Source organism: Molossus molossus, unplaced genomic scaffold, assembly GCF_014108415.1.
Source record: "Molossus molossus isolate mMolMol1 unplaced genomic scaffold, mMolMol1.p scaffold_m16_p_17, whole genome shotgun sequence".
In the NCBI taxonomy this organism is placed as follows: Eukaryota; Metazoa; Chordata; class Mammalia; order Chiroptera; family Molossidae; genus Molossus; species Molossus molossus.
Window position 1 is genome coordinate 15,962,519 of NW_023425352.1, and position 121,896 is coordinate 16,084,414.

The 121,896-nt window shown below is 40.1% G+C and overlaps 2 protein-coding genes, 1 long non-coding RNA gene and 1 pseudogene across 6 annotated transcripts; 2 read left to right on the forward strand and 2 right to left on the reverse strand.

Annotated features, from left to right (window-relative positions):
- Positions 1-11,665: 11,665 nt before the first annotated feature.
- Positions 11,666-27,831, reverse strand: LOC118632468. Its single transcript, XR_004960034.1, has 3 exons — positions 27,732-27,831; positions 21,781-21,893; positions 11,666-11,774 (listed from the first exon to the last, which is right to left on the reverse strand). It is a non-coding gene; the product is annotated as an uncharacterized LOC118632468 (long non-coding RNA).
- On the forward strand, positions 20,495-32,145 carry SMNDC1 (survival motor neuron domain containing 1). 3 transcript variants are annotated; one of them, XM_036265602.1, is made up of 7 exons: positions 20,544-20,670; positions 21,798-21,917; positions 24,732-24,921; positions 27,007-27,145; positions 27,759-27,920; positions 29,780-29,933; positions 30,408-32,145. In XM_036265602.1, exons 2-7 carry the CDS (start codon positions 21,798-21,800, stop codon positions 30,543-30,545), a joined length of 903 nt encoding a protein of 300 aa, XP_036121495.1. In that variant the 5' UTR covers positions 20,544-20,670; the 3' UTR covers positions 30,546-32,145. The 3 variants fall into 3 exon arrangements, with proteins under 3 accessions (XP_036121496.1, XP_036121495.1, XP_036121497.1); XM_036265603.1 differs by lacking the exon at positions 24,732-24,921 and having other exon boundaries at positions 20,495-20,670; positions 27,003-27,145; positions 30,408-31,646; XM_036265604.1 differs by lacking the exons at positions 20,544-20,670; positions 21,798-21,917 and having other exon boundaries at positions 24,632-24,921; positions 27,003-27,145.
- A 6,264-nt stretch (positions 32,146-38,409) lies between these two features.
- Positions 38,410-121,110, reverse strand: MXI1 (MAX interactor 1, dimerization protein). 2 transcript variants are annotated; one of them, XM_036265605.1, is made up of 6 exons: positions 120,631-121,110; positions 100,427-100,559; positions 84,797-84,826; positions 45,393-45,507; positions 44,615-44,786; positions 38,410-40,208 (listed from the first exon to the last, which is right to left on the reverse strand). In XM_036265605.1, exons 1-6 carry the CDS (start codon positions 120,890-120,892, stop codon positions 40,045-40,047), a joined length of 876 nt encoding a protein of 291 aa, XP_036121498.1. In that variant the 5' UTR covers positions 120,893-121,110; the 3' UTR covers positions 38,410-40,044. The 2 variants fall into 2 exon arrangements, with proteins under 2 accessions (XP_036121498.1, XP_036121499.1); XM_036265606.1 differs by lacking the exon at positions 120,631-121,110 and adding an exon at positions 103,798-104,093 and having other exon boundaries at positions 39,475-40,208.
- LOC118632625 lies at positions 63,047-73,993 on the forward strand (annotated as a pseudogene).
- Positions 121,111-121,896: the final 786 nt, after the last annotated feature.

Here is a 121,896-nt window from a genome sequence, read left to right on the forward strand (position 1 = left end):
TCTCTTCTCTACCTGGGTGGCCTTATCCAGTCCATCCATGTGTCTATGACTTGCAAATAAGTATCTCCAGCCTCAACATCTGCCCTGAACTCCAAGTGTGGCTGTCTGCCCACTTGAGATCTCACCTTGGATATCTCACACAGATGAGATAGAAATATAAATTCTTTTCTACCCATGTTTGCTCCCTAACTCGGCTCTTGTTTTTGTAAATGGCACCATCATCCATCTAGCCATTCAAGCTAAAACTTAATCACTGCCTGAACCATCTCTTTTGCTCACACCTCATTTCTAACCTATCAGTGCATTCTATGGGCTCTGACTCCAAAATGTATCCTAAATCCAACCACCTTCCTCCATTTCTATCTCTGCTGCTTCAATCATGGTCCAGAGCCCCTCCATCATCTCTCGTCCAGACTATTTAATGATCTCCTAATAGGTCTTTCTTATTTCCTTCTAGTCTTCCTTTAGTCCAGTCTTCACCCAACAATGGGAATGCTGTTTTTGAAAGGTAAGTCAGGACCCACTAACACTCCAGGTCAAGGGTCTGCCCTAGCTTACCTGTCTGGTCTCATTTCTCTCTACTGTCCCCTAACCCAGCACATTTCAGCCATGCTAACCTTATTTCTGTCTCCTGAACAGGCCAGTCTTACTCCTGGCTCAGGGCCTTTACATTTGCTCTTCTTTTTGCTGAGAGCATTCTTCTCCAATATTTGAACAGCTGCCCCTTCTTACCATTATGTCCTCAACTCACATATCACCTTCTCCTCTGAGAATCCATTCCCTGGCTACCCTCACTAAAAACAGCCTCTCCTGCTCATGATCCCATTTAATCTTCTTGATATCTCTTATCTACAGCTAAACTTATGTTTGGTTGACTTGCTGAATGTCTGTCTCATCCTTCTAGAATGTAAATTCTTTGAGAGCAAGGACTCTGTTTTATCCATGGCTGTATCCCCAGTGCTTAGAATTGTAGTTGGCAATAGATAACACTACATGAATATAAGTTGACTGGCTGCACCTCATCAACTCATCTGAGAAGATGGGAAAACAAAATTATTTATCATAATATGGTCTCCTTTATTTATCATTTCAGGACTCCAAGTGGCAAGTAACAGAAACCCAATTCATGTTGTGTTAAGCACTGGTAACAGAAGACCAGGAATAGGCCTGTCTTTAGGCACAGCTGGCATGAGAGCGTTAAATTATATCACCAGAATTATTGTCTTTCGATTTCTCCTTTTTGCTTTTCTTAGATCTGCTTTCCTCTGGATTGGTCGCACTTGCTGGCAAGCCCTTTCCATGCAGTGGCTCCTGCCAGCTCTGTACTCACATTCTACCTTGTGCAGTTCAGCAATCCCAGCAGGAAGAGAGCTGCCTCTTCCTCGTAGTTCCAGGAAAAATCTCAGAACTGGCTTTCATTGGACCAACCTGGATCACATGTCCATCCCTGAACCAACCACTGCGTCTAGAGGGATGGAATATGCTAAATAGTCAAGCCAAGTCACCCATTCCTAGATGGGAGAGTGTGATTGGGAGTTGGAAGAACCTGAGTCACATGGTTTGGGAGCAGAGGAAGAGTGGTCTTCCAAAGAAAATTGCAATTGTATCATCAGGGAAAGAGATAAAAGTGGTGGGGGGGCAAGAAAAGATGTCTACTATGCTTGTCTTTTTGTTTCAGGGAACTGAAGTTTTTGCCAGTTCCAGAAGAACCTGTAACTTTAGAGCTTAAGAATGAAGAACTACCTGATTGCTGCCACATTACAGGGCAACCTGATGAGCTCATTCACTCACTAAACATTGACACAGTACTGGTCATGTACTTTATCTCACAGGGCCTATGCGAAAACTCCTACTCTAGAAGGGCTCATGCTTTGTCAGTCTCCTGTCTCTCAGCTGGTGCTGAGTTTTATTACTAAGGCCTGACCTCAGGGCTTTACAGACAATGTCCTTGACTTGTTTCTCTGGTGTCAGGCTTCCCAGTTCTGGAGCCCTGCTCAATGAAGCCTCATCTCTCTGGGTCTAGAGGGTTTAACTTGGTTATGCATCATAGTTAATCTCCCTGATTTTGCCCCTTACTTCATTTTGCTAGTCTGCTCCTTCCTACCTCATCTGCTGAATTTGCTTCCTGACCACCCAGGCTGAATGCAAGGCCTATTACTACTCCAAATCTGTCTTCACTGCAGTCATTTCTCACCAGGTGATTCCTTCCTTACTCTTCAGTGATGGATCCATTCACTCTCACTAGTGTTCACTTCCCCAGAAAAGTAATGAAACCATCCTATCATGTGCACAAAGAAGACACATAAGGCAGTCTTACATGAGAGTCTATCCTATACTAAGATATCTCTAAGGAAGGCCATTTTCCAGGTTAAGATGGCACTGGGCAATCTTTAAGGGAATGCTTTCATGCAGAGGGGAGACTTGGAGATGAGCTGATCACTACCTTGTGATTACCTTTCGCATAGTCACAGACTGACACTCAGTATGTCATCCGATTTTACTTCTCCAAATTCCATTCACTTATGAAAATCAAGTTTTCCTAATCCTTTCAGACTGTTACTCCACATTTGGTCCTACGCAATTACTTCTTAGGCTCTGGGGCTGAAATATGGTAATAACAGCACTGTAGTTTTCCCTTTGAGTCATAAACTTGGAGACAAAGTATTCTTCATGACCTTGTCATTTCCTTTTCCTTTAACTGCAGAAGGTCAGGTGAATTCCTAAGCAGTGCTGTTCTGTCACAGGTGCTCCCATTCTAACTACTTAAGTTGGTTGAACCCATCCCCTATCTGCACAAGGAGAAGCAGAAAGCTTATTTCTCTAGAGAAGCTGCTAACCTGACCCACAAGTGCAGGGAATCACTGTTATTCCCACCAGAATATAAAATCAAGATGACAGGGACTTTGTTTAGTTACTACTTTATCTCCAAAACTCAGTATATATAGGCCCTCAATGACTACAAATTCATTCATTCATTCATTCGTTCGTTCATTCATTCAACAAATGCTTATAGAACATTTATTAAACGGGGCATTTTGTCAGGTGATACTTGGGATTAAAGAAATAAAAACAAGTGCATCTGGGAGGATATTTCAGCCACAAGCAATAGAACTAGCTTAAACAATTAGGCATTTATTAGTACACATAAGTGGAAGTCCACATTTAGATCAACTTAGGTTTGCTTGATCCACCAGTAAGGATCCAGATTTTTTTTTCACAGCTTCTTCTTAAGATTTGCTCCCTCTGGGGAAGGGAGAGAGGGGAGGAGAAAAACCATAGGTGGCTGCCAGTGACAACTAGGGTAAGCAAGAGAAAGACTAAACCTTCCTACAAGAGGAAGACCCTTTCCAGAAGTCTCCCGCGCTCCCCTTGCTTCTCAAAGGCCAGAATTGGGTCACACACCCATTCCTGAATCATGGATTTAACCTCAGACCACTCAGTCCCTCACCTCACCTGGGGGTGGGTAAACTTCCCCTGAAGCAAAAGGACTGTGTTGAATAAGGGCGGCCCTCTGAACACATGGAGGCTCTGTTAGAAAGAAAGGGAGTAGGAGCTAGGGGGATAGGAGTGGAGTTAGGGGACTGCATTAGCATTCATTACAAGCCACAATTAGCACTTATAATTAAAGTCTATAGTTTTAAAAAGTGCCTGTCTATATATTAGTTCATGCAATCCTTATAATAACTGCAACGTGGTAGTTCTCATCCAAGGAGTGGTTCTGATTTGGGTCTGTTGTGGGGCCTGATGCCAGCCTTCACAGCTAAGTACCACCACCCCGTAGGTGTGTCAATGAGATTTCAGCTTGGTCCCAGCCCTGGAAAGCCTACCCTGAATGTCAGTTAAGAGATTTAATAGGTGTGGCAGAGGAGTTCAGGAGAGGAGAAGCTCTCTCTGAGCCAGTGAGTTGGGGAAGGCTACTGGATGGGACCTCCAAAGAAAGACAAATATGACTTGAATAGAGAACCCGGGGGAGCAATGTAGCCAGAAGGGCCCAGCATGAGCCTGGTGGAATGAGATGGAACTCTTGTCAAATTCATGTGTCACGTTTGTCAGAGGACAAACTGGTCTCTGGTTTGTTGCCGCATTAGTACGTGAGAGAGGGAAATTTTCTCCTCTTCAGCGTTTTCTCATCTTGAACCACTGATTGGAGAAACTGAGGTTTGTTTCTGAGACTGGGGAATCAGTACTATCTGATATTCCTGATGTATATTTGCTGGAACTATTTACTAGGCTTCCTCTTTGAGCACAAAGGGGATTTTAAGAGACAATAATTGGGGCTTTCACATATTTATGTTTTAAAAATTAGAATCCTTGGGTGGAAAAACCCTATGAGGTCACCTCTTTGCTATATCCAACCTGTGTGGGGGATACACAATAATCTTAGAGAAGGAGGTATTTCATTCCTCCTCAAAGCAAACTAAGATATACCTGATCAGATCTAGCCAATCTGCAAAGTGATTAGGAGGAAGGTTAGGAACAGCCAGGAGAATATGGAGGAAGTTCGTAAATTGGCTGGCAGTTGGATTGCATTTAAAGATTCAATTAGTGATAGATTCAGAATAGAGTTTCCTTTAGTGAGTGTATTAACTCCCAGGCCAGAGGCTGGCGTTTCGCTGATAGCACAGAAAGTGAGTCATGCAGCACTGGCTCAGCCAGGCTGGGACAAATGTCACCCACTCACTTTAATGGAGGCACCGTGTGCATAGAAATATGTGGACGGATATTGATTTTTTAAAAACTCTACCATTACTCATTGTTCTTGACAACTTATTTTCCTTCTTTGGTATACCTGCATTGTTACTACTGCTCCATCTAAATTGTGAACTCTTATGCTAAAGGAGTGTCTCAGAGGTACCAAGAGAACTGGCAACAGACTTACCATGTGTGGTCTCGGCTGGACACTATGGTGGAATATTGCCTCTCCCAGGTTTTAAGAGCCTTACCTATGTTATGCATTAAGTGGGTTCAGGGTGAGAACTCTGGGAGGGTCAAGAGGTAGCTACAGAAAGTACAAATGTGGTAATTAGATCCAGCAATAAAAAAAAAAGTGCATACTTTTAAAGTAGAGGGGTCTACTATAAACTTTATAAGAGACTGGTTATTGTCTGGGAGCTCCTAGAGAAAACACACCAGGCCACAGGAAGAGGGCGGGAGTTAGCCAGTGAGAACAGATGTAAGGCCTGGCTGGTTCCTAACCCTGTCACCAACCAGCTCTGGAAGACGGAAGATGGAGCAGAAGCAAGAGCAGGCACGTGCAGAGGGCAGCTGATGTGGGGGTGATGCCCTGGCAGAGGCCTCCCCACAAACTTAAAGATGATTCCACCTGTTCAGCTAGGAGAGACAACCCTTTCTGTGGTTCCATCTTTCCGGGTCTGAGCTGGTCTCCAATTCAGAATCATTTCCCTATTGTCAACTCTGTAGTCTTCTCTTCATGGTGGAGCTGACAAACTGACAATGATAAAAACAAAAGATAGTATTTTGAAAAAATTGGGGACTTGTTTTGGCAAGTGAGTTGCTTAAACCCATTCTAGACAGACTCACAAGGGGGCCTACTAAATACAGGTTAGAAGCAAAGACCCCAGGAATATGAATGATGGGCATGAGAACTATTCCATAAAAAGTGGCATAAAAAGCAAATAAAGGAAGTCTATCATCTAGCTGGGAGGAATATAAAAAAGTTTCACTGAAAAAGATGGCTCTTCCAGTTTAAGCCAGCTGGTCTACCCATGTGCTAATGATCACAGCAGGTGACCAGTTAAGGGGGTGAATCATTTAGCTCTCTTGGTGGGAAAGTAAGCCTAGTATGCAACACTACCCTCAGATCTTCTTGCCTAAGTATGTGTACAAAATTCCTCTCCTTGGGCCTTTGCCCCAGGTTCTTTTCTGCTTTTCTTGCCTGGATATTTTTATCTTGGGAAATTTTATCAAGATCTTAGTGACTACGAATTGGATAAGATCCACATAGATAATCAATCCAAACTCTAATTCATTCCAGCATTCACTCATTCAACAAAGATCGAGCCCCTACTATATGCTGTATTCCGGAGACCTGCAGATAAGTAAGACCTGACCCTAAAGGAAACTCAATGATGAGAGGACAGTGGAACACTAGATATAACAGAGGTGAGTGAGCACAGGATGCCATGACATCAAAAGGAGGAGCATGGGGACATCTAATTCCACCTGGAGAAAGAGGTCAGGAAACTTTTCCAAGAAAAGGTGATTCTAGAGCTGAGCATTAAAGGATGAGTACAGATTAGTCAGGGAAATGAAAGAAGAACCTTCCACAAAAAAGGATCAAGATTGGCAAAGCCTACATCAAACTAAAAAAGTTTTGCACAGCAAAAGAAACCATCAACAAAATGAAAAGACAACCCACTGAATGGGAGAACACATCCACCAATGATACATCTGATATGGGGTTAATATTCAAAATTTATAAAAAACTCAAACAACTCAGCACCAAAAAACAAACAAAATAGTCCAATTAAAAAAACAGACAAAGGGCCTGAGTAGACACTTCTCCATCGAGGATATACAGATGGTCAATAGACATAAGAAAAGATGCTCAATGTCACTAATCATCAGTGAAATGCAAATTAAAACCATCTCACACCTGTCAGAATGGCTGTCATCAGTAAATCAGCAAACACATGTTGGAGAAAATGTGCAGAAAAGGGAACCCTAGTACACTGTTGGTGGGGATGCAGACTGGTGCAGCCACCGCGGAAAGCAGGGGACTTACCTCAAACAATTACAAATGGAACTGCCTTATGACCCAGCCATTCCACTTCTGGGAATATATACAAAGAAAGCTAAAACATTAATTTGAAAGACTATATACACTCCTGTGTTCACTGCAGCCTTATTTACAATAGCCAAGATTTGGAAGCAGGCCAAGTGTCCATCAGTAGATGAGTGGATAAAAAAGCTGTGGTACATTTACACAATGGACTACTACTCACTGTAAAAAAGTAGGAAATCTTACCCTTTGCAACAGTATGGATGGACCTGGAGAGTATTATGTTAAGTGAAATAAGCCAATCAGAGAAAGACAAGTACCATATGTAGAATCTAATGAACAAAATAAACAAACAAAACAGAAACTCACAGAGAGAAAACGGACAACAGACTGACAGCTGTCAGAAGGGAGGGGGGTTGTGGGGCTAGGTGAAAAAGGTGAAGTGATTACACAAAAAGAAAACCACCAAAAAACAACAACTTGCGGACACAGACAACAGTCTGGTAATTACCAGAGGGAAAGAGGAGTGGGGGGAGGTAGAAGAGAGTATGGGGGTATAAATGGTAATGGAAGCAGACTTGACTTGGGGTAGTGAACACACAGTACAATATACAGATGATGTAATATAGAACTGCACACTTGAAATTTATATAATTTTATTAATCAATGTCACCCCAATAAATGTAATAAAAATTATTTTTAAAAAGGAGCCCGCAGGAGATTTGGTGGTATGATTTTCAGCTTTCACCTTCTAGTGTAGGATTCAATTTTCTTTGATCTAATAAATTATTTATTGCTTTAAAAAAAATGATTGGCAAAGCCACAGAGATGTGATGCCATTGGCTCATTCGGAAACCTGCAAGTGACTTGGTATGACTAAGGCTGGAGACTTCAGCAGGACCCAGATTTTGAAGGACCATCTAGGTCATGCTAAGCTACAGAAACTACTTCTAAAAGGATGGAAAACCACTGGAAGATGAAAAACTGGAAAGTGACATGATAAAATAATGATTCTGGCAGCTGAGAGAGCAGGATGACAATTTAGGAGGCTTTCAGGCTATAAATGACAAAAGACTGGACTGAGACAGCAGCTGTGAGGGGGGACAGGGTCTGAGCTATGTAGTGGCATAACAGATGAAGTTGGTGACCCACTGAGGTCGAGAAGAAAGGAAAGGATGAGTCCAGAGTGACTCTAGGTTTCCCTCATGTAGAATGTGGCAGGTGGCATCATTTCTTGAAAATGAAAATATAAGAAGAGGAGCAACTTTGGAGAAAAGAAGATAAATTCCATTTTAGACATGTGTATGATAAGTAGCTCATCCATGTAATGGTCAGTTGGTTATTTAAAATGTTATTTAAAAATACAGGATTTAAAATGCATTGGCTGTGAGTAGAGGCACTATAACTATCTTGTGTAGTTTAGTTTCAGTGCCCAAAACTCTGCCTTGTACATAGCAGGTGCTCCCTAAATATTTTTAAGAATCTTTTGCTCTTAGCAGTTTGGGTATGATATGTTTAGGTTTAGTTTGTTTTATTTGATTTATTTATCCTGCTTGGTGTTTACTAAGCTTCTTGAATCTGTAATTATAAGTCTTTCACAAAATTTGGAAAAATTTTAGCTACTATTTTCTAACCACTTTTTCTGAATTATTTTCTCTCTCATCTTCTTTGGGGATTACAATTATACCTCTATTATAATTTTTGATATTGACCCAGAGGTTAAGTATAGCTTCAACATTCACTTAACAGATATTTATTGAACAGCTATCCCATGCCAGTGCTAGGGACACAGCAATGAAAAGAACTTGTCCTCATGGAGCTCAGAGTCTAGTGATAGGAAACAGACAGAGACAGAGATAAATAGATATAGATATACAGAGATATTCAACTGCCTTGTTGGCATTTCCATTTGAATGTATAACAGGCCGTGCAAACTCAACATGTCCCAAACTGTCCCAGACTCCTACCTCAGTCTTTCCCCTTGCTGGTCCCACTGCATGGAATGATCTCCTACTAGACAGCCACATGGGTCACAGGTCTTACTCTCTTCAGGTCTCAGTCCGAGTCAATTATTCAACGAGACTTTCTGACCATTTGCTATAAAGTGAATACGGCCCAGCCCCTCCTTTTGCACTACCTCTTCCCTTACTCTCCTTTATTTTTCTCCATAGAACTTACCACCATGTAAACAATTACAGATCTGCTTCTGAAACTGTTGCTGTCAGTCTCCCCTAACTAGAATGTAAGCTCATGAGGGCAAGGCCTGTCCATGCTGCATTCCTGGGACTGAGAAAATAGCCTGGCATGGGGTAGATGTTCAACCAATATTTGTTAAGTAACTGTTGCAGCTACTTGCATTGAAGAGAGTAAAGAGAAAACATGAATGAGGAAGAAATACCAGCACTCATAGGTTGGGTGGTAGAACAAGAGCCTATAAAAGAGACCAAGGTCCCGGCAGCCAAGGGGAGGAAACTCAAGAGAGAAAAATGTGACAGAATCTGTAAGAGGAGTTTTTATAAGGACAGTGTCCAATGGTGCACAGATCAAGTAAGGTGCGCATGGCAGAGTGGCTCCCTGCCTTTGAGCCACTGAGAGGCCACTGAAAGGGCCTTGGCAGCTTTGTGGATGACAGTCATTTCAGTGAGGTGGTGGAAGAGAAAAGCAGCCCACAGTGGGATGGAGTGGCCGGCAAGCAGATCCATAGAGTCGGAGGCTGCGAGGAAAAGCAGAAACTGTAGGAATGATGGGACCATGATAGAAGAGAGGGGGAGAGATGGGCTCAGCTTGGCTGGAGGGGTTTGCCTTGGGCTGGAAGACGGAGATCTCACTCTTTGAGACTCTGAGATGCGAGGAAGGAGAGAAGAAGAGTTTGTTTGATGTTTGGAGTCAAGGCTGTTATGTCCCATAGGAGGGACTGCTGACTGAGGGCCATTCTGCTGTCCAAGTCACAGCCTTGACGTAGGGTTGTGTTGGTACCTTTTACTAATGTAGTATCTAAGCCACGCTTTTGCGGTATTGGGTACCTTTTCCTAAGATTTAAAAGAGGCCATGTATAGAAATTACATATTTAAAAATAAATATAGATATTAAATATTATATATTAAAGAAAATATTATAGATGTAGTGGAAAGCCTACTACATACTAATTTCTGATCCCAATACCTCTCTTTTTCCTCCAAAGACAACCACCATCCTGAGTTTGAAACTTTCCTTTTTTTTCTTTTGAAATATATTTGTACTGATTTTTTAGGGAGAGACAGAAACATCGATCGGCTGCTTCCTGCATGCCCCTACTGGGGATTGAGCCTGAAACCCAGGTATGTGCCCTGACCAGGAATCGATCCAGGACCTCTTAGTCCATGGGAAGATGCTCAATCCACTGAGCCACACCAGCCAAGGATGAGATCGGACTTTATGTTTCATGCATGGTCTTACACCTTTACTATACACGTGTTCCCCAAAATAATATATTTTTGCATGACTTAAACATTTGTATAAGTGGTCTCCTACTATACATATTACCCTGCAATTTGCTTTTCTGGGCTGAAGATTGTTTTTGAGATTTGTCCATGTTGATACATGTACCTCAAATTCATCCATTTTTATTAATTTCATGAATATTAATCTGTGAACTTAAATACACCACATTTTTTTCTCCATTTCTGTTTTAAGTTTTTTGTTTTTAAAATCAAAGCTGTAATAAATTTAATGTCTCCTTGTTAACATGCAAGAGCTTCCCTCAGAGTGGAACTGCTGGTTTACGAGGGGTGCCCACCTTCAACTTACTAGAGAATGCCAACTTGCCCTCCACCGTGGGTTTAACAGTATGTGCTCCCATCAGTAGTGCATGAATGTTACCATTTTCTGTTTTTTACCCCCAGACTTTTGCATTTTATTTCATTTGATGGGTTACAGTTTATTGAAATTTCCCTGATTATAACTTTGAGTATATTTAATATGTTTTTTGGCTATTTGGGGGTTCTTTCTTTCGCAAATTGTTCATATCTCCTCCTCTGACTCCTCCTCATTCTTTTTTTACTTTTCCATTGGGTTATTTATCTGTTTTCTTAATGATATATAGGATTTAAAAATTTTTGGTTTCTAATTCTTTTTTTATTTATTTTTTCTTTATTGATTTTAGAGAGAGAGGAAGGGAGAGGAAGAGAAACATTGATGAGAGAGAACATTGATTGGCCATCTTCTGCATGCCACCCACTGGGGATTTGGCCCACAACCTGGGCATGTGTCCTGACCAGGAATCGAACCAGCAACCTCTTCATGCATGGGTCGATGCTCAACCACTGAGCCACACCGGTTGGGCTGGTTACTAATTCTTTATTGCAAATATCTTCTCATGGTCTGTGGCTTGTCTTTAATGTTTAAATGATACTTTGGTTGCATGATTTAAATTTAATATAATCATTTTTAAAATCTTTTCAAGGATGAATCAACAAATAATTTTTAGGTGCGTGTACGGGAGGGGGGAATTATCAGAGGAAGTTGTTGTCAAATGACCTTTCTTTACTATGTAAAGTAAAAGAAAAAGTGAATTCTTAAGAGATAGCTTCCTCCTTTAGCCAACATGATCTGAGTCTACAACAAATGCCTAGATCTGAGATTTGGCTGGGGTGGGGTGGGGAGAGAAGAGATGAGATGGGATTTCATACATGGAAATCCATTATTAGAGCTTACCATCAGAGAACCAGTATGGGTTAGACTATGTAGCCCTGATATACCTCAGAAGAAATTCAGAGCAAGGAGAGATGAGGGTAGGGTCAAGTAATTATCTATGGACTGGGTTAATTAGAGAAGAGCGTAGTCAGCTTTCTTGACTTCTTATAAATTGAAGAATCACAGAGTCTCAGGGCTGCAAGGAAACATAATTAGGAAATGTGGGCCCACCGAAGTTAAGATCTTCCTCCTGCAGGTCTCACAGCTAGAGAGGCAGAACTACAGGTCCCAGGTCCTGTGTGCTGTTTCATGGGCAAGCATGTTGACACGCCTCCTCTCCCTTTGATCATAAGACAGAGATCTGAGAATAGTGCAAAAGAAAACAGTAAGATGAAATACAATATCAATTACAATAAAAAAACCCCATGACCATTTAATCTAGGCTCACAAACTGTTAGAAGCAGCTATTATATTCACATTGTTTGTCTTATGATGATAAAGGGGAATATCCTTTTTTTTTTCCAGATGGGAAAGAAAAAAGTAACATGACTTTACCCTAGGTTCTTTACAAGTCACAGGAAAAGAGTAAATGAACATGGGCTCTGTGTTGAATACTTTTCATAACCACAAGACAAATGGCTATATAGATCTATAAAGTGTAGACACTTTCGCCCTGGCTGGTTTGGCTCAGCAGTTAGAGCATCGGCCTGCGGTCCAGAGAGACCCAGGTTTGGTTCCTGCTTAAGGGTGCATATCTCGGTTGCAGTTTGTCCCCAGCCCTGGTTGGTTGTGCGGGTGTCAGCCACTCGATGTGTCCCTTTCATGTCGATGTTTCTCTCTCTCTCCCTCCCTCCCACTCTATCTGAACAAAAAAATGGAAAAATGTCCTCAGGTGAGGATAATAAAAATAAAATAAAATAAAATAAAGTGTAGACACTTTCTTATCTCAGTTGCATAAATTTTGTTCTTCCATTGACTGTTGGGTTAACTGGTTCTACTTCACTCTGCCTGTGGAGAAAGCATCAAATTAGGTGGCTAATCAGTAACACTAAAAAAAGTAAACCAGAGATACACTGATTAAATTGCTTATAATCAAGCTATTACAATCCTGTTTTTCCTATATATATCCTTACCAGCAAAAACAAATGTCAACTGCCTGGGAAGAGACACACCATTAATTAGGATCAATTAAAAGTTCTCTTCACCAAGAAAATGCTTCAAAACATTAACTCCTTGTATCTTACTATAGTAATAACCTATGAAGAAACTGATAGCATGTGCCCATGTGTTAGAGAAATATAACACCAATTACAAGAAATCTTTAGAATATTCTCCAAAGTAAAATATAATGTTCACTGCTATCAAAAGTTTGCTTCTTCCATGTTTTCAATTCTACCAGTGCCAGGCACACCTTGCCAAGTGTTCAAGATGCAAAGGACAAGATGTCACCACTGCCCTTTGGGGGCCTAGAGGAACTCTGCCTAGAGGAACTTTGTTCTAAACCCCAACAGTCCAGGGTGCTCTTACTAGATGTAAAAATACTAATAGAGAAGAGACAAGCAAGGAGCTCTGCCTGTGGAAGCTGGTGAGCAGTCATCAACGCTCCATCGGAACTAGGTCTTTAATAATACTCTTCCAGGCAGGAAGTAGGGAAGAGCATGAGAGGCCAACCAGTAAGGCAAGAAAGAGCAGAGCAGCCCTGGCCGGTTTGGCTCAGCGGTTAGAGCATCAGCCTGTGGTCCCGAGAGACCCGGGTTTGGTTCCCGCTGAGGGCATGTACCTTGGTTGCAGTTTGTCCCTGGCCCTGGTTGGCCGTGCGGGTGGCAGCCACTCGATGTGTCCCTTTCACGTCGATGTTTCTCTCTCTCTCTCTCTCTCCTACTCTATCTGAACAAAAAATGTCCTCGGGTGAGGATAAAAAAAAAAAAAGAGTAGGGCAGGTTTGTACATGGAGAATGTATGTGGTCAGTGCTCAGGCAGAGAAGCAGACTGTGGCCATATCATCAGTGGCCTTATATGGTGGGCTAACAAGTTAAGATTGTAACAGGTAAGTGTAGGCATGTTTAGTGTTTCCAGAAGATCAATCTGGCAGCCACGTGTGGAAGATGCATCTCAGGGAAGAAATCCCATTCTTAGTCTACTGCATCAAGCTAGGTGAGAAATGACGACGGCCTGTCTGCAGCATGGAGAAGAGGGAATACAAACATCTGGAAGACTCTGAGACAGTAGAGTTACTCAGATGACTACTGTATATGGGGGAAAAGTGATTCCTTTAGCTGAAACTGGCAAAAAGTTAGGAAGAGCCTCAGTGTCACAGAATACAAAAGGCAACAAAGTCAGGCAAAAATATAAATTTATAAACTTCTTTATAAATAGTCGATTATGCATTTTCTTTCTGCAAAGAGGCTATTTTCAGTAAATATTATTTATTCCTTTAAAAAAAATAATAAAATTCACCCTAATGGCTTTTGGTGTGCTGGAATAAATAATCACCAATTGTGCCAACAATTTTTGGAGCATTCTTCAACAGAGGAAATGCTTAGTCTTTGTACCTGAGATGCTCATGCCTCAGCAAGCTATACTACAGCATAAAATATACATATCAGAAATCAATTTGAAACAAACATGATATCATCTGCAGAAAGTGCCGCAGCATTTTTCCATTAGCTTTTAATGCGAGGAAAACAGAACTGAGAAGGTGACATTGTTTCACGGTTTCTAATATGGGTAGCTTCTGGGAGAGAAGCAGCATCAGAGATGCCAAAAATAGGGGATGCTGTGTTGCGTTGCCCAGATTCCCCCTTGAGGACTGAGGTTCTCATTCTCCTAGACCTAGGGAGTGTTGCTGGCTGACAGTTTTCAGCTGGATTACTCTTAGCCCTTTCACAAGGGCAGCCTGCATCTATTGGTTGATCGTTTGGGGCTGGGTATAAAGTCCTGGCTCCCTTAACTTAAGGTGTGTGTGGGTGGAGCGGGCATCTCTGAAGGGCCATCCCAACTCTAAAGCTCCCAGAAGATTGGCTGAGGCCCCTGCTGCAACTTCATCACAGCAGCTTCTCCCTCTGCCCAGTGCTGTTTTGTTACCTCTCACAGGTGATGTTCCCAAGAGCATTCATTCCCCAACAAACCTCTTGCACAAAAATCTCAGAGTACTTTTCCCTGGAACCCCAAACTGTGACACCTACCAGGTCCATAAACAGCTTTTCTTGAGCACCAATTACAGAGAATGAGGATGTCACTATAAAAAAAACTGTTATCAAAGGTAGTGGGTCTTGAACACAATGAGCCACACTTCACACAAATGATCTAAAGGACGTTGGATATAGTTATTTCATTAAAAGAATCATAGCACAAGGACAAATGAAAACGTGTATATTAAAACTAAGGACAGGAATTGAGTACAAGTATCTATCAGTCCTACATTACTTGGACACCATAAACCATCGTTTTTGGCTGTTTGTTTCTCTTCCTGTCTACTGCCCCGCAAAGCTGCTTTCACTAAGGTTTCATCACTGGGCGGGGGGTGGGTCGTGAGACCTCAAAAGATGCCTGTGTCCTCACTGCCACCTAATGGGTTCTTTGAGCATTAAGGCCTCCATTTTGTAATTTTTTTTTTAACTGCTGACACTGTATCAATAAAATGGCTATATGTGACAACGTTAAAGTATGGGCCAATAGTCTTTTTTTTTTATCCTCACCCGAGGACATTTTTCCATTCTTTGTTCAGATAGAGTGGGAGAGAGGGAGAGGAAGAGAGAGAGAGAAACATCGACGTGAAAGGACTCATCGAGTGGCTGCCACCTGCACGACCAACCAGGGCCGGGTACAAAGTGCAACCGAGGTACCACGTGCCCTTAGTGGAAACCGAACCCGGGTCTCTCTGGACTGCAGGCTGACGCTCTAACCGCTAGCCAAACTGGCCAGGGCTGGGCCAATAGTCTTAATGGGGTAAAACTTTGGGTCTCATTTTGGCTTCTGGAAAGTCATGTTAATTGTCTCCTTTTTCCTCTTTACATTTGGGAACGTGTATCCCATACTACCTGCAGGTTGATATACGTACCCTTAAGAAAAGATTGTTCTATTATTCACTGTGCAATAAAAGTGGTGTGTTATGTTCCAGGCTTTATCTGTGATAAATAAACTTTTTTTTTTAGCATAAATACATAAACTGGTGACATGAATGTGTGGGTGGGAAACATCCAGATAAAGAAGGTACTTTTAGGGGCTGTAATGCAGATGAATCCAATTAACACCGGGTTTAAAAGACCATTTTAAGGCTACTGCTAGAGGATATTATATGAGAAAGCCAAACAGGGCCAAAAAATGAAAAAAGCTCTGGTCACCACATCAGAGGGCAAGGCCCACTGGAGTCTCTCCTGTATGTGGGGAAGTCAAAGTAATTATTTCTCATGCTTTCCTTCCTGGCCTTCAAAGAGATCCTGTGACTGTTTCTGCCTCCACTGCCCACATCTTCCTGCTAAGCCTTGACCAATCTGGCTTTTTACAGCCTTTTGTTTCTGACAACCATATAGGCCTTTGTACTTTTCCATATTTCTTCTGAATTGTTCAGCTACTGCTGGCTCTTAAGTTGTCCCTCGACTATTTGCTGCTTTCCCTCACCATTCTCCAAACACATAACACCCCTCACAACTATTCTAGTCTATGAACACTTTTCTCCATCTTTTTATTTTGAAAATGTTTTAAACATACAGAAAAAGACTAGTACAATGAACACATATATCCTTCCATAATAACTGTTAACATTTTGCCATTTTAATTGTCTCTCTCCATATATACATATATATGATTTATACATATGAATATATATATTCATACACACACAAATTTTGTACAACTTTATATAATTTTTGGCTGAATCATTTGAAGGTATGTTATAGGTATTATGCCCCTTCATCCCTGAATAGGATATTCTCATAAGTAATCTACATAAATTTCACACCTAATAAAATTAACAATTCAGTATCATCTAATATCCAGTCCATATTCAAATTTCCCAAAGTGTCCTTAAAATTTCTTTTATAGCTTTGTTTCTCAAAATCAACACTCAATCAAGATCTACCCATTACATTTCATTGATATGTCTTTTGTCCCAATCTCAAGCAGTCTTCCACTATTTCTAATGACAGTAACTTTTGAAGAATTTAGGTCAGTTTTCTTAAAGAATGTTCCACATTCTGGAACTGTTTGGAGTTTTCCCCTAGTCAGTTTACTTGATCCTCTATTCCCGTATTTCCTGTAAACTGTAATGTGGGTCAAAAGGCTTGACTGTATTGAGGTTAAGTATTTTTGGCACAATTCCTTCAAAGGTGATGCTGTTACATAACAATGCATCAAATCAAGAGGCCTACAAAGTCTGGTTGTTCCAACATTAGTGGTGGTAAATGTGATCATTAGGTTAAGCTGGTGACTGTTGAATTTCTTCATTATAAGGTATATCTTCCTATTTGTAATTATTAAGTAATCTGTGGAGTGATACTCTGACATTGTGCAAATATCCTTCTTTTCCCTACCTCCTTTTACAAGATGGGTTTTAGCTTCTGTGGATGATGACCTGTGCCTAAATCATTGGGGAATGCACATGGTGATTTCTCCAATTCTCTCATTCCACCTACTTTTATTGGCTGGCATTATTCTATAAAGAATCCCTTCCCCCACCTTTGATTTTGATGATCACTGGATTTATAGACTAAAAAAAAAAATATCCAATGCTTTTATAATATATAGTCATTATTCTTTTTACTCTCATTGACTCACATCTGGCTAGGAGAGCCCTTCAAGCCGGTCTATGAACTTTTGACTTGGTCCTATTAGTTTTGGGGCACTTCTTTGCTTTCTGGCAAGATGTTCCAGGCTCACAATTGTACTTTCTGGGCCTGAGACCTGAAATCAAACATTTCTCGGAGAAATGCTGTTTCTTTTGTGGGGAATGGTATCTAGATATCAAGATATGGGCACTCTCCTATATCTGGGGTAACATTACATCTAGGAAATATATAAACAAGTCATCAGAGGGCTTCTCCCACGCCCCCCCAAAAACGCTTTATTTTCTATTTTTCTTCCCTCTTAAGTTTTAACTAACATAAATATATTATTTACTTTATCTATAGTAGGCATGAAAGTTTCAAAATTACATTATCAATAGTACTGTTAGCAATACATCTGTGACTGAGTTTTCGTTCTTTTTGCCCTCAGAATATATCCCACAAAGAATGTAAGAGTACTATTAAACACCACTTTCAAATAGGTCTATAGAACTTTGAATGACTTTGCCACTTCTGATCCTTGTAAAGCCTCAGACCATCTTTTCCAAACTGAATGAATTCTTGCTTTCTGTTTTCTGTTCTTTAGTGTTACACATAAAACAGAATAGCTGGAGATGCACATCCTGAGACTAGCAACGCAATGCAGACTCCCATGAACAAATCAGGAATGCTATGACTGATGGACACCTGCACTAGTCAGAGTCCATTTACAGTTGTTTTTCCATCAACCTTAAATGAATGATGCCATGTAAGTCATCCAGGCTATGTTTTCAATGCACTGTACCCCAAAATACCCAATAAATACAAAAAGGCAGTAGCATGCCCTGAAGCAAATCTCCATCTAAACAGTCAAAATACCTATTATGACTAAAGAGGACAAAGAGCATAAGCAATTATTATGACTATGTACACATCTCTAATCCACCCCTTCAGGCATTTGTCAAGAGCAAAAAGAAAAAAAAAAAAGTAGGCAAATCTGGGGCTACTCTTAGTCAGGAAGGAATACAATAAAAGATAATTAAATAATGCAATCTCCTTATTTAACCAACACGCACTGTATTAGTTTATTGGGCCCTGCAGTGGACTGGCACATTTCCAAAGGTAGCTGCTATACCTTAATTTTCTTTAGCAGTTTAAAATTTTTCTTTGAAAGAAATATAAGTAAAAGTGAAATAGCTGTGTATTTTGATGACAACTTGGAGCCTTTAAATTTTACTTACTACCAGTTTTCAATAAAATAAATACCAGATTTAAAGAACTAGTGACTTTAGATGACTCTTTTTGAAGAATAAATACGATTACATTTGAATGAGAATGTTTTAAAAACCAGACACTATAAGTAGATGTTGACACTTCAAAGGAGGTGGGAAGTCAGAACACCTATTTGATGTATCACTCTTAAATCAAAGTTTATATTTGCTCCAGTTTTGTCTTTAGTAGCACATAAAATCATTGTGAAAATTAAATAAACACATGTAAAAACTGCCTGTTATACAGATGTTACCATCTCTTTGCGAGGAACTACAATTCAATGTAGCTTCTTTCCAAATATAATCTACATTGCACAGAGGGAGAGAATAAAATCAATCCTGAAAGCAAAAACTATCAAGAGGATAAAGAAATCTATACTGGAGTTTATAAGAAATATTTTCCTAAATGTTTTTTTTTGGGGGGGGGGGAGGTTTACACAACTATAAAGTTTATTTTATATTCAAGGAAAATCCTTCTGGCAGTTTTAATACACAATTCGAATAAGAGCAGTTGTCAAAAACTACATTATATTTTAAACAAATTTCTACTACATATTAAGGAAAAATTCCTTTCTGGTTTGTCTTCCCCCTTAATGCTATAGCTACACACTGCTGCCCTCTGCCGCATTTTCGATTCTTGCAAATTGCCACTCCAGTCATCACAAACCTGGTTTCCATCTCTGCAGATTACCTGACTCAATGTGAGGAATATGTGTGGGTAAGTAGGGAAGAAAAGGGAAGGCCCCTTAAAAACATACAAACAAACAAGAAGGCACAAAGGCAAGATGTCATATCCAAAAGAGTTATTCCATCTGAGAAGAGGACCTTCTTAAGGTTCTAGCAACAGACCCCAATCTCCTGGAGAAGATTCTTTCTTTCCTGGCATTCATATAGCAGCTTCTTTGTGTCCCAAGTCTTTATGTTTTATAACTAGTTTAACTGGGGGAAAAATCATATACGTATGAAAAAAAAGGGTTTTTAGTAAAAAGGGTAATCAGTGAAAACATTTGACTTCCACTCCAGATCTCTGAGTAGGTTCGTGTACCCGTTCAGAAGTAATATAATATATATTAGAAACATGCACCCTTACTGCACATTTCTTTTAAAATATAAACGGAAGTAACCACACCACTGTTTATCACTTAAGACTATATCTTGAGGAACGTTCCCTATCAAGCAAGATTAACCTATATAATTAACTTAAATCACGTGGGTTCTAACAAGATAGGCTTTAAATAAATCAATCTCCACTAGGTTCTGCCACAATTTATTTAGTTTTTTTGTTGCTGCTACTAAGGTTATTATTATTATAAAAATCAATGGTTCTAAAACTTGACAGGACTTTGGTTTCACCTGGAGGGCTTGTTTAAACAGGTTGCTACCCCCCCCACCCCCGGCTGGTTTGGCTCAGTCGTTGGAGCAGCGGCCCAGGGACCCAAGGGTGGCCCACAGATCCAAGGGTCGCGGAAGGTGGCTGCAATAAATCCCGCCCCAGCCGGGTCATTTGGGAGGCAGCCAATCAGTCACATCGATGTTTCTCTCTCTCCCTAATATCCTCGGGTGAGGATTAACAAAACAACAAACAGGTTGCTAAACTCAATCCCAGCGTTTCTGATACCTATATGGGGTGTGTACTGAAACTCTGCAGTTGTAATATATTACCAGGCCATGCTGACGCTACCGGTAAGGGGACCACACTTTGAGAGCTACTAGTACGAATGCTGCATTAAACCCGTTACCGCCATCTCCCAGCACTGCTCGCCTAAGGCGGTCCACGCGATTAACTCCCTAGTGAACCTCAAGAAGGGACCGCCAACACCCAGTCCCACAGGAACCGCACGACTTCCCCTCTCCCAGCCGGAACTGGTAAGACAAAACTGCCCCTGCCGGGCGCAGGCCAGCTACGCCACTTCCTTCCTACTAAACCCCGCCCCACTCTGCGTCTCTAACGCCGCCCAGTGGGCGCTAAGAGTCACGTGACACGGGCGGCCTCTCGCGAGGGTTTTTAACTTCTCGCGAGATTTCGCCCGCCTCTGTCTTTTCCTCCTCCCAGTGCCCGGCTTTCCTCCCCTCCCCCTCATCGCCGACCGAGTTCTTTTCAGACGAGTCGCCTTGTTGTCGCCTCGGAAATTTTCCTAGCTGCTGCTGCTGCTACCGCCGCTGCCACCCCTGGGCTCATTTGCCCCGACCCCTTCCCGCCGCCCCGCCCCCAACCCCACACAAGGTAACAAACCCCGCGAGGGAGAGAGGAAGGCCTCGCCGGCCCCGGCCTCTCCCAAGTCGAAGGAGGCCCGAGGCCGGCAGCCGACCGCGCTGGAGAGGCCTGGCGCCGGCAACAGTGTTAGGAGCCCGGGCCTCCTCTGCCACCCGGAGTTGAGCCCTGAGCGGCCCCGGCCGGACTTGGGGCTTCCGGGCCGTGGCGGCGAACCTGGCTAACCCGGGGAACCCGTCGAGGGGGCTTGGGGCGCGGGAGGCCTCTGAAGGACAACCTCGGCCGTTTTGGGTGGAGCCTGTTTGGGGGTGTGGGGTCCCGGCACCGTGGGCATCCGCCCGGTTCTGCGTTCGGTTTCCTTGGAAGCTGATGTTTGGGTTTCGAGGTCTGAAATCATCGGCCAAGTTGTGGCGGGCTTAGAGGCGGGGGTACAGGGGTGCGGAGCGGAGCAGCCCGGCTTGTTGTCGCCTCCCTGGAGCCCTTCCAGATTCCAGGCTGTCGTTGGACGCGCACTGTAAGGCCGGGGCGTCCTCTAAAGCCCCGAGTGTTTGCTGTTAGTCCAGAAAGGCCTCTCTCGTGGCCTTTCAGGAGCAGGAGGATTTGGTGAAAGGCACGGTCCTTGGACTGCCGAATAGGGAGAGTATCTGCTGGGTCTTTCACCCAAGGAAATCCGCCGGCGCTGTTCAAGGGGCTGCGTGAAAGACTTCTGCTTAATGAAATTTAAACACACTCATTCATAGAATAATTTATCTACAGAGAGTTATTTGTGTAGTTAATCCAAACGCCATTTATGTTTGGTGTTGGAAGTGTTTTTCAGTGCTTCTAAATATTTTTTTTTAGAAGTGTTCACTCTTCCAACAGATTGTTTTGGGGGAGAGGAGCAGGTGAAGATATAACAACTCTTTTAAATGAACGCAACACAGTGCCTTATTACTGAAGTTTAAAGAAAATTAGAAATTCTTTTTCCTCTCATCAGCTTTTCTCTGAACTAAGAGTAGAGGTGATGGTGATAAACCAAGCTGCAATGAATTATATATAATGACTGGGAGCAAAATTGGTAAGGTTAATTCAGGCAGACTGGGAATTATTTATTTTTGTGTTTGTTTGTTTTCATGGCCTTACCCTTTTTTCCCCTCCAGATGTCAGAGGATCTAGCAAAACAGCTGGCAAGCTACAAAGCTCAACTCCAGCAAGTCGAAGCTGCACTGTCTGGAAATGGAGAAAATGAAGATTTGCTAAAATTAAAGAAAGATTTACAAGTAAGTATGAGGGGACACTTATAGTTAAATTATTCAAAAAGAATAGTTCTATGGTTTTCAAATGATTTATTGCTTAGAATCTATAGGTTTCCAAAGCTCCCCATGGAGGTGGTGTTTATCCCCTTTCTTTGTGTATATTCGCATAGGTATACATGGCTTGTAGAAGTTGTTTCCTCAGTATGCATACATCAACATGTGTGAAGCATTGCCCTTTGTTATGCAAATCTTGTGTGCTCAAATAATAAATTGACTTTAGAAGTCTGTCAAACTTACTAAAGAAGAGATACGTATAACTTTACAATGGCAAGTGCGTTTACATTTCAAGACCTGGCAAAGGAAATTTAGTTAAAAAAATAACTAAATTTAGTTAAAAAATAACTGAAATTAAAGGAGAAAAATAAAACTTGATTAAGCTTCTTTTTAATGCCACATGATTCTTTGAAAATGTGAGTGTGTGTTTGTGTGTATCAAAGCTAGCAGGTAACACCTTGTATTGAAAACACATAAAAATATGTAGAAGATACTTGTTTTCTGCATAAGTGTTACATAATGTTTGAACTTAAGGGTAGTTGTTGACACTTGTTGAAGTTAAATTGAATCTATGTGAAAGGAATCTTGTTTGTCATGGAGAGATCAAGATCAGTAGATAATGACACCTGCTTTTATGAGCGGGAGCAGGGGGATTTCAAGACAAAGTCATAACAGTAAATATCTGTTTCTCAGAATACTAGGTCGATTAATAAAAACTTCACATATAAGATTTGTAAATATATATGACTTTTCATCTTAACAGTATTGAGAACTTAAAATTTTGAACCTGCTTTGTATAGTTTTAAAAGGTGTTTTGATTAGATGGCTTTCTGTACTGATTCAGTACAAAACTTGAATCATCTTTGTCTTATCTAAGTAATCCTTTACCTCTCTAGCATCTTTTGCCCATTAAAATGATTAACAATTTGCCCTGGCCGGTTTGGCTCAGCGGTTAGAGCATCAGCCTGCGGACCAGAGAGTCCCGGGTTCGGTTCCCGCTAAGGGCATGTACCTCGGTTGCAGTTTGTCCCCGGCCCTGTGTGGGTGGCAACCACTGGATGTGTCTCTCTCACATCGATGTTTCTCTCTCTCGTCCTCCCTCTCCCTCCCATTCCATCTGAAGATAAATGCCAAAAAATTAAAATGATTAACAATTTAGGGATATTAGAACTGCAAACAAATGAAAATTATTTGACATGGAGTCCAGATTCAGGATTCTGAAAGAGCTTATCTTGGCATAAGTAAGATGTTGAACATTTTCAGGTTCAAATTCTAGATTTAGGCTAAAATTTCATGACGTTGCAATGGTAAGTTATTTTTGAAAACAGGATCCTTTTTCAATATGTAGAAGTCAGACCAGTAGATATCAGGGTGCTAGTCAATAAAAAACGTTTGTGGAGCAATTTTTCCCACTCTCAGGCCAACTTCTTGCCTCAAAGAGAGATCCTGGCATGCCCCTTTCATCTTTTACCATTTTAAAAGCAGTCCTCTTTTTCTTTCAGGAAGATGAACCATTGAGTACAATGTGCCTACATTGCCTCTTGGGCAGTGAGAGAAAGAGTGTATGTGGATCTGGTCAAGGGGAAGTTGGGAGTGAAGGTTGAAACAGCATGATTATGATTTTTTATATTTCTAGAATGAATTGTCAGACCCTGGGTAGACTAACTTGTCTTATAGTGAAATGATCTGTGGAAGTACCATAGGGAGAGAGACCATTGTGGTAGACCTTGTAAGTATGAAAATGGTTTACTTAGGATTCAGTTAATAATGCCCTGGGGGGGCTCATTTAACTATAAAATAATCATTTTTCTGTAACTGTTTAGAACACCACTGTACAATAGAACTTTCTGTATTGATGGAAATATTCTATATCTGCTCTATGGTATTGTAGCCACTAAGCACATATGGCTATTGAATATTTGAAATATGGCTAGGGTGGCTAATAATACGAAATTTTGATTTTATTTAATTAAGTAGCCCCATATGACTACCTTATTGTATGGCACAGATTTAGAAGCTTAACTTCTAACACTTAAGGTAGTAATAATACCGAATGTTTTTTCCTGGCCAAACTTGATTGGTTTCTTTTCCTCTTAATTTATAATGAAAAATTTATCATTTTGGTTACTAGATTTAGGTCTCTTTTGAATTAAAAACTATTGAAAGATGGAAGGCATCATTTAAGATTAGATAAATTCTGAAAAGTGTTTAGATCTCTGCTTTTATCTAGTTATTATTGTCTTCATTGACTACAGTCACAGCTTTTATTTAGCATGGGTTTAATTTTTTTTTTTTTTTTTTTCCTTCTCTGCTGTCTGGGATGTTCTTCTGGTCATTGATATTTAATTCTGCCTTTTATGTTTGCTGAGAAGTCTGTTCAGACTGATAGTTTGTGGCCTCCTTTGTTTTCTTGTGTCCCTCTTATGGAATGTCCTTATTCTGGTTATGAATTTGTTTGCCCTTTCATTTATGACAAATACTCTTTCTGCGTATTTTCAATGACTTCCATTTTGCCAGTAAGGCTTCCATTTTTATCTCTTTATATACTGTCTTTTCTCTAGAATAAAGTTACTCAGCAGGCAGCAAATTGATCTACTGAAGTTCTAATTGCCTTTCTTTTTTCACTTAAAAAAGTGGGTATAGTAAAATCCAGGCTAGCTAGCTGACTAGCTCCCCAAGCAGTCTATGATAATCACAGAAATAGTCAATTTATTAAGCTGTTTTGCTGAATAAAACTGGTTCTAAAGGAGGCAGGGGTCAAGTCACTTGTCTCATATATTACAGTGGCTCTCTGCATCCCCGAAACGCCTTCCTTCAGTAAGCAGAGTGCTTGAGTGCATCCCCTTTGACCTGCTGATATGTAGATCACAACATCTGATGCTTCCTGGAATTGCCGATTACTGTAACTGCTGCCCATCTGTCAATGAAGGAGCAGTTTCAGAACTCAGACTTGGGGGAGGAAAAGTAATTAATGGTATGTACCTTTAAGAACCCCCTCATACATAAAATAGTTTCTCTAATACTTTGGTCCATATGCACATGTGAAGGACAAAATTCAGAAGGGTCTTCATAGTTTGTTGGGCGGGGCATGTAAAATATGGCAAAGTAAAAGGACAATTAGGGATAAATGCTGTGGAATTTTTAAAAAGTTCAGAGCTCTGAAAATTCTTTATAATATGTATAGCTTTTCAGGACCCTTTTTACCTTTGGTAAAAATGTATTTCCGTGTGAGAATATAGTAGGAAGGTATTCTATCCTAAGAGCAATAGAGTTCCAAATCTGCCACCTACAAATGCAGAATTCATGTTTGTGCTTTAGTAGGTAAATGATCACTAATTAGATGGAATTATTTAATGATAGAGGTTGTATGGACTCTTGAGTCAGGCTTATATTAGATTACATTCCTGGCCCTAAATGTGGTTTATTAAAAACAAGACTGGATAATTTACTCTCTTTTGTATAGCATGATATATTTATTTGGAAGTTCTTTGCTTTATTTGCAAAGGTTCATCTAATTAAAAGGTATTTGAATGGCTACTTGGCACCTAATAAAACTTCATTAAAGATACTACTATACTGAATTTTTAACTCAAACTTGAGTTTTCTAGTTTTTTTATTCGCAAAATTTTTTAATTCACAAAACTAATCTTTCTTCAAGGCCTTAACATTCCCTCTTTTTTTAGGTTCAAATATTCGTTTTTCAGAAATAGCCAAGAAGATTTAGAATCTTAGATGAGAGGTAATATTTAACTTTCTTGGCTACTGAACCAGAACACTATTTATAAAACCTCAGTGGGAGCCAGAAGAAACTCAGTACAGGGTTTAACTTGCTAATTTTTCTCCCAAAATACACAGTGTGATGTTTTAAGATATTTTGTATGCAATAGGAGGGGAACAGGTATGCAGGTTCTTAAATCAGATAAGATTATGCATAATATGGGTCATCATTAGAGTAAAAATACAGCAGACAGGTAGCAGATCTATCAATTTGTACTATTTCATAGGTTTTTTAAACCAGCCCTACCAAATACCTTTGAATGAAGCCAATAAGTATAAGTCTGAATTACAAAAAAAAACATTTGCCACACAGAAAGATACTACTTGTTCTGTGTGTGAACATTTACTTTTTCCTTTTAAATGAAGCTGTGCTAATGTGCTTAATGTTAAGGTATTGGGATATTTTAAATTAAACCTGGTAACTTGCTTACCTGGATGAGGTAAGTTTTATAAGTGAATAGGAAGACTAATGGCTTTTTACATATGCCTACAGTATTTTAATTTTTTTTCTTCATTGATTTTTAAAGAGGAAGAGGGAGTAAGGGAGAGAGACACATGGATGAGAGAGAACATTGATTGGCTGCCTCCTGCGTGCCCCACCCCCCACTGGGGATCAGGCCCACAACCTGGGCATGTGCCCTGATGGGGAGTTGAACCAGTGACCTCTTGATGCATGGGCTGATGCTCAACCACTGAGCCACACTGGCCAGACATGCCTACAGTATTTTAGTAGAAATCTATATGAGCAGGAACATTTTTATTACTACAGTAATAAGGCTGCTTCAAGTGTTTTGGGGTTTGTGGGTATGTGGGGCATGTTAGCTAGGCAGTTAATAGTATTGTAATACCCTGTAAAACAATACAGTTATATGAAATATACAGGACGTAGATATGGGATCAAAGTGACTTGAATCTAGCTCAGTCCTTCATAATTGACTGTTTCTCATCTTTACAGAGAGCTATTCAGCTAAACTTGACACACATCATGCGTGGCACAAGCTCAAGTCAACCCTGTTTTCTTTTTAAGTCGAAAGGCAATTGTCTGAGTTTAAATCCCACCTTCACCTCTGTATAAAATACTGTATCTTAGTTTCTTCATGGGGATAATCACAGTATCTACATCATAATTTTGTTATAAATTGCAAATAAATATGTAGAGTATTTAAATGCTGTATGGTGAGAGAGCTGTCGTCACCAAAAATGGAAAGAACTTGCTTGTTAAAAATAGGTGACAATGTGACTTATAAAAATAATAGGATTTTTGGTTTTTCTTTTTAGGAAGTTATAGAACTAACCAAAGACCTTCTGTCAACTCAACCTTCAGAAACTCTTGCAAGTTCAGACTGTTTTGCTTCTAGTCAGCCCACTCATTCATGGAAAGTAGGGGACAAGTGTATGGCAATCTGGAGTGAAGATGGACAGTAAGTGTAGAAAAAAACTAACTATAACATGAAATAATAAAATACAATGGTAAGATGTTTTTATTCAGTTTGAACTACCCTATTTTGATCTTTCTGTATAGCCAATGTGGTTAATAGAGCCAATTTAATTCTTGGGTGGTTACCATTAATACAGTTTAGGTTTTAGCTTTGGATTAAGTTTTGGGGCAGAAGAATGGCTAGGATCCTAGAGGAAAGAAAACTAAAAGCAGAGGAAAATGAATGGATATTTAAAAAAATAATCGAAACTTTTTTTTCTCAACTTGAAAATTGAGTGAATGGTTGGCTATCTTAGATGTTTAGGAATAGTGCACACTGAAATTACTCCTATGAGAAATATATTTTCTCAAAGAGATTGACTAAAGCACATTTAGTAGACATGTAAGGGACTTTCTTGGCAAATATTGATTAGGACTTCCTTCTAGGATAGCAGATGGCCAACTCCAACCACTCTTATATTATCTTTGCCTAAGGGCCATTTGATTATAGAACTTTCATTTTAGACACGTGTAATAGTTGAATCACTGCAGTATAAGTCTTGTAGGCTGAGTACTAAACCTTTACTCACCTGCTTACAGCCATGATATCTTTACAGGTGTTATGAAGCGGAGATTGAGGAGATAGATGAAGAAAACGGCACCGCTGCAATCACCTTTGCTGGCTATGGCAATGCTGAAGTGACTCCACTGTTGAACCTCAAGCCTGTAGAAGAAGGAAGGAAGGCAAAGGAGGACAGTGGAAGCAAACCCATGTCTAAGTAAGTGACCTTTTAGCATTTTTAATGTGTAATCTTCCCCACTTGGGTATTTGAGGTGGTCTGCAGAATCTGTGCCAGGCTAGTTTAGGTTAAAAAGGTTATAATATTGTTTACCATTATTTTGAAGATTAGCAATATAAGGTCATTCATTCTCTGTATTTATATGTCTAGGTAAGGTGAGGGCATTTGGGTTACCACTTAGGTATTCAATAAATATTTATTAAGTGGATACTATGTATACTATTGCTAACTCAGATGCTGGGGTTCCACAATAGTGAAGACCAACTTGGGCCTTGTCTTGACTGAGTTTATAGTCTAGACAACAAAATACATAATTAAAGAAGAACTTTAATAATAAAGTATAGAAGTCATGAAGAAAACATAATGAATACTTTAAGGGAACTAAGAAACAGTACCTAAACTGCACTTAGTCATTAGGGCAAATTTCTTTGAGACAATGACATCTAAACGTTAGAGATCTGAAAAGAAAGGAGTTAGCCAGCTAAAGCACTAGAAGGTATGACTTTGAGCAAGCTGCTTATCTTCTGTTTTCCTCATCTGTAAAGCAGGGACAATAGTATCTAAATTATGAGGTTATTACTTTTACATGATAGCATTAATAAAGCATGTAGCATTATTCTTGACACACATTAAGAGCTCAATAAATGTTTACTTTTAAAAAGGAAAATAAGGTTAGAACATAGAAGTATAATTCCTGTGGTAAAACCTTGGGGCTTGAGGCTAGGTGGTTTGACAAGAGGAGTGGTTAGAGAGGTAGTGGCCAGATCATAAAAGCTTTTGAAAGCCACTGATGCATTTCACGTAGAGGAGATATGTGATCAGATTTGAGCTTCCCAATGATCACTGGCAGCAGAGAGAAGGCTGCTACTACTATGATCCAGGTGTAGATGGGTGGCCAGAACCCAGAGAGTAGTAGAGTGAAGATGGTGAAGTGTACAGTTTGACAGGTATTTAAGAGGCAGAATTAATATTTTGGTTAACTTCTGCATATTTGCTACAATTTGCCATCTTTTGGATTTGTCAAAGTTTTCAAAACTTAAGTTGCTTTATAAGTATATTTGAATTTAAGAAAATTGTCTAGTAAAATAACATTTGATTTAAACATCCCAATAAGAAAATCAGATGTAACATCTCTATTTTTAATTTTTGACATCTGTGTAAAAAGCCACACTTAGCTTCATAGGGGTGATTTTACAAAGGAGTCTAGATCTTATTGCCTCTTTTTAAAGACCTTTCTTCATCCTATTTTGGTGAGAAGTCAGTGTTGACTGAGCAGAACTTATTGTGAGAGCTTTAGGCTCTGATTTTCACTATTTTTTGGAAAACCCCAGTTTTTGTGTTAAAAATCGTTAGCTATTATTTCCCTTTGTGCTGCTGTGCTCTTCCAATCTAAATTAAATAAAGTTTTATGTTCATCTAATCTCTTCATACACTTTTCCCAAAGTAAGCATATTACACTTGCTGTCTGTTAGAACTTGATAGAAGGTTTAGACATCTGTTGACACTCATCTTATTCCTAAAAAACAACTTGCAGGAGCTGTGTAAACATCAAATAAAAAGTCATAGTTGAAATATTTGATTTAAATGGATAATAGACTATTGTTATGTTTGAACGTGTCCAAGGATATTTCAAAAACATTTATTAGTGGCGATGGGTGATGGGCATTGATGTTAGTGCTTTTATTCATGGGGAGAAGTGTATTAAGTTTATTAGTTTTTGTTCTGGGTTTTTGTGTGTGTGTGTGTGGTAGTTCCTTTTTTTTTGCACTGCTAAATATCCTCAAGGAAATCATCTTTTAAATCTTAAGAGCTGACATTTAGTTGTTATATCCACACAGAAAAGAAATGATTGCCCAGCAGCGTGAATATAAAAAGAAGAAAGCTTTGAAAAAAGCACAGAGAATAAAAGAACTTGAGCAGGAGAGAGAGGACCAGAAAGTGAAATGGCAACAGTTCAACAACAGGGCCTATTCTAAAAACAAAAAAGGCCAGGTTAGTACATTTGTACCAACTTTCATACTTTGTTAATATGAAAAGTGCAACTATCATTAAAATAACTTTAAAATGAAAAAGGGGGTACACATCAATTTTAAAAAATACTGGATCTTAAATTCAAAATCCTCTTCAATCTTCAGTTTGGCTTATTGAAAAAAATCTTCATTAGCTACTGTCTCTGCAATAGAAACACTATGAATGAGAGAATTTATATCAGAATTACAGAAGATCTAGGTTTTTTCCTTCTATAAACTAAAATTTGAAAAATTATTTGCTATTTTACCACTTAAAAGGAAGAATGTTGAACCATACTTGCTTCGTTAACATGCCTCTTATGATGGACATCACTGGTAGATTTAATTTAAAAGAGCCCAGGTTCCCTTGATGTACTTTTCCTTCTAAGTGTATTTTGTGATTTTTATCGTTTCCAAGGCTAATCAAGAACAATGGTTTCTGTTTCATTTCCCTTAGGTAAAGAGGAGTATTTTTGCTTCACCTGAGAGTGTAACTGGCAAAGTTGGAGTAGGAACTTGTGGAATTGCTGATAAACCTATGACACAGTATCAAGATACCTCTAAATATAATGTCAGGCATTTGATGCCTCAATAATCAGAAAAACTGTTGGATTTCATCTCTGCAGGGCTTTACATTTACCTTTTTATCCTTATATTTTTCTAAAGGTAAATTATTTGTTAGATGAGTAAGGAAGATACCATTGTCGTCTTTGTTTGACTTCAATAGAATGAAACTTGAAGAAATTGCATTTGATAACTGCTATTCATTTAACTTGCTTCATTACTACTACCACAGTTTCCTCACAGTTTGTTGGGTAAATTTAGCAACTTTTCTAGATAGATGCTGCTTAAATAAAGCACTTAGATGAATTATTGATCTTCCTAATATCAGGCCCCATATTTTTTGTAAAGTCCTAACTTGGAACTTTCAGAACCTTTGAACTTACGACGTATTCTAGCAATTCACTGGAACATCAAGGCAAAACACCAAACTTCTACAGAGATCTTTTTGTTTTCCTTCAACTATAATTTAGCTATTGGCCAATTAAGCCTAAAATAGATTAATTTGTAAATGGCAAAGTCTGTTTTGAGGTTTTTCCTTCCATAACTTGTTTCCTAAGTCTATTAGGTCATCTCGAAGTGTATCCAGCTCTTTTATTCTTTTCATCGAGTTTTAGTTTTATGTAAGAAACCATGTAGGACCAGCTACGTTTTCTAATTTTTTTTTGTGTACGTTTGCTTTTTTCCTGTGTTGGTTTTTCACTTATGGTAGTGCTACCATTTTTTGGATGTGAAATGTTTATATGAGAAAAAAGCTAATGTATAGCCCTGTATACAGTGTAGATACTATTTTTGTAAAAAAAAGAAAAAGGAAAAAAAACCAAGGCTAAATTAATGAACAAGAGTACTGAATGTTTCATTATTAAAAATTTACTGTATTTCTTGTGCATTAATCTGACCATAATTTCCCTGTATATTATGTTCATGTAGCTGAGTTTGCCATTTTTGTTAACTAGATCAAGTTGTCAGCATTTGCTGGTGTAGGTGAACATCAGTTATCCTGAGTTGAGTTTAAGCCAAATATATGCATAGAAAAAGGTCTTCCTGTTAATGGAAGATGGTGATTTTTAGGATGTGTTAATTTCAGTTTTTGTATGTTTAACTTTTATTAAATAAAGTGTTTTTAAAATCTCCAGGGTGTGTTATCAGAAAGGTAAAGTCTTTGATAATGATTAAGTCTCAGTGTCCTTGCACATCATTTCCACAGAAGAGAATGAGTATGATAAAGGTTTCAATAAATCCTTATGTACTCCCCCCTCCCATTAGACATAAATTGGATTCTGAAGGGAAACTAGTTTTATTTTAAGGAATTATGCTTTGTGTGGAGTTTTCTGTAAATTTTTGATATAAAGGGAAAATAAAACTTTTTATTTCACGAATTTAAATTTTTTTTGTAAATTGAAACTTTTAGGAGGATAGTGGTGAGAGGTAGAATATTTCATCTTGCCCTTCCACCTCCTGACCCAGGAAATTATTTTTCATTCTTAAATTTTTGGCCACCAGGGAGAGAACATAGGATAGAATAAATGGTGAAAAATTTGTAAATACAAGGTACAAATTACAGTAGAAAAGGGGCCATTTAGATTAATGCTCTACTGCTCTCCGACAGCACATATCTTGGTTGTGGTTCATCCCCGGCCCCAGCTGGGCTCATGTGGGTGGCAACCAGTCAATGTGTCTCACATCGATGTTTCTCTCTCTCTCTCTCTCTCTCTCTCTCTCCCCTCCCTCCCTCCCTCCTGCTGTATCTGAAGATAAATGTAAGAATATCCTTAGGTGAGGATAAAAAAAAATACATTAATGCTGTTGTTACTAGTTGTAACGTACTAATAATTAGTATCCTTGAAGGATTGCAGTGGAAACTATTTAAAAAAATTTTTTTAATCCTCACCCAGTGTTATTTTTCTATTTATCTTTAGGTAGAGTGGGAGGGAGAGAAAGGGAAAGAGAAACATTGATGTGAGAGGGACACATCGACTGGTTGCCTCCTGTACATGCCCTTAGTGGAACCGAACCTGGGACTCTCTGGTCTGCGGACCGACACTAACCACTGAGCCAAACCGGCCAGGGCTAAAACATTTTTTGAAAATAGGCATATATAGCATGAGATCAGGAGCCCTTGTGTCAAAGACTTAGATGTGGGTCTTTGAAAAGTCTTAGGTGTCAGGATGAGGATAGTGTCTCTGGATTAGATTTAGAGTTAGGATGCCTAGGGAGATAGAGTACCTGTCTTGTGTCATGTTAAAGATGAGAAGCATCACATTTACAAGTGATGGTTAAGCTCTCAATATTCTGAAACCAAATAAAACACTTGGTCTTATGAAGCCTTGTTGTAAAATTTAATTTAGAGTTTCCCATTAAGAAAGGACACTGCCCTGGCTAGTTTTGCTCAGCAGTTAGAGCATCAGCCCGCAGACCAGTGAGACCCGGGCCCTCGTCGGGGTCGTGGAAGAGGCAGCCAGTTGATGTGTGTCTCTCCCATCAATGTTCCTCTCTCTTTCCCTCCCTCCTACTCTGAGGATAAATGGAAAAATATCCTCGGGTGAGGATAGAAAAATAAAGGGGACTTGACAAGCTCCATAACTGACAGATCGTGTTGTTAGTCATTTAGGCCCCCCAAGTAGCTATGGTTGCATGCATCTTTTCAAAACTTGACATTTGACTTTATTGTTATCAAACAGTTGAAGGAAAGAACAGTCTTAACACCCCCAAAATAAGTAAAATTAAAAATCACAGGTAACATGCTTTTTAAATTAACATGTAGAAAGACCATATTAGAAGACTATATTGAGCCCAGACTGCTGTGTTTGAATCCTGGCTCCCTTATTTACAACCTGTGTGTATAAATCTGCTTAAATTTTCAGCTGTAGAATGAGACTAGTTCTTGTTTCAGTAAGTTGTAAGGATGAATTAGTATGTGTAAGGTACTCAGTAGAGTACCTGGCATGTGGTAAGCACTATAGAAGTGTTTGCTGTTCCTCTGCAGAGTGGTGATGGTGAATATCTGATCTTTATTTGAACAAGTCATATTAAAATGCATAATAATGCCTATTGCTTATGTGGCCCCTAATTATAAATGTACTACTGAAATGTTACCAAATTACCAAACTTACAAGTACATCCTACTAAAGGTTACAATTTTTAGGTCAAAGATTATCTTTGGGCACATTTCTTAATGGAAAGGAGATGGTACTAATTATAATAAAATCACCCCTAATGATTGTTTAAAATTAAAGAGGGTTTCCTGGGTTCTACCCCATACCTATCTAGACCAAAGTGATTATGATGTGCATCCCTGGCTGAGAACCATGCTTTTGGGTAAATACAAGGGTAGGCAAAAGTAGGTTTACTATGCCATTATGCCATTCTTTTGAGTTAATAAAACTAGTTTAATAATCATAACCTGTGTATCTTTTACCATACAAACTGAAAACGTACTTTTATCCATCCTATAAAAGTAGTTTGATTTTTTAAATGAAGGAAAAATTACCATAATAAGCTGTTTTCTTCGCCCAATCATGAAGACTAGGCATCCAACTAAAATGAAATACATTTTTATTATAATAACTCATTTTTCTTTTCTTTTTGTGGTACGTGCCCCTAGTGGGAACGTAACCCTGGACTCTGGTCCGCAGGTCGATGCTCAACCACTGAGCCAAACTGGCCAGGGCACAACTCATTTCTTTTATTTTTATTTTTATTTTTATTTTTTTTATCCTCACCCGAGGACATTTTTCCATTTTTTTGTACAGAGTGGGAGGGAGAGAGAGGAAGAGAGACAGTGAGAAACATCGATGTGAAAGGGACACATCGAGTGGCTGCCACCCGCACGACCAACCAGGGCTGGGGACAAACTGCAACCGAGGTACATGCCCCTAGCGGGAACCGAACCCAGGTCTCTCTGGACCGCAGGCGGGCGCTTTAACCGAGCCAAACCGCCCAGGGCACAACTCATTTCTTTTAAATGCTTGCTTTTCATGCAAGGATGTCCATGTATATGTGTTTCCATTACAATGCATTTTTAATGCTGAGTGTGTCTGCCTTTAATACAGCAAAGGAAAACCATCAGGTGACATAAAGGAAAAAACAGTTTTGTAAATTGTCTGTGTCTATAGATTGTAATTATAAATGGGGACAAATACCAGTTGCAAATTCAGCCAAAAAATATTTTTAAAGCTTTGATTTGACTTTCTGCCTTAACTTGAATAGTAACTGAAATAAAAAATTATTAAAACCAAAAAGGTTTTATATTTGTTAAAATCTTTAGAGTTCAATAAATACCTGCTGAGTTGTATTAAGTATTTGTATTATACTACGAAGCAACAAATTATAGTAAATGGTAATTTACAAGTAAATGTGAACATTCTTTATATCTAGGATTTTTGAGTTGCAAGCTAAACTGAATTTTTACTGCAGTGGAAAGGAAGAGCATAGCAGGCAAAATAACAGGTAATACCTTAGTTTAAACAAACAGAAATCCAAGTAATTTGAATCCCCTTATACTGTATTTAAGCATATTTGTGTATAGATATGCTCTCAAGGGGTTCAGAAAGCAATATGTTGACATTCTAAGTTGTTTTGGCCTGGCTAAAAATAAATAGTAAAAGAAAACATAAGATGGAAGGTATTAGATTTCTGTGAGGTTCTTCAATTGCCTTTTCTACTTTTCAGCTTATGTATATATAGAGGTGGTTCTTTTGTGGCCTTTAGTGGGGTAAAGCAGATCTGAGAGTAACACTGGGCTTTTAGTTGATAGCTGAACTAGCTAAAAATATCAAATTATGAATACTTATCTTTTAGTTCCCAGGAAATAAAAACTGCTAATTTCAAAACTAAGCACCTCACCAGTTCATTTTTATGAAACCAATACAGACAAGTTACTGGAGTTATTAAAACTATAATTTGTATCCTCAGTCTTTTTTAAGAGCACAGCTAAAGAAGCCATGGTTATACTCATTATGAGAAAAGGTTTGCTTTTTGTTTGAAGAGCTACTTTGTCAACCTGAGGGCAAAAATCATGGTTATTTTGCTGGCTCATGATTTCCCTTTCTTGGTGAAACTGATGTGCTTTTGTTTTGTTTTCCCCCCTTTTAAGCCCTGTACTTACTTTAGCAAGATGCAGTGAATTTCTCACCAGAGAAACAATTCTGGCTTGAAGGAAACACTTGACTCTTAAGTCCTTGGAAAACTAAGTTTGAAGCCTGAGGTCTGCAGCTAGGCTAGTCTTTAATAGATGGTAATTGTCCAATTGTTCATTGCTTAGAAGTATGCAGAAAGCAGGAGTAAGTATCCCTTTGCCCAGTTTTTTCCTCCAAAAGTACTGTCAGGTTTAGTTGACCTAGCTTTCAGAGTTAAGTGTGATGAAGCTGCTAATTTAGAAGAAACTGACTTCATAAATTTGTGTTTTTTTATAGACATTTTATGGCTTTTGCTATGTTTTTACAATGCTATTCTGTGTCTTGGTCTGAAATCTAAAATAAATGTCCTAAGGATAGCCCTACCAATACAGACTTTAAGCATTCCTCTATAGCAAAGAGCTTAGAGCTTGAGGAAATGGAAAAAATTCCAAAATTTTATAAAGTTAGCTGGTAGAGCTTGGAAAGAGCTTCATTTAAGCCATTTCCCCTAATGATTTATGACTATAGAAAGGTAAAACACAACCAAGAAGTGAAGTTGTCAGCCAGTACATATATTTAGAACTATACTGATTTATAATTAAAAGAATCAGATGTATTCCACAAGGAAACTAGTTCCCTGTCAGATCTAGTACATGGGCCAGGAAGATTTTTCTTTCTTGGCAAGGCCAGCACTAAATATTAACTAGGACATTCAATTATTATGCAGTAGTTACTTTACTATCAGTGTATAACGTACTCAAGCTCAGGGTAGCTCCCCCTCTTCTTTTTTAGAAAGACCAGGTAATCACTAAAACTGATGATACATCAATCCTGTAAAGGCTTTATTTTAAAAATCCTATAGGACATCAAAACTGACTTACATACAAAGTATAACCTGCCATGGAATTTTGTGAAAATGAACCATTTTACTTAACAGAAATAGTGCTTGGCTGCAAGACCTACAGTCAGAATAACTAAAATTCAAGATTAAGGATAAAGAGATTAAAATATTGCATTCATCAGAGCAAGTAGAGAAGTTACATACCTCTTAATTTCCTTTGGGTGCTACAAACTCCTAGGTGGGATGGGGGGGTATAATTTACATTTATCAATTTTAATCCTTAACAACCTTTTGAGATAAAGGTAGTATTTATCATAACTTTTCAGGAGGAAACAGTCTCCATAAAGAAATTAAGTAACTTGCCTATGGTCCTTAGCAAATGCTAGAATTGGGATTTAAAGTGACCAAAACCCTTCTTACCACATTATGCTGTTTTTTGGTAGGACGTATGGGATTTTTTAGATGGAAGATAAAGGGAAAAAGGCAGCTTGTTGCTTCCAGTGGAAGAAAAACTCACTAAAAAACCTTTCCCCCAAGGAGCAAAACAAGTTTCTCATGAGAAATGACCCAGGAAGCAGTGTGGCCTTAGGTTGGGAGCTTTGCCTCAATACTCACTTTTAAAATCCCTTCATAATGCTAAAAGATATTGTCACTGGAGGAGTTATCCCTATTTTAATCAGAAACTAGATGACACCATCACAATCTTCTTTGGTAATAATATGCACTGAAATAAGGTTTACCTGTTCCATCACTCAGATGTTTTACATACAGGGTACCTTACTTAATTCAGATAATTTGGGACTAAATAGGAACTTCCAGACTTGTTTTCAGTGTGAATAATATGTGTAGCCAAAGGGATTCCTTAAAAAGTTATTTGGAGAACAGATAAGAATGACAAAGGGCTTTGTGTCCTAGCTGAAGCAGTTAAAGATTATAATGTAGAGTAAACCATCTGCAATTCTGCAATTAGGTTACGTGGAGTTATCAGTCAAGAAGGCACCTGTTTAAATTATAGAACAGGAAATGGCAGTGATTCAAAATTGCCATTAATTCTGGATTACTGAAGTAGTATCAACACAGACATTTACGTGACAGTTGGCTCTCAAGGTGTGGATACTCGTTTATATATTCTTCCTTCATAAGAGAAGGGTGGTACAAAAAGCACTCGGGAATTCTTCATTCACAATTTTTATTTCTTGCAATTAACTTTTGTATCTTCAAAGTCGATTTGTCTTTTAAAAAATTAATACTTCTTACTCATCATACAATCCACCCCCCCACCCCAAGTAAAACAAACCCAGGGAAGGAGTAATTTAGGGGGCAGTTGAAATAGGTACTCTAGGTTTGTGACAAAGGCTTCTCAGCCCACCATCCTATACATATACAACAAAATGGCAGCACCTCAAGTTCACCTGAATGAATCGTCCCAAATTCCAGCCCTAGGCAAGTGATGCAAGTGAATGCCATGGGAATAACAAAATGGAAGCTTAGTCATTGGCTTCCACTTACTTTCCATGGTAGTTAGCAGAGTCTTCAAACTGTCTTACTTGGGAAAGTCAAAAATAAGCAACTATACAGAGCAACATTTTGACCTAGCCAAGAGTAATTTAAAATGAAACCAGAATAATTTATCTGGGCCACAGAAATGAATTTATGTTTTTCCTTAAGTCCCCAGCACCTGAAGTAGCAAGTTCTAATAATGGGCTTCTAAAGGCATGCAGTTTTTCACACATCTACTTCAAAGGATTTCTTCCACTCAAACATAGCACAATCAAGGATAAAATATTTTTGGAGGCACAGGAAGAGCACAAGAACAAGTACGTGTATGCTGAGGCCTTGTGTATGACCAAGATGGTACACTTCATATATAAAAGCAGTGAAAGCTGTTAAAGTGCTACTTACAAAGGATAGTCTAACATTACACACACAACTCAACTGCACTGCTAAATATGGTTGTCTTTATTTTCTTTTTCCTTGCCCAGCCCTATCTAAACAAAATAAAACTACAGGACTGAAATTAACAACCCATTAAAATCAGCAATAAGTTATGAAAATCATAAAGCTTTTTTTTTTTTTTTAAGTAATTATGGGTAGTTAAATTATTTAAAGTATACAAAGTTCAAAGAGCCAGGGGTAAGGTCTCCAAAAAGGCTTCCTGGGGTAAGGGAGAGAGGAGAGGGCCAGGGGGAAACTTGGGAACTTGAAAGACAAAGGGAACACATGACATCAAAGTGCAGGCTAGGAATTTCACTTAAAATAACATTTCTGAAAATATTGATAAGAGCAACAATAGCACCTGCACAGTGGGACTGTGAGGAAGGAGAGAGACTGCCTGTAGGAAAACGGAAGCATGTCTTTACATTAAAATGAGACAAGTGCAGAACTTAACTATGTTAACTATGATAGTGTGTCTACTATAGATATCAGATGGTTAAAGCTGGTAAAAGGTAATGATTCTAAATGAAAACAAAAACAGCATTGACCTTTTTTCTACCTAGCCCAGACCTCATTCATTTTGTGCACTATAAAGAGTGAGGTGTGAGGTGTTTTATCATTATCAAATGCTGCATCAAAATAGATGATTTTTTTCCCACGTTTTTCCACTATATAAAAGACATCTATGTTTTTTATGGACAAGCTTTAAAAAGATGTCATTTTGGTTTTCAACACATACAAACAGTTATCAAAATCTGAAATAAAAATGCTGCCGTGGCTCAGACCTTGGCCTGCTAATCTGCGTGCACAATTCTTCTGGCCCACGCAGACACAGAGGCACGTGGAGCTTTTTCCTTCTGGCCCTTCAATCCGAACTCATAGGCCCTGTGTGGTAGAGGCTGTCACTCATGGACTGCCCTCATGCTGCCCAAGGGCCTAAGGGCGGCTAACTGTCGAGCTGGCGGTTGGGTGCCCTAGTGCTAACAATGCAGGATAAGGTTAGCTTGCTTAGCATGGAATCCAACAGAAAGCTGAGCTGCATGATGATCCCTTTCAAAAGGCTTCATGGGAGTCTCTCCTTTTGCAGAGCATGAAATGAGTTTTTTTTTGTTTTTTTTTTATTAAAGAATTGGTCATCCACAGGCTTCATGATAAGCTAGCCCAGGCTGACTTTTAATAGCTCTTTAGCTATCCTAGATTAATGCCTGATTATCTTGTCTTGCCAATACCATAGATTTGATTTTTTTTTTTAGAACCATAAAGCTCAGGAAGGGTTCAGAATCCCATCCTTAAATGAGTCTACACAATGTACTGTAAGCAAACTAGAAAAGAAAAAAGAGGATGGAATTTCCAATGTCCTTTCAAATCAAATCAAGAAAATTTCACACAAGTTTTCTGCTGCCATTAGAAATTGTGATTTTCAAAAATGAATATTATGAATATTTGTTCTGCTGGGGAGGTTCTGCCCCATGTTTTGCTAAGTATTTGCTTAAATAGAGGTCTTCTGACCCTTTTGTTCAAGTATGATTTTTTTAGGTTAGTTTTAAAGGAGACTTCATCATGAACCCAATTTAAGAGATTGTTTGGATTGAATTGGCCCAGTGAATATTTTGCCCTGCACTGTTATGTCATGCTGGGTTCTAGGAAGTGAACGAAAGTTTGACACTGGCACTGGAGTAACCCTCGTCGCTCCCAATACTCTGCAGGCTGCTGTGGTCATCAATGTCACTGATGCTGGTGGTACTGATATTGTCCACTTCTCCATGGGAGAACTCTGTGCTTTCAACATCCACTTCAATCTCCTCTGCCAAAGGGGAAAAAGAAAGAATGTTAGTAATCTAGTATATGGGCACTTTAAAAAACTAACTAACAGAAGAAAAGTGATTACTTTTTATAGTAGAAAATTATTGTTAAACAAGCTTATTATGAGTGATGTCTGGAGAACAGAAGGAACCAAAGGTGAAGAGACACGAATATATTTTGCAAAAGGGAATGTCTGGTATACAGTGGTGGTCTCAATTTAGGCAGCAAGTTTACTAAAGCCTTTGACGCCAGTCTGTCTGGACCTCCCACCAAAAGCACTTGGCCTATTTGGGAATTAGTGCTTAATATTAAAAGATCCCAACCCCAAGTGGTTTAACAACATCTGTTTTACATTAAACTAGAAACTAATTCTCAGTGCTGTTTATTAATCAGAGTTGCCTTAAAGGGGGAAAAAGCATAAACTTAATATAGGCAAACTAGAAAATTTATCCATCCAGGCCTTTGGTGGTATCATTCTACAGAGAGTTCTTCAGACTTCTAGGATTCATCATAAAGATCTTTGACTATTCAGTAACCCAAATAAGCCAGCCATTATAAAGTGGACTCCATAGTCTTTGTCTTCAATTTAATTTTCTTGCATCAAATATAGCTTGAAATGAGGGCCTGATGCTTAAAGTCTCTGGATTATAGTGAGTTCTATAGTAAAGATTATAGTAAAGGCATTTTAGCGGAGGGATTTAACTTTACTTCAAAAATCACACATGATGAAAAAAACCCTAAATACATATGACCTAGCTATGGGTAGATATCTTAATTGTTCAATACTACATATATAATTACCCTAATATATAAAAAAGCAATATACATTAAAAAAATAAATAAAAGGCAGTTAAAAAACTGTTTTGTCCCATAACAGCTAGAATGAACTCAAGGTTTTTCAATTCTCTTAAAACAAACTCAAAGCCCGATGTTTCATATTTGGCACTGACTTGAAGGGTTCACACTGATCACAATTGCTTTAGGAAAAGTGGATTCTTGCTGAGCCCAAGAAGACTGAGTAAGTTAGTTCAAAGAGTATAACTTTCAAAAGGGCTTGTTGCTTCAAAAGTTTTAGAGATCTGTTTTTAAAATGCAGGCAGCTGTCCAAACAAGCTGTACAAATAATCCTATGAATTCATAACTATTTGTTTCATACCCACAATGCTTCACATGCTATTTAGTGTTTCCCAGCATCATAGAACATTTATCCAACCTCCAATTGGGAAATACAATGAAGACACCCTATCTAACAGAGTGTGCAGAACTCAATCAAAACAAAGTAAAATGATAGACTGCTCTAGCCAAATGGACTGGAGATGTTACTAAAAATTACTGGGAAAGAGGGCTGCCAGATAAGAATAAGAACACTACTAGATAAGGTACTAGCATACTGGGGGTACTAAAAAAATGAGATCTATAATGATAAAGATATACCCTCTTCAAAATTTGGAGGTGGGTAGGTAGGAGGAGATAACAGCAGGAAGAGCAGTTAAAGCCTAAAGACCTGACAGGTCACACAGCTCATAAAGCAGTAGAAAAAAGACTAGGATAAAGGTCTGTCTCCTAAATTGGGGGTATTTCTGCTATACCTCACTGTCACTCATAAATGTAGCATGTCCTAGAGGTTCTTGCTGTTGCCCCTGGTAAACTTTTGTTCTTCAAAACTGAGTGCCATATAAAAACAGACTTTTACATAAGCAAAACAACAAACCCAAGGACTCCTAGAAAAAAGGGGGACATCTGTAACAAAACAATAAAAAAGAGGGGGGGGTTAGAAAATGCCCTGGCCAATTTGGCTCAGTAGTTAGAGCATCACAGCCCTCCAACTGAAGGCTTGAAGGCTCGATTCCAGTCAAGGGAAGAACCTGGGTTGCAGGTTCAATCCCTGGCCTCAGTCCGGGTCATGTGTGGGAAGCAACCAATCGATGTGTGTGTATCTCCCTCCCTTCCATTCTCTCTAAAAATCAACAGAATCCTTGGGAATATCCTCTGGTGAGGATTAACAACAAAAAATGATCAAAAAACCAATTTGAAAGGTTCCTACAGAATATAGGAAATTTGAGTATTAAAATGAAAAAGAATGACTAAAATGGATTTGAACACATTCAATACATGAAAATATGAGTTCATAAAATAATAAAAAGGAAACAGCAAAACAAAACACACTATTAAGGTTGTCAACGCACCAACTTATTCAGAAAATTGATAAAGCGAAAACAAAACAAAACAAGCATTTATCCCATTTTCCCTGTATGGACTTTATTTCAGACTAACCATAAACTTGATGAAGAAATGTTCTTCTTTATAGAAGAAAAACTTAAACATAAGAACAATGATAGAATTAGAAAATCACTTATTTTATAATTCCTAATGAAATAATGATGGGGCAATAATCAATGATTGCTAAAACTATTAAATGAAAGCTTGATACATTTGTAAAAAAATAGCAAGATGACAACACCTGAACCTACTAACCAATGTTTTCACTAGAGTGGGACAACTAGACATAATATTAATGTACCAGGAAGTACACAGCACCATCTATGAAGTATTTTTGCTTCAAAAAAAAGAACCTGAGTTTAATCAACCCTCTAGATCTACCAATTAGTTTATAGGAAACTATGAGGTACTGTTTAATGACACCATGAAGATTCAGTCATACAAATCTAAAATGTGGGAAATTCTATAAGAAAAATGACCTAGTTTCTACAATAAATAAATGGTAGTGGGAAAAAAGTGGGGAAGGGAAAATTTTATAAACTAAAAGTATCTTAAAAAGCATAAACAAATGTAATGTGGACTTTGGATTCTAATTCAAACATACCAATGGTAAAATGCCAGTTTTGAGAAAATCTATTATGACACCGAATAAGATTATCTGATTTTATTAATTCTGTGGGATATTATAATAGTATGATTAGGTTTTTTATTTTTTTTATTTTTTTTTTTTTTTTTTTTTTTTTTTTTTTAATCCTCACCCGAGGACATTTTTCCATTTTTTGTTCAGGTAGAGTGGGAGGGAGAGAGAGGAACAGAGAGAGAGAGAAACATCGACGTGAAAGGAACACATCGAGTAGCTGCCACCCGCACGACCAACCAGGGTCGGGGACAAACTGCAACCGAGGTATGTGCCCTTAGTGGGAACCGAACCCGGGTCTCTCTGGACCCCAGGCCGACGCTCTAACCGCTGAGCCAAACTGGCCAGGGCTGATTAGGTTTTTTAAAGATACCTATTGAAGTATTTAGGGAAAACGATAATGTTATCTGGGATTTTATTGAAAACATTCCAAAAAAAAAAAAAAAAAAATGGTGAGGTTGAGGGTGGAGAACAGATGAAACAAGAATGATAGAATATTGACAGCTGTTCAAACTAGATGATGGGTACAAGAGAGTTAAATATTCTCTACTTTTGTATGTTTGAAATTTTCCATAATAAAGTCAGAACAAGAAATTTTGCTAACAATTTTTGTTTTAGAATCCTCAAGAATCTCATGAGCTCCCATTTTCCCAAATGTAAAGTTTAAAATCACCAGAGTTTACCTCTGGGATCCTTTATTGTGGTGTAAGGCCTGATGTAGTGGGAGCTACAGATGAATAGATCAGTAAAAATCAAAGTTCTGTTTGGTTGATTTTTCTTTTTAAATTCTGCCAAAAAACAAATATTCTGGGACAGATGGAAAGAGAAATGAAGGGTGCGGCACTTTAAAACATAAATATAAAAATTAGTATCACCAATTATAAGACATCAATCAACATCATGTATCTTCCTGAGACAATAAACTGAGAAGGGCACAATATCATGTCTCTGGTATTTCTTCCCCCAAATGTATAACTCCAATCTACTAATAGGAAAACATCAGACAAACCTAAATGAGGGACACTATATAAAACAATAAGCCAATATTCTTCAAAAGTGTCATGGTCATGAAAGAAATACTGAAGAACTATCTAATACAATGCAGAATCCTGCTTTGGATCTTGTCTCAGACCAAGGACATTAGTAGGAAAACTGATGAAATCTGAATAAGGTCTACAGATTAATAATATTGCATGAATGTTAATTTCCTGGTTTTGAAAATTGCACTATGGTTATATAAAGATATTAACATTAGGGAATCCGAAGTGAAGGGTATATGAGAACTCTATAATTTTCTACAAAAAACTTACACCTTTTCTCTAAGTCTAAAATTGTTTCAAAGTAGAAAATTAAAAATACATATCTGATCAAGAAAAAAGTTCTATAATTCATATGGGCATTACTCGACAATGTTGTGATTGCATAAAATCTAGAATGTTACAGTGTTGGCCAAAGAGAAAAAACAAATACAGTGCCTCCCAACCTACCCTCCCCTAATTTCAGATACAGGGATTCTTAGTATTTCATTAGGGAAGAAACACACTGCCTACCTCGCTCTGAATCAGAGCGATCTGAAGACATAGTTGATCCAATGCTGTCCATTCGTATTCGTTCCATCTCCTGAGGACCCTGCAGCTGTTCCAGTCGCCGCTTTAAAAATCTCTGTTCTCTTTCCAAGTTCTCTAGCTGGTGCTGACTCTTCCTTTCAGCTTCTTCAAGTTTCTAAAATGATATTTAAGTTTGTGTATAGTCCAGTACAGTGAAATTAATTTTTACCTAACATCTCAAAAGATTTCTTTGACAGACATAAATGAATGTACAAGTATATATGTGTATGTGCATATAAAGACATACATATATACATATTTTTAAACATCAAAAATAGTTATTTCTTTGGAGTTTTTTGGGGGGTGTATAATGTATGACACATTACTAGAACAGTATGGAATTCTCAAAGTCTATAAAGTTATCTGCACGAAAGAGAAACTTGCTCTGCAGTGTAGTTTGATGGAAAAATACTGAGGGACACAGTTAAATGAAGTCATCTCCACCAGAGGGCACAACTGCCTTCTTTCTGGGTATCACCAGGGTAATTGTTATTTTTCTAGTATTCCCAGCTCTTGAAATGGCCATGCTGTCAAAACAATTTAGTTTAATCATGTTATGTTGCTCCCTCCCATCAGATCAACTGATAAGTTCTTAGACTTCTCAAGCCAGTTATTAAGGAGGGCATGGTAAGCTAGTTGATGTATATGAATAGGAATCATTGCTTCTAATGAGACCAGGACCAAGAGAATCATATGCAAATATGAAAGTAAAAATTCTCACCTTGATGTGTGCTTTGGCTTTGTTGAGCAAACCAAGTGTTGTGTGCCTGGTGCAGTCTGGTCCTAGTGGAATCAGAACTTTTAAGCGTTCTAAACATAGGCGCAGATGAGCTCGTCTAAGAAAGACAATAAGTCAAATAAGTCTAAATATTCCACTAGGGATATCCTAAAACCTATTTTAAGACAAATAATAATTTGCACATTATTCAGTGTATAACAACGTTACATCCCTACTTCTTCCATATGTGCAAGTACAGGCATGCCTACTGATTTTCAGTCTGCCATTTCTGTTGTACTCCTCTACAGCTGCCGATCACTTCAGATGATTATCCCCAGTGCTAATCTCTGTCAGATGATTTAATTTTAACGCACCCCATAAACTGCCTCCTGCATGTCCCCTACTGGGGATGATTAAGCCCAAAACCCAAGCATGTGCCCTGACCGGGAATTGAACTGGGACCTCTCAGTCCATGGGATGATGCTCAATCCACTGAGCCACACTGGCCGGCAACTATCTCAAATATATTAATGTGGAAGTAGGAAAGCATACTAGGGCAATTGTATTTGATTCAATTGCAGGCCTACAACTGCAGGCTAGAATAGGGATTTTCAGCTGGGGTATTCCAAGGAGGTATAAAATGCTGACAGATTTCCATATCCACCCTTCCACCTTTCACACATACACACAGCCATCCTAGCGTTACATATTATTATGTATCAGGTTGAACCACATAAAATTTCTCACTTAGGTTTTTAAAAATTCAACCATTTCTCATGTATAGACATGACAACTTCATATGATTCAACACATAGAAACAGCAAAATTCTGTGACCAGCCAGGATAGGATTAGGCAAAATATATGGCTCTGTGGTCAATTCTAGCCACTGAAACCACAACCTATAAAACAGCCCCTGGCTTTCTAATATCTAAGTGTACCAACCAGCTCATTAGTTTTTAATTTTTATTCTCTCTTCTCCTCCTCTCTCTTACTACCCACCTGTAATTTTCCACATATGGGAAAAAGCCAGGTGAAAAATTCTTTACTAAAAGTCATTGCATTCTTTAATCCAACTATCCTGTGGGCAAGTTAGGGGAAACTTCGGGCAGCCTTATGGATTTTCCTTCCCTGTACCCTAAAGGAACTATGATCACCATGAAGAGAGTTCTGGATACATAATTCCACCCTAAAATAATTCTAGTCCATATCTTTGGTCCTGTGTTTCATAAGGCATAACATAATTCAGCAGTTCATAATATATCTGAAAAGAAAATTCATAAATGTGTTCACAATTTACCCCTATTCTTAAAGAACTATAATTGAACATTTAGCAACTGTCTCAATTGTACCAGATACAAAACACATCTTCCATTTTCTACTCAAGGAGGGCCAAAATGGTTGCATTAGCTTACTCACAAAACTATGCATTCTCTGTCTTAATATACATGAAATGATGTCAAGTGAAATTCCAAATGCTAGCAATCTGAAAGAGGGGTAGGCAAGCAAGGATGATTAAAGGTTATAAGGTCAGAGACTTGATGAATTGTTAAGATTCTTCCAGTACCCACTACGCCAGCTATAAAAGTCTGTTAGTATTTCCATTCCAAATCTCTCTCCTGGGTTCAATAACTCAAATCTAATAATTAGCTCCGGGCTGAAACCCGACATACCTGATGTGGATAAAGGACTTTTTTTTATTTTCTTGAAATCAATGGATTCTCCTTAATGTGATTTAATAATTAAGAAGTCACTCTCCTCCCCTGCTGTGCTACCCCAAATCACAGAGCCTTTAGCAAAATTTTCATTTTTAACTGGAAAACATCCTAGGTGAGGTCTCTCAAATGACCACAGAGTGCTCTTGCTGAGCAGACTAAAAACAAAACAAAAAACAAAATCCACAGAAAAAAAATGCCTTTACATGCTTCATTAGGATTATTATAGCATATGCCTAACAAGTGCACTCATATATGATATGACTGGAGGTTGGAGAGATTTGTGGTTCTCTTGCTAATGATTAGAAGCTCCCAAGGGGGCTCTGAATTAAGTCATGTAAAGAAGTTAGCACAGCAATTAACTAGTAAAGTTAACAGGTATGTTACCACAAGAATAACTTGCCAATTTTGTTTAAATTACTTTTAAACAAGGAATTCAGGGTATACATAGGAAATATCCTTTAGTTTAAAAAACTTCAGAATGATTTCTTTACATCAAGGAAAAAATGGGTGGGTCAATTTTCTATTTTGTGAGACATAAGTAAAAGTCATATTAAAATGGGCAGAAACTGCCCTGGCCAGTTTGGCTCAGCGGTTGGAGCGTCGGCCTGCGGTACAGAGAGACCCGGGTTCGGTTCCCGCTAAGGGCACGTACTTTGGTTGCAGTTTGTCCCCGGCCCTGGTTGGTGGTGCGGGTGGCAGCCACTCGATGTGTCCCTTCACATTGATGTTTCTCTCTCTCTCTCTTCCTCTCTCTCCCTCCCGCTCTATCTGAACAAAAAATGGAAAAATGTCCTCAGGTGAGGATTAAAAAAAAAAAGGGGGCAGAAACTGACTAAGATATTTATGTTTTTTTCTCTTGGTACATGCCCCTAGCGGGAACTGAACCTGAGACTCTCTGGTCCACAGGCCGACGCTCTAACCGCTGAGCCAAACTGGCCAGTGCTGTTTTTTCTCTTTTTAATCATTGAGTTGTATATTTATTACATTACTTTTGTATACTCAGCAATAATCCAGACACTTGCTTGAGTAGAAGTAAAATAAGAAATGTAAACTTTAAGAGTGTATAATCTAGACTACAGAACAAAACATTATTTTATTTCATTTGGTTCATAATGAGTCATACAGATAGCAAGGGCAACGTAATCTGAATAAAAAGATAGGTTGTAATGGGAGGAGGTAGACTTACAAAAGGTTAAAACTCAACTCTGGATGTCAGGAATATTGAATTTGTCTATGAAAACGCAAGTATTTTCAAGGTAATTTTAAAAAGAGTAAAGGACTCAAGTTCATATTTTGGGACCAAATTTAATCCTAAAATTAAAAATACCTTAGTTTTTTTCATCCAAGGGAAAACAACTGAGTTGGAATTCTATTTTTAAAAAGTATAAGCAAAGTTTAGCAGTCTGGTGCTCTGCAATTATGCAGTGAAATCAGGAGGTGCACAGGCCAGGGGAGTCAAGGTGTAAGTAATGCCTAAATAAACAGGGAAGGCACAGTGTCCTCTAAAATACTTATTATTAGCAACTACTGAACATTCCTCCAGTCAAATAAGTGTAAGTGTGTTCCAAGACACAGCTTATACCAAGAAAACATATCCTGAGATATCATGTCTTACAAAGGCCAATGATGCCATTTTCTATGTTTTATCAATGCAGTCCTCCAAAATAAATAACAGTATAAAGGATGAGTAATGAACCATGTCCTCTGCTCTCCTGTGGGAAGAAGTGTATTTGTGGGAGCCAAATGTCATTTCTTACAGTTTTTGTACTTATAACTGAACGAGACATTTGGAAAGTAGAATGGCTACAGATTCATGGTAGTTGGAAGGACAGCAATCAACCAAGGAGAAGCCACACTTTTCAAAGTTGCCATCCAAATACAGTACACAGTTTTCCACATGTGCTATATGCCACTTTTAGGTGCACACTTCCAAGAGCAATGGACACCCTGTGACTGAAAACTGGCAAAATTCCCCTTCCCTTACAATGGTGCTGTGCTGCTCCACCCTTTCTCCCATAGTCTCCCTGCTGGTAACCAGATTGCTAGCTTAACCACCAACGACCTAGAAAGGCATATCTTTTTATGCCATCTGGTCCTTTCTTTTCTTGCCTTCATTCTCATGTGACTGGTGGCTCAGGAGTCTCCTGTACGTGGCTGACAAATCATGGGTTGTAAGATACTGGAGGAAGAAAAGTGGACAAGAGACAGAAGATAAAAGCTTGGTTTGATTTGAAAATCCTTATGCACGGAGAAAAAAATTGCAAGTATCATAAAGATGATGTTTTTCAAGTCTCCAAGGAGTGGAAATGATGAGAGACAACAAGGTATAATCCTGTACCTTTTTTTTTATCCACACCCGAGGACATTTTTGCATTTATCTTCAGATAGAGCAGGAGGGAAGGAGAGAGGAAGAGAGAGAGAAACATCGATATGAAAGAGACACATCGAGTGGTTGCCACCCACACAACCCCAACAGGGCCAGGGGACAAACCGCAATCAAGATATGTGCCCTTAGCGAGAACCGAACTCAGGACTCTCCGGTCTGCAGGCTGATGTTCTAACTGCTAACTCAAACCGGCCAGGGCCAGGCCAATCCTGCACCTTTAATCAAAATAGGGTAAGAAGGCTGGGGAAAGTTAAGGCTGCTGTGTTGACTATTCTGATGAACACTGCACTAGCAACCAATATAAAAAAAACCTGACATTGTAAAATCTATGGAACTAGACATGATAAAAAATGAAAATGAAAACAAAAACTTAGCTCCCTGGTTAGCATTTACTTAACTTTCACAACACAAGGACGGCACAATAAAAACTAAAATGAAAATCTTTCCTAATTTAGCACAAATGACTGTAAAGCAAAGTTAGGATTAGACACCACAGCAGGAAGCACCCTATGAAGAAAACTGAAGTTTCCTTGCTGAGAGGGGGGAGACAAATGGAGGGATACCGAAGTACTTTTGCTTTCAAAGATACTTTGAGATCTATTTTAAAATGAGATTTAAAAGTGGGTTTTACCCAAGGGAAGAGGCAATTCCCAGTGACTAACCCTGTTGGAGAGAAGGTCCTATCAAAATTACCCACACCTTCAAAAAGGGCAAGCCCCTTGTGGGAAAAGGAACAATTAGAGTCTGTTTGGCTTTTATTTTGGTAGATTGGGATCATTTTTCTCTGAAGGAACCAATGCTGCTTTTGCTTTCAAACTTTGTAAACTCTACTGCAAAAGTGAAATACCACAGAACGTGAGAGGAAATGATTTTGTTATTAAATGGCCCCTCTTAGTAGTGTGATATTTTAAAGCATAGGTATATTAACCACAAGAAGCATAGAGTGTTGAAGGAGAAGAAAGAATTCCTTTTCAGGAAAAAAAGTGCAAGTATCATACAGTGATGTTTTTCAAGTTGTCTCTGGAAACTCTAATCCCTCTGCCCAACAATAAGAAATTTAACGCGCCTGCCCAGCCTCACAAACCATCCACTAGCTGATGCCCTTGAAGGCACGGTCCTTCATTGGAACTTGTCTTTCATTTCTCCACTACAGGATACCAAGACTTTGCCAAGTATCTAAATCAAAATGGAAAACAAGTCAAATGATAGGGACAGTACTTGCATTTTCCTCTCTGCTGCATGTTACGCAATGGGCTTTGAGTCCTCCCTTAAGCCACATTCTTCAAAGCTGCAGTGGCTTGTGGCCAGGTTTCCCAACTTGCTACACAACACTTTTGCACACAACATCAGTTGGGTGCTTATCCTACACATTTCATATTCCATCGTTTCTCTGAAGTTTAATGTGTTGAGAATCTTCTGAAAATCTCCAAAATTAAGGGGAAAAAACCCCAAAAAAACTGCCTGCCTCCTTTTCTTATGAAAAATGACATCGAAAGTGGATCCCGATAGCAAGCACATTCATGCTGCTTGCGAATTTTATTTATAAAAACAAATATCATATTGTACTATTCAGCTTATTTGTGAAATAAGAAAGCTTATACAAGTGGTTCCCATAAAATGGCGTATGATAATTATGTTTCACTTGCAAATTATATATTATCTCCTTCACAAAAAATTAATGGACTATTAACTCCTGGGTAGTAACTTGGTAAATGGCATTTCCCTAGAAACCTGATTGTGGTTTCATGGGGCTTGAGGACAACAAAATAAAAACTAAGGAGAACAGCCCTGGCCGGTTTGGCTCAGCGGTTAGAGCGTCGGCCTGCGGTACAGAGAGACCCGGGTTCGGTTCCCGCTAAGGGCACGTACTTCGGTTGCAGTTTGTCCCCGGCCCTGGTTGGTTGTGCGGGTGGCAACCACTCGATGTGTCCCTTCACATCGATGTTTCTCTCTCTCTCTCCCTCTCTCTCCCTCCCGCTCTGTCTGAACAAAAAATGCAAAAATGCCCTCGGGTGGGGATTAAAAAAAAAAAAAAAAAAAAAACTAAGGAGAACAGCTAGGACTCTCTTCTCAGTTTTCAAAGAAAGATGCTTTCATTAATATTCCTCTTAATTCAATTGGTGTCTTATAAAATAACCAGATAGGAATATCAACAAGTATTATAATAAAGTTTCAAATTATATATACTATATATAAATTCTTCTAGTCACACTGTCCACCTAAGCACTAAGGGGCTCATTTATATACAAATAAGAAATAAAATCAGTAAGGCTGGATACATGTCACTCACTCTTGGAAGACTTAAAAAATCATCTTCTAGCCCTGGCCGGTTTGGCTCAGCGGTTAGAGCGTCGGCCTGTGGTCCCGAGAGACACCCGGGTTCGGTTCCCGCTGGGGGCATGTACCTCGGTTGCAGTTTGTCCCCGGCTCTGGTCAGTCGTGCGGGTGGCAGCCACTCGATGTGTCGCTTCACGTCGATGTTTCTCTCTCTCTCTGTTCCTCTCTCCCCCTCCTACTCTACCTGAACAAAAAATGGAAGAAAAGTGTCCTCGGGTGAGGATAAAAAAAAAAAAAAAAAAATCATCTTCTAATAAAATCTAAGTAGTTCTTAGGGTAGGAAGCCAGAGAGTATTTAAAGCCAAAAGGTTAAATATAGCATGCTTTCCAGAAGTCATAGTTTTCCTCAAAGATTTGGAATATATATATATATATATATATATATATATATATATATATATGTTATATATAAAAACAAGCAAAGATAATGCAAAGTATACTTTTAAGATGATAAAACAAAAAAAAACCCTTCAAATAAATCTCACTATTTCACACTGCATCCAAGACCTCCAGGAATCTATGTTCAAACTACCTGACTAGAGCATGTTACTGCAGATCACTATCACAGCCTTGGATCTCAGAATATCATTTCTGGGTCATGGCTTTCAAAGGTTTAGACAGGGAGGAAGAGTGGAGGGGGAGAGGGGAGAGGGAGACAAGAGAGATGTGAGTACTCAATGAATTAATGATGACAAAATAGTGACATATTCTTTCTCAAACTACACAGATTCCATGTAGGTGGAAATGTATTTAGTCTATACATCTCAGAGATACAAGAAGATGAAGATGCCACTCAGACAATAATAATGATCACCAGTAAACAATGAGTTCCACCCTATTATGTCATTGAACTAGATGTAAAGATTTTTTTTTTATTCCTCACCTGAGGATATTTTTCTACTTATCATCAGATAGGGTGGGAGGGAGGGAGGGAGAGAGAGACTGACAGAGAGAAACATCGATGTGATAGAGCCACATAGACTGGTTGCCTCCCACATGACCCCATCAGGGCCGGGGATGAACTGCAACTAAGGTACATGCCCTTGACTGTAATCGATCTAGCGACCAATGCTCTAACCACTGAGTCAAACCGGCCAGGGCAATGTAAAGATTTTTAAAAGATGACAGTAGTAATTTTTATTCACTTGAAGACACTATAATTTAGCTTTCTGTCTACCACCTTTCCAGCCCCACTTCTCATTACCTCGTCCACAAACCAAAAGTGCTTTCATATTTACTGATTTATCTACCTGGAATGCCTTTCTCTCCACTTTCCAACTAGTGGGCATCTAACTCATTTGTCAGCCCAAAAACAAACTATTGTTTCTCCCAGGAGGCCTTCCTTGCCATACCCCTTTCTCAGATAATTAATACTTGATTTCCATACCAATCACACTATATTTTAATTATCTTTTAGATAGGGCTGAATCCATACTTTTAGTCATTTCAGGTCTTCAAATACCAAACAGAAGGACTGGCTCACAGTGGGGAGAAGGCATGTAACAATTTCCAGTGGCCATATCTAGACTCTCTAACTCACCAAAGTTGAGGTAACAATAGTGGGGCCTCTAAACAGTACAATCAGATTCGAGGCCAACATTCATTAGAGATCTGCTTATGGATGCCAAAATTCTACACTGGGTTTTTTGTGTGCAGCTGAAGTCACCAACAAAGATGACTACAAGTAGAGTAACCAACAATCTCCAACTTAACTCTTGATTAGAATCAACATCTCTTTTAATAGTGACACACAGGGTTAAGAATTGCAGACATCACACCAGTGTGTGACTTATTTACAGTGATGAGGACTAGGACAACAATGTCAAATGAAATTAAAAAGTAACATTTTTAAATTCTTTTTCGGCACCAATTTTGACTTTTAGACTTTATTAACAACAGGCTTCCTAGCAAATAGAAAATCTGATTTAAGTTTGGCCTCTGTTCTAGTTGTTGTTCAACAAATAGTGACAATAACAAGTATAATACTACTGCAATTACTAAGAAGAAAACAGAAAAGAAACAGTTATGAGGAAAAAGTCTAAAAAGAAGTACTCCACAACGCATGCGTGGTGGTGGTGGTGGTGGTGGTGGGGGGGATTAAATGAACAGTTTTTATTCCATCTGGTAATATGAGAAATTAATGTTTGTACATATTTACAAGATCCCAGGACTGCTGATCACATGAAGCCTACAATGTAGAACATATAAAACAATTTCATCTCTAAGGAAGACTTGACTTTTGACAGCCTCATTTGAAAAAAAATAATTAAAATCTGGTTCCAGAGGCATATATTCTTCACTGAAACTCCCACAGGAACACAGTCTCCAAAGTGATTTAACAGAAATTGCTCACTTGACGTCCATTCTGAGCTAAATTTAGATTCCATGCATACATCTCATCCCCTCTGTTTATGAGGATTTGGTTTAAAAACAACAACAACAAAAACAACAACAAAAACTTATTCATTCACCATATTTCTTCTTTGGTCACACAAGAACTTTCTGTATTCCAAGTTTCAAAGTCTGGGAAATAGGGCTACATCACTGGAGAAAACAGGGGCAATTTGTTCTAAATACAAAATAGCTTATTTTCCTTTGGCAACTCTCCAGGGGTTTCGGTGGAGGGAAAGGATACTCTCTTCTCTAGAGAGATCAGGAGAGATCAGGCCCTGAACCTGGCCTACTGTCAAAACTTAGTTGGGGGGGGGAGAAATTTAAAAAATTATTTACCTTTCACATCAATTAGGAGATTGATTAAAGGTTTTTTGCATTATTAACTGTTTTTCTACTCTTCAGCCTTTTGTTGGTGTTCATCCCTATTCTGGCAGCCCCCATTGGCTGATTTAATGGTACCAAGGGGCTGAGAAGTGTTGCTGTCCAAAAGAAAGAGCATTCCTCACAGAGACTGGGAAGGCAATCAGCAATCACAACAGTAGCTACTTGTTAATTTTCTATTTGAAACACAGTGATGTCAATAGTATTGTATCCTGCCAGCCACCATGGGGTAAAGTACATTTTGAAACCAAAACAAACTTCCTACGTGCTGGCAAGTCAGAGACACAGTGATAACGTTCCATAAGACACTGCCCTAGTTTCATATGCAAAATGTACATAACAAACATTAGTCTACTCTTCTATAAAAGTTTAAGTCTAACTCTCTCAGCCCATTCCTACCCACAGCCCGGTGAAGATATTTTATTGTCAAATTATAGTCCAGAGTGGCAGAGGGAAATGAAATATTGTTACTGATCTCTAATAAAACGGTGAACCTACATAGCACAAATAGCACACTGAAAGAATACTTTGTAATGTAAATGTTAATTTAGAGGCATAAAAATAAAAATAGCACAATGCCTTTTAAAAATGGCCCTGCTGCCCCAGCTGGTTTTGCTCAGTGGTTAGAGCGTCGGCCTGTGGACCAGAGAGTCCTGGGTTTGGTTCCCGCTAAGGGCACATACCTTGATTGCAGTTTGTCCCCGGCCCTGTGGGGTTGTGTGGGTGGCAGCCAGCTGATGTGCCTCTCTCACATCGATGTCTCTCTCTCTCTTCCTCCCTCCTTCCTTCCCGCTCTATCTGAAGATAAATGCAAAAATGTCCTCGGGTGAGGATTTAAAAAAAAAAAAAATGGCCCTGCTAATCAGATGATTAGTATAATAGTTCATTTTAAGGGAATGTATTCACTTAGAAGGAAAGACACGTTTTATTAAATGGAACAAGAACACTCTGGCCTAAGACTTGATACATCCCTGGAAGATGAATATTCACAATTTGTACTGATTATGAATAACCTAAAATAGGGAGCTAAATGATTAAAAGTGGTGATCTCCTTACTACTGGCAGATAGCAAATGGTTTGGCATTGCTGGATATCTGCCAATTTAGTCAAGCCAGCCAGGGATTATCTTTAAAGTCCCATTTTAGCACAATTTCCCCAAAATCAAAATGCAAGGAGTTATGTTTTTTATTTTGTTTTGGGGTTTTCTTGGGGGAGGGTAAAATTGGGGGCAGGATAAGGGTAACAATGAGCAATTGTTGGCCAATCTGTAATTAATCCATCGGGCATTTGGAACCTCTGGAAAAATCAGACTCAGAAATTTAAGCATCACAGTTCTGACAATGGCAGAGAATTAACATTTGGGTATCTTTTTTTTTTTTTTTTTTTTTAGATAGAGTGGGAGCGAGGGAGTGAGAAAGAGAAACTTCGATTGGTTGTCTCCTGCACAACACCAACTGGGCCAGGGATAGAACCTGCAAAAGAGGCATGTGCCCCTGACCAGGAATCGAACCCAAGACTCTTCAGTCCATGGGCTGATGCCAAGACCACTGAGCCAAATTGGCCAGGGTTTGGTATCTTTTTATTTCAAAGTTACTTAACTCTTCTGATCGTTCTCTTTCATTATACTATTATCACTTTTTTTTTTCTGACCACAAAGGGACCAAATGAAGAGTAGTTTTTGAGTTACTTTTGGAGGCAGCCTCACATAACACCTGGCATCAATCCTGGGCATGCTCTCTTCTGATAAAGCAAAAAATTTTTTTAGTATTGTATTTGGACACTGACAGATGAGCATTTTTAGGTAGGTAGAAAGTGAACATGCCTTAAGAACTACTTTACTTTTTAAAACCCTTCTGAAAAGGAATTCAATGGATTAACCACAAATACAATAGTCTCCTAAAAGGCAAACTCTTACCAGTAAAAAACTGGGTTCAAATTATGACTGGTTTGCAAAACTACACTTTTTGACTTGTTTCTATTTATTTATTTTTAATTTTTTTTCTTTATTGATTTGAGAGAGAGAGGAAGGGAGAGGGAGAGAGGTAGAAAAATCGATGAGAGAGAACATAGATGGCTGCCTTCTGCATGCCCCCCGCTGGGAATTGGGCCCACAACCTGAGCATGTGCCCTGACCTGGAATTGAACTGGAGACCTCCTGGTGCATGGGTTGACGCTCAACCACTGAGCCACACCAGCCGGCAACTTGTTTCTTTTTATATTGTCTAAATTTTAGTTTGATTTTCCTCTGGATCAGCACTGGTTAGAATGAAATGAGAGAAGAATCAGAGATCGAATATTTATTTTGTGTGATTCCAGCCTCGACTCAATACCAACACAATTTTCTCTCCAAGGACTGTTGCACAAGTGCCATTACACTCTGATTATAGGAGAACAGCCCTGAAGAATCTACATTGTTCTGTGGCTTTGAGAATAAGGAAAAGCCAGGAGGAGGGAAGATGTTCCGTTTTGTTACCACTGCCAATCAAAATCCTGGCTGTTCATCAGGGCAGGTTGTATGGCTCTCTCGCCTAAGTATATCCCAACAACAAGAATGTAAAAATCAGTGCTGCAATCAAAATGAAGGTGAAAGAGTTTGGAGGATAAGTTTGCCCAACACGGCTACATTTCCTTTCAGATAATAGAGATATTACAGGATGAAAGTCCTAAAACATCTTCCAGGATTACCAGTATCTCTAATCTCAGTGAACAGGAGGTATATGAAAGATCCTTTAAAATGATGAAAAATAAGACCCAAAATCTATTCAGTATTTTCTTTTAAACACACCAATACTTCCTGAACATTCAAGTTAGCAAATGCAGTTCATATTTCCTCCTCATCTGACCTAATATATGCAGCAGTAAATTCCGACTGCTTTCAAAGTTCTCAGAGCCCAGTATCAACAAATTGCTCTTTAGAAAAGCCTCCTCTGTTATAAAAATAGCAGTCTTGCAAAGTTCTTGGGCTCTATCTAATTTGTGTTATGTTTACAAATGTTTTAACTGCAAAGATGAAATTTCCAATTGAAAAAGAACCTTATTTAGAAGAGACTGGATTTTTTTTTTTATAGTTATACCAAATACAAGCTGTTCTATAATTTGTGAACCAGGCTGGAATAAAGTGAATCAAGATAGAAAAACCATACAGACGTTACAATCCTAGAGAAAAATGGCATAATTGGTCACACCAACGATCCAAACGCCAGAATGTTTTTGTCAGTGACACCAACAGATGGCTCTCGGAAACTACGATGGTTGTCCTCCATGACAATACATACATATTACAAAAAGATACCCCTAACATCTTTATAATAAAACACTATAGCAATATTTTATCAAAGAACTGATCTAAACTGCTTTGATTTTATTTTCATTTTTTATTAGGTAATAAGTCCCTATATAGTTAGCACTCACTGTATACAGTAGGACTGTCTTCTTCTTCTTTCTTTTTAATCTGAAAAGTCTTCCTTCAAGCTTCAAGGGAGTGTACTCCCTAATACTAGTCATTATAATTTTGATGAAAAAAATCTTAGTGTACTCTTTCTTAATTTTAATATTTCTCCCTTATTCTAATTTAGCTATTTCATTTCCAGATTAGCCCACATTTTTATCATTTAATTTTAGATTATTGCAAGGGGTTGGTCGGCCTTGCTCTAATTACTTTCGGATAAAGGTATTAAAAAAAATAAAGCATTCTATGAAAAATAGATTTTTTAAATGGCATAAAATCCTATATCAATCTCTTGTATCAGTTTTTAGACACTTTAAAAGAGACAGGTTAGTATGTTGAAAAATTTAAAAGTCCATAATCTCAGGTTGATGTACTAGAGCAGGCAGCAAGTTTATAAAGGCACAGGATTTCCCACAGAAACATCTTGATTGGGGTTCTCTATTAAAGGATAAACTGAGCCCTGGTCAGTTTGGCTCAGCGGTTAGAGCCTCGGCCTGCAGTCCTGAGAGACCCGGGTTCGATTCCCGCTAAGGGCACGTACTTCGGTTGCAGTTTGTCCCTGGCCCTGGTTGGTTGTGCGGGTGGCAGCACTCGATGTGTCCCTTCACGTCGATGTTTCTCTCTCTCTCTCCCTTCCTCTCTCTCCCTCCCACTCTATCTGTACAAAAAATGGAAAAATATCCTCGGGTGAGGATAAAAAAAAAAAAGGATAAACTGAGAAGCACTCAGAAAAAATGCAAGTTACAAAGGTAAATATATGATAGCAAAAATTACTAGGCTGTTCATCACATAGGGCTTACTGGAATAAAATGAACATCTTCAACAGCACTTGAAAACAAAATGACGTCTAAGAGTTTCTGGAGAGCTACACATATTGGGCTTTTAGTTATTCTTATTTACCTGACGCTACAGCAGATTTATCTGTCCCAGTTGAAGCTTTTGGTTGTTTTCACAAGACACTTGGGCGTTCACCAAGATTGACACTAAAGTAAGGGGAGAATCATAGTAGACACTCCTTCATAGGGAAATGATACTTTAGTGATTTAGCTATCATTAAAGACATATCAAGAAAGCAACCATAGACTATGAGAATATGAAAGTTTTATCACATTCTCTAAATGTAGTCCCAGATCCATGTCTATCTTATCCAGACTGAATAGCTAAAAGTTCACTTTCACCCCACAGTAAGTGACAAACTATATTTTAATGATTAAGAGCAAAAAAGCTTCTGATGCAACATTTCTCCTGAAAGTCTTTTCAAACATACTAAAAATGTGATAAAACCAATTTTGGCAAACTCCTAGAGAGAACCATGCAAGTCATAGGAATAATTACTCATAACTAAGTTGTTGATACTAATTTCAGCCCATGATAACCCCAATATGAGTTTATCTCAACTCCCATCTGAAACACACACACACACTTAACACTTAATAATATATATTGATTATAGGGGCTTTATAATAATATCTTTCGTATTCTACCTAGTTAGACAGTAAGTCATCAAAAACAGGGCCCAGGACTACTTTTTGTTTTTAAATATGTTTTTATTGACTTTTTAGAAAGAGAGGAAGGGAGAGAAAGATAGCAACATCAATGTGAGAGAAAAAACATTGACCAGCTGCCTTCTGCAGGCCCCCTCCTGGGGATTGAGCCTGAAACCCCAGGGAATGTGTCTGACCAGGAATCCAACAGGGACCTCTCAGTCCGTGGGATAATGCTCAATCCACTGAGCCACACCAGCTGGGCAGGACTACTTGTTTTATCCTATCCCCAGCACCCAGCACACAGTCAATTCCTAGTAAAGTTCTTGTCAGTTGACATGCAATTATCATTAGGAGTCCTTTTTCAGTGTCAGGAACTAATGAGCTACTTCAAATGAACTCCCACTACCACCAAATATTTAAATAAAAAAACATAACATGATCTTGGGGTTAATGGTATATAAGACTGTTCAGAGACATTAGCACAGACAACTGACCATTACCCATTGCTTATAAGTCATCCTAGATTGATTTCCAAAGGAAGTTTAAAACAAATCCTAAATTTTCAAGATCAAGCAAGTTTGAAACTAATCTTCAACCTAAAATTACAACATATTTCCTAGTTATCACAAGTAAAAGTGCAAAGGGTGGGGAAGAGGACAGAATTAGAGAGGGGGTCAAATTGTACTTTAATGTAAACAGTAAAACTGTTGCTAAAAGATGAGTAATTCTTAACTGTTTATTCCTAACCACTGTCTGTTGTACATGTACTAGCAGCATCTAACCCCTCTGTACTAAAATATTCAAAGCTCTATCAAAAATATTGAGAAACCTCTAATTAACCTTCACTTGCCAAGAAAGATAGGGACATTTTGCAAACTGAAGCTGCCAAGTTCAAACATGTGCTTGAGCTCCAGCTTTGCTATGTCTAAACTAAGAAATCCTAGATAGCCCAGCCGGTGTGGCTCAGTAGTTGAGTGTCGACTCATGCACCAAGAGGTCGCTGGTTCGAGTCCCGGTCAGGGCGCATGCCCAAGTTGTGGGCCAAATCCCCAGTGGGGGGCATGCAGGAGGCAGCCAATCAATGTTCTCTCTCATTGATGTTTCTCTCTCTTCCCCCCTCACCCTTCCTCTCTAAAATTAGTAATAAAAAAGAAGAAATCCTAGATAGACATAGAATATAGTTATTTATATTGTTTCCAGAAAGTGCCTTAAAGCTAATGTTTAAAAATCCATTTTTTTCTATTTTATTCAAATAAATATTACTAAACTAAGCGTTGTTGACTACAATTTAAAAAAATTTTTACTCTGGCAACTTCTAAGGCCAATTAAACATTTGGAAAATGCCTATTAACTTTATTACAAGTAAATTAACCTACATATCTATCTGCATGAAAATAAAAAAATCTATGACCTCAAGAATAGTGAAACACTAATCACAAATATTTTTTCTTCTAAGTACAGCAAATCAAAATGTGCTAAACATATTTTCTCCTTCTTATTGAATTTATTACGGTGACACTGGTTAACAAAATTATATAGGTTTCAGGTACACAATTCTACAACACATTATCTGTACACTGTATTATGTGTTCACCACCCCAAGTCAAGTCTCTGTCCATCACCATTTATCCCCCCTATACCCACCCTCATCTTGCCCCACACTGTTGTCCATGTCTATGAGTTTCTCTCTCTCTTTTCCTCAATCCTATAACTTTTAAACATTTCTAATAAAATGCTCACTAGAGCAAGAACAAATTTTTATATGCCATATTTGAAATATACTAAAGTAGTTACAGATCATTTCCTATTTAATAAACTCTTGTTATCTCTATTTTAATTACTTCACAGCTTTCAAAAGAGCCAAACTCATAACTGCTTTTTAAAATCAATAAATAGCCCTAGCTGGTTTGGCTCAGCGGTGAGAGCATCGGCCTGCAATCCAGAGAGACCCAGGTTCGGTTCCCACTAAGGGCATGTACCTCGGTTGCAGTTTGTCCCTGGCTCCGGTTGGGTCGTGCAGGTGGCAGCCACTCAATGTGTTTCTTTCACGTCCATGTTTCTCTCTCTCTCTCTCTTCGTCTCTCTCCCTCCCATTTTTTGATCAAAAAATAAAAAAATGTCCTCGGGTGAGGATAATAATAATAATAAATAAATATTCATACACACATATACACATACATATTTTTAAATTCTGGCATAATAAGAATGGCTCTAGATGAATACCTGTGAGCACCAATTGGCCATTTTCATACAATTTCTTTGGCTAGAAGCATTTATGGAAATTCCCAGCATTCTATGTTTTCCTAAAGCTATTAATTCTAAACTAAGAGAGACGTTAGCTTTCCAAAAAAGAATAAATCTTCCTAAGGCTCCACCCAAGAACAATGTTCAGCTGATTATGGAAACTTCCATGAAAGAATCTGTTTAAATAATTATACAGGCTTTTAATGATGTCAAATTAAAGAGCTATAAAAATGAACCAAGTTACCAAAAAATCAGAAGCAAAACAGGATGAACAAAACTGCAAAAATCATAGGGAAGAATCTGTAACTCAAAAAGCAAGCTGATATTTAATAAGATGCAAATACCAAGTAATAGAGCTATGCAGACAAAACAGGAGCAAAACATGTCTAAATTCCAAACATTTTGAGGAAATGCTTCCACAATAAAAAAGATCTGTCATAGCTCCTATGTTATTTATAGTAAAATTTTAAGTCACAATTGAGTTTCTTGGTCTGCTGTACAAATTCAAATACAGAAAGAAATGTACTTTCATCTGTATAACCAGCATACTCAAGAGGCACTTTCTTATGGTACAACAACTTTAGTAGAGGTCCCATTATGAAGCACAATTACCACATATTTCCTAAGTGGGTCATATTACCTAGAATATCCTATGGGGACAAACTGTTCTCTCTGAAGCAGGAGTGAAGAACAAAACTATTTTCCTTGGAAAGAGAAGATATTTGCAGGGTAGCAAATATCTCACTCTGTGCCTTCCTAAAATATCTTCTATCTTGAAGTGGCAGATCACTCACACACATACACACACACACACACACACACACACACACACACCAAACAAAAACAAAGTAAACAAAAAAACCCAGCTATTTATTTGACTTGGCATTTAACTTTTTTCTCTTAATCTAACACAAGGTGCATAGCCTACTACAAAAATCAAACACCAAAAATGTTAATTACTAATTCACTAAGAACCTGTTCTTTGCAAGACACTGTGTCAGATACAAAGATGAGCAAGTTACAGTCCCTCCCCTCACAAAATATATATAATATAGAAAGTGAGGACATTACAGTATAAGAATTAAAATTCATGTAGGTGACACAAACAGTGAACAAATAGGAATTTAGAGGAGATACCACTTTGGATAATCAGGAAAGGCTTCATGAAAAACATACGTATTAGTTGTACCTTGAAGACAGTGTGAAAAGGTTCTGTGTTCGGAATCAGAATATTCTCATCCTGACTTTGTCATTCATCAGCTCGATGGAACAGGTAACTTGGAGCAACTTAGGTTTCTTTACCCATAAAATAAGGATACTAGACTAGATGATTTAAAAAAATTTTTTTTCTTTATTGATTTGAGAGAGAGAGGAAGGGAGAGGGAGAGAGAGAGATAGAGACATTGATGAGAGAGAACATCGATTGGCCACCTCCTGCACGCCCCCCCCCCCAGGGGATTTGGCCCACAACCTGGGCATGTGCCCTGACTGGGAATCGAACTGGTGACCTGTTGGTACAGGGTTGATGCTCAGCCACTGAGTCACACCAGCCAGGCTAGACTAGATGATTTTTAAAGGTCCTTTCCAGCTTTATTATCTATGGAAATGTATGGGTAAAATTACCCATACATTATTGCCTTTTCAAAATCTTTTCTAAGTTCACAAGTAACACACTCTTATGACAAACACTCTAGCAATAAAATCAACATGATAGTTTCTACTTGACTCTAACTCCCTTTCCCAGAGGTAACAAGTGTATCAGTTTGACATGTATCTTTCTAGAACTTTTCCAATGTATTTACATATATGATTATTGTATTTTTCTTATCCTCATCTGAGAACATTTTTGCATTTATCTTCAGATAAAGCAGGAGGGAGAGAGTGAGGAAAAGAGAAGGAAACATCGATGTGAGAGAGACACATTGAGTGGCTGCCACCCACATGACCCCAACCGAGGCAGGGACAAACTGCAACCGAGGTACATGCCCTTAGTGGGAACCGAACCCGGGACTCTCTGGTCCGCAGGCCGATGTTCCAATCACTGAGCCAAACTGGCCAGGGCTGATTATTGCATTTTTTAAACACAAATAAGATCATATTGGAAATACTATTTTGCAATTGGCTTTTTTCACATTATATGTCTTGGAAATCTCTCCACACACACACACATAGAGGTCTAAATCATTCTTTTTATTTCCTCCAACTTTATGGATGTATTATCATTTAGTTAGCCAATCCTCTATGGATAGGAATTCAGATTCTAATTTTTTGTTATTTATAAACACTTTTGTTATTCTTGTTCATGCCTCTATGTGCATTAGAAGATCAAAAGGGGAGTGGGGAGAAGAGGAGTCAAAGAATTTGAGCCAAAAGTATAAAGGTAGAAAATATCGGGGAAGATGAAGAAGTTTGAACCAGGAGTCCATGTTTTAGCAAAAGAGGAAATAGGAGTCACAATAATATACAGGGAAATATCTTCAGACCAGGAGTTATAAGATATGGATCCTGGCCCTTGGTTCAAAAACTAGATCTCAGAGTAAAAAGTGGGACTGAATACTTAAAATCTCAAAAAATTTTTAACTAGAAGAGATCTTAATGATCATTCCATTCTACCACCTAATTTTAGAGAAACTAAAGCCCTACCCCTAAACTAGAAAGTGATACTGATAATGCCTATCTTTGTGCTTTTTGCCTCACACTCTGCTGAGGGGATTTAACAAAAAGTTTGAATAGTCCCTGTGATAAACACTATAAAAAAGTAAAAAAAAATAAAGAAGTGAGAATGGCTGACCCATAAAGAGGTTACAATTAAAGATAGCATACATTTCTAGTTGATCCAGTCAGCACAACTCTGATTTCCAGCAGCCCTTAGCAACTATGAAGGGGGAAAAAAATAAACAGTGGAGATGCTGCAAAATTAGAGATGGAATTGCAAACTATCAAAGCAGTGAGGACATTACTGAAAAGCTACCTTGATTGTCCAAATGATAAGGAAAATAAATGTCAATATACTGACCTGCAGCTACTTTCTCTTCAGACTGTTTCTAGACTGTTTCAAATAAGCTAAGTTGTCCTTCCTTGGAGTTTTGTGTAACATCAGTGTGCTTTCCCCTGCTGGTGTGACACACCCTCATCTAGTGATCACTACTGTCTATTAAAATGACTGATTAGGTACAGCAATACCATACAATAACCACCACAAAACTGGATTTCTGGAGCCTGAGCAAATATAAACTTGTCAGAGAATACAACAACAACAAAAAGTGACCAGGAGTTAACACAATAATGTTTACATATTAACTTGTTACATATCCTTAGAAGTCAAAGGTAAGTATTTTTCCAAAAGGGACAAGGTCTTAAATATTCACTAGTATTTAAATCTCAGAATTCATATCTATATCTGTGTTTGTGTGTGTGTATATATACAGCTTTGAGAAATGTATTTCTAATTATACACAAAGGTACATATGCTTCTTAGGACAAATTCTACTTTTATAGAAATATTTATTTATTATTATAAAATAAGTACTTATTATAAAATAACCTTTTATCATTACAGCTATAGCACCATGTGTTATAATAATCTTTAGATATTTTACAAAGTTCTAAACTTTTAATGACGTGAGGTTCTATGTTCCTTTTTTCAACTATTCTTTCATTTTGTGTATGTATGTGGCAGGGGGTAGTTTACATACATACATATGTATGCATGTATTTATACCAAGAAGAATGCTTTGGAGACAACAGAATAATAATTAAGTTTCTACTATGCCTTTAATTACTGAACTTAAAATATTCAGGATCTCTTCCTTGCACTCGAGTGAATAATAACCAACATATCAGGGTGAGAGTCTTACTACAAAAAACAAGGGCAATGAATAAGAACAAGAGGAGGGTCATGAAGCAGATGAATACAAATATATTCAGGAAGAGCCCAGCTGGTGTGGCTCAGTTGGCTGAGTATCATCCCATGCACCAGGAGGTCAATTGATTTGATTCTTGGTCAGGGCATATGCCTGAGTTGCAGGCTTGATCTCCAGTAGGGAGTGTGCAGGAGGCAGTCAATTGATGTTTCTCTCTCATCCATGTTTCTATCTCTCTTTCTCCCTCTTCCTTCCTCTCTCTGAAGTCAATAAAAACATATACAAAATTAAAATAAATAAATATTCAGGAAGAGATAGTTTGATTTCTTAAGGAGGGGGGGTGATGCTTCTAGGGCCATGTTTAAATTTCAGTGTGAAGAAGAACTGACTCCGGGGATCGAAAAATGGCGGCGGAGTGAATGGAAGCTACACAGACCGTCTCCCAGAACCAAACTGGATTTACAACTATAACACAGACAAATTGATGGGAAAAAGCAACAGAAAAGCAGCTTGCAAGGACCATATAACAAGGGACACTGACTCCATCCTGGTAGGTTTGCGAAGGCGCGAGACGGGGCTGGGAGCCCACGGTCGGCAGCTCGGCAGCGGCCTTAGCTGGGAGCAGCGCCCTCAGGTTACACTCCCAGGCGGCTCTACAGCGCAGAGCTGGGACAGAGGCTAAAAAATCCACAGCCACTCACCTTGGGCTCCGGCAGAGGGAGGGCAGACTGGACTGGAACTGTGTCGGGACATTCGGGATTTGTAGGGCACCCAGAGCGTTTGCTGAGTGCCAGCCACGCAGGACGGTGGCCACATTGCTCCTTCCCAGGGCTCTGGGGAGAGGCAGCAGCCCCTCCCTCAGAGATCCAACCCCACCCTGTGGGCCACTGAAGTGCTAATTGAGGCTCATTAACAACCAGCATCTGCCCCACCCTCGTGAAAGCCCCTTGTGCTAAGCACCTGAGGGAGTTTTTCAATCAACTGACAACCCAAAACTCATCAAGTAACCTCCACTGCTAGCCTCCAGGCAAAAAGCTAGAGGATAACAGTACCTTTCCTGGGCTGGCAACTTTAACCAGGAAAAGTAAGACTTGACATTGGTGTTTAACGTGGGTCCTCCCTCGCTCATCTAAACATAGGAGAGGGAGCCACAAACAGCAGAACACCAACACCCACAGGGAAAACTTGACAGGCTCCAAAGCCCACAGTGATAGCCAAAATGGTGAAACACAGAAACAGAAGCCAAATGAAAGAGCAAGAGACCTCCACTGAAGATGAGATCAATGTGGAGCAATTAGGCATGTTAACAGAGCTAGAATTCAGAGCCATGATCTTGAGGAAGCTGAACAGCATGAGTAAGGACATAGAGACACTGAAAATAAGCCAACTGGAAATTAAAATCCATCAAGAAGAGATAAAAAATGACACATCAGAAATGAAAAACACATTGGAAGGTTTAAAAAGTAGAGTATAGGAAGATGAGGACCGGATCAGTGAATAAGAAAACAGAGTAGAAAAAATCAACCAATCAGAAAAACAAAAGAAAAAAACTATTAAAAAACAGGAAGACAGCTTAAGAGACCTGTGGGACAACTGGAAACGTAATAATATTCGCATCATAGGAGTCCCCGAAGAAGAAGAAAATGAGCAAGGGATAGAGAATATATTCAAAAAAATAGTGACAGAAAACTTCCCTAATTTGGTGAAGGAAGAAGGCATTCAAGTTCAAGAAGCACAGAGAGTCCCAACTAAGAAGAAACCAAACAGGCCCACACCAAGACACATAGTAATTAAAATGCCACAAATTAAAGACAAAGAGAGAATCCTAAAAGCAGCAAGAGATAAGCAACAGGTTACCTACAAAGGAAAACCCCATAAGGCTCTCAGCTGACTTCTCACAAGAAACACTACAGGTCAGAAGGGAATGGCATGAAGTAATCAAAATCATGAAAAACAAGATTCTGAATCCAAGACTACTCTACCCAGCAAGGCTATCATTCAAAATAGAAGGTCAAATAAACAGCTTCCCAGAAAAAAAAAAGGCTAAGGGAATACATTAGCACCAAACCAGCACTGCAAGAAATGTTAAAAGGACTGCTGTAATTAGCAGTAGAAATGGGAAGAAAAATAGAACCACACTAAACAAAAATGGCAATAAATAAGTACATATCAATAATCACCTTAAATGTAAATGGATTGAATGCTCCATAAAAAGACACAGAGTAGCTGACTGGATAAGAAAGCATGACTCGCCCTGGCCGGTTTGGCTCAGCGGTTGGAGCGTCAGCCTGCGGTACAGAGAGACCCGGGTTCGGTTCCCGCTAAGGGCACGTGCCTCGGTTGCAGTTTGTCCCCGGCCCTGGTTGGTCGTGCGGGTGGCAGCCACTCGATGTGTCCCTTCACATCGATGTTTCTCTCTGTCTCTCTTCCTCTCTCTCCCTCCTGCTCTATCTGAACAAAAAATGGAAAAATGTCCTCGAGTGAGGATAAAAAAAAAAAAAAAAGAAAGCATGACTCATCTATATGTTGTTTATAAGAGACCCACCTCACAACAAAAGACTCACATAGGTTGAAAGTGAAGGGATGGAAAAAAATTTTCCAAGCAAATGGAAAGGGAAAAAAAGCTGGGGTAGCAATTCTCATATCTGATAAAATAGATTTCAAAATGAAGACCATAACTAGAGACAAAGAAGGCCACTACATAATATTGAAAGGATCTATCCAACAGGAAGATATAACCTTGATAAACATATATGCACCCAATATAGGAGCACCAAAATATATTAAAAATCTTCTGGAGGACTTCCAAGGAGAAATCGACAACAATACAATCATAGCAGGGGACTTCAACACCCCGTTGACAGCACTGGATAGATCCTCTAGGCAAAAAATTAGCAAAGAAACAGAGACTCTAAGTGAAGCACTAGACCAAATGGATTTAATAGGTATCTACAGAGAATTACACCCCAAAACTACAGAATACACATTCTCCTCAAGTGCACATGGGACATTCTCAAAGATAGACCACATGATAGGACACAAACTAAATCTCTACAAGTTCAAGAAGATTGAAATCATATCAAGCATCTTCTCAGATCACAATGGCATGAAACTAGAAATCAATTGCAACAAGAACATGCAAAGACATTTCAATACATGGAGGCTAAATAGCATGTTATTAAACAATGAATGGGTCACCGAGGAGATCAAGGAATAAATTAAAAACTTCTTGGAAACCAATGAAAATGAACACACAACAACACAAAATCTATGGGATGCAGCGAAAGCAGTTCTGAGAGGGAAGTTCATAGCACTACAGGCCTACCTCAAAAAACAAGAAAAATTTCTAATTGATTGTCTAACCTCACAACTTAAAGAATTAGAAAGCAAACAAAAAGTAAAGATCAGAGCAGAAATAAATGACAGAGACCAAAAAAAACAATTCAAAGGATCAATGAAACAAAGAGCTGGTTTTTTGAAAAGATAAACAAGATTGATGGACCCTTAGCTAGACTCACCAAGAAACAAAGAGAGAGAACCCAAATACACAAAATGAGAAATGAAAGAGGAGAAGTAACAACCAACACCACGGAAATACAAAAGATCGTTAACAACTACTATGAACAACTATAATGGCAACAAATTCGAAAATCTAAGCAAAATGGACAAATTTCTAGAAACACACAGACTCCCAAAACTGGACCAGGAAGAGATAGAAAACTTGAACAGACCAATAACAACTAAGGAAATTGAAGAGGTAAACAAGACTCTCCCAGCAAACAAAAGCCCAGGCCCAGATGGCTTCACGGGGGAGTTTTACCGAACATTCAAAAAAGAACTAATACCCATTCTCCTCAAACTACTTCAAAAAATTCAAGAAGAAGGAAGACTTCCAAACACGTTCTATGAGGCCAGCATAATTCTAATTCCAAAACCAGAAAAAGACACTACGAAGAAAGAAAACTACAGGCCAATATCCCTGATGAACATAGACGCCAAAATTCTGAACAAATATTAGCAAATCGGATCCAGAAATACATCAAAAAAATTATTCACCATGACCAATGGGATTCATTCCAGGGATGCAAGGCTGGTACAATATTCGCAAATCAATAAATGTGATATACCACATAAACAAAATGAAGAATAAAAACCACATGATCATATCAGTAGATGCTGAAAAAGCATTCGACAAAATCCATTTCTGATAAAAACGCTCAGCAATGTGGGAATAGAGGGATCATATCTCGACATAATGAAGGCATATATGAAAGACCTACAGCCAACATCATACTCAATGGACAGAAACTAAAAACATTTCCATTAACAACAGGAACAAGACAGTGATGTCCACTTTCGCCACTTTTATTTAACATTGTACTGGAAGTTTTAGCCACAGCAATCAGACATGAAGAAAAAATAAAAGGGATCCAAATTGGAAAGGAGGAAGTGAAACTGTCATTATTTGCAGATGACACGATATTATACATAGAAAACCCTAAAGACTCCATCAAAAATCTACTAGACTTAATAAATGAATTTGGCAAAGTAGCAGGATATAAAATTAACGTCAAGAAATCGACGGCATTCTTGTACAATGATGAACTCACAGAAAGAGAAACTGAAAAAACAATCCCATTTACCATCGCGCCAAAAAAATTAAGATACCTAGGAATAAACTTAACCAAGTAAAGGAAGTAAAGGACCTATTTGCAGAAAACTACAGGTCATTGAAAAAAGAAACAGAGGAAGATATAAAAAAGTGGAAGCACATACCCTGTTCATGGATTGGAAGAATTAACATCATTAAAATGTCCATACTACCCAAAGCAATCTATAGATTCAATGCAATCCCCATCAAAATACCAATGACATATTTCATAGAACTAAAACAAATACTTCAAAAGTTCATATGGAAGCAAAAAAGACCCTGAATAGCCACAGCAATCTTGAAAAAGAAGGACAAAGTAGGTGGGATCACAATTCCAGATATCAGGTTATACTACAAAGCGACGGTAACCAAAACAGCCTGGTACTGGCACAAGAACAGGCATATAGACCAGTGGAACAGAACTGAAAACCCAGAAATGGACCCAAGGCAATACGCTCAATTAATATTTGGCAAAGGTGGCAAGAGCATACAGTGGAGTAAAGACAGCCTCTTTAATAAATGGTGTTGGGAAAATTGGACAGCTAATGCAAAAAAATGAAACTAGACCATCAACTTACACCATACACAAAAATAAACTCAAAATGGATAAAAGACTTAAATGTGACCCGTGAATCCATAAAAATTCTAGAAGAAAATGTAGGCAACAAAATTTTGGACATCATACGGAGCAGAATTTTCACTGATACATCACCTAAGGCAACAGAAATAAAAGAGAAAATGAACACATGGGACTACATCAAACTAAAATTCTGCACAGCAAAAGAAACAATCATCAAAATGGAAAGGCAACCCACTGTATGGGAGAACATCATTGCCAATGATGTATCAGATAAGGGGTTAATTTCCAACACATATAGAGTGCTCATACAACTCAACAAAAGGAAGACAAAGAACCCAATTAAAAAATGGGCAGAGGAGCTGAATAGACACCTTTCCAAACAGGACATACAAATGGCCAAGAGACATATGAAAAAATGCTCAACATCACTAATCATCAGAGAGATGCAAATTAAAACAACAATGAGGTATCACCTCACACCTGTCAGAATGGCCGCCATCAACAAATCATCAAACAAGTGTTGGTGAGGGTGTGGAGAAAATGGGACTCTAATACACTGCTGGTGGGAATGCAGACTGGTGCAGCCGCTGTGGAAAACAATATGGTGTTACCTCAAAAAATTAAAAATTGAACTTCCATTTGACCCAGTGATCCCACTTCTAGGACTATACCCTAAGAAGCCTGAAACACCAATCAGGAAGAATATATGTACCCCCATGTTCATAGCAGCACTATTTACAATAGCTAAGATCTGGAAACAGCCCAAGTGTCCACCAGTAGACGAATGGATCAAAAAGCTGTGGTACATATACACAATGGAGTACTATGCAGCGGTAAGAAAGAAAGATCTCTTATCCTTTGAGACGACATGGAGGGACCTGGAAAGTATTATCCTAAGTGAAATAAGCCAAGCAGAAAAAGACAAATACCACATGATCTCACTTATATACGGAATATAATGAACATAACAGTCTGAGTAATACAGTAGACCCAGAAACATGGAAGTAGGGCACAGACTGACATCCCTCAGAAGAGGGGGTGGGGTGTGGGGTGGAAAGAGATAAACCACAGAACTTATATGCATGTATGCATGACCAATGGACATGGACAACTAAGCCGGGGATGGGGTGGGGAGGGGCTGCCAATGGGGTAAAAAAGGTAAAATATGTGTAACAAAAAAATAAATAAAAAATTAAAAAAAAATTAATGTAAAACAAACACAAAGAACTGACTCCTTTTGACATAAGTAACCAGTGTATCTGGAGTGTGTACATAAATAAGATCATAAGCAGTGTTCGAGATCTGTTGGCAGTGGTGTTCTATGGTACCGAGAAGGACAAATCCTCAGTGAATTTCAAAAATATTTACATCTCACAGGAATTGAATAATCCAGGTGCTAAACAAGTGCTAGAGCTTGCTCAATTTAAGGGGCAGCAGGGGAAAAACATTTCTAAGACCTGACTGGCCAAGGATGTGTCTACTCTAAGTGCTGTGGGTCTGTGCCAGCCTCTTTAGCGATGTCGAGTTTAAGATGAGGCAGAAGAGGATCATACTGTTAACCAATAAAGATCACCAGTTTTGCTCAGTGGTTAGAACACTGGCCTGCAGACCAATGAATCCTGGGTTCCATTCCAGTCAAGGGCACATAACTTGGTTGCAGTTCGTCCCTGACCAGGTCGTGCAGGAGGCAACCAGTTGATCTCTCTCTCTCACATGGATGTGTCTCTCTTCTTCTCTCTTTCTCTCTCCCTCTCTTACCCATTCTCCCACTCCATCTGATGATAAATAGAAAAATATCCTTGGATGAGGATTGAAAAAAAAGATCACCCCCATAGCAATGGCAATGGCAATGCTAAAGCCAGCCTGGCCAGGGATCCTTGTGACACAGCTATCTTTCTTGACTTGATGCACCTGAAAAAACGAAGAGGTTTTGACATATCCTTATTCTACAGTGATATTATCAGCATAGTGGAGGATGAGGACTTAGAGATTCACTTCAAGGAATCAAGCAAGCTAGATCTGTTGAGGAAGGTTTATGCCAAGGAGACCAGAAAGCATGCACTCAGCAGGTTAAAGTTTAAGCTCAACAAAGATATAGTGCTCATTGTCGGCATTAAAATATGGTCCAGAGGCTCTCCTCTAATCAGGCTTTATTGGAAAACAAATGATGCAGTGAAAACCAAGATGCAAACATTTAATGTAAATACAGGCAGTTTGCTTAGTGACACCACGCAGTCTCAGACCTATCTATGGTGAGTCATCAGATTGTACTAGAGAAAGACGAAACAAAAACAGCTGAAACAGTTTGATGAACCAGGTTTGGTTCTCATCAGTTTCAAGCCCTTGAGAATGCAGAAGAAGCATCATTACCTGAGGCCCTCCCTGTTCATGTACCCTGAGGAGTCCCTGATTAATGGGAGCTCAACTCTGTTCAGTGCTCTATTCACCAAGTGTCTGGAGAAGAAGGTCATAGTAGTGTGTACAGACACCCTCCACTTGAACATCCCGTCTTATTATGTGGCCTTGATGCCAGAGGAAGAGGAGCTGGATGACCAGAAAATTCAGCTGGTTTTCTCAGGCTTTCAGCCTGTCTTCTTACCTTATGTTGATGATAAATGGAGGTACCCCTTACTGAAAAAGTCATGGGAAACCCAGAGCAGGGACACAAAATAAAGGCTACTATACAGAAGCTCTGCTTTTAAGTCAGAAGTGATAGCTTTGAGAACCTAGTGCTGCAGCAGCACTTCAGGAACCTGAAGGCCTTGGCTTTGGATTTGACAGAGCCCAAACAAGCAGTAGATCTGACACTGCCCAAAGTTGACCAATGGATGCAAGACTGGGCTCTCTCATGGATGAGTTTAAGGAAATTGTGTACCCACCAGATTACAATCTTGAGGGAAAAGTTCCCAAGCAAAAACATGATGATGAAGGTTCTGGAAGCAAAAGGCCTAAGATGGAATTATCCGAAAAGGAACTGAAGGCCTGTGTCAGCAAGGACACACTGAGTAAGCTTACTGTTTGCCCATGCTGAAGGAAGTCTGCAAGGTGTATGGGCTGGAGGGAGGGATGAGGAAGCAGGAGCTGCTGGGAGCACTCACCAAGCACTTCCAGGACTGATCAGAGACTGTATACCCAGCCACCTTTCCACACTGTTGCCAGGCTGCCTGGTTTTGTTCTCAAGTTGAAAAATGTTTCTCCTGAGCCAGGAAGAATCTGCCTGACAGAAGCCAAGACTTTACATTTATGAGACTTTTGTTGCCATGGAGACAGCGTAGCCCTCCCACTTTGTTGTGCCTTATTCTACTGTCTGGAAAAAAAAAAAAAAAAGCCCTAATTTTGTACTATAAACAAAACAAAACAAAAAACACACAAAGAAAAACATTCACAGAACTATAAAACTTTTCACGTAGGGAAGGAATTCAGAGATATGCTAGGTCTCCTTTTACAGCCACGGAAAGCAAGACCTCAAGAAGTGAGGTAACTTATATGATATCCATAGTCTACCAGTAGTAGAAACAAAAGGAAAAATTATCTTCTGACTTCTGGTACAATTATCACATCAATGTATTACATATCCCCAAAGAAGTCATTTGTTTGGATTCCAGGTATCTTTTTGACAATTTAGCTCCTAAACCATGTATAATAGTAAAATCTACCTTTTCCCAAAATAACAACAGAAGTCATTTACTTATGAGTTCATTAAGTTTCAACTTTTCTTGATTTAGAAGATATGAATATAAACAATATGTTATGTGTTTGTCCTGAGGCTGAATTAATTATTTTCCAAGCAAATTTGTCTTCAAGAATTGGTTAGCAAGTAACCATATTAGGAAAATCTATTCTCATTACTGAATCTTCCCCTTGAGACCTGTGGTTTTTCACTAGTAACACTCATGGAACTTTCACTTGGCATTATTTACTAAAATACATAGAAAAATATAAACAAGTACAAAATAACTTTCATCTTCTCTGCAAAAGCAAAAACATAGCAAAAGAATCTGAATCTCTTCATTTTTAAAAGATAAATGCAAGATAATAAAGAAGTTGCTCATTTAATAAAATATTTCTTACTGATATACCTCTTGGCATACCTGAATTGCCAAAATTTGTACCAAAACAAAAATTTCTTCAAATGAAAATGCTAGTTTAAGAGAAACTGTCTGAATTACATTTATTATTAAACCAATGTTTATTAGAACATTTACACTGTAGTAATTACTATATGTAGCAAAGGAATTTAGTAAACTAGCATGTTGCCTTAAAATCTAGTAGAATTCTGCTACTATATAATTATTATGAGCATCAGTATAAAAGATATAGTCAGTTTTATGGATCAAACACAGTCCTCAAAGTTGCATATAAAATAAATTTTTGTATATTGCATCTAAATCTAAATTAAACTATTCTTTTTAAATTACAAATTTATAGTTTGAGAGGGAGTCTTTTCTTTTTTTAAATACGTTTTTACTGATTTTTTAGAGAGAGAGGAAGGGAGAGAGAGATAGAAACATCGATGTGAGACAGAAACATCAATGGGCTGCTTCTTCCACTGTAGATCGAGCCTGCAACCTGGGCATGTGCCCTGACTGAGAATCGAACCAGAACCTCTCAGTCCATGGGATGATGCTAAATCCACTGAGCCACACCAGCCAGGCAGGAAGTATTTTCTTAAACAAGTTACAGCTGCACTGAGATATAGACTCTGCAATCACTTGGATAAAAAGCTGCTACATACACCTTCACTATAATATTCACCATGTAAATTATTAAGGTCTGACTTAATTATTTGTTTATTTCTTGACATGATTTAGAAGCTGAGTTTCAAGTTATAATATTTCTGGGCTATTTTTAAGACTAATGATCTCATCTCTTCCCATGTATCAGCTGTAGAATTGATTTAAACTTTAGGAATTGGATAGCTGAAGTTCTGAGAACACTTGGTTTCTAGAATGCAGTCCTTGTCTGAGTCAGCCTCTGTCACCTTGCAACCTGGATCAGGGAGTAAAGTTTAGCCTTAATGAGCTATTTCTGACAAAGGTCAATATAGAGACTGTGAATCTATCTAGACATTACTGCAATGACTTCATTGCATAGGCTGCATTTTAGATGTGTAATTTCATCCTGGCTATGCTTCTTCTTTTAACCATAAATTTTATCTCTGAAACCCACCCATTACTTCATCTCTATCTCATATAACATTCAATTCTTATGCTAACAGGTGGGTATCTCTGTACTCTATCAGCTATTTTTAGTTTGCTTACAGTTTTCAGCATTCCTACCCACATAAAAATGCAGTTAAAATATTCATTTATTTGCACACAAAAATAAATGCACCAATTACATGTCTCTCTGTCAAATGAGATTACCCTGAATACTGTTTAATAATGTTAATGTCTATATTTATCTGTTTGTATCATTTCATAAACAGTCAAATTCTATTAAATAAGTATCCTATACTTCCAAATGCTTATCTACATTTTTTAGTGTTTTATGGTTACCCTTGAAAACTCACTACTACAAATGGACTCATATTGTTAAAAAAGTACAAAGAATAAATTTTTTCTTCCTTAAGATTTCTACATAAATTAAAAATAAGGGTGTCAGTTTTCCATCTTGAGACTAAAAAAAGAAAGTAGCCATCATTTTTATATGCCCAATCAGAAAAGGAGATCAGTAGCTATTTCCTGGTCTTTTGACAATGGTGTTTTTCCTTCCCTATACAATTATACTTTTAAAATTGTTCAAGATCTGCCCTGGCCGGTTTGGCTCAGCGGTTAGAGCGTCGGCCTGCGGTCCGGAGACCCAGGTTCGGTTCCCGCTGGGGGCGGGTACTTCGGTTGCGGTTTGTCCCCGGCCCTGGTTGGTTGTGTGGTGGCGGCCACTCGATGTGTCCCTTTCATATCGATGTTTCTCTCTCTGTCTCTTCCTCTCTCTCCCTCCCACTCTATCTGTACAAAAGAATGGAAAGGTGTCCTCGGGTGAGGATAAAAAATAAATAAATAAATAAAATAAAATTGTTCAAGATCTAACAAATATGATCAAGTCATATTTCATTGTACCTTAAGTGAAACTAATACAATTACCACATTCAATATATGGTTTTAATTTTGTAAGATTTCGCTGTTAATTAGAAGCTCTTAAAAACCTTAAACTATATACCCTTTTTATATGCTACAGAGGCTCAATCTTTTCTCATTATCAAGTAAACTACATTACGTAGTAGCACCATATAATATATTGTAAACTTATCTGTGGTTAATTACATGTCTTAAGTAATTGTTAAGTGTTGAGTCATTTGTGCAGAGACGACATGAGTACCTTTTAAGAGCCAAACTGCAAAGTTGGTGGACTTTTCAGGACCTTTCCTCCAATCAATGGTGGCTGGTATGGTGAATGGATGACCACAAAGTTGGTGAGCAACACAGTTAGCCATTTTAGTGAGTATGAAGTGATATCTTGTAGTTTTGATTTGCATTTTCCTAATGAGTACTGATGCTGAGCCTCTTTTCATGGATTTATTGGCCCTTTGTATATTTTCTTTGGAGACATATCTAGTCAAATCTTTGCCTGTTTTTATTTTTATTTATTTTTAACTGATTTGAGAGAGAGAGGAAGGGAGAGGGAGAGAGAAACATCGATGTGAGAGAAAAACATCAATCAGTTGCCTCCCATATGCACCCTGACCAGGGACCGAACCTGCAACCTGGGCATGGAGCCTTGATCAGGAATCAAACCGGAGACCTTTCAGTGCACAGGATAATGCTCAACCAACTAAGTCACACTGGCCAGGGCTCTTTGCCTGTTTTTATATTGGGTTGTCTTTTTATCATTTAGTTTTAAGAGTTATTTATATATTCTGAATACATGTGTCCTATTAGATATATGTTCTGCAAGTATTTTCACCTATTCTGTAATTTGTTTTCACTTTTTTGATTGTGTCCTTTGAAACACAAAGGTTTTCAATTTTGATAAAGTCTAATGTATCTATTTTTTCTTTTGTTGCTTGTGCTTTTGGTGTCATATGTAAGAAACCGTAGCTTAGCCCAAAGTCACAAAGATCTACTTTCATATTTTTTTCTAAGAATTTTATAGTTTTAGCTCTTTAATTCAGGCCTGTGATTCATTTTTGAGTTAATTTTTGTATATGGTATGAGGTAGGGATCTCACTTCATTATTTTGCAAAGTTGTGTAAGCACCATTTGTTGAAAATACACTCAATTGTCTTAATGCCTTGTTGAAAATTAACTGACCCTAAATTTGAGGGATTAGCTCTGGACTCTATTCCACTGAGTTATAAGACTATTCTTAGGCTGTTATCACACTGTCTTGATTACATAGCTTTGTAGTAACTTTTGAAATTGGAACAAATGAATCTTCCAACTTTGTTCTTTTCAAGATTATTTTGGCTATTCTGAGTATCTTGTATTTCTCTATTTAAACTTTAGGATCAGTTGTTAATTGCTGCTAAATAGAAACCTGGGATTTTGATGGGGCTTGCATTGAATCTGTATATCAATATGGGGAGTATTGCCATTTTAACAATATTAACTCTTCCAATCCATGAACACAGGATGTCTTCTTTACTTTCTTTAAACAGTGTTTTGTAATTTTTTTAAAAACCTCACCTGAGGGTATTTTTCCATTTATCTTCAGATAGAGTGAGAGGTAGAGAGGGAGAGAGACAGAAACACTGATGCGAGAGAGACATATCAATTGTTTGCCTCCTGCACCACCTGGACCAGGGCTGGGGACCGAACTGCAACCGAGGTACGTGCCCTTGACCAGAACTGAACCTGCAACTCTTTGGTCCTTGGGCCGATGCTCTAACAGCTGAGCCAAACTGACCAGGGTTATGATTTTCTTTCTTTTTTTTTACTTTATTTATTGATTGATTTTAGAGAGAGAGAGGAAGGGAGAGAGAGATAAAATAAAAAATATCCATTTGTTTTCCACTTATTTAGGCATTCATTGGTTGATTCTTGTATGTGCCCTGACTGGGAATCAAACCTGCAACCTTGGTGTGTTGGGATCATGCTCTAACCAAGTGAGCTACCTGGCCAGGGCTAGTAATTTTCAGTGTACAAATCTCTCACCTCCTTGGTTAAATTTATTCCTATGTATCTTATTCTTCTGGATGCTGTTGTAAATGGAATTGTTTTCTTAAATTCATTGCTGGTGTATAGAAACACAACTGGTTTTTGTGTGTCAATCCGGAACACTACAATTTTGCTAAATTTGTTTATAAGCTCTAATAGTTTTTTGTGGATTCCTTAGGATTTTTCTATATATAAGACTATGATATCTGCAAACAGAAATATTTTACTTCTACCCTTCAAATCTGGATACCTTTTATTTCTTCCTCTTGCCTAGTTGCCCTGGCTAGAACCTCCAGTACAGTTGAGGAGAAATCATGAGAGAAGACATCCTAGTCTTGTTTCTGATCTTAGGGAAAAGCATTCAGTCTTTTATCATTAAGTATGATATTAGCTGTGGGTTTTTCATAAATGCTGTTTATCAGGCTAAGGAAGTTATTATAAAGTATTTTCAGACTGAGATTTGTACCTTAGTAATAAACCAAGGTTAATAAGAGCTTTTGACTAAACTTTCCATAATTATCAGACCCAATTCAAAACTGTAGATTTTGATCCAGCTATAGTTATATATATCAAACCTACAATAAAGGTTTAGTTTCCTTAGCCCTATAACTTGTTTTTAATACAAGTTCTGCCAAACCACTCCTGCCATTTGTTTTTCCCTCCTAACAAATGTACATTTTTTCCTAGTATGTGCACACTATATAGAAAAGTATATGTTCTTTTTAAACAAATGTTATACAAGCACCCAAAATATGCAACTAAAACCAGTTATGTTCCTCCTGCCAAGGAATCCTAAATAGTCAGATGATGTACTAAAAAACCACTGCCTTACCCATAGTCACAAAGATTTACTCTTACATGTTGTTCTAAGATAAGATGGACTAAAACAACCACTTTCTCAATATTTTCACATTAAATGGGGACATGTAGATAATTTAGAAAAAAAATACTATATTCATTATCATGTCTAAACCATTAAGTTAAATATAACTAATACATTAAAAATTCTAACAGAAAAAAGTTGAAATTATTTATGATATTCTAGTGTCCAAGTGTATATCAATCTTGACTTCATAAAAATGTTTACCATTTTCAACTCATGGAATGAGAAAAGAATGAAGACCTCACAAGTGAAGCATAAACTCCATCAGGTAAAGTGTTCCCCTTTACAAAATCACCTGTCTTTATTTTAGTGTATTATATAATATCCTAATGCCAAAGTTGCAATAAGAGTGAGCCTTTTGTTTCAATGGAATGATAGTTATTAAGGTTGGATGGTCTCTCCTGCCATCAGCACTAAGGTTCTTGACCATTAAAGTCCTGTTAAAGTTGTTGTTCTTTCAAAAACATCAACAGTAATTTTGATTTAATAAAATAAAAAAGCAATAAGGCAATCTAAAATCTGTACTGTTTCTACTCTGGCAAAGGACCCAACACATAAGATAAGCTAATGTAAATTCTTATTTCTTAAATCTCAAAGATTCATTCATTTTCCCATGAGATGATTCATACAGGTTTCTGGGGAATGCACAACATCTCAATGTATTCTGCTTCCCTTTTACCTTCACCTACTAGTCTGTTATAACCTGTTATGGGTCTAGGGGAGACAGGGTAAGTAGACAAGAAACAAATGCTGACAGCTCAGTGTACTGTCAGGGTTTGGGGCAGAAATAAGCCCCCCAGGACTTATCCAAAAAAGAATCTGAATTTATTAGTCCTGAAACTTTCTAAAACTCCCTAATGGGCTATAGGCATTTTGGAGTAATTGTGGACCAGAACAACCTACTCTGGGCCAACAAGACCCCAAATCTCCATCATTAGGCTTCTTTCTGAGATCTGGGAATATTAACCTAAACATTTGTTGGCTATTGTCTCCTCAAGGACAGACCCAGGGCTTCAACGATCTTGAGGCTTTGTTAAGAGAGCTACCTGGAATTATTCTGTTGTTCACTAACAGTTTAAAACTATCTACTCTAATTCTCACTGCACTGTCCCAGTAGAAAACACTAACTCAAAGGAGCTTGATATGCAAGATTTTAGAACCAAGCTAAAAAAGAAACAAAAACAAACATACAACTTCTGACATCAATATATATGTAAATTGGCAAATTTTCAAGAATATGAATTACTTCAGGAATATATTTTCAGAATGAAGACAAAAATCAAATTGCCCTTTTGGTAATTAATTACTTTCCTCATATGAGCTCACCCTCAAAAGCAAATGAAAGGTAAAGCCAAAATTCTATTTATTTTAAAGGATGCCAAAGCTAGGTTAACATTTTTAATTTAAAATGTCAAATAAAAACAGTGCCTTGGGAAAAAATAATTGTTAAATAGAACTAGGTGGGGGCTTACAAATGTAATAAAATACAGGCTTAAATTTTTAAAAAATTTGTTATATCTGGCTTCTCGCAAATTTGGCTAAAATACCCCCCTCCCTTAAATCATCCTATATCTACCAATATGTTTGTTTTTTGCCTTATCACAAGCTGGTAACTTTTCAGAAGTGAAATACAGGTTATTAAATTGGATTCTTCCTTTGACACTCACTCTATGACATATTCCCATAAATAAGATTTATTTATGTTGATCAATACTCCTTTAAAAACAAATTCATCTTGGAAAGGTTAATTCTATATTGCCTTTTAATTAAGCCTTAAGGAAGAAAGGGAGGGGTGGTGGGATAAAGGGAAGAAGGGAGAGAGGGGAAGAAATAATTTGAGAAATAAAAGCTATCTAGGACTATGAGAAGAGGACAGAAGAGGATGAGGGAGCCATGCCTTAAGTGAGGTAGGGTAGGAAACCAACCAGAAAGCCTTAGACCTAAGTAAATAAGATGAGAACAAAAAGCCTTCACTGGAGACTCTGGAGATTGTATACTGTCCAGGTAATAAAAGCCACACATGTTACACAGTGCCACAGACAGACACTACTAGATTAAACAATTTACAGGGTATATCAAAGTTATCAGTAAGTCAGAATTGATATGCAGAATGCATTAAAGTTTACTCAAAGATTTAAAGAGCTCCATTCCAAACAGATTACTGAAAAGTCTCTTTACGCCAGTGTTTTTTTGTTGTTGTGGTTTTATTTTTTTAAACGTATTTTCCAGGTTTCCAATGAGGGTCTCTCAAGGACCACATTCAAGTATTTAAAACATGTGGCCCCAAATATATTCTGTGCTCTAATTTCAAGTTCAGTGTAAGGTTTTCTTTGTCAAATCCTCTGTGCTGTTATTTCTTGGTCTTTGTGCTGTGTTTTACCTAGCCATAATATAAGGCAGAAAAGAGACTGTTTTTTTTTTTTAAATCCTCACCCAAGGATATTTTTCCATTTATCTTCAGATAGAGTGTGAGGGAGAGAGAGAAACATCAACGTGAGAGAGACACATCAATCGGCTGCCTCCTGCACACGCCCCACCGGGGATCAAGCCTGAAATCCCGGCATGTGCCATGACCAGGAATTGAACTGGGACCTCTCAGTCCATGGGACATCACTCAATCCACTGAGCCACACCGGCCAGGCAGAAAAGAGATTCTTTAAAATTAAAGGTTTCCTGCCAAACTGCTTTGCCACAAACTAGCAAACGTCTTTGACTGAACTTCGCTCCACTTTTATCCTTCACTCAGTATTGAAGCCATCATCTACTATACATGAATCAAATGATAGAGACTAAGGACAAAATTTGAACAAAACAAAAACTGAACAAAACAGAATCCCTGCCTTTGAGGCACTCAGTCATTTGGCAGAAAGAGACATATGAATAGATAATACTACCTGATTAAGTTTACAGTAGGAGATATGAACAGAGCACAGTGCAAACAAAGTGGTAAAAGCCACTAAGTCAGCTTGGAGGACTATGCTAAGCCTGTTCAAGAGAATTTGACATTTAAATTCATCTGCAGTGAGGCAGTTAGGCTTGTCAATCTGTAAGGTCCCATCTATTTTAAAAGAAAATACGCAGGACAAAAGTTGAAGGTCACAGAGATCTTTTTTGTCAAAAATGACTGGTGCAGGCAATTCCAATTTGTTAGTTACTAATCTAATCCCTATCAAAGAGAGAATATTTGTACAATCCTCATCTTCTCTCTCAAACTTGTCCTCTTCCTATATTTCTTTTCTCAGTAAATAGTAATACCACCTAAAACTTAACCTTCCATAGCAAACAATCAACAGGTTCTATTGATTCTACTCCATACTGTCTCTTTATTCTATCTACTTCTATGTCCAATGGCCCTCATCATCTCTTACCATGGAAGCTCCCAATAGCCTCCAGGAGTGTTTTTGTCTCTGAGATCCCTTCTCCCCATCAACCAATTCTTCACACTGCAGCCAAAGTGATCTTTCTAAAATACAAACTGGAGCATATGACAACCCATGTTAAAATCATTCGACTGCCCCCTGTTGCTTTTAGAAAAAGTCCAAACTCTTCAGCATAGCTGTTAAACCTCTGGCCTGGCTTGCCTCATGATACAATCTTTTATACACATATTGAACCCCTTGCAGTTTCTTGAATATACAGAAGGCCTTTGTAGAGCCTTCCAAGACTCCCTCAAAAAAGAATCAGGTGACCCTCTAAAATAATCTCTCAGCACCCTCTGCTTCTCCATTACCATATTTATCACCTTACATAGAATTTTAAATATGCTTTTTCTTTTTTTAATTGATTTTTTAGAGAGAGGGAGAAAGGGACAAATATAAACATCGATGTGAGAGAGGAACATCAATTGGTTGCCTCCTGCACGCCCCCTAAAGGGGTTTGAGCCTGCAACCTGGGCGTGTGACCTGACCAGGAATCAAACCAGGACCTTTCAGTCCATGGGATGACGGTCAATCCATTGAGCCACACTGGCTGGGCAAATGAAATATTCTTTTTTTTTCATTAATCCTCATCTGAGGATATTTTCCCAGAGAGAGTGAAGGGAAGGTCCCAACCAGGGCTGGGACCAAACAGCGAATAAAATATGCGCCTTGACTGGAATTGAACCTGCGGCTCTTCCATCTGAGGACTGAAGCTCTAATCGCTGAGCCAAACTGGCCAGGGTTCACACTACATAGAATTCTAATTACCTGCCTGTCTGTCCTTAAGGGAAAAAAAGCTATCTTATGAATTCTTATATTTTCTATGTAAAGCATTATGCCCGTCTGGCACTGACATACAGTTCATGCTTGATAAAGATTTGTTGCATGAATAAATGAATAAACTGCAAAGAAAGAGAAATTCAATGTTCTACAATTTGTCATAATATGTATTAGTGACACTACAGGAACCTAATCCTTTAGCAAGACTATATTTAAGCCATAACTTTATCACAATATACCTGTTTTCAGAGACAGAAATAAAGAAGGCTATACCATAACTCAAAATTCAAATAAACTTAAAAATATATTTCTAGTTTGGATAGTATAAGCTTACTATTTAAGTCATTTTTGGGAGGGAATACATATATATTAGAATCATGATACGCTATACTTTTTTTTTTTTAAATATATAACTACAGCCCTGGCTGGTGTGGCTCAGTTGGTTGGGCATTGCCTATGCACCAAAAGATTGCAGGTTCGATTCCAGGTCAGGGCACATGGCTAAGGTTATAGGCTCAATGCCTGGTAGAGGGCATGCAAGAGGTAGCTGATCAATGTTCCACTCTCCCATCGCTCTTTCTCTCTCTCTCTCTCTCTCTCCCTCTCTGTTCCTCTCTCTCTAAAAATCAATAAAAGTATTAAATATGTATATATAACTACATATGCATTATTACATTATTTTCACAGGTAAAATGTTCAGTTTGCTTTTTAAACATAAATGATAGCTACATCACTGACTCACCGATTCTTTTCCAGCTCATTGTGTGTAGACCTATAAGGAAAAGAAAAAAAAAAAGGAGCATTAGCCATGTTTTGTTGCTAAGGCTACAGAAAGGGGGATTAGTTTAGTTATTGCTATACCTCATTCAGTGAATTTATTTAGCATGTAATATATGATCAGAATTCTATAATCTCACTCATCAAGAAGAAATAAACTACATTCATTAGGACTGTTCATTCAGTTTTCAGTATCTGAAACAGGAATTTAATTGTTTTTTAATAAAGTTAATATAAGCACATATTCATTTGTCTATTTCTAGCATTCCACATTTTGTTGATTTGTAGATATTGTATCAGAAAATTTAATTCAAATACAATCTCATTTTTGTTTAAAAAGAGAAATAAAGTGTATGTACTTCTATGTCCTCTTCCATCTTTACTTACTCCTAAACATGGGGAGAAAAAATTTTGGCTAGCATAGAGGGTGAAACAGCCTTGCCTTACTGCTAGGTGATACAGACAAATTTAAGACTTTCTGCCTTTTGTGTAAAATATAAACAAGAAAAAGTTATAAAAATAAGAAAAATAACATAAATAGAAGATATATCAATAAAATCAAGGAACACATTTTTAAAAGACTGGGAGGATATACCTCAAAATGTTAACAATGGTTTTTTCTTTTTGTGACTTTTTTGTTTTACTTATCAGTATTTGTTATAACAATACCATCTACTGAAGAAGCACAGTGTCTGCGAAAGAATGTGCCACACAGTTAACATACTTTATCTCATTTTAGCCCCCAAACAGCCCTTGTTTTATAAACAAGATTACTGAGGTTCAGAGAGGTCAAGAGAGATGCTCTTATCCCAAGAGTATAAGTAACAGCCAAGATTTAAGCCTAGGTCTTTCTTACTCCAAAGCCCAAGTTCTTAACCACCTGGTGACAAGCAATACTGAAGAAGAGGTTAAGAGCCCAGACTCGCCCTGGCCAGTTTAACTCAGCGGTTAGAGTGTCAGCCTGTGGATGAGAAAGGCCCGGGTTCAGTTTCTGCTGAGGGCACGTACCTCGGTTGCAGTTTGTCCCCAGCCCTGGTTGGGGTCGTGTGGGTGGCAACCACTCGATATGTCTCTGTCTCTCTCGCATCGATGTTTCTCTCTCTCTCTTCCTTCCTCTCGCCCTCCCGCTCTATCTGAAGATAAATACAAAAAAAAAAAAGGCACAGACTCTATGGCCAGAATGTCTGGATTCAAATATTGTACGGCCTTGCTAAAGTCCCTTTATTTTCTGTGCTCAGTTTCCTCATCTATGAACTAAGAAAAATACTACTACTGCCTCATATTACTGTTAGGAGGAATAAACAAGTTTACATTGAACAGCAAAATATAACAAACTCTAAATTTAGCTACTATTAGAACTATGTTATACTAGTTCTCTTGAATGAACCTGTATTACTTTTACAATAATTTAACATTAACAATAATAGTAATTTTATAAAGGAGAATTTAAGTTCTTGTCACCAGAACTAAAACTTTAACCATTTAATATAGTATATTCTGGTTAATGTCAAATGCCTTCAGAATATTATATTACTGATTAATCTATTTTTCCAACGGATGTTTAATAATCAAATTTCTAAATTTTAAAAATAAGAGTGTTTCTGTTTCTGTCAATCTCATAATTTTGTGGATATTTTACGCACTGTCTTATCAAGAGCCATAAGGCCTCTCTGAGTTACTGTCTCCTGTTCACCTTTTGCTTTCTTGGCAGTTTCATAAGGTCCAAGTGACATAGGATGAAAAAGCCCAATGTTCATTTCTTTTCTTTCTTGTTAATCCTCACCCAAGGATATTTTTCCATTGATTTTTATATAGAGAGGAAGGGAGGGAGGGAGAGAGAGACATCGATTGGTTGCTTCCTGCACAACCCCTGACCAGGACCAGGACCCGCCACCCTTCGGTCTGAAGGACGATGCCCTAACTGCTGAGCCAAACTGGCCAGGGCTAATGTTCATTTTCAATAGATTATCTTAATAAAAGGACTTCTCCCTCAAAGGAGGTAAAAAAATAGAATCTTAGCATCCTTTGAGAGTTCAGCCAAATTGAAGGCAAGAATATGTACAATTCAGATGGAAGAAACGATAAAAACATAGTCAGAACTTTGAGTCTAACAGAAATTCAAGAATTTAAAACCCAATAAATAAATTATATTACAACTAAATCTCTATCATATAGGTGTTTATGAAAGTTTTAAGTTCTTTTTTGTTTGACTGAAATGTCAAAGTAAATCAATAAGTTAGAAGAGAAAAAAGGCATATTTAAAGAGATTTGAAACAAAAAACATTCAAAATTTGAATAATAAATTCCCCACTCCCCTCTTAGTAAGTTTTGGGTTAATTGCCATTATCTGAGAAGATGACTTAGAACAAGTAAAATAAAAACAATGAAATACTAGAGTAAGTTATAAATGGAAACAATCTATTTAGAGAGAAGTAGACTATGTACCATTAACCTATTCTAAACAGTTCAGCAATCCCATATATGTCCATAAAGACAAAAGACAATATACCCAAAGATAACCAACTGTTGAATTCCAATATTATATAGAGCCAATTATTAACATAATCTGACCCCCTTCTGTGAATAAAATTAAAACAGCAGGTTCTTCCCACCTCTCTCAGACTTCTTTATTATTTATCTTCTATCTAAAAAAACATAAGCCCAGCTAGTGTGGCTCAGTGGATTGAGCATCGTCCCATGGACTGAGAGGTCCCAGTTCGATTGCAGGTCAGGGCACATGTCCAGGTTGTGGGCTCGATCTCCAGTGGGGGATGTGCAGGAGGCAGCCGATCGATGTTTCTCTCTCTCCCTCCCTCCCTCTCTCTCTAATAAAAACATATTTAAAAAAAATGAAAAATATAAATATCAAATGATAACTAAAAATATGAAGCTTTTCACCAAACTAAGAAATGCATGCCATATCTAGTTATACCACTAGTAAAATTAAGCAAAATTTCCAGGTACCAAGAAGCAAAAATGATCACATATGCACAAATCTTTATCATATTGCCATGTTCTTCAAATTTTTTAAAAATGCATTAGTGGTGTTCACTCTTATTTTGATGGCTGTTTTTTGCCTGAGTATCTTAAATGTTCAAGGCTGTCTTAGGCTGTGAGGAACAAAGATAGTTTCTAGTTGGTAAAGTAAAATATGTATAGAAATAATAACTCAAGGCAAAATAAATATATGAAGAAAGGTACAAAGTGTTGTGGGGATTTAAAGGAGGCAGAGTTTACTTCCAAATGTGGCTATCCAGGAAAACTTCAGAAAAAGGTGGGATTTAGTATGGGGCTTAAATGATGAGTACATGTGCTACTAGTGGAGACTGGACCTGGTAGGACCAGGACATTCCAAGTGGAAAGGATAGCAGAAGCAAACAAGAAGAGCTGTGAAGTCTAAAGCAAAACCATAGAACAACAATGTAGGTCATACAGACCCATGGTGTTAGGGGAAAAAATTGTAAGTTTAAATATTAACTCTCTTACACTAACTGCGTAACTTTGGACAAATTCTAACCTCTCTGATTAACAGTTTCCTCATTTGTAAAATTGGAATAAAAATCACATGCCTTGGCTGGGTTACTGTGAGAATTACAGAAAAATATGTAAAAGCATCTAGCATGTAATAAGTATTTGGTAAATGTTAGCCACTGCAAATATTCTTATTTTTAGTAATAAGCATTATTAAGTATTAAGTATACTACATGGGGCAAATGAACAGGTTCTCAATAACACCTGGAATTAGCCTAGAAATAAACAAACAACCATAATGATGAAAAAAGAAACTGAAAAAAAAAGATCGGTATTTTCATTATTTAATCAGCTGTGAGGATAGTACAAGTTTTGGAGTATGATAGAGAGAAAGACACCTAACTATATGTACACACAGATAATCACAATCCAAATTGTGCTGGGAACAAATGAGTAACTGAACTTACCATATACTGGCACTTTGCTCCTCTGAGCCTATGTGTCCAACCAAGCCCTTCCAATAATGTGCCACTGAAATATCCAACTATAATCGATTCCCGGTAAGGTTAAAATGTTCTGAATAATCCATCTGGTTAACCTACTCTTCTTCTCCAAATAAAATGCACCTCTGAGAGCAAACCCTAATGAACTGTCTTTCTTTCAGACATCCTTACTCTGAATGCTTAACCACTTTCAAGGACAGAGAGAATGACATTTCTATCATTTTACCACTGAATCACAGGCAATCTTTTTCACAAATAACATCCTTGTAAGAGACACACTAGTGCATTCCCTATTTGACTAGGAGTCATTATCTCAATCAGATCTGTGACTTTTCATTGACTACAATACCTCTCTAATACATAAAATTTTAATTCTTTAGGGTGCAGTTTACTGGCAGTCAATAAAATGAAGTATAGAGTTGAAACTGCACAAAATAAGAGCAGTGCCCCCATAGAAGGAAAATAAAAGCCCCCATTCCCAGAATTAATTTTCACTTCTAGCAAAATAAAAGACCTCTATCTTTGTTGAATCAATGAGCCAACTCCCAATTTATTAACATTTGTTTCACTTACTTTCTAACCTAAAGTGCCTAATAGATGTTGCTTTCCACACAATGAAAAGAACACATTCTATGAAGCTAAATGAATATCTCTTCATTGTATCCTAAAGCTTATACTTCATATACACATACTCAAAGGGCAAGAAAAACAGAAAACTTCACCTACATTAGAGAAAGGGTCTGCAAAGTATATACCTTGAAGGACGTTAAAAAGAATTAGTGGAAGAGTAAAAATTGTATTTATATTTATTCTTCTTAAACTTTATCTTGTATTTATAAAATATTAGTACAGTAATATAAGTATACAATTATAAATACATTCATATATATTTGGGAAATAAAATACTTTTTGAATATTGCAGAGTTTTTGAAAAAAATGCATCATAAGAAATTTGTTGCATAACAAAAACACATCACCACCACAATAACTAAGACCACAAAAAAGCAAGTGTCTAAAAGAATGCTTAACAAAATCTACAATAAATTTTTCCTTAAAACTTACATATCAAAGCTGAATATATGCATACCTTATGACTAAGCATTTCCACTTACAGGCATATACCAAACTAATATACACATATATGTTCACCAAAGGTCGCACAAAAGAATGCTCATTCTTTTCACTAGCCCCAAACTGAAATAACTCAAATATTCATCAATAGTAGAATGAATAAATTGTGACATATTAATATAATGTAATACTATATAGAGCACTGAGAATGAATAACTATTATGCAATAACATGGATGAATCCTCACAATTTCAATATAATGTTGGGTCAAAGAAGACATATACACAAAAACACATACTGCTTAACTCCATATAAAGTTCAAAACTGGCAAATTTAATTTTTTATCAAGTCAGGGAGGCGGGTGACAGTGACTGGAAAGAGTCAAGAGAAAAGCTTCTAAGAAGAATCTATAATACTTTATTTCTTCACCTTTGTGAAAACTCATCAAACTGTACACTTAAGATTTGTACACTTTTCTATATGTACACTTTCAATAAATGGGAAAAATGAAAAAATTACATATAAACTGAATTCTGTAAAAATCAATGCATTTTCAATTATAGCAAACACCCTAATTTGAGTCTCTGACAAATTCTTTGGCATATTACATAAATATCCCTAAGTTATGCACTTTGTAAAACATAATTTTCAATAAATTTATAAGCACGAAAATCATACAGAGTGTTTTCTAAGCACAATGAAATTAAATTAAATCAATAACAATAACATAACTAGAAAAAAAATCACTATTTGGAAGATGTGTCACAAATCAAAGAATGAATTGCAGAGAAATTAGAAAATATCCTGAATTGAAAAATAATGAAAACATAACATAACAAATTTGTTGGATGTAGCTAAAGCGGTGTTTAGAGAAATATGTTTAGCTTTAAAGTCTTAGGTTGCTGCTGGGAGGAGCCCAAAATCAATGATCTAAGATTCTACCTTTAGAAGCTAGAAAAAGAAACAAAATGAACCAAAAGAAGCTAAGCAATGGTTCTCAACTGTGGGCTATTTTGCCCACCCGAAGACATTTGGTTATATGTAGAGACATTTTTGATGATCACAACTAGGAAGCTGCTTGCTACTGGCATTTTGTAAGGAGAGGCCAGGGATGCTTCTAAACATCTTATGATGCTCAAAACAGAATTATCTGGTCCAAAATGTCAATAGTGCTGAGGATGAGAAACTCTGAAGTAGAGGAAAGAAATAATAATGCCAAGAACAGGAGTGAACAAAACAGAAAACAGGAAACAATAGAGATTATCAATAAACCTGAAAGCTGACTTTTTAAAAAATCAGCAAAACTGATAAACTTCTTCTAAGACTGACGAAGAAAAAAGACAAAAATTACTAATATCTACAAAAAATAACCAGTATCAAGAGTGAAAGAGGGCACAGCACTACAGATCCTACACACATTAAAAGGATTATAGGAGAATATTATGAATAACTCTATGCCAATAAATTCAACAACTTAGATGAAATGGACAAATTCTTAAAAATATATATTAAAACTGACTCAAGAAGAATTAAAAGCCCTGAATATACTTGTATCTATTAAAGAAATTAAACTTGTAATAAAAAAAAACCTTCCCACAAAGAAAACTCCAGGCCCAGAGGTTTCCATTGATAAATTTTACCAAGCATTTAAGGAATAATACTAATCTTACAGAAAATCTTTCAAAAAATAAAGAGGGAACATTTCCCAATTCATTTTGAAGACAGTATTACTGCCCTGATACCAAAAACCTGACAAAGAAACTACATTGGAAAAAATAACAACAAAGACTACTATCCCTCATGAACATAGACATAAAAATCCTTAACAGAATGTTAGCAAATTGAACCCAACAATGTATGGAAAGTATCAGTTTAACCATAAAGAATTTGTCTGGTCTTTGCCTCGACTTCCTGAGACAGAACTTCTAAAACCTAAGACCTTCCCAAGTTATAGTAGTGTCTCCATTATTCATAGTTGGCCCTTAGACTGAACTTGAGTTTATGCTAAGGAAATGACTCACATTGGTGGCTGACCATGCCAAAAAGAACAACCATGTGATTAGAAGTTTGGGGCTTTGAGCCACTGATATCAGCCCAACCTCCTAACCTCCAGGGAGAAGAGATTAGAGATCAAGTTCAATCACATGACCAATGATTCAATCAATTGTGTCTACATAATGATAATGAAATAAAATCTTTGGAATCTGAGGCTCTAGTGAGCTTCCTGGTTGGTGAATACATCAATGTGCCAGGAGGGTAATGCATCCTGATTCCATAAGGAGAAGACACAGAAGCTGCATGTCTAGAACTATCCCAGACTTCACTCTATATGTCTCTTCATTTGGCTGGTCTTGATTTATATTATTTATATAAAACTTGTAATCATAAGTATAGCATTTTCCTGAGTCCTGTGAGTAGTTCTAATGAACTACTGAACCTGAGGGAATTTTGGGAACCCCCAAACTTGAAGCTAGTTGGTCAGAAGAGTGGGAGGTCTATTTTACCTCATAACATTGCTCTGAAATTCAAATAAGATAATAAATGTATGTAAAAGAACTTTATACACAAGTAGTATATTACATGCAAGGTGTTGTTGTTGTTGTTATTATTATTATTGAAGATGGATTCTACCCTTTTAACCTCAATATTCTAGTTCTTCATGTTTATCCTAAGGATCTAAGTGGATAAATGCACAAAGGTATCTGTACAAAAATGTTCATAGTAGCGCTGTTTGGAATGAAAAAAAAAAAAATCTAAAATTAAACTTAAATGCCATTAATGGATGATTGGTTTAACAAATTATGGAACATACATGAAAAAGAATACCATGCTGTAGTTAAAAATGATTTGACAGATGTTTGTGAACATGAAAAAATGTTCAGGATAAGTGAAACCAAGATTGCAAAAGGTTCAACCCTGAGATCATCTATCAGACTCGATCAGGTTCTCTGTTATATCCCTCATAGAATCTTCTATTTTCCCTATATTAAGCTCATCACAATTTGAAATAATATATTTTATGTTTACTTGATAACATGTGTTTCCTTTATTAGATGGTAATAAAGATGATACACACAAACACACATACACACGGGGAAAAAGTCTTCTAGTATTTAAAAATGTAGAAAGCCAAAATAAAAAATAAAAACAATCTAGCAAAAAATATGCAAGCTTAAGTTACATAAGTACTATTGACCAAAAATGGAGTCTAGCAATATATTTTATCCAATCATACCATCCAACCTCTTTGATTAGATTACTAACTGGAAAACTGTCTTCACTTAAGAAATGACAAATAATTATGCTATATCCAAAATGAGGCAATGCTGTTTCATTTGTAAGGAGAAATTTAGAAGAGAGAGCTTTCTTCAGGTCAACAGTCTTGCCTAGTTAGAATGGTGTATAACTACTTAAAATCCAGCTTGATCATAAAATAGGTAAGAATATGTTACCTTCATAAAGCAGAGAACTATATGGGATGAAATCTTGAATTCCCTTTCTATGATTTGTGATCTTCCACATCATATATTTAATATTCTGGCAAAAGGCCTCTCATCAAATAGGAACAGAAGCAGTTATTCTACTAACTTACAAGGCATGATCATTTAAGTCTCCTTCAAAAGATACTACCACAGAGGACTATATCTTTAAGTAACCCAGCAACAGCAAACTTATGCTTCAATGAAGCATTTAATGGAAAGTCTGAGTTTGTTTAGAGTGAGATATATCAGTAATTTTTGAGAATTTTTCATTTAAACTCAATTTTAGTGGAAGACAAAATATCACAGAACATCACATAGGATGTGTTAATCACTCAATATTCGGAAAATACTGAAGAACAATACTAACATCATTAAGAGTTTAAATGCCACTAATCTCCATTTCTGTCCTAAAACTTTGGGACTTTTCTATTAGACAAAGACCCAGAAACTCTTTATTAATATAGAAAATTTGAAAAACACAGAATAGTAGAAAGAAACTTCACAAAAAATAATAAGGCTTTATCCAATTACTCTGTGAACAAATTGGTACATACTTAAGAATAAAAACAGAAGATACTATAACAAATTAAATGCAGAAGCAGATATAAAATCCAGCTATCTTCTATTAAGCCAGACATTAAAGGTATTTGTAAAAATGCAAAATAAAAAAAAAAAAGATAATTAAAAACAGTAGATATAACAAGTCTCATATTACTTTCACTAGGAAAAAATTCTACAACTATCCTAGAAAAAGAATTCACCATTACTGCCCCCCCCCAAGAAAACCCCACTAATAATCCATAAATAAGACAGCCAAAAAAGATATAAAGCTGAAAATATAACAGTGTATTCACTTCCTATAAAATAAGACTAAAAGCCCTGGCTGGTCTGGCTCAGCAGTTGGAGCGTCGGCCTGCGGTCCTGAGAGACCCGGGTTCGGTTCCCGCTAAGGGCGCGTACCTCGGTTGCAGTTTGTTCCCGGCCCTGGTCGGTTGTGCGGGTGGCAGCCACTCGATGTGTCCCTTTCACGTCGATGTTTCTCTCTCTCTCTCTGTTCCTCTCTCTCCCTCCCACTCTACATGAACAAAAAATGGAAAAATGTCCTCGGGTGAGGATAAAAAATAAAAATAAAAAATAAATAAAAAAAATAAAAAAATAAGACTAAAACATTTCATTATTCTGTAGCTGAAAAAATGTTAAACTAATGCCATATAAGCAAAAGGAAAAGGAAAGTTGTTTTGTTTTTTAGTGTCCTCAATCTTAATAGGTGGAACTGAAATACTGCTGCTGTTATGAGATTCTTTAGTATCCAGAAGATATTAGAAAGAAGTTTTTCATCAGCTTGAAATTCAAATATAAATTGGTACTACTTTCTAGATCACTTTAAACTAATGCAATTACTATACATATGTCACAGATACATACCAATACTTGACAGACACATGGTTCTTTGCATACACAAGTTTTGATATTTTATTTTCATGACATAGGACAGTGGTTCTCAACCTTTCTAATGCCGCGACCCTTTAATACAGTTCCTCATGTTGTGGTGACCCCCAACCATAAAATTATTTTTGTTGCTACTTCATAACTGTAATTTTGCTACTGTTATGAATCGCTATCGGAAACATGTGTTTTCTGATGGTTTCAGGTGACCCCCGTGAAAGGGTCGTTTGACCCCCAAAGGGGTCACGACCTACAGGTTGAGAACCGCTGACATAGGATGACAGTAAGTATTCTTTAACTGTAGCGTTCTGTAGAACTGGTAGTTTGAAGATTTTTATTCTTCAAATATCATATATTGTTTTCCTTTCCAAATGTATTATCATTAATATTTTAGACTACAAAGTAATCAAAGAGTCTGCTGAAGCAAGAGTTGCATATTCTTCCATATTTCTCCTTCCTAAGTCTAATATGGTACCCAGCACAAAGGAGAAAGTTGGTTACAACTTAAAACAGTATAACTGGAGTTTTAAAACTTTCTACTCTTTAAGAAACTTCTACTGTATTCAGGGCACTGTGATAAGTACTGGGGATAAATCTTTAAGTAGAAGAGATCCAATTCCTGCCTTCATGGAGTTTAGTCCAACAAATGAGCTATGGATTAATCAAACAATCAGATAACTATATTTTTACAAACTGTAAAAAGGAAAAATAAGGGTGCCTTGAGGTAGATGAACATCTCATTTACTTTGGCAGGTGGGGAAATGTTTTCCTGAAGAAGTTTTGATTGAGTGGAAGTAAGAGTGTTATTAGGCAAAGATAACTTGGCAAAAGGGGAAGAAAAATTATTACCAGCAGAGAACAGAGTATGTGCAAAAAGATAGAAGGAAACATGGTATGTTGAAGAAATTGAAAGAAGGCCAGCCAATATAATTCATCAGAATTATATTTGGGGTAAGAGTGGTTGCAGAGATGCCGGGTAGTTGTCCAGGTAAGAGATGATGGTATCTTAGACTAGGAGGGTAGTAATGAAGATAGAAGGCATATTAAAGAGATACTTAGGAGGAAATCAGTGTTACACACTGAAGCCACATAGAGTGAGGTTAGTAGTGTTTTAAAGATGACAGATCTTGAGATTTTTTTCAGTTGTGAGACAAAACCATAAAGAATCTGGGAATTTGAGCTTATCTGATGCTCCTCAATGAGCCTGATCGCGATTGTAGCCAGGTTCTCTAATAGCAGTAAGTAACATCTTAGCAAGGATGATTTCAGGAAGTGCGCCAGAAGGCCATGATCAAGAATACAGTAAAATCGAACATATATTTTAAAAATAATTATATATTATAGATCCCAAATATCAGTTAGAAGGATCCTAAATGATAAAATTACTGGGATTTTTTTTTTTATCCTCACCCGATGACATTTTTTCGATATTTTGTTCAGATAGAGTGGGAGGGGGAGAGAGAGAGAGAAACATCGATGTGAAAGGGACACATCGAGTGGTTGCCACCCACATGACCCAACCAGGGCCGGGGACAAACCACAACTGAGGTACGTGCCCTTAACGGGAACCGAACCCAGGTCTCTCCCGACCGCAGGCCGATGCTCTCTAACCGCTGAGCCAAACCGGCCAGGGCTACTGGGATTTTTGAGGTACAAGCTTATAACATCATATTATGTCACTTATTTTCTCTCCTTTGTACTTCTGTGAAAATAAGATTTCAAGACTTGGAGGAAAGGAGGAATAGGAATTTATAATATTATAAGTCAACTAGCAACATAAATTTATAAAATAACATTTTATATCAGGAATATCTTATTATACCTGAGAGTAGTAGAGGAAAAAAGTCAACCAACATTATATCTTAAAGATGCTCTCAGCCCTGGCCGGTTTTACTCAGCAGTTAGAGCATCGGCTTTCGGACCAGAGAGTCTCGGGTTCAGTTCCCGCTAAGGGCACGTATCTTGGTTCCAGTTTGTCCCCGGCCCTGGTTGGGGTTGTGTAGGTGGCAACCAGTCGATGTGTCTCTCTCACATCGATGTTTCTCGCTCTCTCTCTCCCCCCTTCTCTCCCTCCTGCTCTATCTGAAAATGAATGCAAAAATGTCCTCGGATGAGGATAAATAAATAAATAAATAAAGATGCTACCGTATCAAGGAAACAAAGGTCATTTTATGACATCCAAGATCAATGTTCAAAATGAATAAAGGAACAGCAACTTCCACATAGGTAGCTTTTTAATCAGGAAAATAAGACATATACATTCATTAACTCTATTTCTTTCCTTGTTTCAGATTACTAATAAATGGAAAATTTTTACATCTTCTTTCTTTTGGCTGTATGTAACCAGTATAATAAAATTTTTATTAAATCCAGTAATAGGCTTAAAGTTAACAAGAAGCCTACAGTTTCCACTTACAAATAAACTAACAATATTTTTCCAAGTATTGGAATTTGATCCTTGGCTCCCCTACTTCATGAAGCAGATATTTTTTTTACAGTAAGGAGGAATAATTTCTAGTGTTTCAGTTTAACATACTAATTTTTATCTATAGGCCCTAGCTTAAATCCCACACATGAGTGAACTTTGAGATAGTATATTCTAAAATCTATTTCTCTCTCTACTTAGATTCCCATGAAAAGTTACCTTCCTTAGTCTTAGGTGGTCCAATGTACATATATTTTCCCTTAGGTACTGTAAGAAAATAGTATGCTTATAGTTTTACAAAATTTCTGACATGCTATGTTAAAACACACAGTAATTAGCACCATGGTCCCACACACTAGTAGAATCCTAACAAGAAAGAGAAACATCACTTAGTCAAAACCCCAAGCTGATCAAAGTATGAGTCAAAAGATGACAAAGACTTATTAATGACCTGTAACATAATTGGTAAAATCTAGAAATGCACATTTATTTATGTCTCTGTAATCTTTGAGTTGTTAATAAAATGTCACGTCTGCAATGATGGGGTGGTATAGTGAATAACTAATAGAGTAACTGATCTCTAATACTGTCAATAAATCAGTGTCAGAACTTGAGGGAAGAAAGGACCTTAGGGAGTATGTAGTCTATCCCCTTATCTTATTTTTATTCCTATTATTTTTTATTTATCTTTATTGTTGAAAGTATTACAGTTGTCCCTCCTTTTTTCCCCTCATTGACACCTCCCTCTCCACTCCCACTACTTCCCTACCTTCACTGCACTGTTGTCTGTGTCCATTAGTTATGCACATATGCATATAAGTTCTTTGGTTTATCTCCTCCTGCCTCCCAACCCCCTTCCTTCTGTGGTTTGTCAGTCTGTTCCCTACTTCCATGTCTCTGGATCTATGTTGTTCGACAACTTATTCTGTTCAATATATTCCACAAATAAGTGAGACCATATGATACTTGTCTTTCTCTGACTGGTTTATTTTGCTTAGCGTATTAACTCTCCAGGTCCGTCCATGTAGTCTCAAAAGGTAAGTGGTCTTTCTTTCTTATTTTAAAAACAAGAATGTTAAGTGACAGAGAGAAAATGCAGTGAGATCATATACCTGATTTCTAGAAGATAAAAAAGACTCAATAAATACTTGTAGCATGACAGAACCCAGGTCTGGTGTCCTAGTTGATACTCTTCCCAGATCTCCACAATTAAAAAATAATTTTTTAAAAATCCACACATGGATTGAAAAACCCATAAATTCCGGAATATAGGTCTTAATTGCTGATACCTTAACCAGAGAAACTGAAGAGAAAGAAAATTTATACTTAATTTTTTATTTTATTTTATTTTATTGCATTTTATTTTTTTTATACTTAATTTTTAAAATGCGTATTATACTACAAATTTTCATCTCAAACCTACTTAGGGAATAATAAACCCTCTAGACCCACAGATAAACATAAATATGGCATATAAAGCTTATGGTTAATTATTTTTAAATTACATTTTAAAAATAGAGAATAGTCTTGAAGGAGAAAAAAGGCCAAAAAAAGAAACATGCAGCTTTATGAGTCAAAGGGAGAAGAGAGAATCCTAGTTTTGCTTCAGTGATGTCATAAATGCAGAATAGGAATATCTAACCTTTTGAGCTCTGTCATCTACAGGAGCTTCAGGTTTTCTGCATCAAGTACTAAGAGCCCCTAGTCCTGCTGCCTACCGACGTGACTACCCAACTACCTGTCTGGAGTTCTCCAAAGCCTTCAAGCTACCAGAGATTGCTCTAAGCTTCTCCAAAATGAATGTTTACATTATCTAGACAAAGCTTTGGGAATCAGGGGGAAAGGTCTCAATTCCTCTCATCAATGGAAAAGGCATCATCTGTTAATTTTCTTTGAAGACAGCTTTTTGAAAATTTCATGAGATGAATCCTTAAAATTCATTGGCCCTCTGGAACAAAAATACTGAAGAGACAGCCAGACACTACCAAAATTATTTTTAAAAAATGGAACTCAACTGTGTCTGAGCACATCCAGACAAGCATTTTCTAGTGACCTGTTCTGAATAAAGAATAAGCATCTTTCCTTTTAAAAATATTTTTGCTTTAAAAGCTCCCTTACAAATTCAATCTTATCATTAAATAAGAGGCAAAACTTTCATAGCATGGCCTTCCCTTTCATCCCTAAGCAACAAACAGACCATGCCCACTAACTTCCTACTCTACGTGACAATAGTTGTTCCTTTAATAAAAACCTTAATTCTGCTTTCTATCCTGCCTGAGATATTTCTTGATTTTTAAAAATTCTTCTTGGATCATCCAAGTTTAAAGCTGGCCCAAGATTACTTTTAGCATGTAGTTGCATGCATGTACATATGCTACAAAGTCTCTCAACCTACTTTCCCTAGAAATTATAGACCTCTCCACTTAATAATCCTAGCAAGAACTTCTTTGGTTGTCTTTCCAGATTCTATTCCTTCATTTCCACACAGGTTATGATTCCTAGACTTTCCTGTTTTCTTTTTTCTTTTTTGCATTTATCTTCAGATAGAGCGGGAGGGAAAGAGAGGAAGAGAGAGAGAAACATCGATGTGAAGAGACACATCGAGTGGTTGCCACCCACACAGCCTCAACCAGGGCTGGGGACAAACCGCAACCGAGGTACGTGCCCTTAGCGGGAACCAAACCCAGGACTCTCTGATCCGCGGGCCGACGCTCTAACCGCTGGGCCTAGACTTTATTATCTTAAAAGGGCCAAACCCCTACGGGTGGTGGCAAAAGAACCCATTTGGCTGTTCAGTGTTGCCCCAGTCTTGGTATTAGAAAACTGAGGTCCAGCCCTGGCCGGTTTGGCTCAGCGGTTAGAGTGTCGGCCTGTGGTCCTGAGAGACCCGGGTTCGGTTCCCGCTAAGGGCACGTACTTCGGTTGCAGTTTGTCCCCGGCCCCGGTTGGCCGTGAGGGTGGCAGCCACTCGATGTGTCCCTTCACATCGATGTTTCTCTCTCTCTCTCTGTTCCTCTCTCTCCCTCCCACTCTACCTGAACAGAAAATGGAAAAATGTCCTCGGGTGAGGATAGAAAAAAAAAAAAAAAGAAAACTGAGGTCCATTTGGCTATTCAGTGTTGCCCCAAGGTCAGCGGGGGGGGGGGGGGGGGGGGGGGGGGCTTCCTCCCTCCAGCTGTCCTTCCTAAAACTCCCACCTGTTGGCAGTGCTGGTGTTGCTGCTCCCGCTGCTGTGTTTCTGCGCCCGGCTCAGCCTCCGCGGGGGCTTTGAATGCTGCAGCCGGGGGCTCGGCATAGAGGGGAACGTTGAGGCGTAGCCATGTTCACACTCTAAAGAGAGCAAGAAAAAAATATATGAGAGAAATACACCCAAATGCAGGGATCCACAGATCTGAAGTCCTTGCCATAACAGGCTGTTAACACAAGAAAAAGAGGTGATAATTTTCCATACTTTTTGGTTGAAAGAGGAAATTCCCAGCCCTTACCTGGACATCAATCCTGAAGCATGACACGCAGACTCAACCCGCTGCCTGGAAGGGGCATGGACACTTCCTCTCAATCACGTAGTTTATCCCTCTGCAAAATCCGTTTCTCCAAGAATTCTTGACTCTCTCTCATTTCTGAGCCTGGTTACCACTCACCTCAATTATTTCACTTGTCTCAAAATAACCCCCTTTCCTTTAACTCTCCCCATTCTAGACGGTGTCCCTCCAAACACCACATTTTCTTGTCCTTGAAAGAATCCAATCACCTGGGCTCGGGACCTCGTCTCTCCGGCACCACAATGCCCACCGCTCCTACTCTGTAACCCCATCTCCGGACATCCCCGTTGGCATCACCCCAGGGGATCCCGAGTCACCACGCCCTGACGGCTCTTCAGAGGCCCCTTCCCCAGTGCGCGTCCTCCTCTCCCCCCCGCCTTTGCTCTCAGCCTTGTCTCCCCGCCTCTATCTGTGCAGCTCCCACCCCTGCCCCCCCCCCCCCCCCCCCCGTCCTCAGAATCACCTCCCCTCTGGGCCACCTGCCCCCCTCCCCCTCCTGTCCTAGCGCCCCCTCCTCCCTGGCCCCCGCCCCGCCCCCTCCTGCGCCTACACACCCACAAGCGCCTCCCCTCACTCGTGTGCGGCCTCACACACCCCTCCCCCCAAGTTCACACGCGCACTGCTCCTCACGTGCGCATCTCCCCCCACGAGTACAACTCCGCACGCGCACACCCCTCTCATGCGCGCACCCTCTCCATACGTGCACCCTCCTCACACGTGCACCCTCCTCACACGTGCACCACCCCTCACACGCGCAAACGTCTCACCCACGTGTCCTCGCGCACACCCTCCTATGCGCGATCGCCTCCTCACACGACTGTGCACACACAGTCCTCACGCACGTCCCCCTCACGCGCACACCCTCTTCTTGCGTGCGGCCTCCTCCCCCCTCACACGCGCACCTCCTCCCACCCACGTGTCCTCGCGCACACCCCCCTCCTATGCGCGATCGCCTCCTCACACGACTGTGCACACAGTCCTCACGCACGTCCCCCTCACGCGCACACCCTCTTCTTGCGTGCGGCCTCCTCCCCCCTCACACGCGCACCTCCTCACACATGCACGTCACACGCGCAAACGCCTCACCCACACCCGCGTCCTCGCCCCCACACCCCCACACGCACACCTCCCCTCACACACGCGTCCTCACACGCACACCCTGCTCACAGGCGCCATCGCCTCCTCACACGCGACTCTTACACATGCACTGCCCGCGCACACACGGCTCCCTCCCGAGCGCGCTGTTCCTGCGGCCACGCAGCCCGCTCACTGCGCTCGGGCCTCGGGCACCACCTCCTCTGTGCACCCCTCCGCGCACCCGCTTAGCGCGCGCCCTCCTCGCACGCCAATCGCCTCCTGTACACAGACTCCTCACACACTTGTCCTGTCCTGTCCTCCCTTAAGGATGAAGAGATTTTCCCACTGATTTTCAGATGGGGGGGCGTCGATGTGAGACCGGCCAGGCCCAGCGGAACCGCAGCCGAGGTCCTGCTCCGGACCGAATCGAACCGCTCTCCCGGCCCACGCTAACCGCCGAGCCGAACCGGCCAGCGCGACCCGCGACTGACACGCACATCTCCCCTCACAGAGCACCCCTCGCGCGCGCACCCTCCTCGTGCGTGCAGCTCCCCTCACGCGCAAAAGCTGCATGCACGCACGCCTCCGCACACACGGCCCTTTGCACACGCAGTGCCCTCACGCGCACCCTCCACACGCGCACCCTCCTCACGCGCACCCCTCTTCGTGCGCGCACCCCTCTTCATGCGCGCACCTCTTCATGCACACCCTCCACACGCACCCTCCACATGTGCACCCTCTTCACACGCGCACCCTCCACACGCGCACCCCTCCACACGCGCACCCCTCTTCGTGCGCGCACCCCTCTTCGTGCGTGCACCCCTCTTCATGCGCGCACCCCTCTTCATACACACCCTCCACACGCACACCCTCCACATGTGCACCCTCCTCACGCGCACCCTCCACACGCGCACCCTCCACACACGCACCCCTCTTCATGCGCGCACCCTCCACACGCGCACCCCTCTTCGTGCGCGCACCCCTCTTCATGCGCGCACCCCTCTTCATGCACACCCTCCACACGCACACCCTCCACATGTGCACCCTCCTCACGCGCACCCTCCACACGCGCACCCTCCACACACGCACCCCTCTTCATGCGCGCACCCTCCACACGCGCACCCCTCTTCGTGCGCGCACCCCTCTTCATGCGCGCACCCCTCTTCATGCGCACCCTCCACACGCGCACCCGCCTCGCGCGCAAACGCCTCACCCACACGCGCGTCCTCACGCGCACACCCCCTCACGCGCCACAGCCTCAGCATACACAGAACCCTACACACGCACATCTCCCCTCACACGCATGCGTGCACCCGTCCTCACGCGCGCACCGCTCTCATACAAGCCCCCTTCATCCATGTTCATACATGCGTCTCCCATCACACGCGCAACCTTCAGCTGGCACCCGCATGCACTCACCGCTTCGCACGCGCAATCGCCTCACACGCACACTGCCCTCCCACCTGCACCCTCTTCGCACGTGCACACGCCGCGCACAGGCGTCCTCACACGCTCACCCCTCACGCGCACACCCCTGCTCACGCGCTCACTCCTCACACGCGCACCCCTCCTCACACGCGCACACTCCTTACACGCGCACCCCTCACGCGCACCCCTCCTCACACGCGCACACTCCTTACACGCGCACCCCTCACACGCGCTCACTCCTCACGCGCACCCCTCCTCACACGCGCACACTCCTTACACGCGCACCCCTCCTCACACGCGCACACTCCTTACACGCGCACCCCTCACACGCGCTCACTCCTCACGCGCACCCCTCCTCACACGCGCACACTCCTTACATGCTCACTCCTTACACGCGCACCGCTCCTCCGCGCGCACCTCCCCTCACACGCGCACCCCGCACCCGCCGCACCGCACTCCCCGCGCGGAGCAGGAGTGCGCGGGCTCAAGCGGTGGCAGAGGCGGCGGCGCCCAGCCGTTACCTCGGTCCCGGCGCTCCAAAAACTCGGCCGCCTCCAGCAGGCGCTGCACGTTGATCATCCGCACCCGCTCCATGGGCACCGCGGCGGCGACCAGGGCCTCTCCGCGCTCCCTTCCCCGGCCGACAGGAGGCGCCGCAGGCGGCTACAGTCCGTCACCGCCCCGGGACATGTGCGACGGACGGGCGGGCGGGCCAGCACGGCCGCGGCTCGGCGTGCTGTCCGCCGCCCGGGGCCCCGCCGCGCCTGCCGCCCCGCTGCCCTGGCCGCGCCGCCGGCAGCCCGCGCGCGGTTTGTTTACCTCTCCGCGCGAGCACGGGGGAGGGGCGGGAGCAGCGCCGCGGCCCGCCCCCTCCCGCCCCTTCCTCTGCCTCCTGGGAAATGTAGTCCCGCCCCGCCTACTGCACGCCGGGAGTTGTAGTACGCACACCACTTAGGCGCTTCTACGCTCTGCGGAATTCCGCAGTGACAGCTGGGACGTGTAGTCCCGTGTGGCTTGTCTAGCCAGGGTAGAAAGACTAAGAGATTACCTGGGCTTTGCTTCTGCCAGGGAAGGATTTGAGCGAGCTGAGTGTCTACTCCCAGGAAGCGCTTTTCTCAGCGACTACCGGCGGGTGCCCAGGAGCTGGAACATTCTTTCCCCGAAGTTCTAGTCCTCTATCCACTGCTACTTTCTCATGTAACTTCTGTGCCTCAGTTTCCTCCTCTGCAAAATGTGCTGCTCTGACAGCACACACAGAAACACTTGACAAGCCAAAATCACTGTTCAGAAACGAGGGAAGATCCCATCAGAACCAGAGATGGCTCCATAAGGCCCTTCTTCCACCTCATTTTCCACACAGAGGTAGGTGTTTTCTTTTTTAATCTTATTTTTTAAAAACTCCTTTCTCCTCCCTCAACCCTTCACTAATGATTTTAGAGGCCAGAACACCTCTCTGGTGCTGCAAGTGACGGATATAATTCAGTGGGTAAGTGAGTTGGTGCTGAAGTCACACATGGTCAGTTCAAATCCTGACTCTGCTACTTAACACTAGCTGTGTGGATTTTTCAAGCCTCGTTTTTCTCCTGTGTAAAATGGATATAATTACCCCGAGTATCCAACGTTGAAGGCCTGCCATGAGCCAGGCACTGTATTAAAAAGTGTACAGTAATGAGAGAAACAGACATGAACCCTGCTCTCATGAAGTGTATAGTCAGTCCAGCTTATTGTGAAGTTTAAATAAAATAATTCCAGCACTTTGTACATGACACTCAGTAAATGGAAGCTATGACGATTGTTCCCTCTCATGTTTTCCATAGAGACCTGAAAGCAATGGTTAATGACAGCTGGAACCACATTAAAAGACTGTCAATGGCTGCCCTCACCATCACCCTCTTTCCAAGTCCTCAAATCTAACAAGTCCTCCAAGTCCAGACCAGAGTTTCTCAGCTTCAGTATTACTGACATTTTTTGGGCAAATAATTCCTTGGGGGCGGGGCAGGATAGAGGATGATCTGTGCATTGTGGGATGTTCAGCAGCATCCCTGGCCTCTACCCATTCGATGTCAGTAGCACACCACCAACCCCCAGGGGTGACAACCAAAAATGTCTCCAGACATTGCCAATTATCTTCTGAGGCACAAAATCACCTCCATTTGAGAACCACTGGTCTAGGGAGAAGAAGGGCAAGAAGGTCATAACTGTTAAATATTACAGGACCAAGCTGGGAATTGTGTAAACATTCATAACTTTTCCCTACCCTGATTATTTTAACCTGCTGGTGGACATCCAAAATAACAGGAAGCTCTTGGTGAAGGGAGAAATTCCAGTGGCTACTGCAGAAAATACCATCTCAGGATGAAAATCTTACTCTCAAAAATGTCATGGGCTTCATACTGCATTTTAATACCCTCTCTCTTTTTATAAGTGACCAAGATTTCCAATGAGGTCAAAAACGGCAAAATTCTGCCAGCCCTTTTAAATATTACACTTGGCACCACATTTAAGAACCAAATAGATGTTCCATCAAGTGCAAGGAGACCCAAAATGAGAGGTGTTCACAAGCCACAGGAGAATTAATTTTTTTGTAAAGGCTTTAAAATAGGGACTGTGCTTTTTCAGCTGTTGGCTAGGTCGCTTCAGATCTGGACTTTCCCATTGGGTGTTGGTACCAACTACCCTCCACCCTCAAAAAGGATCATGTCGAGTAGGGAAAGAACAGAATAATGTAAAAGAAAATACCTATTCACTCAGAACATCTGTTAGTTGAGGGTAGAAATTATTAGGCTGAAAGTTAGTTTCTACCACTTGTAAAACCATTTTAAGCTTTAGATCCCACACCGCTAAGACCTACCTGAAGAACTTAAAAGAAGTAGTTTTATGACAAGTAGAAGTCTACCAAATGGGAGTTAAACCGTGTGATGTGCAATCAAGAAAAAAAGTACAAACTGAAAACACACTTGGGTTCAAGATGGGTTTAAATTCATAGATTATAAACCCTAAGAGGTTATTAAGAGAAAGTGGGATGCTTAATGCACACGCCTGGCCTTTCTCAGTTGACCTCCAGATGAATTAACCAGCGCTTCTCTCTCTCTCTCTCTCTCTCTCTCGCTCTCTTTTCTGAAATTTTTATTGTTCACATTGGGGGGAAAAAGTCAGTTTTTCAGTTGAAACATATTGGAAATTTTAGTTAGCTTAAAAAGAATAATTATTACTGGAAATCTTATAAAGTAGATACATAAGGATTAACCTGGATCCAATATGTCTGTAACAATTTTTAATAATATATTCTTAAGTGAATATATATTATATAAGAAGTATAAAATAAGAGAAACATATAGATAAACTAAAAGTCACAAAATAACACTGTATTCTTTTCTTTTAGTATACTTTTCAAAATAGGTATTATAAACCAGATAAAGTATTGCTTTGAACCAGCTCTTCTTTAGAGTCATGGCCAAGAGGGAGATGAGGAGATTGAAAGTAGGGCAAGAGCCACCAAAGGCCACCTGCATACAGTGAAGAAGAGGAGAGATGATGGTAATCGTGGGCAGTGGAAAGTGTTAAGGTCCAGTTTATGTATAGAAATACCCGGCCTTTTCTCACAGCAACTGAAGATGCCACTTTCTACTCCCTGCTCTGGGCAACTTCGGAAGTCTTGCTTGGACATTGGCCACAGGACCTCTGATAGCACAAAGCTGGGATTTGCTACCCTCAAACCATCCCTCAGCATTAGTCCCAGCCTGGAGGAACCCAAAGGCAGCCATGGCCTTTCTTTTGCTCACATGAATCTGTTTGCACAAATGTAGATGGGGAAACTGAGGAAAAGCATGGCTTCCAAAGTCTACTGACAAAAGAACCTAGAATCTTATCTATAGTTTCTGGTTCTGTCCTCTTCTTAAAGCAGCTCTCTCAGGGAGTCTCACTGAAGATGGAAAAAGCCCCAGGAGTCCTCCAGGCCTACAATAAACGTAGCTCGACGGGACTATCTGCCTTCTGGAGGAAGCAGGCAAAGCTCTCCATTCTTAGGGGTCCCTTCCCTGCACAGTTTACTCAGTGAAGATTTTCAAATAATTTATTGCATATTCACTAACATTGGAGGAGGCTGGTCTATGTTATATCTTTTCCGCAGATAGAAGAGATGGAAAAGGGGGAAGGGACTATGAGGTGAAACATGTCCAAAGTCACTGTGTTGGTGACACCTGGGGCTTAAGAGAACTCTGAAACTGCATGGTGCTTACTGTGCAGGGCACTGTTTTCTGCAATTATCTTTAAGGATGGGGGTTTCAAATACTCAAGGTTGGGAACAGGGGCGGGTGAGCCCTGAGCTCCTAAATGAGAACCATAACAGTTATACATCTTTCCATCCCTCCCCCCCCCCCCCCCCCCCCCGTCCCAAAATGACAACCGCAGCCTCCTCCCCTCCTCTCTCTTCAGAGCCCAGAAACGTGAAGAGCAGCAGAAAACGTTTCCCTCTGCCCAGTGAGTCAGCCTTGCCTAACTTCATGCGTAAGCTCTCAAGTCAGAGCTGCGGGTCTGTGTGCAGCCGCGATAAATTTGGGTCTAGAAAGGATGACGTAATGCTAAACCCGAGAGGTAGCTGCTGCCTCCCAGAGCTCCAGTCGCCAGGGCTGTCGGCTGACATCCCAACCACAGGGAAAAGCACCAAGCGACCCAGGTGCCTGAGCTGGGGAGAAAGGGACAGAAAGGACAAGGGGATGGGAGGAAACAGCAGGGGAAGGTAGTATTAATCTGAGCTCTCTGAATCTGGAAGTTTGTTGTTTTTTAACTTCAGTTCTCTGGTGAGATCAGGCCACTGGCAGAGGCTCAAACAGCTGCACTTGACTTGCATCGCGGCCTCTCTCTTCCCCCTTATAGTAAAGGGCTTCTTACTTTATATTAAATGGCCCTTATTACAGCAGCCTGTTTCAGTGATATAATGGAGTTGTAATTTGTTGATCTCTCAAATGTCCCTTTCCTTATTATTGTTATTATTATTATTGTTGCATTAACTTTGATCCAAGAAGAAATCTGCATTGCAGGACTCAATACTCACATCTAAGAGGCTTGCTTACTCTGGAGCACCCCATTTGGGGGGTAGAAGCTAATGTTCCCCAAAATAGCATTCCGTGGTTCATTTCATAGAAGTTTTTATCATTAATCTTACTGCTCAGTCTTCATTTTTCAGATAGGAAAACTGAGGCTCAGAGAGGTATGGTAACTTACCCAAGGCCACACAGCTGTCTATCAAGCAAGGGTAAGGACTCAGGCCTACAGAATTGCCTTGTGCTCTCTGCCCATCTCCATAATTCTTTTTCTTGTTGATTCATGTTTTAAAATTTATGTAAATAAAATGGAGTGAGTTTTATGGTCTTTTAAATTTATGAAGCCCCACTTTAAATATCAAGAGCAAGTTACATTCCAAAGGGATCCAAGCCCTGCTTTTGTTTTCTCTTCAAGGTTCATTCTTCCCTAAGGAAAGGATGACCTCATAATCAACTCCTCTGCTGGTGAGGACCACAAGCCGTGGTTCCAACTTCACACTATAACCACCTTAATTAAAAGACCACCATAGGTAAAAATAATCTGTTGTGTGGAAGTATGTAGCCTCTTTCATTATAAATGCCTCCCAAACACGTTTTTTCAAATGACATTTTATCATTTGTTGCTGTAGTCATGTACTGTTCTCCTTTAATTTGTGGTTATAATTATTTATAGCAGTAGATTTTGTGACTTTCAGCCATCTCTGGCATATAGGCTGGTCAGCCATGGTATGTTATTCTTCTGAAACACTGCCATTCCATGAGTTAATATTTGTTTAGAATGTTTGCATCTATATTCAAAAGTAAAATTATACTATACATTTTTGTGGCACTTACTGGGTTTTGGATGCAATGATCTATTCTTTCAAAGTTAGATGCAACTTGATTTTAAAACCTTAAAAAAAAAAGGACTGCCAGAGGCCTTCCCCTGCTGCTAAGAGGATGCCCCACATTCTTGCCACAGCCCTGGGTAACCCTCCATCCCCTGCCAGGATCCTGCCTAGAGTTGCCCTGCCCCCACCTCTTGGCATCACCGCTCCCTTCCAGGCAGCAGGAACTTGTGGAGGTCACTCTTAAGCCCAGCCAGGCCTTGGACATTAAATCACACATCCAGTCCTTTTGCTTTGTGGCTGAGTTCTCAACCTTAGGTGCACCGTTTAGAATAAAAATACTAGGCCCTTGCCTGCCCAAGGACTTCGGCATCTCCTCCAACTCCAGCATTCTGAGTCTGGGATTTCTGGGATTCTCCAGAGATCCTAGAATAACATGCCTCCATTTGCCTACTAATGATGAGAGCCAACTATGTGCCTGGTGTTGCTCCTACAGTCAGTTCATTTAATTCTCAGCATGCCGCTGAGATTCTTGTTTCACAGATGAGGCCCGGAAAGATTAAGTGATTTAACCAAGATCACATAGATAGTGAATGGATTCCAGCGTGATTTTCTAACTCTTGGACCCCACAGCGTACATCGGGGTATGTTCAATGAGACATGATCAAAAAAACTTGGTTAGGGCAATGGTCTCCACCAGGGTAATATCATCCCTCTGTGAGGCGTTGGAAATGTGTAGGCGTGTCTTTCTTGAGTGTCACTGTGACTTGGGGGTTCTGCTGGGATTCAGTGAGTGAGAACCGAAGATGTTAAATGCTGCTGTATTCTGGACGAATCTGCACAACAACTGTTCCACCAATAGCTCCCTTGTTGAGAGACACTAGACCACAGGGGTTAAAGGCAGAGAACTCAACATTCATTCAACAAATGTTGCTTAAGCACCTATTATTTACTAGGCACTGATCTAGATGCTGAAGACAGAACATAATTACTTATGGTTCTTGTCCTCAAGGTGCTTATATTCTAGCCAGACATACTGATGATGAGCAAGTAAAATCATTGTAAATTGTGATAAGTTGGATAAGGGATAAATGATAAATGAGGGTAGAGGTAGCTTTAGGTGGGTAGAAGGATTAGAGAAATCACAAGGACTGTCTAGGCCAGCTTCTCAGACTTTAATGAACACACAAATCACCTGGGAATTGTGGTGAAATGCAGATTCGTATTCAGCAGGTCTGGGTTGGGGCCTGGGAGGTCCATTTCTGACAAGCTCCCAGGGGATGCCGAGGCTCCCCATCTGCAGACTGCACTCTGAACAGTAAGAGTGAAGGCCGTACAAGGAATTTGGATTTTAATCTAAGTGAGACAAGAAAGAAACTATTGAAGGGCTTTAACAAGTCAGTGACACGAACCCAGTTATGTTTAAGATAACGCTGGGTTCCTAGATCTCAATCGAGGAAAGGAAGAGGCTGGACCTATGCCGATTGACTGGAACCAGCTGGCCCGCGCCATCACGGTGACAGCCAGGGCCTAGAGCTCATCTCTGCAGCTCACACTTGCCTCTCTTCTTTGGCTTCTCTGGCAGAAGCCCTTGGCTCCAAGCATGGGCCAGACCAGTTGCCCTACAAGCTTGGGTGCCTTAAGGAAACCTGGTACAGCCTGACAGGGTGTGGATTCACACCCCCGACACCCCAACATGCAGAGCCACAGGAGCCCTACTGGTTGGGTGAGTTCCCGGGGTGGGGTGGGGGGGTGCGGGGCAAGGTAGTACTGCACGTGCAGGGAGCAACACCCTAGACCATTTCTCTCCAGAAAAAAAAAGGGCCGTGGCTGGCTTCAGTGTCAACACCCAAAGAGGTCTGGAAGATTTTGGCTGCCCTCTCTCTGTCCTGGGATGAGTGGGAAGTAAAAGGAAGTTGCTCCAGGGAGGCATCCCCAGGGGGACCCTCTGCCTGGACTTCAAACATCCTAGATTCCATTTCTTGCCTCTTGCTTCCTGAGGCTTCTCCAACGCCCTAAGTTCTCTTAGAAAGAAAAACGTGGGTTTGAGTCTCAGTTCCGCTCTTTGTTAGCATGTAGCCTTAGGAGTCAGTCAGCCTTGCTAAGGCTAAGGCTAAGGCATTCCTCATGTATCAAATGAGAATAATTATAGCTCCCTCCTATTGGATGGTTGTGAGGATTTAATATAAAGCACTTAGCATTGTGCTGGCACATAGTAACTACTCAGTAAAAGGGGGTGCCATGATCACTGTTCCTTTGGAAAACAGAGGAAACTTTTCAGCAGCCCCCCTTGGACACAGGTTATCAGACTCCCAGGAGACAGACAAAAATTATTTATTGGTCTCCATTTGTCTATCATGTGCACTGGAATATAGAACTGGACATTATACATACTGCACTTTGGAAGCACCAAGTGCTTCTGTATAACCTGGCTCCTGGCAGGTTATAGAAGTTATTTGTTGAATTGAGCTAAATTTTACAGCTGGTGGAAAGAAAGACAGTTGTGTGCAAGGCACTCGGAGTCTTGGGAGCCAGGAAACATGGTAGGGATGGTCATGTGTGATGGAAATAACACAGGGACACCATAAGGTAGTTCTGGGTTCCTATAGAAATTTTAAAAAGGCCACGTGAACTCCCACTTGCAACCCATGGTCAGAAATAGAGCAGCCCTTGGCATGCCCTCTATTTTAATATTGTCATATTTTCTTTATCCAAGTATCTGTGCTAATGGCAATAAAGATACAGGGTAAAATATCTCAAATAGTAGATAACCCAAGTCCCCTTTTATTGGCTTTGGTTTGAGTTTCCCAAACTCCCTTTTCCTAAGGATACTGTTTATCTTTCTAATTTTGCTGTGTTTAAATTTTCTTAGCAGACACTGGAGTTGGATATTAGAGGTATGTGGCCAAGGGCATGTTGTATGAGAGAGCAGGCTTGGTAGGAACACTGGTACAGACTGAGCCAATCTGTAAAGAACTGAGAGTGGAATGTGTTTACAAGGCTGCTTATACAGTACTTGGTTTCCTAAGCTCAGGCAATTAAAAAAAAAAAAAAAAAAAAGTCAGATCTGTGAAAATTACAAGGACAAACACAAAACACAAAGGATTTAAACAAGGGGGGTCACAAGGCGGGGGTGGAGGTACAGGTACAGGGAGAGCAGAAACAATTCTTTTGAAAGCCCATGATATGTTTTTCTTTTATCTATGACGATGGCTAGAACTAGAGATACAAAAAACTCAAGTCAGATGCAAGCCTACCTTATTGAGGTCCATTTTAAGGCAACTGAATTTCTAAAACCTAGTACTGTATTAGAGTACATATTCCATAAAGAAAGGGACTGTATCTCCGGGACCTAGTACAGTGCCTACATAAGCAACATGTGCTCCTTAAATACCAGTTTAATGAATGAATGAATGGACTCACCAAATAAATTAGGGAGAATTCCTAGCATAGAACAGAATTCCACATTTTATAAAAGTATTTGCCACAGGGGCCTTTTAAAGAGAGATCCTCTAACCTATTTTTAAAAAATGATCCTATTTATATATATGTTATGGAGATTTATTGCTCAAAGCAAGAGGTACCTGAACTTTCAAAATATGTCATAAGTAAGGGGCCCAGCACAGCATTCTCGCCAAGATGAGGAAGCACAGAAGGAACCGCCAGCTCAGGAGGACGGTGGCAAATGCCCCATTATTTTTGGCCAGAGAGAGCAAGTCAGCTGTTGACAGCTTTAACACCTCCAGCCAGGCCACTCAGGGACAATGATATCAGAGACAATTACTTCCCTTTAGTTAGCAGAAGAGCCGGAGAGCAGGTGTCTGTCCCTGCAGAACTGAAGCCTCTCTCCAGAGTGAGCCCAGAGCTCCACACTCCACCCCCTGAAAGAGGCCCCTCTGGGAAGATTTGAATTTCTCCTCCTCAGTTAAGGCTTGAGTAGCCACCCTGTCACTGTCACTGACTTCCCACCCCCCACCCCCAATATAAAAGAAAATATTTTTTTTCTAAATGGTAAATTCAAATTAGCTTCATGTTGAAAGACTATTGAGAATGTTGCAATGACCTTGCAATAACTGGACACACCCTAGAATCAGTAAACCAGGTTTGAGAATTGCTTACTTTATGAGCACCTAACCTCTAAAACAAAGCCCAGTTCAGTGATTAGCCTGGGACCCATTTTCATATCAGGGAAGAGAGAACACAGCCCAGAAGGACGGCTCTGCCTCTGCTATGTCCTCTTGAGCAAGCCACTGTCCCTCTCTGGGCCTCAGCCTCCTCATCTGTATAGTGAGGATGATGGATGCTCTGTGACCTCTGGGGCTCCTCCTGGCCCTGAAGCTCTGTCTTACCACCTGCCTCCTTTCAAAACAAAACCCAAAATGAAGTGGAAGAAAGAATGGGAAAAAGAAGAGAATAGTTCAGGAAGCCAGACGCAATCAACCTCCCTCTCTCTTCTGCCTGCTTTTTTCTTTCTGCAAGAGGATTCCCATTTCTTCCTGAGTTATTTTTTTTTACTACTTTCTCTCCCTCTCCCTCTTCCTCTGTCTCTCTCCCTCTCTCAACTCAAAAGCCACAAAACCACAACTCAACTCCCCCAAACGGGTCATTTAGAAGCCAGAGTTGTCAAGGGTTAGGTGTGTCAGGCCTGGCATACTGGTGGTATCTAAGTGAAGACCAGGCCAGGGCAACCATGTGCTCCTCCTCCAGAAACCCAGTTTAAATCAATATTTATCTAACTGTATTTATAGAAAGTGGTGGTGGTAGGGAGGAGGGGTGGGTGGAGAGGCAGGGGGATCTAAAACAGAACAAGCCACAATGACTGATGCAAATCTCTGTGGCCAATTCGTTTCTACAGGGCCGGGTTTTTTGTTGTTGTTGTTGTTGTTATTGTTGTTTTTAAGGAAAAAAACTCTGCTTTTGATGAACCTGCTGTTGGCTCCAGTACCATAGCAACAGCCCCAAGTCCTCTAATATGTCCAGAGGACAGACTTGGGAAAGGCAGGAGGGGGGGGGCAGGGGGGTTTCCTAGGAGCGTAAACTTGAGTTAGGGCCAGGAGTATTGAACAACTCTGAAAAGCAAGAAAACCTCTCTGGTTGGCTACTCTGTCTTCAGCCTAACTTCTCAACCTTCTGCAAGCAAAGGTGTGTATAGGAAGACCTTGGACAATCAACAGGGTATTTCAAATACCAGCTCTGTTCCAGGTTGCTGGTTGACCTTGAGCAAGTCATTTCACCTCTCTGGACTTTATTCCTTGGTTGTAAAATTCATACCTGTGTATATGATTAAGATCTCAGGCTCATTCTGGAATCAGAGGCCTAGGTTCCAAACCCAGCTCTGCCACTTACTAATCATGTGACCTTTGGGTAAATTACCCAGCATCCCTGCTCCTATGTAAATGAGTGTAAATAAAGTGGCTTGTGTCAAGGGGTTGTTATAAAGACTGGAGGAGATAATGCATGTTTAGCCCCATACTTGGTATATAGTCAGTGCTCAATACATGGAGGCCAGTATTGATACTATGCAATGCAATTTGCTGTTGCTGCATACTGGTATCCTCTTCATTTCTGTCATTTCTACCTTCAGACTTTTGCTCAGTCGTCCTCAGATGAAAATCCCCATTTCTGAGTGTCAGTGGGAGAGTGTTTTGATTAGAGAGGGGAGGTAGGTGAGCAGCTACTGTTTTGCCTTGGAGCTGATGGAAATGTCCTTTTCCCCCCAAACCAGGAATGTCTCAATTCAACTTCTCTAACTTCCTAAGGCCCTGCCCCCTTTCCCTGGGTCCCCTCCACAGGGTACCTAGTCTCTGGGAGCTCTGGGATTCTAAGAGCCACAACAATATCCTTGAAAGCCTACTTCTGGCACTTAACCAGTGGGCAGAAATCATATTTAAAACTGGAAAAAGAAAAAAAAAATTGAATCTGGGGAACTTATAGGATGCAGACGAAACAGGAGCCTGATTTAAGAATGTTCTTTATACAACTACACCCAAAACAAATATCCCACTCCACCCCCAGCATAAATCAACCCAGAGAGTTTTCAGAAAAAAAAGCAATTGCACATAGTAGGTGCTCAAAGCATTATCTGTGGAATGAATGAATTATAAGACACCTGCCAGCCCTGGCCAGTTTGGCTTAGCAGTTAGAACATCGGCCTGTGGACCGAAGCATTGCAGGTTCAATTCCCAGTCAAGGGCAAGTACTGGAGTTGCAGGTTTGATCCCTGGCCCTGGTCGGTCACTGTGTCTCACATTGATGTTTCTCTCTCTCCCTCCCGCCTTCTCTTCAAAGGAGTTTTTCAGACTCTGTCTAAAAAAACAAAAAGGCACCTGCCATGCAGAAATGTGACCTGCTTGAACATTAGTTGCATCGAAGCCCTCAAATATAGCATAAGTTGCCCTAGTCCCTTGCTCTCTAAGCCAGTAACTGATTCACTTTCAGAATCACAGCTGATCTCAGTATGCACTTTCAGCTCTCCAGGCCTTACCTACCATCTCCTTGCAGGCTCTGTTCTTTACAGCACAAGGGCAGTCTGTGTGGATTATAAGAGACATCTTCCCTCCTTGAAAAAGATCAGCATTTCCAACGTTTCAATCCAAGTCTTCAGAAAATCTGTCATGTGTCCCCTGGCTTTCAAACCTGATCACGGGTGCCATAGTCAATAAATGACAAATCCAATCAATCAAAAAATGTATATTAAGTGTCTACTGTATGCAATAGTGACATATACTGAAAAAAAAACTAGGTGACCTTTTCCCTTAAGATGATAATAATCTCCCTGTAAAGATAAAGCTAATACACAGGAAACCAGTAGAGAATTGCATGGTACTGGTTATCAAAGCTAGGAGAAGTGGTTACTTATTGAGCACTTACTATATTCCAGGTACTTTAAATGTTTAAAGGGAGTGCCTCATTTAGTTGTTCAGCAATGCTGTGAGGCTGGTTCTCTTGCTATTCTCCTTTTACAAAAAAAGAAGTGGAACCTCAGAGAGGTTAGGTAACTTGTGCCTAAGTTCATACAGCCAGTAAGCATCAAGGAGGAATTTGTTCCCTGTTCTGGTGACTGTCTTTCATTCTCTCAATTAACCTGACTTAAGAAATAGCCAGTGAAGGCTTCGTGGAGGAGGTGGGTACTGACCTAGGTCTTGGAAAGTGGGTAAGATACACCTAACCTCAAGGGAATAAGAGAATGAGAGCATTCTAGACAGAGGGAAGAGTCTGAGTTGAACACAGAAGCATGACTGTGAACCCTGCTTGTCGGTGGACCTGCTGGACAGGAGCAGAGGAGATTAAGTCATGAAGGCAGGGTGGGGCCAAATGATACCACACAGCAGCAGCTTCCTCCATTAGGAGGAAAAGGTTGCTCCTTGGCCTGTTCATGCTCCCAGGAAGGTACCTTACCCTCAAACTTAGGTAATCTATTCCAGACCATGGCTTTTACTCCCATTTAATCATTATTCTCTGTGCTAAGCACTGTCCCAAGAGTCACCTTCCCCAGACACTGAGAAGCCCATTTCTGTTCTCTAGACCTTTACTTGTTACACTAGTTTCCACTTGCCTACCGAACAGCTTTTATTCAAACAGCACCCCTTTGTGAATCTTTCTTTTTCTCTCAGTTTTAACCTTTTCCAAAACAGGAAGCAAATATTTGTCAATCCTAAATCCCACCCGTTATTTATATATAAATTCTGAATTTGTGGTAACAGAGTCACAGTCTTTATGATTAATGTTTCTGGAGGTCTTTGAGGTTCTTAAGGATTCACATCAGTTGGAACTTCGGGAGAATGTACCTGCATAGCATAGGGAATCCTTGCCTTGCACAGAGCAGTCAATACTGGGTGACTTAATTGGATTCCTCCTCCCAAAAAAAACCTTGCCATATCTACTGGGAATATAATTCAGCACTGTGGCCACAACTTGGTGAGCATTCCTAGTACGGAAACCTCAACTAGGCAATGAAAAGCAGTTCTGGGGACAATGGAAGATAAGGCAAGCTCCTGCCAAGTAAGTACTTTGCAAACAACAGTAAAAATGGAACGTGTGAACTCATGACCAGGGTCTATCGGTGAATTTCGGGAAGGTCTTATAGAATCCGAAATGGAGAATCGAATAGCGGCTCTACAGCCATCTCCAGGGAGAAGAGCATTCCTTTAAGAAGGGATTGTACCAGCTGGCTGCACTACAGCTCCCAGAGATTTCCTGGCTTGCCTCCTGGCCCCACCCCTTGTCTCTGGCCTCAGCAACGCGTGACGTCATATGAATGTGCAGCTGTCTATTGGCTGAACGACGCAGCTAGGTCAAGTCCAGTCAGAGGAAAGAAGTTTGTCTCCATGTGGAAACCATGTGTCTCTAGCTGGGAGGGGGAGGAGGAGGCGGAGAAACTGAGATCAAGTGATTACAGGGGAACTGGCTGAAATGAAGGCGGGGAGGTTGTGCACCTGAGCCAGCCAGCAATGCCCTTTGCAGTAGTGACCTAAAAATAAAAACCCAAAACTTGCCCAACAATCAAAACTTGAGCCTTCCCATTATAATAATTAAAAAGCCAGGGTCCCTGCTTCCTTCCAAAAACCAGGGACCTGGGAAATGCTGGAATCCTATCGGAACGCCCAGATCCCCATCCCTCCTCCCAACGACTGAATGATGTAAGCTTTTCGGAAAGCGGGGCTCTGAAGCAAAACAAGTCCCGCACGCGCGGAGCGACCCGCAGTGCCCGAGCCGGGAGCACGCACGACCCGCCCCCCGACTCGCGTTATTGCTTGTGCACACGCGGACCGCCGTGACGCGCGGGCATTGTGTGCAGCGAGCAGAAAACAACCGCGAGCGCCGCCAGCGCGAAGAAGCACCCCCAATAAAATGAGGCAGATGTAGGGCCCGCGGTTTTCTGTACCCAGACCGGGAGTGGGTGTTGGTGGTAGTGGAGTGGGTAAAGTGGACACCGTGGATCGCTCCAGTTTGCAAGGGGGATGGATAATAGAGGGCCCGGCAAAGGGTCGCCAGTAGTTTGCCGGAGGTCGCTCTCGACTGTGTAAGCTATTGGGGACGGGAGCGAAGGCCTGGAGTGGGGTCGCAGTAGCCGAGCTGGGCACGGCGCAGCGTCCCACGCTCTCGGGGAAATCTGGGGGCTGTTGACATCACGTCTTACAGAGCCAAACAGCGGCTGCGAAAAGAGGCAAGAGAGCTAAAAATACTCTCGCGGGGTGCTGGCCAGAGGCGGGGGGAGGGGGGGTGGGCAGCAGGGCCGAGGGACTGATTACGCACTCGAAGTTGACTTTGGGGCGCTGAGGTTCCGAACCCCTCTGGGATTCTGGAGGACCTACTGCGCGGACGCCTCTGGAGAGAGACCGAAGAGGAAGCCACTAGGCTTTCTCAGCCTCGGGGCCCAGCTCTGCTGCTGCTGCTGCTGCTGCTGCTGCTGTCCCGCCCCGTGCGGGGCAGCCGGGCCCGGCGCGCCCGGCCCTCTGCTTACGTGACTGGTGGCCACGCCGGAGTCCCGTCACGGGGTAAACAAGGAGGTGGCGGCGGCCAGGGCTGCCAGGGGAGGGTTGTGACGGGGTGGTGGAGGTCTCTGATTGTCTGTGGGTGCAAAGGGGTGACGGGACGCGGCGGAAGCTACAGCACCCTCCTTAGTATACCTTGCTGGGGGAGGGGGGCAAACCAGGTTTGGCACACACTTCCAAGGTGCCCTCTTAAGGCGCACCCCCCGCAGGAGCCGGCGCCAAGCGACAGACTCCAGAGAACCGGGAACCCGAGCTGGGGGTAGCTAAAGAAATCGCGCCCCTCCCCCCTCCAACAAAAGCAAACACACCAAACAAAACCACATCTTCACCCAGGTCCCCACCAGCTCTGGCTTTTCAGTAACCATCACCCCTGCCACCACCATTACCCCTTATACACACACACTCCGAATAATCACAATCTGATTCGGCTACACAGCCGGCGATGCGCCTTTCTTGAAACCCAGGCAGGCTCTCCGACAAAACAAGAGAGAAGAGAAAGAAAAGATCGCACCACCGACCTTCCAACACAAATCCTTGTTTTTATGCCTTACAGCTTCTGCAAAATTGCGTTGCCAACACAGGCTTACTTTAACCCTGGAGGCCTGGAGTGTCGGTCAGCTAAGGTGTTTTTGTGTTTGAGGGTTGTTGTTGTTGTGTTTTGGGGGGGAGGAGGTTACAAGATCTGACACGTTGCAATCGGACTACCCCCCCACCCCCCTTCTCATTGATCTTCCTACTTGTTCGGACAGATTAAACAGACTGGTTTTTTCTAGTCTGTCGTTCTATCTGCCCCGGCCCCTTCCCCCTTCTCGAAGCTATTATTTGTGAGGACCGCGCTGGAGACACCGCACACGCGTGCCCCCGTTAGGGCGCAGAGTCTACTGCCTGGGGAGGACTGGGGGACCCGGCTGGCAGGAGCAAAAATGAAACAAACAAATACCAAAAAAAAAAAAGGAGGCCAGTCTGGGTGGGGCTCCCAGCAACCCTCCCCTCAACGCATCGCTCTCCACCTGAATCGGGGTGGGGGGGGGAGTTGGGGGGGGATGATAGAAATCGAACATAAAGGCGTTTGCCTTACTAGCTAGCCCTGCGTGCTCGCTCGGGAGCCGTCTCTCGGAAAATAAAGAAACCGCACACAACAGCCCACACCTTCTTCCCCAACTATTGTTTCCTGCGAGATCCCAAAGTTTCCTTCTAGCTGAGTCCCCCTAGCCAAGTTTCCCCATAGGACGGCGGGTCCCGGGAGAGCTGCTGGCGCTGCATGGCCCAGTCGGCCTGTTTCTTTGTGGGGGGCGGGCGGGTGGGGGGGAGGTGGCACCCCCAGGGCAACAGAGGCGCAGGGGCACTGTAGCGGAGGACGCGTTGGCCTGAGCCCAGCCCCGCTGTGAGAGGGGAGGAAAAAGCGAAGTAGACAGGAGGGAGAAGCAGAGCCGAGCCAGCCCAAGCCCACGCCGTGAAGGGCTTTTGGTGGCAGTTGTTATTGTTGTGTATGTCTGTGTGTTTTCTTTCTAAAACCGCTGAGCATTGCCTACGGTTTCCAACTTTCGGCTTCTAATCCTCCCCACCCCACCCAGGAACGAGCGACAGAAAAACAACACTTGTCTGCCCGAGAAGGCTCCGGAAAAAAAAAAAAAAAAAAAAAAAAGGGAAGAAAGGCGACCTCGAAGAGATGAGCTCTCGGCTCAGTTGTCAGAAAACAACAACATCACAGCTCCTCGGCGGGGCAATCCTCCCAGCCCCGGGGGGACGGACAGACAGATGCACGGACAGACCCCCCCCCTCACCGCCATCCCCCCCCCCCGTTCGTCTTTGTTACATCTTTAGAAGCTTTGTGCGTGCGTGTCCTTTCTCCCGTGTCATCGGCTTTACTGCCGAGTGCTGGATGTGTGTTGGGGGGAGGGGGACGCTGGCAGAGCAGGCGACAGGGGTCGCCCAAGTGGGCGAGGAAGAAAGAGCCGGGCGCCGTGGAGGAGCGGGGCCCCCAAACTTACTTTTGTTTTCTTTCTCGATCTGCTCCAGGTAGCTGGCGGCCTCGAGCAGAATCTGCACGTTCTGCAGAAAAGTGTTGATGTGCTTCTCCATCGAGTTCTCGCTGGTGTTGAAAATGTCCGAGAAGGGGCACCTGAGCTTGGCCCCCGCGGACTCCTCTGGCTGGGCAGGGGGCTGGGGCGCGGCCACGGCCGGGGGCGCGGTGGGGGCCAGCCCCGAGCCCTCGCAGCGCGCCTCCTTGCGCGGCCGCCCGCGTTTGCCCATGGAGGGACCGGGGTCCGCCGAGCTCGTCCTCTTCTAGGGCTGCGCGGCCCGGCCGAGCTCCGGGCCCCAGGGGAGACCCGGCTGGCTGGATCCAAGGAGGCGCCTAGGCGAGAAGGCGATCTGACTTCCCGAGGCTCACTACGTGCAGTTGTGTGCCTGAGTGTGAGTGAGTGTGTGTCGGTCTCGCAGTGGGTCTGTGTGTATGGGAGATTGAATGAACCTACAGGACAGACGGAGGCGCTCTGGCGCCTGGGTCCTAGTGCGAGCCTGTCGCCATCGGACGGGTCAAAATAAAAGGTGGAGACAAGCGAGGCAGGGACCGCCCCCTGCCTGTCCCCGCACCCTTCCCCGCCTCTCCCCACCTCTTACCACTGTTTAGAGCACTGCATTTTAGCCGGAATGGAAAAAATACTCGGTGCCTCTGATTGCACCTGTCATGAAAACAAACTACTAAACTATTTTTCTCTTCACGTAAAAATAATTCCTCATAAACCGTCCATCACAAGGATTGGCACATAATAGATCCCCAATAAATGGTAGCAGCTATGACTTTAAAAAATAAATAAATAAAAGCCCAATTAAAAAAACAAAACAAAACTCATCACATGTAATCTGAAGTCCCCTACCCCAATACACACACCCCTACACACACTCACACAGAGGCAAGGCCATGTGCCTTCAAAGGGCCAAAGAAATCCCCAGGCCAACAAATCCCAGGTTACAGATTTACTCACTCTTTCTTTCTCCCTTCAGATGCAAAGTTATTTTCCAGGAAGGGGAGGAGATGCAAGCATCTCTTCCATACTCCTCTTCCCAGCCTTGGTACAGCTGTGCAAAGTTCACACCAGGGTGCCATCACACCTGGCCCCCTTTTATTTGACAGAGAGACAGAAGTGGCAGCCCAGGATCACCCCACCTCAGCTGAATTCCACCTTTTGGCTCTGAAGACCCCTACCCTGGTTCACCTTGTTTTCACTGCTGCTGCTGTCACCCAGTCAGGGTCT

What these genes read in the sequence shown, in the direction of transcription:
- SMNDC1 (XM_036265602.1), top strand. Translation starts at nt 21,798, where the DNA reads ATGTCAGAGGATCTAGCAAAACAGCTGGCAAGCTACAAAGCTCAACTC. An exon ending in AATTAAAGAAAGATTTACAA is followed by an intron (nt 21,918 to 24,731) that starts GTAAGTATGAGG and finishes CATATATTACAG; the next exon opens with TGGCTCTCTGCATCCCCGAA. An exon ending in GGGAGGAAAAGTAATTAATG is followed by an intron (nt 24,922 to 27,006) that starts GTATGTACCTTT and finishes CTTTTTAGGAAG; the next exon opens with TTATAGAACTAACCAAAGAC.
- MXI1 (XM_036265605.1), bottom strand. Translation starts at nt 120,892, where the DNA reads ATGGGCAAACGCGGGCGGCCGCGCAAGGAGGCGCGCTGCGAGGGCTCG. An exon ending in GATCGAGAAAGAAAACAAAA is followed by an intron (nt 100,560 to 120,630) that starts GTAAGTTTGGGG and finishes TGCTCTCTTTAG; the next exon opens with AGTGTGAACATGGCTACGCC. An exon ending in TCGCTCTGATTCAGAGCGAG is followed by an intron (nt 40,209 to 44,614) that starts GTAGGCAGTGTG and finishes CCCCTTTGGCAG; the next exon opens with AGGAGATTGAAGTGGATGTT.